This window comes from Tachypleus tridentatus, chromosome 7 (genome assembly GCF_004210375.1).
Source record: "Tachypleus tridentatus isolate NWPU-2018 chromosome 7, ASM421037v1, whole genome shotgun sequence".
Taxonomy (NCBI): Eukaryota; Metazoa; Arthropoda; class Merostomata; order Xiphosura; family Limulidae; genus Tachypleus; species Tachypleus tridentatus.
This window is the reverse complement of record NC_134831.1, coordinates 51,545,278-51,682,767: the sequence shown is the minus strand read 5'-3', so window position 1 is coordinate 51,682,767 and position 137,490 is coordinate 51,545,278. Positions and strand designations below refer to the sequence as shown.

Genomic DNA, 137,490 nt, shown 5'->3' with positions numbered 1-137,490 from the left:
TGCCTATGATAATGGAAATACATTTATTACAGGTCTTAAGTGGCAAGATATAAAATTACCAAGGTGTTCTAAATGGAAAACATTTATAAAGTTAAGTCCAAACACACGACGTACAACATTTATCTAACTATATTAAGACCGATAGATTGTACACTGTCTGCCTTATGTTTTCCTAACGTAGGACATCACCAAACTAGTCAGTCTTTCTGAACTTTCAGTTAAAACGCAGTATACACGATATCCGCGGTAATAAACTCTACTGGCCTATTTTTACGTCAAAACTTTTACAGTTTCAGTGAAACGTCTGGAATTAAATCAACCAAAATTCAAAATCTCAAGATTGTTTAGAAATATCTACCGTATTTTCCGGTTAATAAGCCGAATCGCCGAATAAGCCGAGGCCAATTTTCAGCTCTGAAAATGAGGGTTTTTGCTTATTACCGCCCAATAAGCCGAAGTCATTTTTAAGAAGTGACAAGTTTCTTCAAAATGATTTCTTAGTCTCGTTTCAGCGTCAGCATGCATGTTGTGTGTGATCATTGGCGTTCTGTAGTAAAGCAGAACGTATCGTATTGAGACAGAGATGGAATCAATATGTCATTCGTTATTGGCTCCACTCACTGTAATTAGGTAACCAATGAAATTCCAGAAACAACGTTTCACTGTAGTCTTAACGTGCTTTGCTGATGGGACAAAATTACCGCCTATGGTAATTTTCAAAAGAAAAACATTTCCTAAGAAAAAGAAATTTCCGAAAGGAGTGATCAGCCAATAAGACGACCCACAAAAATCAGGTCCAAAACTTAGGGCCAGAAATTCGGCTTATTAGGCGGAAAATACGGTAGTAAATTATGTGCAATTACATATTTTAAGTTAAGGATGATTTATTTTGTTAGTTTCAACATGTAACTGCACAACAAACAGCATTCTGTCAATCCTAGATTTAGTATTGTAAATACGTAAATTGACCACTTAGGGACAACGAAGAGTGGTAAAACATAACATACACGTGAAATATTCATTTATCTTGTAAACTAAGCTTAACTTTATTTAAAAGAGTGGTTTTTAAACCTAAGTATATAGTAGTGGTAATTATTTTACAAGAGCTTCTAGTTAGGCACTATTAATTAACAGATATTTAAGAGATGAGTTTTCATCAAGCTGAATAAACACAGATTCTTTATAGAACCAAAATAACAGTAATAAATTAAAGAAAATGTTATATTATGATTTGTCTGTAAAACTATGCCGAGTAAATTTACTTGAACTAAAAATATTCTCATATTTGGAAATAAACATATAGCTCTAAAATTGTGTGTTGCAGGTAAGTTAATAAATTTTTACCTACTTTATATGATTCAAAATTATTGCATTTCATTAATCGACAAAGACCAATAGATTTTGAAAATAAGAAATGATCAATGTAAAGATATATTAATTTTTCATAACTCGACATTTTCAGGTTCTACATATATACGTATGCAAATAACTACATAGTAAAATTATTTTACTGGTGATTTCTGTACAATATAGCGCTAAAGTGTTTGGACATAAAAAATGCAAATGTTCATGCTTATGAAACCTTTCGGTTTTCGTGTAACTTCATAAAATATTTCAACACATAACTTTACTGGATTATTGTGTGAGTGATTTCATTGGTATAAGAATAGGTATATTCAAGATAAGTGTATTAATAATATTGAGACTAGATCACAATTTTTTAAGTTTGAATAGGAAAGGTCATACACTAATAAAATCGTGAAGAATGGCAATGCCTGATCCCGCTAAGTAAGATCATTCAATGAAATGGAAGGCTCGATAGTGTATGATCTCGAAATTTGAAGGTCAATTGAAGAAATAGTTAAAATACGATGAACGTTTACTCAGTAAATTATCGTTGCAACTAGTTCATATTTGTTTTATTATGTGCACGGTAGTCACCTGTGAACAAACGCCACGTGGAAAGCATGTGCAGTGTGCTCTTCATAAGGGCTGTCATAGGAAATTGTACACCACGCTCAAAAATACTGGTCACTTTTTTGTTTTTTATGAAAGAGTAACCACATATTTGACGGAGCTGATTTACCCAGTTTGTAAATGATGGATAAACATGGCTCTAAAGTGAGGGAGGAAAACAATTCAGTCGTTAGTTTTGTGTGACATTTGCGAAGGACTTTAGAGTTCTATGGTGTAAGCTGGACAACTAAAAATGTCCACAAATATAAAATGATCTTGTATAAAATGACTCAAAGACACTGAAAATAAACATTTTTGGTCAACACTTCAATGTGTTATTTCAGCAATATAATATTCCCTGCTCATAGTATATATAATCCATGCTCGTTTTTGGAGGAATAACGTCAAAGTATTAAAATTATCCCATTCAGATTTAAATATTTAGGAAAATCTAAGTATTTGTTAAAGATATACGTCTTAATAAATAAAGTAATTGCTTATTGTTTCTACGGCGTTTATTTACTCAAACAATACTGTAAAGTAATTACAATAAACGACAAGATACTTAATAACATATGTAATATATTGGTATCCGAAACTTTTGAACATTGATATTTCTGATTTTGTTTTTTTCCAAAATGAACAGTTCAGTGTAATTAAAAAGCTTAACGTTTAAAAAAATCATCTGAAAATATTTTACATAAAACAGATCGTTTGAACAGTATTTTATCCAAATTATGTGTTATCGATGTTAGTATTCAAAGGTTTTTATATTATAAATAATAAAAATAAAACAAATTGAAATACAAATGAATAAAACAATCAAACAAAAAGAAACAAATACATAAAAATATTTATCACCATTTAATGTCTAACATGCCCGGTTATAAATCCGAGGATTCTAGTCTAGAAGTAAGTTCCGTACTATGTGACGGTCAATCCCATCATTCGTTGGTAACAGAGTAGCCTAAGAGTAAGAGTAGTCTTACACTGCTAAATTAGGGACGGCTAGCGCTGATAGCCCTCTTGTAGCTTTGTGCGAAATTCAAACCAAACTGACTTTCGCACTTGAGCATGGATGTTATATTAAAATTACGGTCAAATATCGCTATTCAATCAGAAAAAAATAGCCAAGAACTGGTGATGGATGATGATGACTAATTATTTTTCCTCTAGTCTAACAGTTTAAAACTAGGGACGTCTATACTCAGAAAATCCTGTAACAAACAAACAGACATTCGTCTTTATTATAGTGTGTACGATGATATTTTTACAAAATTCTATCTTTATGAACATTTCAATTATTTTTAAAGTTAATTTCCTTTAAATTGATAACAGATGATGAATATCAACGTATACTCTTTAGAAACTTTATAATAATAAACGTACGACGTTTTTACAAGGAAATATATGTTTTTATTTAGGATATAGTGAAGAATAAAAATCTGATTCATAAAGAGAATTTTTATAAAACTCTTCGCAGCAGATGAATGACCATAAAAGAAATCCTACATTAGAATACCCAATTAATACTTTAAAATTTATATGGAAGGACAAACTTTACGAGAAACCTTCAACGATATAACCTGTCTTACAAGTAATTCAGTCTTCATTTCAAAGGAGACATAAGAAAATCATCGTTATTCTGTATTAGATTGGCTATCGTTAAATGATACTAAATGTTAGTCAAATACATTGACAAAGATATAAAATCCAATAAGGAAATCACATGGCGTGTTTTAAATTGTATTTAATGGAAGATATTTATTGAGTAACTAGTCAAAATATTTTTGAAAGAAGCGACTGGTTATGAGTGACTGAAATTATATTGAATTTATTCCTTTCACGCCAGTATGTGGTCTCATTTAGCTTATTAAGTCTTTTTTTATATTGCTCATAACATCTACGATGGACACAGCTGGTTAAAAGGAGCTCCATTTAAATTTTTTTTAAAAATGGAAGAAAATCTCTTCTTTCAGATTAGGTTATCTAGGGTGACATCATAAATTTACATTTATCACGATCAACCTTACGAAAGCCCAGGATCAAATGAATGTCCCATATCACTTGTAGTTCCTACCATTACAATAAATTAAAACTTATAGGAAAAGTTTACTCTTTGCGTTTTTTCTTATAGCAAAGCCACACCAAGCTATCTGCGGAGCCCACCGAGGGGAATCGAAACGCTGATTTTAGTGTTGTAAGTCTGTACACTTACAGCTCTACTAGAGGGGAGAATTTTACTGTTGTTTCCTATGAATAGCTCTTCAAAAATAAATTAGTAAATACAGTTTGATTGGTTACTCTCTACCATTCATATTTGTTATATATTTATTTCAGCTGTAACGTTATAGTTGATTTCACATGGTAACATACAAACGGACAGAGTTACTCTTGGTCTAAGGTCATCAAACAATGATAAGTTTGTTTCTTGGCGCCACACAATCTTCCTTCCAGTTAAAGTTTTAAAAATATGTTTCACTTGTAGTTAGAGATAACTTTCTAATGGCGTTCATCTCATTCTGTAATTTTACAAACCTGATAAATTAGTTTTCAATATTTATACGTAATCATGTCATTTGATTTTTTATTACACCTGAATAGTCTTGTATCTTAGTTTGTGTGTGAGGAAAAAGAAAAATGTTCATTAGCGTTTGAAATTAAAATTAGTAATGCCTAAAAAAATCTTATATGAGTTCTTATAAATAATCTTCTTAAATTATGATGAGAAGTAGATAAACTTTTGGTGAAGGCTTGACTGGGTATTCTACAGGTACGGGGTTTCTGTCATAGATACCTATTAATAATCCACACATTGCTTTGGCCTACTTCTCGTTTTTAAAGCCATTCACACTACGCTGAAAGCATGAGTATATCTATTAAATGTTTTTCATATATATATATGTACAATCTGTCTAGTTCACAAAACTTGAACTGGGTATCGAAACCAATGATTTTTGGAGAGCTGTGATCATTGACAGCAGTTTATTAATTTTAAGCCTTCTAACATTATGTATTTTCTTAGTATTAAAAGCATAAGATCGACGTCTGGTTTGGATGAGTCAATTAAATTTCCAATTTCTGTTTTTAATAATTTTAGAAATTGTAATATAAGGGAGATAATTCGCAATAACCTTTAATTATTGTACAAAAACTTTTCTTTTATCTTTTAGAATTTGATGCATTGAATTTTTTTAGTTGGTAAACCTATATGTGTTTCAATAATCTGTAGTTTTAATTCTTGTTAGTTGATATTGCATTATAAGTTTGAAAGATTGGAACGTCTTCGCTTTATTTATTTTAACAAGTAAGCGTTTTCATTCAGTTCTACATATATTTTATTGTATCTGAAAACAATAAAACTTTTTTCATCTAACACTTTTTTTTGCATGATACAAACAACGTAATGAAAGTAGATATGATAAAATACAGCTAAGCTCCTTGTTAAATTTTCAATCAATCCCAAATTGCAATTAGATAGAGGAATAATATTCTCTTTCAAGCTCCAGTGGTTTAACTAGAAACACAAATGAAAGAAATGTCGTTAGAATTACTTGTACTTTAAAATATCGATCGATAGTTATGGATCTGTTGACTTCCAATGCATGTAACTATAATAGCTGCTCAAGCGTGAATAATTTCATTAATAAGAATTATAAGAAACTTTACAAGTTTATTCTATTAAACTAATTGAAATTAAATTTCTGTTACTATGTTATTATAATTTGTTTATTAGTACTAATATAACTATTGTAAATAATGAGGTGCGTGAATGGTATTTTCCGTGTTGTGTTTTTCTATGCGCACGATAACACAAAAAGAAAACAAAATCAATGGCATCAAGCTTAGACCAAGGATTGTTCACTACATATCCTGATTAATGAGTAGCTAGAAGACAACCTAAGAAAAGTTAAAAGCTCTGTTAATAATGAGGAAAGCAGACATGCATTGTTTATTGCACTAGCTTGTTTTGGAATTTCGCACAAAGCTACTCGAGGGCTATCTGCTCTAGCCGTCCCTAATTTAGCAGTGTAAGACTAGAGGGAAGGCAGCTAGTCATCACCACCCACCGCCAACTCTTGGGCTACTCTTTTACCAACGAATAGTGGGATTGACCGTCACATTATACGCCCCCCACGGCTGGGAGGGCGAGCATGTTTAGCGCGACGCTCGGATTACGAGTCGCACGCCTTACGCGCTTGGCCATGCCAGGTCCTATTGCACTAGCTACGTACGAGCCATTTTGAAAGTTATGTACAGTGCCAAATCGTATATGGTTGTAAATGTTGAACTTTACACAAGGAAAAAAGACGTGATATTTTCAAAAGTTAAGTAAATAGTAAATATAAAATTAGCAGTTCATAGCTGTTTTTGTTTTTTATCAGCTTACTGAGAGATTGTTTTTTTAATCCACAAAAAACCAAACAAAAATAAATCTCCAAAATGAACACTTAATATAAAATAGATCTTGATAGAAAAAATTATTACTTGATGTAAGAGTTCATTCACTAAGAATCGCACCCGTGTGAACAAATCTTACGATCTGAAAACAAAGCCTTACTAACAACATCTAAAGTGTTATATCTTTATCTCAAATAGAAATCCAAACGATACATGGAAATTTCCAGCTATAAAATTAGACTAGTAGTCATTAGTTACCCTAGTATCATAAGGTTGGGATCAAGGACTGGATATAATTATCCTTTTTTCAAAGTCACTAATGATGGAAACATTATAATATTTAAACAGAAATTCCTACATTTTTTCATAGCTTATTTCCTTAATCATTAATTGATTGTACAGTTTACGTTTAGACTGTTTTTGCTTAGAGATTATGTCATTAGATCTTCAAGTTTCTTATAGTTCCTACAAACATCTATTGTTGCAAGCTTCAAAGCGTTTTAACTTCTCGTACACGCATTACATTTCAAATAAATACAATAGGACGAATAACTTTTGAATATCTAATAGAAAATGTTCAAAGAAAAATAGGTCAGTAAGTTAACATACTTGTTCTTTAAAGCAACCTTTGTAGTGAAAATCAGTAATATGAACAGAGATTTAGCTTCATTAATCCACAAGTGTGTTGTGAAAATCAGTAATATGAATAGAGCTTTTTGTTTTTTTTAATTTCACGCAAAGCTACACGAGGGCTATCTGCGGTAGCCGTCCCTAATTTAGCAGTGTAAGACTAGAGAAGAGGCAGCTAGTCATCACCACCCACCGGCAACTCTTGGGCTACTCTTTTACCAACAAATAGTGGGATTGACCGTCACATAATAACGCCCTCACGGCTGAAAAAGCGAGCATGTTTGATGTGATGGGGATTCAAACCTGCGACCCTCAGATTACGGGTCGAACGCCTTAACCCACCTGGCCATGCCGGGCCTTGAATAGAGCTTGACGTTCATTAATCTACACATGTCCTGTTTTCAATTTCTGACAATCAATTCCTTGTTTATTAGTTTAGAATAATTAGAATTTGAAACTTGCAACTGTTTTGCAAACTAGCAACTGTAAGATTATAACTTCTTTACATTTTTTTAAAATTTTCATAAGCCAAGATAATTTGTATAAAAAAGAAAGATATGCTTTGTCACAAAACTTAAATGTCAACACAAATCATTTAACAGATAATGTGGAAGAATTCCAAATGGTACTTTGACAAACCATACAACTAACTGAGTTTGAGCGGCGTATCCTACCGATTGTTATTTTGGACTAGTTATATAAACGTCACGGGTTCGTGGTTTCCCAGTACCATGTTGTTGTGGCCTTGAACAATACTCTTTACCTTAGTTGCTTGTCTATCCAGCTATAAAATAAATAGAAAACGATAACTGGGGATGTTGCAAGAAATGTATCACCACCCGTCTGTGTCACATAAAACCAAAGTTTGTTTATTTGAAGTTAAGCATAACTGCATCACGGGTTATGTATAGTATGCTCAGCGCGAGTATCGAAACTCGGTTTTTAGCGTTATAAGCCTTTAGACTTACCGTTTTGTCAGTGAAAGGCCGATATCGAAGTATAGTCTTTTTGTCTCTTTCAAGAATGAAAATGACTAACTTACATTGGTCATATTAATTACTTTAGTAAAATCATTTTTTTTCAGAGGGTGAATGTAATACGGTGATATTATTTCAATGTAATAAGTTGTCAAAAAATAGAAACAGTTGTACTAAGAATATGCATGATAGCGAAAAGGTATCTATAACGTTGTTTCTTAAATTTAGATCATAGTTTAATTTCTAACAATTTTTAAAACAAATAACAATTAAATTGGCTTCAGTTGTCTTTATTATATTATTTTTAGCCAATAGTATAATGTGAACTTTTTCAATTGTACCAACTATTCAGTAATGTTTACCTCATTCTGTATTTTTGCCATTTTAATGATTAAAATATTGTTTTTAAGCAAATAAGCATATATGGCTAATCACAAAAAGAAATATACTAGCTAAGCTATAATGTTTCTTTCTTGTCTGGAAAGACTCAGTAACAAACTTTGCTAATACAAATATGTAAATTCTCGTATATCTGTTCTGATCAAATAACAAGTTTCGTGAACAATCAATAGTTTATTAATTTTCGTCTTATTAATAAAGGTGGGACCGTACAAAATAGAGTTTTATAACACAACAACAAAAACTTCTATTATAATAATTGATAGCCCCATGTATAAAGAACAACTTTCACCTTCATTAGGATGAACCGTATAACACACTGCAGCTGTCCACAAATATAAGTAATATCTGTCCAGAAGTGGGAACTAATAATTTAGTTCGTAATGTTGTTGATGAAGCATACCTAGAAAAAGGTTTCATGATCCCTAGGAACGTTTGTTAATTAACAATCACTACACATGGGTTGATGTGGCAGCTGTGTATACAGTTACGACAGATCCAGCTAAAACTATAAACTCTTATTGGTGTCTGAAACTTTGTTATTTCATTTTTATATTATTACTGATAAGTACGCTGATATACTTATCTCAACATTCAATGTACTTAAATGAAGCATATTTTCTGAATGGATTTTTCTTGTATATCTACATTTAAACATCGTATCTTTAACCACGTTTGACTTCTCAAGCTTTGAACTTTTATGTATATTACAGTCTGTTTTTATTTAACGTATATTACGTTACATTTATGTTGACTTAACATGGAAAAAAGCGCATTTTAATAATGTATTTCTTACTTTGTCTGACGTTTCTCCAAATTTTAGAAATGAAGGCCAAAATAAAATGCTTCGCACGTAAAGGAAAGTTAAATTGAACTAATTATATAAAACAGGAAGATAACATATGTTCTAATAAGAGGGATATTTGTGGTGGAAGGGCACTGTTTATCAAATTTACCTTCTCTTTGCAAATGTTGCATGTATAATAATTAAAAAATTAAATAAAATAAAAGCAAATGAGGGTTTTCAAACTTACAATGTTTTACACTAAAAATAAAATTAATACTTGATGCTAGGTATGAAATGATTATTGCTAAAAATGAAACAGACAAAAATGGAGTAAAAAATTAACGAAATACGTAAAAATAAAATAATCATAAACTGACCACTAAACGTAGATGTAAATCCTAGAATGTCAGTACTTTCAATTGCAACACAACCTGTACAAGCAGCTCAGAGAAACCTGCATCAACTCACTAATATTATTAGTTGATCATAAAAAGTGACTCATTCTTAAAATCTTGAAATTATAGTAACTCATCCTTTCTCCTTGACGAACAAGCTGTTAAAGTAGACGTTTAGTTTTACCAATGATGATTCTAAATAAACACGCATAAAAAAACCACCAAGTGTCGTAAAATCTGGAGTCGGTCGACAAATATTAGTGATTGTTTTAGTCTCGCAATGTTCAGCAAGTAATGAAAAACACTAAAATTGCTTTTCAAAAACAATTTAACATTACTGCTTTTGAACAATACAACCTTTGTACTGATCGCTTCATCTCATAGATTATCCCCACTTTTATACGGTCTTACGGTAGGACAGCGGTCGGTCAATGGATTTGTAACGATAAAATCATCGGTTCGATTCTCTTCGGTAGACACAGCAAAAAACCCCGTGTGGCTTAACTACAAGGAAACATGCATACACATTTTTCTATGATTTTTAACGGATTTCTTTGAAAAAAATGTTCTAGAAGGATATAATTATAATTCCCACAGTATATCAACGTTATTTCCATGATACGTAGGTTCATGTTTTTAGTAGTGATAATGTAACTAAAATATTATTTAGTCAAGTGAGTAGTGTTAATCACGCAACTTAATATTCATGTCAGATGTAAAGAAGAATAAAATATTCCTTTTTACTTTTCAGATGTCTTATTAACAGGCACAAAGTTAAATTAGTTGTTGTTGATTTATTGAAACCTACACGATGAGTTAAATGCGCTCTTTCTGCTTCGAAGAATTGAAACTTTGGATTTTAACGTGAAAAACGTTAAATAAAACAAAAATGGGATATTTATAGGAAACAGCATAGTGTCAAGGTCATCATTACTCATAATAAACAGATAATTTTAAAACTAATAAGATTATTTTAAAATATTTGTTCTGAATAAGGTGAAATGGATATATAATTCAATTACACAAATAAATCACTAGAGATAGATGATTTAAACTACATTTAATAACTAGTTTTAAAAAATTTCGTGATAAAAATATAGGAACAAAAAGAGAGTCCAACATATACTGGAGAAAAGGTGAAAATTGTCATTTTACCGTATTACCCAAAATTAAATGGTAAACTATATAAACTTTTAAAAGAAAATTATATCAAAGGTATTTACAAATCTGTTTTTTTTTTAAATAAAAATAAAAGACAAGGTTTATAAATTGCAATGTTTATATGTTGTTAAGCGTCAACCTACACAATAACCTATCTATGCTCTGTCATAAAACCTCGAAGTGCGTATTCATGTTAGACAAACAAAACGTTCTTTACCCGTGATCGTTAAATAAAGCAGACCCGGCATGACCAGATGGGTTAAGGCGTTCGACTCGTAATCCGAGGGTCGCGGGTTCGAATCCCCGTCACACCAAACATGCTCGCCCTTTCAGCCGTGACGGCGTTATAATGTGACGATCAATCCCACTATTCGTTGGTAAAAGAGTAGCCCAAGAGTTGGCAGTGGAAAGTTATGACAAGCTGCCTTCCTTTTAGTCTTACACCGCTAAATTACGGACGGCAAGCGCAGATAGCCATTGTGTAGCTTTAGGTGAAATTCAAAAAACAAACAATAAAAATAAGCGTCTCAAATATTGTAAACAACAAGAAAAAAAAAAGGGAAAAAATCAGAGTTCGCTTTACATATTTGTAATACAATGAATTCAATGAACTGGAAACAGTACAAAATTATCTTCGCAACCGATCTTTTTATAATTATATTGAACCCCTCAAAATTATCAGTAATAATAACGGATGGAGTTTACGTGGTGTTCTTTTCCTGTCCCCGAGTGGTTGAAGACAACCAATGTGCCTGTTGTGAATGTAATACGTGTTTTTGTTTGTAGATTCTTTTATAAATATTGTAGCACTGTACAACTTGATAATGATTGACTGGTGTCGGTCGAGACTTGTAGATTGTCTATTTATTTTTTAATAGTGTACATTTCTGCATTACATTTCAAATATTTATTTCTCATACGGTACGTAAATGAGATTTTTAGTAAAAAACTTTTAAGTTACATTGGCACAAACAATAGTGGTATATACTTTAAACAATTGTAATATTAGATAGATTCAGTTATTATACAAATACATCTTATTCATGAAGAAATATGTCCTAGTTTTGTTTCTCAAAGATGCCTAAGTTAGAAAAATGATTTGTTTGTTTGCTTTCTTAAAGGAAAACCACATCGGGCTATCTGCTGTAGAAGAATGAAAAATGAACTTCATTCTCCAAATAAATTAATAGATCCTTCTTCTTTGCATTTGTCATACTTTAGTTTTCTAACTCTCCTTTAACTACAATTACTTTTAAAGTATTCTCCCAAAACACATGAACGTATTTAACGATTTTGAGAAATACTAAATTGTTACATAGAATCTTAAATGCATATTTTCAACGAAAATGTCCACGAAAATGTGGTTTAATTTATAATAAGTTGTTAAATATAACACTGCTTTTAGAAACCATTTTCAGTCAACAAAATCAAAACTGTAATTTTCTTAATAATTTTTTTCTTTTCCAGCGGGACGACGGTAAGTCTATGGAGTTACAATGCTAAAATCGGCGGTTTGATTCCCCTCGGTAAACATAACAGATAGCTGACTTACTCAATAAAAAATATACACAAACAGTTTATTTTCTACAAAATGACTTAATATTTCCAATAATTTATTTTAAAATGTTTCACTAAGCACCCTATTATTTGTACTCGTAAAAACACGAGAGATAATAAATTTTATTTTATTAAGATCTTCCTAATTTTAAAGTTAAATATTTAGTTGTTTTTTTCAAAATTATGCACGAAACTATGTAATGATATACTTATAAAATCGATATATTATGGCCAACAGTATGCACAAGTTCTTGGGCTTTTTTCTGATCAAAGGATGTGATTTGACTGTTTTTCTTATAGCTCTACTCACTGTTCCCAAATCAGTGATGACGAGAAAGCCCACTTGTAGAGAAAAATATATATATAAAAACAGCTCGTTTCATGTGGTCAGCTTCCGGTCAGTTACCTCTTCCTTGTTTTGTGAACCTGACGATGACCAAAGAAGGTTGAAACGTTGTTCGCTTCTCTACGTAAAAAAATTTCTCAATCCAAACGAGCCATTTTTACATATATATTGTTCCCAAATGTGTATCACTAATTCATATTTTAGCCACGCTATTTACTAGACCACATCTAGCCTATCAACTTAATACATAAATTTTGTTTAAAAAGTGAGAAATTAAGTAAAGAGTTAAAAACAAAATTTTAAACCTTCTTTTAGGAATCGATATGCGTGGAAAAATCTGATTTATTTTGATAAACAGAATAGCAAAGGTGCTGAATTAGCTTATATTAATCATGTCCTACTGCGAAAGATAGTAATGCAATGAAATACATTTACAGATATAAACTGCTTGTTGCGATATATCCTTGAATGAGCGATATAATATTGCAGCTTAATTTGTTAATTCTATATAAACAGAGATGACAAATAACTACTATTTTAATATAGGTATTGAGAGCACACAAACCTTATACTGCAAATTTGTAGAAACATGACATAAATAAATTCACAAACAGAAGCATAACAAGCCGGATAATTACAGGTGCAGATTTTTGTCAAGTCTTAGCTGTCTAAAAGAAAAACTAACTAACATAATCAATGCTGCAGGTTCAGAATTTTTGTAATTTTATATCCAGAACATACAGAGAAAGTTTATTAGTGTCTGCTCTTTATCAACGACTACTGGATTTAACAATCACATAATAACGCCCCCGTAACTGAAAGATCGAGCATTTTTAAGTGAATTCGATCTTGCAACTCAAAGATTGCGAGCCAGGCGCCCTAAGAATAAGTTGTGTAGTGTTGTCTGGGTGACAGCTGCGACTTTTCTATTGACCTCTCTCTCTCTCTTCGCAGCTTTTCTCATTTTATAAGTCGACACATGTTGTGTACCATGGCTGGGTTAAAACTTGTCAGAGGTCTTTTTCTTTGATTCTTCTGGAACACAAAGTTGAATACTATCACTTTGTTTTTCAGTGTTGAAAAAAACTATATACCCGTTTGAACGCGTCTTTATGTTTATTTTCTTTGTTTTTTTGAATTTCGCCCAAAGCTACACGAGGAGTATATGCTCTATTCGCCCCTAATTTAGCAGTGTGAGATTAGAGGGAAGACAGCCAGTCATCATCATCCACCGCCAACTCTTGGGCTACTCTTTTATCGTCACATTGTAACGCCTCCACGGCTGAAAGGGCAAGCATGTTTGGTGTGACAGGGATTCGAACCCGTGACCTTCAGATTACGAGTCGATCGCATTAACCACCTGACCATGCCGGGCCACGTCTTTATGAACCGAGTGTATGATTATTTTGCGTTGGAAAGGTAGATGTATGCCCTTTCCATAAATAATCTATTTTCAGTAGCATCAGCTCCCCGCTAGTCTGCTAATTTACAACGCTAAAATCAGGGATTCGATTCCGCTCAGTGGGCTCAGCAGACAGCCAGATGTGGCTTTGCAATAAAAACACACAAAGTCAGTAGCATCAGACTCCTACGTAGTAATACATAATGGAAAAACGTTTATCTGATGCACTGAGACTTGATGATTTGCATATTCAAAATTGTGCTTATGAAAAACATACGAAACGTAATGGTTTCGTATTTTGAATAACGTTTGATCAGTGCAAAATTAGACAGCAGATATCAGGAAAAAATGTTTTACGAAGTTTAAGGTATTGAAATAAATAATAAATGTAAAAGGTGTTATGCTTACGAGTCAACAGAAATAGAATTGACAATTATTATTCCCTTTTCATTGAATAAAAATAATTAAACAAAAATTACCAAGGGATTCATATCGTTTTTAGTAAGAGAGAAAACAAAGAAATTAATTACAAAGTTTACAGAGTGAGCAGAAATATAGAATCAGAAGCTATGAAAGGATATCAGAAAGTAAAATAAAATTTGAAACCTATGGGGAAGAAAATTAAACCATATTATAAAATAGGTAGAGAAATATTTCAATTTTGCGAAACATAATTTGTTTTTTCAAATACAGTAACTTATTAAAAATTCATTCCGCTTCGTTGTATACAAATTAAATTATTTAATGTTTTTATAATGAATAATGAAACAGGACTGAAAGTTCCGTATAAGTAAAGATTTAAAAACAAATTCTAAACAGTAATTGTCTATAAAAGTTTGTTTTATCTTAAAGAAACCTATTGGCGTTTTCCCACCATGCGGAGCTGAAATCCCAAATATTAGGGTTCAGGGAATGTCTATAAAAGACTTGAGAAAAAAACAGAGATACACTTTAAAATGCAAGATCCACAGTTTTAAAAAATCACTGTCTAGGTATCATATATGTTTATGCGCCTTTTATGTGCTTTTTACGCTAAAAGACATTGACCACAGCTTAGATAATCCACTTCATCATACGTAGTATGTTAAACGACAAACAAATAAAATTATTGAAAAAGAAAGCAAACTCCAAGACTAGCGGGCAGCGGCATGACCAGGTGGGTTAAGGCGTTCGACTCGTAATCTGAGGGCCGCGGGTTCGAATCCCCATCGCACCAAACACGCTCGCCCTTTCAGCCGTGGGGGCGTTATAATGTAACGGTCAATCCCACGGTAAAAAAGAAGCTGCCTTCGCTCTAGTCTTACACTGCTAAATTAGGGACGGCTAGCGCAGATAGCCCTTGTGCAGCTTTGCACAAAAAACCAAAACCAAACCAAGACTAGCGAGAAGAAAAAGTAATAAGGAGTTTCATAATAAAAACATTTAATTATTAATCAGAAAACAAAATCAGACTGACTGTCAACAAAAACGACAAGTAATTATTTGTCAATAGAAAGATTCAGTAAAACACACAACAGAAACTCTACTTTACACAATGGTTATCAATTCGTTGTTGAATTTTTAAGTGTAAAGTTTATTTAATATACTATCATAGATGGCGTAAGTAATGCTTTTTCAATCTTCATTTACATAGAATATTGAAGCATGAAAAATTTATATTCGTTTAAAATTATTTGTACTATGAAATATCTTAGGATTCACTTTTCTCTTAAGTACTTGGTTTTAAATTTAAAAAAAAGATTGTCGTGTCGGTTAAAGTTGTTTATTTTGAACGACAGGACTGGTACAATTTTATTATGATGTATATTTTGCATTTGCTTTACTGTTCGAATTTTCTACTTTCACTACTTTCATTTTTTGCACTTTAATTTGAATTTCGTACAAAACATTTTACTGATGCTCCCTAAGCGCCAGTGAAAGTGACGTATCTTGTAAAACAAAGAACTAATGTAATAGATGTTCTTTGAAAGAATATTTAGACAGAATATTCATGATGAAACTTTGTAGAATGACGGCAACTGCCTGTTGTGGAGACATAAGTGTGGAGGACGACGTTTCAAAAGCCTACCGCCTTTTGTTTATAGGTCAGTGTGTGTGTAAGGTGTCATCGTTAATTGATAACCCAACCAATCATAACACGCTCTCCAGGACGCTATAAAAGACCGACAACACCGTCGTCCTCTACACTTGTATCTCTACAGCAGGTAGTTGCTGTCCATTCTAAAAAGTTTCATCAAGGTAATAGGTATTTTTTTGTTGTTTTTGTTAAATATCTGTTAATTCTATTCGTCATATCTATATATATTTACAGACTAAGAACGCTAAAACTCTGGGTTTGATAGATGCTTTTTATTTCTTTTAAAATATCTCTTAGTGCTCTTTTACGCATATACATATATATATTTATATTAGTGAAAATATTTACATTTTAATGAAGTTAAATAGTAAAATAATAAGGAAGGCCTGCGTTAAAAACATCAAATCCAAACCTCTGACTAATTATACAATTTGTTATTTTAACTCAGAAACAAGCCGAAACAAAAACGTTGCATCAGCTGAAAAATCCCAGGATGCAAGCAAGAATATGGAATTATAAAATGTACCCTATGTTTTGGAGGTGACTGCGGAAAAAGGACCCATCTTCCTATACCATCTATCAGTCTTAACTTCTATTCACCAGTCTCAAATAAGAACTAAAGAATAGCAATAGAATTAGAAACAGAAATTAGGAGAGCGAGATGTGGGTGCTCAAGCTCACAACGTCTCACATCTATATCACTCTTCACTGACTGGAGACAGTTGTGGAAATGTGCCTTCTCTCCCAAATAAAGAATTAATTGAAATAAAAATTGAAAATAAAGAAATAAGATAATACCATTTAGGGGTATGTAAGATAAACACTTACCTTTTGATGTTAACATTCCAGCCTTCAATAAGGTAGAAAGACAGCAAAGACTTTCTACTGATGCAACTGACAGCACAGCAAACGAACTATACTAGCATAAAGTGTCCCATCCATCTGTCCAAACTAGTGTAGTTTTCAACCACCACACCACCCATTTATCAAGTCTATTGTGACTATCATGCTCTAAACAATCCATTTTGTAATCCCACATTTTAGCTTGTAACCTGGGATCTTTTCAGTTATTGCAGCGTTTCTCGTTTAATGTACCTTTGTTTCGGCTTGTTTCTAAGTTAAAATAACAAATTATATACGTGTGTGTGTATATATATACACACAGACTTAAAACGCTAAAACCCTGGGTTCGATTTTCCGCGGAGTGCAGATAGCTCTTATGAAGAAACTATAATTATTAAATAAGAGTGCTACTGCAATTGACCAACTGTTGTATAGAAGATTTAAATTCTTTGACAACCCACACAATTTACTTCAACCATGTTACTAAAAATAGTGGGTGAAATAAAGATTTCCTAAAAGAAAGGAAATGTAACAATGTGTTTCTTCCTCTTAGAGTGCTGACCTCTGTTGTCTGATTTTCAATAATATTATTATTGGAAATCCTGAGCAAAGTTTCAGACATCAATAACTCAGAATAACTTATTGAAAATGTTTATTAATTTTATTCCTTTGTTTATTACTAAGCTGTGACCAACAGGTGTATTGAAACTAGTTTTTAGCATTATAAACTTTCAAACTTTCCAATAGACCATTGGGAACGGAGGATATTTAATAATAAAACTGCTTATGTTTTCGTTTCTTTTTTGGTTTTGTTTGTTTCGAATTTCGCGCAAAGCTACACAAGAGTTATCTGCGCTAGCGGTCTCTACATTATAAGAGTAGAGAGAAGGCAGCTTGTCTTCACCACCCACCGCCAACTCTTGGGCTACTCTTTTACCAACGAATAGTGAGATTGACCGTCACATTATAACGTTCCCACGGTTGAAATGGTACATATGTTTGGTGCGACCCTCAAATTTCGAGAAGAGTGCTCTAACCTCTGGCCATGCCTTATATTTTCGAAGAACAATTTAATGTTAATTTCAAGTTTAAAACATTTTTAGCCAACCACATAAATTAATCAACACTGTTATAAACGCTCTCAACTGTAATTGCTTGCGATGTTCAAGTTTTGAGTGTTAATTGAAATTACAAATAAGCCTTTTGTTTTGTGTCTTTTGAGGCTGTCTGAAAGCCGTTTTACACAATTTCCGATATTTTGTAACTCAGTTATTACTTTTAATATTTCATTTTGCTATAATATACTACTATGTTTTAGAGATTTCAATAATTTTTTAGCTTTTTTCTTAAAACTTTAGTTTCTTGTTTATACTTTGTGGTTGACACAGAGAAGATCGTACTTCCATAACTATCGGCTCCAGAAAAAATTAAAAACAAAAAATCAACATATATTTTATGCATTGGTTAAGTAAAAAGCTATACAATATGTTAAATCTTTTGTGTTCCAACATGGGGATCACACACCGAATTTTAGCGCTAAAAGTTCTAAAACGTATATTTTGCACTAGCTTTATCTCAACTATATTATAGTTTATAAACACTTAATCACAATACGACGTGAAGGTCTCATAATATGAAAACTATTTGCTACAAGTGGCCAAAGAAGCTTTTTATTTCTAAAGTATTGTGCAAAGCTATTATCTTTGAGATCGCTTTGTCCATTATGTAATATTATTTTATGTCTTCGTAAAACTGGAATTACAATAATTTAATAAATTGGGCAAAATGCACTCGGTGTCCAATATATTTCAACTGAATCACTAACAGTAAGCAAGACTCTCGGAAACAGCTGGCAACTATTAAACAGACCAGGTGAACAATTTAGTCCTATTCTTAAATATCTTGACCTGTTAAATTTCAGTCTCTCTTTTCCTGATTTTACTGACATATATACAAATTTAAGCATTTTGTCTATTTTCTTCACACTTTCTCATTCTTGTTGAAAATGATTAGAACATTTGAACCTCATACATCTTATTTTCGGAGACAATTTTTGTGTACTTAAAATGATTTTTTTTTTCAGATTTTCTAAATTCAAACCAAACGACACTTTATGAATACGTGATTGAGCACGGAGCTCATTGACCAGATCTGTTTTTTGAAATATGTATAGGTAGTATTTTGGTTATATTGTTATTTGTATTAATCGTGCACAGATTTAATATGATTATAGTTATTTTAATTTTTACATGTCATTTCGCAGTTACTTCTTATCGAATTTATAAAAAAACTTTTAATCGAGATTATTAGAAATAATACTAAACAAAAGACCAGTTATTATTTGTTATTTATTTGTTATATTTTATTTTATTATCTTTGGCATGTTAAATATTTTTCGTTGTGTTTTTACAATTATGTTTTATAAAACTAGCATTAATAGTATACTTTCATTATCTGAAAACTTTCTCTACCAATTAAAAACAATGTTATATTTTAATGTAACACATCTTGAATCAGCTAATCGAAAGATTCGAATTGCGAGGTGCCGCCGAACATTCTTTGCGTTTTCAACTATAGGGACTCATAACTCTAACATCTAAGTCTGTATAAGCAACGAGTAGTTACCCTGCCTGCGATAAACAGTTTTAAATTAAATATGATATCATACAATCGTAGTGATCTCAGACCTGCCTGTTTATTCTATGTGTTGCACAAGATACATTTCAGTTGAAAATACTGGTAATTATTTGTCGCATGTTACATTTTTAATGAACGAACATACATTCTCTGTAGCTAATTTAAACACAAAAGGCTTTTGTAAAACTTTAAAATAGTACATGTACAATTCTTCTCGCGGAATGTTTCGTTTAATAGACAAAAATAAATTATATAACAGCAACTAAGACATGTTTACACTGTAAAAAAAGACAATCCAAAAAAGTATAGTAGTTTCACTAAACATGAAACTTTAAAAAACACTTTATTAATAAAATAAAACTCTTGCCTATCCTTATGTAGACTCTGAAGTGCCATGTTTACATGTGGATATTTTAATTATCTTAAAACTTTCCATTTTACGTTAATTAATAGACATCGTTTAAATTAAATTGAAACGACATTTAAATAACAGATAAATATATAAAAATAAGAATCGCCCTACGCACTTTGGGGTGGTTGGTGCATTATGAAGGTCCAACAACGTAGTTGTAGAAGTTCTCACTTTGCTCTATATGTCAATGACTGTTTAGAAATGTTTTTGCGTACAAATAATGTTCACGATATTGAATGTTTTTCATTCTCAATTAATGTAATTTATTGTATTTGATTCAGTGATAGTGCGATGTATTTTATTTTTATTATTTGTCTTATTTTAATATATATATACCACATAAAAAAAGAAAGCCATTATTCTTACGTAGCTTCTCGCAATTCATTATTTATTTACTTATTATACCTCCAGTGGCAAAATGGTGTGTCTACGGATTTCTACTACAAGAAACAATATTTCGATACTCGTTGAGAGCAGAGCACAGATAGCACTTTGTGCTTAATAACAATAAACAAAACGTATTTATTTTTGAAGCAAGAAATACGTACCTGACTCTGGAATGCTTAAATGAACTTCATCATATCTAACACACATCAGAACATATTAACATGTCGAAAACTAAAATTCAGTATCATTACTTTGCGATTTTATATGTTTGTTTATTTCAAATTGAGCAAACAAATTGTTTCTTTTGAATATCGAACAAAGAGGTTATATGGCTATCTGCACAAGTCGTCCCTAATTTAGAAGTGATAGACTAGAGGGAAGGCAGCTAGTCAACATCACCAACCGCCAACTCTTGGGTTACTCTTTTACTAACGAATAATGAGATTGAGGGTCAAATTATAAGAGCCTCACAGTTGAGGAAATGACCATGTTTAGTGAGAGGGATTCGAACCTACGATCTAGTGTTTAGAAGTTAAACGCTCTAAACAAAACATATAGTTAAAATGGAATATAAACTCTTAATAGTTTACTCTATACAACAAAGAAGAGATATTTTAATTTCAAGATGTGTATAACAGATGAAATCGATCAATCTGAACTGTTTTTGACATTCGAAGTCGCAACTTCTTTAGTATATCTTTTATGGGATAGGTAATAGCACAAAACTAATTGTTAGTTGCTTTAACAACATTGCGCTGTAGTTGTTAGCTTCGCATTCAAGCAGAAAATTATTCTATGCTCACCGCCAGTATCGAACCCAGGTTTTTGGCTTCTGGCGTTACGAGCTCATAAACGTACTGTTGAACATCGTTCAGCATGTATTTCATTCTATCACTCTTTCTTTTTTAATCATTGTATTTCTCATGATAATTATTTTTAGATATGTATTTTATAAGTATAACAATAAATAATTACACCTTATGAATATGATTGCTCGTTTTATGTTACATTAAGTTGGCTGTCTCTGTTGTTGGTGTTTCTAGTTGTAGAATCTTTCGTTGAATGGTGTGATTTGTTTTTATTTTCTGCTCTTTTGTTACCATGTTTGTATTGTATATAACCTTATTTAGATCTTAACTCTTTTGAAACTATTTGGTCACATCAAATATACTCACCCTTTCAATTGCGGGGACTTTTCATGTGACGGTCAATCCCACTACTCGTTGCTAACAAAGTAACCTAGGAGTTGGCAGTGGGTGATGATAACTACCTGCCTTCACTCTAATTTTGCACTGCTAAGTTAGAGGACGACTCGTACAGATAGGCCTCGCGTAACATTGTGCAAAATTCAGAAAACAAACAAAAGTGTGTGTGCGTTTTGTCTCTTGATGGTAAAATAACTTTATAAGGCTGAGAGTTTTCGATATGATCAAACTCCAGCCCAAAATTTTGCTTCGTATAAGCATTTTACATTATGATGAATAACTCAATAATTTTTTTATAATATTTTACATTTTGTGTCTTACATTGTTTTAGACCTTTATAGTAAGAATCAATTATTTGTTTGGTTATGAATTTCTCTGTTAAACTACTTCAAATAATATTATTAGAATATTTTGTTGTTATTATGTTTGTACACTTTCTACACAAGTCAAGTCAAGGCAAACTTTTTTCGTTTTTGTTAGTAAATATCAATCGATTACATTGATTGCAGGGCAGAAAAATTACCCAATCGACCACCATCATGATAATATATAAGAGAATCTATGTTCAACCGTAGACACCAGAAGAGTGACATAGCTCACACGTATTATATTCATTCATCTTCTGTTCGGAAACAAAAAATAGGTTGAAAACATGCGCGGAATTTGTAGACACAGAATACCCTTTATTACTTTGCTGTGGTTCAATAAGCCGTGGTCACTCTATCCAGTCATAAAACAAAACGTTAAGCCTAAATGTGTACCTGTTTGACTGATGAGTTTGTTTGATGTCAATGTAAGCTTTTAATTAAATTTGGTTTGTGTCCCAAACATTTTCCACACCCTAAGCAATAACATATCATACTGAAATTTCATAATACACTTACAAATCTAATTAATTACATGTTACGTATGTTACCAACAATTTATTAATTTCGAACAATGTTTTCCATCCATACTATTTGAAATCAATACCAGAGGAATTGCGCATATATCTTTCTTCTTTGTAATCGTTTTCTTTAACTTTTCTGACTCCAGCTCATAATGACGCTAGTTCTATATCGTACCAGGTGGCGCTCTAATACAGGTTGCCAGCTGCCCACACCGCATGCGTCACTACTCTTGGAGCATTAGAAGTCTCGTGCAGTCTTTCATTCAGGAATCTGGCAGCAGTACAAACGGGCCACTTATCAGCTGACAGTGCAACTTGCGAGACTGTGGGCCTCAAACCATATTACACAAAGTATGAACTACTGACGGCTCAGGACTCAGTATGACGGAAACGGTTCTTGTTGCCGATTCAAGTCGTGAAAACCATAGTTTATCACCTGAAGTGTCAAACGCAAGTGTGACGGGACTGACAGAACAGCCAGAATCATGGGAGAATGTTGTTTCTGTAGTAATTAAAACGTGTGTTATGTGTATAATCATGGTTGCTGCAGTGTCTGGGAACTCACTCGTGATTGTTAGCGTGTTCCGACATCACAAACTCCGGATCACCACAAACTATTTCATCATGTCCCTGGCTTTCGCCGATACTCTAGTTGCTCTCCTGGCCATGACCTTCAATGCTAGTATTAAAATTGCTGGACGTTGGGCGTTTGATCAGACGACCTGCGATATTTGGAACTCTTGCGATGTACTCTTCAGCACAGCGTCCATCATGCATCTCTGCTGTATCAGTGTAGACCGGTACTATGCCATAATCAGGCCATTAGAGTATCCAACTAAAATAACCAATAGAACTGTAGCCATCATGTTAGCTTGTGTGTGGGTGTCTTCAGCACTGATTTCCTTCATCCCTATCTTTCTGGGATGGTACACCACATCGGATCATATGGAGTATCGTAAGCTACATCCTGAGGCATGTGACTTCGTAGTCAACAAACCTTATGCTATAATCTCTTCCAGCGTTTCCTTCTGGATTCCTTGTTTCATTATGCTCTTCACTTACTGGAAGATCTATTTGGAAGCTAACAGACAAGAACGGATGATTTATCGTTCTCAGTTGGGACCAGAAATGTTGCCGCCCCCTGCTAGCACACGGGCAAGCACTGATCAAACTTCCCTCAATCTGCAAGCAAACCATACTCACCACCTTCATAGGAACTCACAATGTGATGATCCTGAAAGTGGTCACTCAACGCCAACCAGAAGGAACATTAGCAGGATGAAAAGAGAACACAAGGCGGCTAAAACTTTAGGAATAATCATGGGAGCCTTCATCTTGTGTTGGCTACCGTTCTTCTTATGGTATGTAACTACAACCATGTGTGGGGAGGCTTGTTCATGCCCGGATATTGTAGTTGATATTGTCTTCTGGATAGGATACTTTAATTCTTCACTCAATCCTGTTATCTATGCTTACTTCAACCGTGACTTTCGAGAAGCCTTCAAAGATACTCTATACTCTGTCTTCTGTGCATGTTTCCGGTCAGAATGGAAGGCCAAACAGAGGCAAAACAACGCCATTCAGTTTAACTGCACATATAGGTCATCGTAGGACAATATCTGACTAAAGAGAGGTACTTTCTTCTCCAGAGATCAATAAGTTACATAGGTATGTATTATCTTTTTGAAATATTCGGTATTTAACATGAGTGTGGTTTATTTAAGAATTATCTTGAACGTGGACAATGTTGTCGGTTGTCGAAACGTTGACTTCTAATTATATACATGTATTTATATTTTCATCAATTTATGCAATTTTTGTTTCATGCCTTTATCTTATAAATTCACACTTTAAAACGAAATTAACGAGAAATGCAAATTTAATACATAAAACATTTTAATTAAAAGAACTAATGAGGAAAACCAAAACTTTAAAATACGTCACACATCTTTTCCTATCGTTTCTTTACATAAGGTTGCATTAGGAAGAAAGTTTCAGTTATGACTTTTCTCCACACTTCAACTATCAAATGTCACGTAATAACAACATTTGCGACGGAAAGCTACACTTAGCTCCACTTGCAAAATAAATCGAAAGAGGGTGATACCCCCTTAATAAGCCCTTTACCCACTACAAGAACTTCGTGCCATTTCAAGAATTTATGTGAAATCTATCTTCCCTAACACACGTCAAAATTCAAAACACTTTGAACACTACGTTAATAGAACTTAACACGCCTGTAGACAGTTTATCATGAAAGGTATAGAAAGGATTCACACTGTCTATACAATTCTATAAACAAATACCCAGAAATCATTAAACGCATTAAAATTAGATTTGTCTCTCTTGATTTGTTGTTTTAATGAACTATGTGATATTGGAATTGTGTGGTTAATAGTTGTTTTTAAAAAAACTCCGTTGTTACTATTTATACACATTATCTGTATAAGCGGACACACACTTTAAAACTGTATTCCACTTCCTTCTTTTTCCAACACCAGTCTAAATAATATTAGCAGTGATTTTCGTTATTTGAAGTATATTATGTTTTGTTCACCGCTGATACTTTTTACTAATTTCAGCCATAACAACAGTCCAACAAAACAGTTTTATCTGCGTATTCAGTTCATATAGATGACGTCTATAAGTAAATCAATAGAAAGCATGTGGGTTTACAAATGCTATTCACTAGAAGAGCCTAGTCCCACGCAAAACTAGTCTAGAAAAATGGGCGGAGCAGAATATAAGCATAAAACTAATAATTTCACTATTAATTACATTTTTTTGTTTGGGAAGAATCTTATTTTAAGCTATTTTTTAAACAACTGTGCTTGTGAACCCTTTAATTCTAAGGTATTCGGAAGAGACTGCTCCAAAACAAAGTCTTAATAAAACCAAACGAAAGCAACGAATACTTCAAACAAAACTTCAACATCATGTAAAAAACATGCTTGGTTGAACAAACATATAAATAGTAATTCACCAAGTTTCTGTAATTTTAAACCATAGTACGACATCATTAACTTTGACGACAAGGCTAAATTTTCCATGACAGAAATTTTGCTATTAGTCCCTTAGAAATACACATTGTTAGAAGTCAAAATAGGCATTATCCGTTCACTTATTATTTATTGAGCCATTTCAAAGTAAGTAGACATTACAACTTTATTCTCATTTTAGCAATAAACTGGTATAATTGCTTATTAAATGACGAAGTTTGGGATCTTTCTATTCTTATTGGGCTAAATTTTGACATGAGTAGAATTTGAAAACTCATAGTGAATCTTATCCATATCTATGATATTCTGTATTTTATATTTGATAAATATTTGTTATATTTTTAAACATTAACTTTAATGCTTTTTGTGATAAATATCTTTATTTTATCCTTTTTATGCGATATAACTAAGTTTCAATTTGCCGTGTACATCTTTCTTATTTGTTCTTTTTCTGAAACCTTTATCATATGTGTAATGGTTTCAACTGCAAATTATTACATTACTAGCTACGTATCAGGTGAATTTGCTCTTTTATTAAATATCCAATGTAATTTTAACTAAACTCTTTAATTCTGTGGATCTTCTATCTTAACGGTTATGTTTATTTTATTCATTAAGTTTTTTTGTTTATCTGTGTTTATCTTCTCAAGAAAACTTGTACTTAGTATACAATCAATTTCTTTTTAAACTGGTCCGAAAACTTCTGTCACAGCTATAGAAGGTTAATTTTATCCTATATAGTAAGCTTTTACTTTATCTCTAGTATTTTCCTCTATACAACTAGACCTAAGCCTTAGAATATCTTTTATCACTTAAAATTAATAATATTTGCAATGCTTTTATATCAGATATCGAGAAAAGTGTAAAAGTAGCTGTTTTTGATATTACTTATGTTTTACAATTCTTTTATCACTTTCTGTGACTGTCTTAGTTCCGTTTTTGCACACAACACTGTAAGATATCCATTAATTAATTAATTCTGGGAAGTTTTACAGACGTAGTTTGATTACTTACACATAATCGTTTTTGAGTTAATTACATACATTTTTGAAAATTATATATTTAAATTATAATTCACAAGAAAGAATACATTTATTTTGAAATGTTTAACTTAAAAACGTAGCTGAAGTTCACTTTCAGTTTATTGTACGAAGCTTTTATAGATGTTAGATTCACATGTTGCAAAGAATTTCGACATTCATAATCAAAAAGTATAATCTAAACGTGCTGAAACATTCACAGCTTGGTAACAATAATTTTAATGAATACCATATTTCTTTAAACATCCAAAAACTTGAGGTTTTAAAACACTGAGGAATGAAGTTAATACACTACTAATACTTACTACCCTTGAATTAGGCCTGGCATGGCCAAGCGTGTTAAGGCGTGCGACTCGTAATCTGAGGGTCACGGGTTCGAATCCCCGTCGCGCCAAACATGCTCGCCCTTTCAGCCGTGGTGGCGTTATAATGTGACGGTCAATCCCACTATTCGTCGGTAAATGAGTAGCCCAAGAGTTGGCGGTGGGTGATGATGACTAGCTATCTTACCTCTAGTCTTACAGTGCTAAATTAGGGACGGCTAGCACAGATAGCCCTCGAGTAGCTTTGTGCAAAATTCAAAAACAAACAAATAAACCCGTGAATTACGACTCAAGTGCATTAACCACCTAGCCATGCCATGCCTAATACACTTTACACTTTAAGTTTGGTGTATGTAATTCTAAGAAATCAAGAGAAGAATTAGAGAACCGATTTTAACCTGTAAGTACAAATATATCATCACCTTCTTTTCAGAGAACAAGGATTTTTAAGGTTTATGATTTAATAACTTCGTTTCTCTTTCTCTTTGTCTGCTTTTCTTTACCAGTAAAATTTTAACTTGTCAGTTTTTGTTTGTTTTTTTCGTTTTATAAAGCTTACTAGATCCGGTTCTCCTATGCATTTAGTTTTAGTTGTTCTATTTCATTTTTTCGTCCTTGAAATAACTCAGCGTTTACACGTAACGCAATTGTTCAATGAATTTAAAGTCTTATGGTGAGCATTTCTGGTTATTTGGTGATATTAAGTTTCCTGAAGTAATGAACTTTCCTTCTCAACATCTTTTCGTTAAATAAAAAAAAATATTTAAAGAGTCAATTAATAATAGTTTAAAATTGTCGTTTACAAAACGCCTTGTCCGTTCAACAACTATATTTCAAAGTGGAAACAATGACTAAGAAGTTATTATACCCGTTTTCTTTGTCTATCATATTCGGTTATAAGGTGTGGGAATCACTTTAAGGTAAAGGGTGTGAGGACCACGATTACAATGTGATCTATGGTCTCTAGAGCAGGAAGTTTTCAAATATTCGTGACGAAGTAGGGAATTTCTAATGTAATACCTAAAGAGAAATGACGTAGGTATATAATTTTCTCAAGATTAAGTTAAAGGCGAGAGCTATACTTGCTCTAAGTAGAAAAATACCTTTAACTGTCCGTGGGTGAGCTGTTCACGCTCACTAAATTTTATTGAGGGCATGACGCAAACCTTTCAACAACATAAAAACTTGTAAGCTATTAAAATACCGCTTAGCCGTTTACAAAAATTATCAAGTTGAGAAAAGTGTAAGTTTGTGGATATGAATATGTATACATATTAATGCATGAAACTAGTTTAAAAACTAACATGAGCTAAAGATTTATTGCATGTTTAGTGATTAGAAGATCTGTTTTAAAAACAGTGATGAATAACGCTGTTGATAACAAACGAGCAATTAAGTTATAATAGTAAAGAGCAATAATATAAACCTAAAAATATAAACAGTAAATAAGAAAATTGATATTTTCTTAAAATATACATAACAAATTTTCCATGAAGTTTTAAGGAAAGTACTAGTTTTTTCGTTTTAAGAAAAAAAAGAGAGTTGAACATAATTCTCAACAAAGATGAAGAAGAGTGAACTTAGTTACAATACCAGAACATTCGTTTTCAAGATATTAGAACCTAACTATTATTTGGCATTCAAAAATTTTCAAATATCAAGGTGGCAGATTTAGAATTGAGCATTTGAATATCAATTATTACTTTTCATGATCTGAGATCTTAATATTCCAAAACTGTGGAGTAAACTAGTACGAATAACATAAAACTAAGGCAAAAAACATTGTATTCGAGTTTAAAGTCTTATAACTGAAGAAGAATAGTGAACTATTCCAAAAAGCTTGAATTTTGGATATGTTTGAAAAACTAAGAAATGTAATGTCTTATTATTAAAGTAATCTTCCAAATTTGGTAATTATAAAATATTTAACGATTATATCAAAAAGTCTAACCTAAATTCAATACTGGATTTAATAGCTTAGTGCCACCCGCTATATAAAATGAATATAGCTTGTTCACTTGTTTTTTATTGTATTAAGCATTCAGAACCAATACAGGATCTGCCATGTGTTATTGATGACTATTACGATACTAGATCCGAAAACTCGTTGTAATAAACGTAGCTTATCGTCCAGGTAACCTGTTTATTGTCTGAGCAATATTCGTAAACCTATTAATGGTCATAAAAAAACATTTATTTTTTTACCCGTTCTGAGAACACTGGTACTAATCTTCCAATATTTACTGTAATGATACGTTCGTTGTTCATAATTTATTTTATACTATTAACTTAATACGCTCTTTACATATTTTGTGTAACTAATGAAAGAATGAGAAGTACATGAAAGGTGCCGGTTGAAGCGGCTGAGAAACTAATAGAATAACAGACAGTTGTACCACTTGATCCTCACATTTGTCACTATCAGCAGTGGTTAAAAATAGGCAGTTGTGTCTCAAACAGATGTGTTTCAATGTCTACTGGCTTGGAAAGTAAAGGAACAATTGGTGTCCTACTTTTACGACTCCTCGAATCCTGCCCAATCAATGGAAAGCTGCTATGCTGACAACGCTGCTTATCCATCGATTTTATAATGCAGCCTATTCCAACTTTAGCATAGGCCCTCTATGTATAATATGTTCCCGCTGTTTTATAATAACTCGGGCACACGGAGACAGTTCCACTGATATTACTTTATATTACTGTGATTAGCATGAGATTTTAGAAAAAACACAAAATTGATAAAGTATCAGTAAACAACTCCAATAAGTCTTCAAATAGTTCATGAAATCGAACAAACTTACAATGTACAAGCGAAACACGTTTTCTCAAACAATTATAAACGTGTATGATACAGAATTTCGTCAAAGGTCGTTTCACAAAATAGCTTTTAATTGGTAGTGACATTCTAAGTCGTCTTGTCTTTATAATTTTATGATAAATAATAAGCGGAATTTGGCTTTATTCGAATATTTTGCCTCTTCTCGAACATTTTATAACCTGAAGTAGTATTCTTATACACTGTTTTTTTATCTATTTTGAATCAGGTATCCATAAAAATTAAGTTTTTTCCAGTAATTTGTCCCAGTGTATGTTTGTGCAGGACTGTTGGAACTCACATATCTTACAAAAGCATTTTGAACTTGTCAGTCCAAAAAGATCTTTAAAGAATATAAGCACCTCTTTCCAAAATTGGACAAATAAAACTTTGATTATAGGAATTTTTCATTACTTTTGTATCAGAAAAAATATGTATCTATATATATATATATATATATGTAAAAATATGATAAAACTGTAATACAAAATGATGTCTTCGTTATAATTCCTTGTTTTTATCCTTAAGATATAATAAATACTGCCTGTGGTCATAGCTCCCAAATGCGTTGGAGATATTCCATCTATGGGCCAAAATCCAAACGCCGATGTAAATCTCGTCAGCAAACAGGAAAAATCAGTTGAGAGTTAAAAATTGAGTGCTTGAATCCACAAATTTCTCAACTCTAGCTGCCTTTCGCTGCCTGTATCCAGTTGTAGAAAGGCAATTACCCTTAATATTGAGTGCTTGAATCCACAAATTTCTCAACTCTAGCTGCCTTTCGCTGTCTGTATTTAGTTGTAGAAAGGCAGTTACCTGTAATATTTTAATGTAGAATTAGATCAACACGAAAAATATTTTACAAAATACGTTCTGACTTTTTTAACAAATAAAAAAAAAACTTTTTTATAATTTAAAAGTTTTTTAACAACATTCAGAAGTAAAGTAGTTATTGTCCTACAAATTGATAGTGCTTTGACATCCTAAGCATATGAATATTTTCTAATATATATTTTCTCTAAATTTTGCAATGTTTTTAGACTTTGCGCAAAGCTACTCAAGGGTAATCTGCTGTAACCGCCCCTGATTTAGCAGTATAGAACTAGTAGGAAGATAGCTACTCATCACCCTCCCCAGCTAACTCTTAGGATACACTTTTTATCAACAAATAATAAGATCGACCGACACATTATAAAGGCGGAAAGGGCGAGTATGTTTGGCATGAAGAGGATTCGAACGTGTGACCCTCAGATGATGAGTCGAGTACCTTAACTACCTGGCTATGCTGGGCTGCAGTGCAGTATGTTTTACTTCTTCTTATATCATATATAAAAATTGTTGTAAGTTTCTAAAGTATAAGAAATTGTTTTACCATTTAAATAAATATCATACATATTAATAGTTACTTGTGAGCCTAAAACATGCCCAGAAATTAGACACATACTTCCTGTATATGGGCAAATGTATTTAAACAAATAAAGTAACGCTGATAAAACATGAAATCCTTTAGAGTATCAAGTGTAATGAGACACCACAAAAATGCGCGTTTTGGGCGTATGTAGTAAAAGAAGAGCTTGTAATAGCATTTATACTTCTTGTTTTTCTATGAGTTTTGTCAAGAAATGTTTTGTTTCCTAAAGCATGAATTGGACTTTACACAAATTAAATAAACTTGTGGTAAAGTAATGAAACGAATGTTTATGTATTAGGCGTTGCTATTTCTATTGACAAACAATATTTTATATGTTAATTATGTGTAACACCTGATTTCCGAACGTTAATCAGGATGCACTGTTCCTCAATGCTGATAACCACCCAACATTAATTTTCTTTATTAAACGTGCGACTCCCATGGAAATCTGAAAGCTTTAGATTTAAATGATAAGTGAATAAATTTTGCTCTTGGTGATTTATCGCTTATCAATATTAATGTGAATAACAAACTTCTCCAAATACAGAATTATTTTCCCCGAATGAAACACTGCATATCACGTGGTTTAAGTTTTCATTATTTGTGGTTTCATGTTATATTATTTACATTTTGCATTATTATTGCTCAATCGTACGTGTGATTGTTTGTTTATTTGTTTTTGGAATATGTACAATAGGTACATGACTCCTATCTGCGATAGCATCTCTGCTTTGAAATATAGATTCCAAAATTACTTACTTTCTCACTCTTGATGGTAAAGAAGCGACTTCGTGACCATCAAAACGAATTTGGAGTTCTTGTATCGGATAAAACAGTTTGTAACAGAATCAATAAGGTTATTCTTCATCAACACAGCGACACACGTAAGACCACAACACAATCTAAAATTTCTCACCAGTTTAAAAAACTGGAAATAATCTGGTAACGTTCTCACAACATCAAAACAGCTGAAAACAGAACAGTATACTGAGATGCATTTGTCATGGTCTGAGGAACCATAAGCTTCACAGCCCAACTTGTAATACTGGAGTCGCAGGTTTGAATCTCCATCTCACCAAATATGCTTACCCTTTCAGCCGTGGGGACGTTATAATATAACAGTCAATCCCACTATTCGTAGGTAAAAGAGTAGCCCAATAGTTGGCTAGGGGTGGTGATGACTAACTGCCTTCCCTCTAGTCTTACACTGCCAAATTAGGAACAGCTAGTGCAGATAGCTCTAGCGTAGCTTCATGCGAAATTCAAAACAAATCAACCATCAGCTTCAGTTACAAGATAAATATCGGTTTTTTCCTAAATATTGATTTTACAGTTGTAAGCTACTGGAATAAAATTCTGGTCGTTTACTTAAAGTCACACACCAGCACCATTGATGTTAGATTTGTCTTAATCACCTAATGAATGACGACCACGCCAACATCGTGAAAGGTCGTGTATGAGTTCCTTCGAACATAAACACAAATGAAACTACCTCAGTATTACTGTTTCAGATATTCTTATCCAGTCCATGAATTTCTTTGAATGAGAAAAGTTGTTATGGAGGAATGGATCACCTACCATAAGTGAATACTTAGTGAAGCGACACGTCAGAAGCATGCAGAAGATATGCTGTTAGTCTTAAAAGGTTTGAGTGGAAACACTCGCTGTTGATAAACTTTAAAACTAAAAACGTTTCATTTTGACAAGGTTTCTTCTTTACGTTCACTTACAGAAATTCAGTACACTTTGTTTTTATGTTTGAGAACATACGAAATAAATATAGTACGAGTTAGTTACCAATCATCTTTTATTTGTTGTATTCGATTTATAAAGTAATCACTAGTAAATGTTCAGCAGTTTTTCTCAGACTCGGCTTAAATTTATAATTTCATATTGATACAATTATTAAGGAAGAAGAAATAGAAAGTTTATAACTCCGTTTTAAAGTAAAAACCTTAAATTAATATATCTACAAAAGTTTCTGTCATGAACGTTTAAGTTTATTTATCGTCTCGATTCTCTATGTCCACTTCAATACAACCTCGGTATACAGCTACATTTACACATAATTATAAAATAATGTATTATTTTACAAAATCAATCAGAATGATGAGAATCGTCTTTGTGAGGAATATTAAAGTAATTTGAACAAGTAAACAAATTTTAATCTAGCCTTTAAGTTAGTTCAGATAGAAATATTACATCTTATACTAACGTTCTTATGAGCTAATACGATAAAACATTGTTCAGTGCTATTGTGAACTGTAATTACATAAAGAAAAAAACAGACTATACCAAAATTAGATATTTACTTTCTCCTTAAAATATACTATTGCAGTCTTACGATAAGATATCATCAAAAAATTAAATTTTTTTGGAAATTTCATATCGAATACAGTGTTCATGTCTGTAGCAAAGAGAAGGAAGAATCTTTTGTTTTATTTCCTACCAAGTTAATTTTAGTTAAATAGTTTGAAATATGAAAATAACCCTGTGTTAAAACACATCTTATTGCTTTAAATAATTAACAGTTTGTATGTCTAATGTTATATTAATAACACCAGCAGCCCACCTGCTCGAAATCCTTGCATTTAATAACATAAGGATAACAATACCATAAATAAAGAAACATCTCAATAGAATGCTTGTTTTTAACTAACACAATAGTTTTAACGCTATATTTAGAAGAAATTACACATACTGTTACACACCTAACTAGAATTTGTTATCACCATGCTATTAAATTGCGTACGCCTGGCATGGCCTAATAGTTATGTCACTCCACTCGCAGTCTACGAGTTCGAATCCCGTTATCGTGGGACATTGAAACGTGACTGTCAATTCAACATTTTGTTGGTAAGAGAGTAGCCCAAGAACTGTGTTGGGTGCTCTAGTCTATCAATTCTAAATTAAGAAAGACTAGCGCATATAGCACTCAAATAGCTTTATTTCATTTGATACCAGTTAATGTAATGAATTTATGACTAATGTTTTATATACTAATTTAAATTATTTTGAACAAGTTTTTCTTTAGCTAAGAATTCTTTTACGAAGCCAATAGCTTAGCTAATATGTTTTATTCACTCAAGCAATTAACTTGTCATCGTCTCACTCAACATATTTTAGTGCGATTGTGTGCATTGAGTGTTTTCATTCTTATGATATTTTCAGCGTGAAAGACATTTATATACATATTAGATAAACAATTGGAAGTTGCAAATTACATTTCGTTCTAAAAATTTAGTAGATTGTAAAGTTTCCCGTATGTAAAATTTCAGAAAATGGATACTAAATATTGTGTTTTTAAATGAACTTTAAATGTTACAAATTTCGTATGCGATATCTTGAAAGTCATGTTGCCCGTTTTAATATTAAAATTGAATAAATACAAAATCATCAAAGATTTTTCACCAGTTATTTTTAATTTGTGATCAAAAAATGTGGTATAAAAATTAAGGAATATTATCATAAGTATATCATCCGTTATCAAATTACTTCATATTGTATAAACTACAGTTTAACTACGTGTATAATAATCATTAATTTAATAATTTTCAAGCTAATATTTTCTCTTTTGAAGTAATTGGTTAGTCCTTGTATGTCAGCCTTGTACTTGTTTGACTTGTACGTTTCTCAGACATAAAATTAAAATTAAATCAATATACTTTTCTTTTCATTTCAAAAAGAGAGAGAAGCGGTAACCTATTTGTACCCTTTTTACTGGCGGACTTACAACGCTAGAATGCGGATCTCGTTACCCGTGGTGAGCAGATGACAGATAGTCCATAGTATTGCTTTGTGCTTAACTTAAAACAAAACAAAGAAATAAATCTTTTTACTGAAAATGCCCTGTGATCTGCTACTTATTTAAAGCATCCTGACATCTGATGTTATTGAAGACACCTGATTGTCTAATAACATTGAAATGCTCGATTATTTGATAAGCTTTATAGTGCTCACGCATTTTATTTAGATTATTTGACCAGATAAATATTTATAGAATATACCTTTTGAATTATAAACATATTGACTACGTAAATTTTCTGCCATATTATACTAACCTCTTGGTATCAGACAAAATCTATAAGACTAGATTGTTTAACACTTACCGAGTAATTATTCTTTACTTTGGGATGTCAACCCCGTTTTCACCTTATAGCTAGTAGGTTCATACATGTTCTACAAATAAGTAAACCTCCAAGCTTATAAGAACTTCAGCATTTTAAATGTTAAATTTTGACAGTATAGACAGTAGTATTGTTGCAGTTTAAATATTGTTGATTTGTACGTAAGACTGCATTTTTAACTCTGAAATAAAGTGTGTGTGTTTTTTTATTGTAAAGCCACATCGGGCTCTCTGCTGAGTCCACCAAGGAAATCGAACCCCTGATTTTAGCCGTTGTAAATCCGTAGAATTACCGCTGTACCAACCGTGAACACGAAAAAGAAGTAAACATTTTAAATCTGAGACGTGTTCGTGTGAAGATAAGAACAAGTTTACACAATGGGCTATGTATGAAAACCCGATTTCAAGCATTGTAACTTTGCAAACATAATTTTGTGTCACTGAGAGGACAAACATTGGACGGAAACAGTCTAATAATTTAGCCATTATTTATCAATATACATTATCTTCCAACTGGAGCACTAATGATATTTTAATATCAGCTCCATGCTTTAGCGCAGATGGTTCTCTGTACTTAGGACTGTTTGTAATAACTTTTGATCTTTCCATATTCAATATACAGGGTTTTAAAATATTCGTAAATTTGGTTTACTTGAATATTTGTCTACTTTTCCCATATCTAACATAAGCTTATAAAAACAGTAAATAAACATAGTGATTTTTATGTTTTGAGACTGTAAATAAACATATTACAAACATTTGTTGGGTAGGTTTCTATTTTTGTCTGCACTGGCTTAATTTCGATGGAAGTATAAACGTGTTGCTTTCCACGACCAATGAGGAGACTATTTTCGTCATCTCTGTCATATTTCACTCTGTGCTATTGACTCCATTTATTTTTATTTCAATAAAAGAGACTCTAGTTCATTTCATCAACACTTCCGATTCAAAATGCTTATAATTTGATTAGATGCCGTTTACCTGTGCAATTAGAAGCAGCTACTTACCTCAGCGTTTCATTTACTTTAGACTTTAGAAGACAATGACGACGCAATGTGATAACAAATCCGATAAAATCTTTGATAGCGATAAGCGACCGAGGAAGTTATGATTAAGGGATTCATTATTATAGAAAAGTATATAAATCATTTATCACACAAAGTTTTTCAACTGAAGATTTTAAAATAGCGTATTGATTTTACATATACTCTTTGTTTCGGATAAAAGTTTTAGCCATTATCAAACTACATTGTGGAGATATATTGTACGTGTTCAACACATAATAATATTTTCGTACCTCATATTAATGTAATAATTCAAATTTTTAATCGATTTTATTTTACTACTAGCGTAAACGGGATTTTAAACCTTTGATTCTGTTTTGTGTGTGTGTGTATTTATGTGTGCATGTTTTCACAGTTAAACTTGAACTTTTAATACAATCTTTGAATAAGCAATTTAAATGTATGTTTTTCTTGAACTTGCTTAAATTTATAAGAATATCTTCATTTTCACTAGTTTTTCATCACTCATTTCATGCATCATACACACAGCAGAATTTAAATATTTTGTTATACTCTCACTAAATCACTTTACTGTACCTATTAATCTGTACGCATACCTCGTGCAGATTTTGATAGTCTAGTATCTAGATACTGGTTGATAAAGAGGACCCATGCTTTCACACTAACGACATAAGGTCAGTAACACTTGCAGAGCTGGACCTGAAATTGGCTGGAAGAAAAGTTATTCCTGACTATATGTTATTAATACTGATAATTATGTTAAAACTTTCAACATGATAAACCTTATTCTTTCACGAAGCTTTATCTTAAACCATTAATCACGAAAATCTTCGCAATGTAAATTGTACTACAGAATTAATTCCTTCTCCACCGATCCAAACTGAATCATTACTTTTATAAATAATTTGTAAAAAGTACCCAATTTATTGGTTCAACTTGAACATTCGGGAGCAGTCCGACTTTAAAACATCTTTACACTATGAAGAATCGTGAAAAACATAGAATCATATAAATAGATTAAATAAAGATAACAGTCCACTCCATAATCGGAACATGTATATTGCCAGATGAAGAATTAAGTATGGTAGTGTTTTTTGGGTAGCGTCCTCTGATGTTTCCTTCCGAAAATATGGAGTCCCATTTTCGCTGCATAAATCTTAGAGACTACTGGTTTTAATAAGTTTCATTAAAAGTTTTTTGAACTTGTACTAACGATGTTTAACTAATCAAAAGTTCTGTCGCATCTTTCCTCAACAAGTACAGCATTGATATTTTATATGTTTAGAGATCACATAACATATACCTTCAGGAAAAATTGGTTACCATGAGATATAAATTGATACTAGGATTAAAGAATAAACTTTGTTTTTGGAAAAATGTGTATCGTTAACCATGTACATGAGCTCTCAGGTGTTCTATTATTATTATTCTTGCATGCACACACACACACACATACCTATGTAGAAGTACTAATATATGTGTGTGAGAATATGCGAATATGAAATTTCCACGAATACGCTTTTCTCGTGAGTGGACATCCAATATTTTCGGCTGTATTAATCTCTTTAAATAATGACGGACTATTTTGAGTTTATTCGTTTTGAATGTCACGCACACTTCGCGTTGTGAACTGAAATGTGCATGCATACATATATACATACACGTAGATAAACATAGAAACCCCTTTTTTTTTTTTGTTTCCCTTGGTGATTTTCTACAAACAAAAGAAACAGCTTCATAGATCTCGCAGAATCTATAGAATTACGAGATCCAGGGAAATGAGTTAAAATATGATTCAGTCATCGGCTTATGAATCAAAATTAATGTTTCGATAAAATACTTTGTTTTTACCGGTATTGCATGACTGTGAAAAGTCATTCTTGTAAAAATATAATGGCAATATGACCATCAATGCTTTTAATAGCAATAATGCATTTGTAGAAACAAAAGCCTAATGAATAAAGTATGTTCTAATGTAAAAGCTTATTAATCCACAAAAGCTCTGCGGCGAAGTTCACAATAAAAAATGTCAAATGTTCTTTATTTTCCCTTCCTCTTTATTCTTTCTACACAACTTATTTTTAAATGTTTTAAAACAGTTTTATTTTAATTTTTTTCTTACTGTCCGTGATATCTGTAACGCAGTAACCTTTTTTGCTTTTGTTCTTTTTTTCAGCAAAATGATAATTCCCCTTAATTAGAAAGAAAATATTTGAAATTACTCTGTAATATATAAAGAAAAACTAGGTTGATCAAAATACTGTTCAGCAAATTCATTTTCAAATCAACGGAGAAATACAACTATAAGTACATTGCAAAAGAAGAGGTCCAGCATGGCTCGGTGGTTAAGGCACATGGGTCGTTATCCGAGGGTCGCGGTTCGAATCCTCATTGCACCAAACATGCTCGCCATTTCAACCCTGTGAGTGTTATAAAGTGATGGTCAATTCTACTATTCATTGGTAAAAGAGTAGCACAAGAGCTGCCTTCTCTCTAGTCTGCCACGCGCTAGTACTGCGGTAAGTCTACGGATTTACAACGCTAAAATCAGGGATTCGGTCCCCCTCGGTGGGCTCAGCAGATAGCCGGATGTGATTTTGCTATAAGAAAAAAACACACACACCTTCTACTCTTATACTACTAAATGAGGGATGGCTAGCGCAGATTGTTTGTTTGTTTGTTTGTTTTGGAATTTCGCACAAAGCTACTCGAGGGCTATCTGTGCTAGCCGTCCCTAATTTAGCAGTGTAAGACTAGAGGGAAGGCAGCTAGTCATCACCACCCACCGCCAACTCTTGGGCTACTCTTTTACCAACGAATAGTGGGATTGATCGTCACATTATACACCCCCACGGCTGGGAGGGCGAGCATGTTTAGCGCGACGCGGGCACGAACCCGCGACCCTCAGATTACGAGTCGCACGCCTTACGCGCTTGGCCATGCCAGGCCACTAGCGCAGATAGCCCTTATGTAGCTTTGCACGAAATTCAAAACAAACGAAAAAGAAGAAAAAGGGAAATCGTAGGGTATCGCAGAATATTTGAACAAAAAAAAACGATTCAATCTTGAGATGTACAAAACAGACTTACTTTAAAAGGAGAGGTGAACATCTAACCACAAGGATTCATTTATATCAATAAAAGTGAACTAACTCGATAAAATGTCTTTAAACTATTAAAGCAAAAGTTCAAAATCAAGAATATATTTTCATCAGATATTAATCTATCAGAAAGTAAATTCTCTATCAAAAAAACACAAAACAGCAACTTCAATATTAAAAGCGGATGTCTTTTGTTCGTTTCATTGAAAAACTTTTATGTAAGAAATCCGAATATTGTAATATAGGTATGAGAAAGCGTTACTAATATATATATAAATTAAAAATTTGTAAACAAAGTTTATGTTAACTATTAGGTGCTTTACTAATTTGTGAGCGTACTACGTAACCATTTATAGTAATTACAAACATTTCTGATGATAAATAATAATAACAGACTATTTTGAGTGCATTTGAGTCCATTTGTGGATTGAGTGTAACAGTTTAGTAAATTTTAAAGTGTATAAAGTATTTACAAGATGAAATTTCAATGTTTTCAAAAATGTTTAAAAGAAAAACGATATATCTTATAAACGAAAAACTCCATTTAATACACCTGGCTTCACATATTACAATAGCTATGTATATATGCATATATATTGAATATTTAAAAAAAAATTCTAATTACCTTTTTGAACTAATGTGCCCAAAAATCAATTTCAACTATGTTTAGTAAATATATTTTATTAAGCTACTTCTAAACTATTTTCAGCACTGAAAGACAGTAGGAATGAAACAACTATAGTAAATTTAATATCAAATGTCCTGTTTAGGAATCGAACAAACCACACAACAGTTAAGAGTATTCAGCAATCTCGGAATGAAGCAGCAATTTGATCTGAAATGAGTGGATATGGCAAAATATATACCGATATAACGTGTAGTAAATAGGTCCACATATAATATCTAGTCGTCAGATTCTGTTGCATAAACAAGTATGACTCTCATCATTAAGACACAAGTGACAGCATGGATAATACAATTAATAAATTATTTTATTAAATAAAACTAATGCATTTAAAATCTACAAAAATGAGAATAATGGAACTTTAAGATAATATCTAAACTGTAACAAAAGGGAGAGAGAAGCGAATATGTCATCAAGCACATATATCCAAAGTAAAATAATGAGTTAAGCATGAATTATTATTGTTTAAACTTCACGTGTTTCAAAATGTATACTTGCTTTTCGTAAACATTTAACTAATTTAATGACGAAAAATGTTTACTTAAGTCTACAAGTAAAAATAATTTTTTCACTTATAGACTCTCTTTCGTAGAAAATGTATTGATAAATATTTTGACTTGATATTTTATTGAAATAATGGTACTTTAACTTGTTATTAGTTGAGGTAAATAACTGTATTTCCTGCTTGCTGTATTAAAGCTTTTAGCAGTTATCGTTTTTAGAGTTTTAGAGCAAGAAATTGTGTATAAAAATATAATAATCAAAATAAATATCAAAAATATAAATCATCCGCATTACAATTGCAATAACATTGGATAACAGAACTCTTTAATATTTTACATTTTCCTTTGAATTTTTGCTTTAAATCTGCAAGGTGCATGTTTTATAAAGACTTTGGCTACTAAGCTAAAGAAACGTGTATGACTATCTACAAGTATGTTTCCGTTCAAAAAGGAGCATATTTATTAATTCTGAATGAAGATTCTTTATTTGGAACATTTGTTTGATTCGGGTCTTTATCAAACGGAATTTTTGATGCAAGACATCTACTTTCAGTTAGTGAGATGGATTATATAATAACTCATTAAAAGTAAAAACATGTCGTTTGTTCTACTGATATGAACACTCCATGAGAATGTATTTTATACCGTGTAGAAAATGAGTCAGATCTATAACACAGTAATTATTTTGTCTGATCATAGAATGATTTTTAGCAGGTAAAATTCATCTTAATTCAGAATATTTCAGCTGCTCATAATAATGATGGTCAATCCTACCTTATAAGAACGACTATCCAGATCTCCAGTTGCTCTAGGAAATATTTCCTTAATCGTCAAGCATGTTCAGTACACTTTTATATTGTCATGCATTATTCACCGACACAATAAGTTCTATGAAAACAGAAGGATTGTGAACTGATTCCATACTTCTTGACAAGCTCCCTAGTGACACAGTGGTACGTCTACGAATTTACACTGTTAGAAACCGTGTTTCGATACCGGTAGTGAGCATAGCACAGATAGCCCACAGTATAACTTTACGTTTAACTTCAAACAAACAAAGAAACTTTGTGTAATGAGGTTCTTAATGATATAATGACAAAGTATACAAAACAATGAAGAAGGAAACCTTCTTTAAGAGAGAAAAAAACTTGGAAACCATACCTATTCTTGTCCGATGATAGATTAGGGGGATTTGAACATCACACGAGTGTTTTCTAAACGCAGTGCTCGTTTTATCGGTACCCGGCATGACCAGGTGGGTTAATCACTGTACACCAAACATGCTCGCACTTTCAGCCGTGGGTGCGTTATATAGTAACGGTCAATCCACTATTTGCTGATAAAAGAGTAGTCAAAGAGTTCGCGGTGGGTTGTAATGACTATATGTCTTCTCTTTGGCTTAAACTGCTAAATTAGGGACGGCTAGCGCAGATAGCGCATGTGTATCTTTGCGCGAAATTCAAAATGTGACACGAATTTTGAACTTTCTGATTCATATCACAGACACGATAATAAGTTGACCATAACTTACCCAATTAAACATTGTTCACTCTCCTAGAGGTCTTTGTTGTTTCAGCGTCCGGATTGAATGAGCAGTCGTGTGTAAGGTGTAATTTCTTTTCTAGTGAAATTACAAGTATTGAAATACATAATTTGCTAGAAATACTAACAATGCTCACGTGAACTTCGAGTATACACCACGAAGTTATTGTAGACATGAATAATGCTGCTTATTAATTTATTGAATATTTTAAGTCATTGAGTTTAATAAGTTAAAGTAAACCCATGTTGTTAAATAAGAGACACACGAGCAAATACGTAGATAAACTTCTTTTTCATGTTTACCATTTCTGAAACTCTGGAGCGACACTGCACATACACGTTCAGCAAACTCATAAACAAATGAATTGCAAATACAATTACACAAAACCGGAACCTTATGCAAAGCGTGAATTGTCTTAAATTAAAGAAGATAATGAACAAAACATAACCAATGACTAAGCAAAGAATTGACATTGTTACGGTTGATATGTAGTCTAAACCGCTACGTAATAAAATACGTATGTATTTATATGCATATTCCGTTGCACTACAAGAATATGATCATCATAGATGTCGATAGAATAAGTTTGATCTAACAACGTTCATCAAAAATGATAATTAAAGTAGCTTATAAAACTCAAGAAGACAATAATGTGCTGCAGACAGGTAAAGAGAGAGAGAGGCATGAGTTAAGTACACAGTAGAACTAATGTTTAAAATTCAGTAGTCTAAATCCAGTACTAAAGTCCAACAATTAATAAACATTAATAATATTTCAAGTGTATTTCAATCTTTGTAGGTCGTTAATGGAGTTAGTTTTCTCTCAGTACTTAAGACAAAAATCGAAATTATCATTTCTGCAATGGTAAATTACCACACTTTTCGGCGATGACGTGTTGGGTATTTACCAGTTGTTGCGTTGCAAAAATTCAAAAACAGATATACATATGATTTTATAATTCTTAAAAAAACAATTAGATTGATTATTTATTATGATATATTTATCTACTTAATTTTGCTAGGCACAATGAATTTGAGAGACTAACATCATTGTGTGTGCATGTACATGTGTCGATCATGCGCAGTAATATTTCGAGAACTTGTTTATTAGTAGAACGATAACTACACGTTGTTGATGATCGTCTCGTTTGGCACATCGTGTGTGTGTGCGTGTGCGCAGTGCTACACGGATAAGTTGAACAACGATTCATCGTTTCTTGATTCCAGGACCTCAGCTCCCAACCTCTCCAGGGCCTTGTATTGATCGTAATGCCAGCGAATCTAGAGGCACTGCCAACCACGATACCGACAAAATATCATAACGATTTGCACATCGAAGACTTGGCTTGAAGAAAAGACGAATCATTAAATATTTTCCAACTTAAACATTATCAATGGTGTCTAACGTTTCAAGTCTTTAGAAAATAAACTAACACAATGTTACCTTTTATGAAATTGTTTGCTTTAAAATATAAAAAAGTTTAGTTTTCATATATGTCTACACGATGCACACTATCTCAGGTCATTAGGCCAAGTTAGTATTTTAGTTCCACCTTTATTCATTTTATTATCAAGATATGAATCAAATATGAGTATATAACCATATCTGTATACAACTTTTAGTTTTCATATCTTGTAGAACTTTACAAAAAATTAGTTGATTATAATTGTTATTATAGTTTATAATTAACCAATGGGTTAAAGAGTTTCAAAACTCCTAATTTTAAATTTGCTATACATTAAGAATATGACATTAACTTTCAAAACTTTTTATTCCTGTTTTCTAAACTAGAAAATATTTATTTTTTGCCGCAGCATAGCAGCTCATAGAATGCCTCGAGTTTTTTGTTGTTTTGTTTTGATCTTTCAAATACAAAGTTTTAAATCATAGCTCCTTTATCAATTGACCAATCTGATATCTAATTAGAGTTTTGGACTCACGTCAAATCCTTTCGTATATGTATTTGACAACACTTAAGGTCTCATAGGTTAATTTACTCTAATCCTTTCTAAAATTTTAATTTGAGGTTAGACTGGTAGAGATACTAATAAATAATAAAACTAAATCGTGTATACGCGTGCCACACGCTTTGGATTGTTGGCGCACAAAATATAGCTTATAAAGAGGAAAAAAGGTACCATAGATAATTTTATTATAATCCTGTCTAAAAGGATTTCAAATGCTGTGAATATTGAGGATTCTCCACCTTTTTTTCTTTGAATAAGGTTCATAGATTTTTTTATGTTTAATATCTTCTTCAGAATGTTAGACCAGGTATAGTCTAGTGGATAGCATTCATGACCTGTGAAACTGAGGAATGCAAAATCTTACTCTATACTATGACAACATGCATGCGTTATAAGAGTGATGGTCAAATCCCTGAATTCGATCAGACAAGTCTAATAGTTAGCAATGGATGTTGATTAGCTGCCATCTTTCTAGAATATCAGTTCAACATTACAGCCGGCTATATGCAGATAGCTATTATGCAGCTTTTCGCAAAAGTTTGAAACAAGGCAATAAAAATTCACTTTCATTAAGCAACATTAGCTTACATTTCTGTAATACGCTTAAATCCCATCTTATGTTATGCTTTAATTTTGTGTATAATATAAAGAATCTGGAAAACACTAATTTCATAAGCATTTTTGGTTGTATTTATTAAAGTTTGTGTGGTACATACTAGCAAAGGTCCCCTTGCCAAGTTTGGTATTTATTTTATTGGTTTCACCAGGATAACGATATGGCGTGCATATTCATCAATCATTATTGAGCGCTACTGAATCCTAAGGTAAATTTTTTGTTTATTTTAGAAATTAAATCTATCGGCTAGCTTCTTGATATGATTGTAACTATTCTCTCTATAGTATCTAACTTGTACTTTTGAGATCCCTGGAGATCTTCATCATACACTAGAGTCCTGATAAATCCCTAGCGGTCACAGTTCGAAAAGTTGCAGAAATAAAAGTGATACCTCATCAGATATATTTCAAATTTATTAAACAGTTCTTTAGTCTTAACCGTAATACTAAAACTCAAAGTTTGCGAATAGAAATAGAATATAATTACCAGCCATTTTCTTACAGGCATTTGAAATACTTAAAATATCAAAATAGTTATGTGTGTATATATATAAGGCTAATGATAATATGTTAGCTTTTTCTGAGATTCTAATTGACAGTGCATTATAAAACTTAATATATGTATCTCTATGCACTTCATTTGGTGTTTGTGCATACCATTTTGTGTGATATGTGACAAAAAATTATTGCCAGACGTCGGGTAATGCCCTGGATAATTCACTGATTGTGGATAGATCTTGCTAACATCTAAGTCAAGGTTGTCATGTATAAGTCAATGTTTCATGGGAACAACAAAACACAAACTTTCTATTCGCTACATCTCATTTGCTATGTAACGAAACATTAACGTAAACTAAATTAAGAATGTTTTTAAATGTAAAAAGAAACCGGATATGTGTAACCAAAGGGGCAGAACCTGCTGCATATGCTGATTTTACACAGCTTCGAACCTGTTTTTACTTACCGGTCTCCACTGACAACTGTATGAGTAGGTTATTATTTTTCAATTATTTTACACACCTTAAAGCGCTCTCCTAGGAACACTGAAATTATGTTTATGAAGGCTCTGAATATTTTAAAAAACTACCAGCATTTTATATTAAAAAATGATATTCAATAAATAGTTCAATGAGCTTTTAAGCAATAAAATGTTGTTACAAACATAGAAAGTTTTACCCAAGAGTCATGAAATATGTATTACAATACCTGTTAAAGCGAAAAGGTTAAAATGTTTACCGTCGAACGCGAAAGCCATTTCTGGTATTCTAAAGCACAATTTTCAGTTCAATGCCGTTTATAAGAAGTTCGTCTTCATTACTGTATCTGTCTTCTTTTAAACACGGTTTAGCTTTTAGATAACAATTTGTACTCTCAAACCTGAAGTATCAAGTAATATTTCCTTACCAGGACTGATATCTTCTCTGTGCAATATCCTTCTTATTTTTCTGTTTTATTTATTAATTTCAGTTTGTTTGTTTGATGTCTATGTGATCATGTTCTTCCCCGCAATATTGACAATACCAAAAACATTAAAAATCGAACATTATTATCTCCTTTAAGTTTATACTACACAACCAGGAGCAAACCCGTATACCTTCTGCGTTCTTCATTCCTCTTTATTTTTCCACTATTTTCTATTACTTCATATAATATATATACTGTAAGTATATATAAATAAAGAATAATCCAATAACTTTTATAATATCACTTTTTGTATTCTCATATTATTAATATTATTAATAATATGAAATTATACAATCACTTATTTTGTTTTACTGATGTTAAGTATAATTCTTTACAAAAAAATTATATAGAATGGTTATTTAAAAACGTTCAGTAGATTGTTTCAGATATAAGTGATATCAATATTTCCTGGTACTTGATCAATAAATAACTGTTAAGTAATAGCTTACATGATTTAATTTTACAAATAGACTAATTCAGAGTTGTTTATCCTTTTCGACACCAAATACATTTTCTTCGCTTCTTAAAACCGCCGTAGGCTACTATAATTCAAATTTAATGAAAAATTATTACTATTTGCAGATTCCGTCAGATTTGTTTTATTTTTTTGTGATATTCTATAAACTAGAGGTTGAGAAACACTGATCTAACAGAACAAACAGTTGTAACTGAGTAGTATGACCACCAGCATTTTTTTTGCATAATAAATTAGAATTTCGTTTGTTTAACAGCTCTTCATAACTGAAAGTCCTCTACCAGCTACTTCCAGCTCTAATAACTTTTAAAGCAGTTAAGTATATTCCTAGTCTTTTCGAAATATCTAGCTTAAAGTTACGTAGAAGCTTTTGTTTTTTGAAACGTTTAACTCTGAATTACATTTTATTATCTCACATTTGTTGCTTGAAAACTACAAATTATATCATAAACGGAACAACTGGAGTGGACACGGGTTTGAACATTTTAATAACTGAATCTCAACACTGGAGAATCACGTTTGACTCCGTGCGAGACCACAACGTACTCCCAACACTTTAAAATGTGGGTGCGTCATAAGACTAAAAATCAATCACTTAGCGTTAATAGTGAGCAATAGAATATGCTGACTGACTGTCTACCCTCTTCCCAGTATTTAAAAATAGAAACGGTGGAAGATATCCATAGTAGCTGCGCCAAATATAAATATAAACAAAAATCTAAAGTAGGTACATAATTAATCTCTCCCACACAAATCCAGTTATGGCTAAACAACAACATTTTATATTATGAAAATACCTAAAAATTTAGGATATTACATAACTTTACAGCAATATTCAGATATTATATAATTTTACAGCAATCTTTAGATATCACACTTTTTACTACCATTACCATTAGGATCTAAGTTGATCTAAGGTCGAACTTGTTTATCAGGCGTAATAAGTGAGACTTGCCTCTCTTACATGACAGGTTTATTTAATGACTCTTAATAGACAGTAAAGTAACCATTACTGATATACTTTCTTTATCGCCTAATAAATAATGTGTTGATATATTGTCTGATTAAAACACTGTCAATATCGCAATACATATCTAGGCTCCATAACGTAATTTGTTGTTAACTATATCTTTTACACTATAATTCATTAAAAAATTCTGAAAAGTGTATATAGCCACCAATTCACAAACACTACTTGCTAAATTAATTTTTATCTTCAAGTCCTAGTAGTACCTTATTAAAAATCTGAAATAGTGTTTTATAAACTAAATTAAATATCTATGTTTAAATGTATAATGTATACTCTTGTATTCCATAAAAAAGTGTAATAAACACATGCAAAATGATTTACTTTCAAATTGTTAAAAGTATCATAAAATCATTAAATATTTACCATCTAGAACATTTGTATAACATGCTTTAATAAAAATTAGTCTAAAAGAAAATTATTTAGAAATGTTCTAAAACAAAACACGTGTCTCTGAAATGAAGAGTGGAAGTTAATTGCTTTTAATGACGTTTTGATTACACCTAACACAAACAATATATTTGACACTCTATCGTAAGTACTGTATATTATTTCATTTTACTACAAACACATAAATATTTTGTTTTCTTGGTATTTATGATACTTCCTGAATGTTTATACCCTACGGAGTCATTGGTCAATTTGTTCAGTTCGATTACCCGCGATGCCCATAAGCCCATTGTTTAAATTTACACTAAGAAAACAGCAACAGTCCTGGGTGTTTTCAACTCTTGTGCAGCAACTAACGACAGAGTACTGGCGATAAATTATTTTACACATTTTTTCCATTTCTTTATTTTCATAGCTTTACAGATATATGTAGGGAAAAAAGAAAGAAGGGTTAATAATTCACTTATGATACATTATGCTTTTAATACAGTCAGAAACCACGTTCCTTCAAATCTTTAGACTTTGATTATCTTTACCTAGACATAATAGATATAATGTTGTTGTTTTTGAATTAAGCACAAAGCTACACAATGGGCCATCTGTACTCTACTCACCACGGGTATCGAAACGCGGTTTTTAACATTGTAAGTCCACAGACATACCACTATGCCACTGGGGAGCGAATTGATATGGGAACATAATTGCTCCAATGATCCATCTCAGTTGAATCACAGAAGAAATCACAGAATGATTTTTATGCAGTTAAGAAATTGTTTAAAATATCGTTTTACTCATTCACTTATTTCTTTACAAAGATAATTGTCTGTTGTACCATAAAAACGATTGAAAATACTCAGCTTTAATAAAATATAATTGCAGCATTCTATTATCTAATATTCAAGAAAATGTGTGTATTTTCTTACAGCAAAGCCACATTGAGCTATCTGTTGAGTCCACCGATGGAAATCGAACGTCTGATTTTAGTGGTATTTTAAAAAATGTAATGTAATATTTATGTATGTAAAAACGGTTCGTTTGGGTTGAGAAAATATTTTACGTAGAGAAGCGACTTTCTTTGTGAACTTGACGATGACCGAAAAAGGTCGAAACGTTGTTCGCTCCTCTACGTAAAATAAATTTCTCAACCCAAACGAGCCGTTTTTACATATATATTTATCTACAAGGGGGTTTCCTCGACATCACTGATTATTGTAATGTAATATTATCTACAATTAAAAATTATCGACCATCGATCAGTTTTTTTTTGCAAAAATCTTTCGAAAATACGTTATTATGCAATAATAAGTATTCAATAAATGAAACTATTGTCAGTGATGTACAATTAAGGATCGTTTGACACATCTGTCATTTTGAATTAGTTAGAAAAATATTAAGAACCATTTTACTTGCGCTTTGCTGCTTATAACTTTTGGCATCTTTTCTATTAATTAATATTAAGAAAAGTGAAAGTTGTATTGTTTGAATCGTTGAAAATTCTTATGTTTTCCTTATTACACGTGTCTTATAACTACGAAAAAGTTTCTTTATTTTTATGCTGATCTTGGTTTATTTCTTATATTCGCACAAGAGCGGGTTCGGATCCCCGTCACACCAAACATGCTCACCCTTTTAGGCTCGGCATGGCCAAGCGTGTTAAGGCGTTCGACTCGTAATCCGAGGGTTGCGGGTTCGAATCCCGGTCGCACCAAACATGTGTTATAATGTGACGGTCAATCCCACTATTCGTTGGTAAAAGAGTAGCCCAAGGGTTGGCGGTGGGTGGTGATGACTAGCTGCTTTCCCTCTAGTCTTACACTGCTAAATTAGGGACCGCTATGAGCAGACAGCCCTTGAGTAGCTTTGCGCGAAATTCAAAAGAAACAAACAATCGCACAAGAAGGGCTATCTGTGAAAGCTGTTCTTAATTTTGAGCTGATAGAGCAAAGGAAAGGCAGCTAGCCAGTTACACAGCCCATCAGCTCTTTGACTGCTCTTGTCTTACCAAATAATGAGATTTGACCGTCGCAATTAAAACGCCTCTTAAGTGTGGAACGCGATCCTCATTCTTGCAACGGCACACTAACAACTAGGTCATATTTGACGTATATACAGGTAAATTTAAGTATGTCTTCTGACAAAATATTTATGATTCTAAGACATTTCTTAACCGAATAACAGGATCGACAAGTAATTTTATAATGCACCTGAAATTTAAAGTTTGTAAGATATTTAATGGCATAATTCAGACTCGAACCTTAAACATTTTGACATATAGTCCACAAAGCTAAGCACGACGTTTCCAAAGAAAGAGAATAATTTAATTATTTTATATTTATAATATTAGTTAAATAATAATTGAATTGACCATTTGTCCCTTGAAATACCAAATACCAAAACACGTATACTTCGAGAAAAAGCCCAACCACAGGCAGAAACATGTACTTATATAAGATGGGCTGATTAAAAATTTAATTTATTATGTTCGTCTACATAATTCAAATCGATAAACATTTCTGCTGTCAGGATTTCACTCAAGTAAATTTATCAGGAACCTTGAATTTATTTTCCTACCAATTAGAATGTTTTTTTTATCTCTTTTGCTTCTACTATCATCTATCTGTAGGTACAGAAATTGTTTTATTTACAAGCAAGCATATTATTCTTATCACATTTATGTTCTACAACACGTATGATAATTATATTTTTAAAATATTTTCAGGATTTACTTTCCCATAATTATTGATATACACATTGATTAAGATCTTTAACATTTTCAGAAATGCCAATCTATTAGGATTCACTGGTATGCATGCGCATGTAAATCTTACAATATGCTATTCTAATTGCACTATTTTTCTATTGTTTTTTTTCAACTAATAAATTTTGTGGATTTTATTTCGTCTCTAAGTTTTACTTTTTTTAATAGGAGTAAGTGTAATTTAGTAGATCTCTTACAAGCAGTCGAATGTTATCAAATTGTCCTAGCAAAACATTTTATTTTGGAACAGACTTCCAGGCACTTTTACTTTAACTAAAATTTAGAACAATATGCAAGCCAATAGAAAGCGTTTTATAAATATCAGCAGTTATTATTTGAAGTCTATAAATAAATTTCTATTCCCCTCGGTGTACTTAGAAGGTAGCCTTATGTGGCTTTGCTATAAGTAAAAACACATATTATAACTAAATAATTAAAATGTTATAGTTTAGTAGAATAATTTTACGAAAACTACATTTTTGTAAAAGCATTTCTTCACAAAAATTGAGAAATGTATGGCATTAAGGTAACTGATGTGGAAAAGCTTGCTACGAAAACGTTTGTTTATTTGTAGCTATGAAAATTTCCTTAAACTGCATTAAAAATAAAGCCATCATGCATCGCCAGATTTTTACATTGAACATATTATTTTATGATCGTTTTATTTAATGTTACAGGAGGTATATATATTAATAATAAGGCTTGTAGTTCATTCATCTTTTGCTCCTTATTTCATGATTATTCTTAGTTTGTCAAATTGTCGATTGGGAGCGCGTATGTGCATGTGTATTTTCATATAGTAAAGCCATATTGGGCGAATTGCTGAGTCCACGGAGGGGAATCGATCCCCCTGATTATCGCGTTGTGAATCCATAGACTGACCGCTGTTCCAGCGGGGGACGATTGGGAGCGTATCTCTAAATTAATATCATCACAAAAGGGAAACAATCACCCAGACCTTATCATGTTTGGCTGTATAAAGTTGCTTACATTTTCTTCTGTGATTAATAGTCTGCGGCTCAGTTTAATATTTCGTTTTATCTTTTAAATATAGGCACGAAATGTTACACAAAAAGTCTGGACTGTATATATGTATATATTTTATTAGACAAGTGAGACAGCTGAATAGTGATCTTTAGCTTTTTAATTACTGAACATACGTTATAGACAAGAAAGTTAGATATCAAAACAGCATACATATTTATCTTCTTATACTGAAATTACAAACATATAATACGAATTATTCATTTTAAAAATAGTTTTTTTTTCATTCTAGTTGTATCTAACACTCAGATTTGTAATTCAAAAAATGAAACTGTTTTATATTTTGATATTTTATATTACGTTCGTCAGTTTTGTATTATAAACATCCTGCCAACGTATACCTATATAAATATACGTGTATATGGGTGTATAATAGATTATAAGAAAAAGATCCCAATTTTTATCAAACTATGTCTCTTTCGTTGACTGCGATAATATTCTAAAACAGAAACAAACCACAAATTAGTCTAAAATTAAACTTTCAGTTTTGTTTCTTGTTCCTCGCAAATAACGTTCTTATAAAGTGTTGCTATTTACGATTCTTTGATTAGCAGGGCTTAATGTTTTCCAAAGTTCAAAATGTATATTTTTCATGCTACATAAGTACTGTAAGGATAAATTTGTAATGGATTTTTACATTGTTTTAAGTATTAGTTAGTAATTCAGCATTTTTTGTGCCTGTGGTCTGTCAGCTGTCAAATTTTTAATTAAACTATATTCTATAAAATTAAGCTGATTATATAACTTTCTTAAACACTTAAAAGGAGTACAATGTTAAAATAATTAAATAATAAATAATTTATTAAAAACAGGGACCGGCCCTACCAAGAACTCGCACGTTTTGCTGTTTTTACGCCACCATCTGATGTTAGTGGCGTAAGAACTCCAAAAGTGTATACATATTTACTGCGCAAGTGCCATTTAAAGTTATTTATATCTTCCATTGTACGACCAAGAGAATTCTTTTCTAGATTCTGTGAATTAAAATATATTTAAAAAAACGCGTATGGCTTCACATGACGAATATTTTGTGTAACGTAAAGAATGAAACATTTTAAAAATAAATTTATCTCTTTTATTATTATCTTTCAAACGTTAAAAGGCCTGTTAATTTGTAAAATTATCTCAGGTAAAAATAGTAATTTAAAGTGAAATATAATGTGAATAGCTTAAATGAATAAACTATTTAACGTAAGCCATAAAATTTCTTTTAACTTACACAAATGTAGAATATTTCGCCCATGAAACTACACTCTTAATATTAGCTAATAGTTAGACAAACGTAAAAGAGAGTTGTTATTTCTTATGTTTTTACTGTAACAAACCAATATATTAGAAACAGGAAAATTAGTGGTCATATCTGTTAAGTTTCTATGTATTCAATAAATGCCTAATATTTCAGACACTTTTTGTAATTCTTACACCACGTATTTGATATTTCTACAATAAAATGTGAAATAATATAACTTGTTTTGACCATCTTGTAAGCCTCCCAGTTGCTCAGCGGACTTACAACGCTAAAACCGGGTTTTGATACCCGTGGTTGGCAGAGCACAGATAGCCCTTTGTGTAGCTTTGGGCTTAAATGAAAAACAACAACAACAACCATCTTGTAAATATTACTTGGTAAATTTCTTTCAAAATTGTGTGGTAGGCATACACAAAACACTATTTACACATAATCGTCCCTAATTTCGAACTGATATACTAGAAGTGAAGCTGTTAGTCAGAAATACCCATCATTAACCTTTGAACTACTCTTGTCTGGTCGAAGAGTGTGATGTGGCCGTCACTCTTATAACACTCCCACGCTCTCAAAGCGAGAAATGTCCTTTTACGGAAACGGCCAGCAAACCATAAACCTTCAAGTTCATGCTTAAACACGCTAACTAGTGAGATACGCTCGGTCTTTACTTGGTAAGAGACTCAAATAAAATAACTACAAGAAAATTATATATTTTTAGTCACCCCTTTACTTTTATTTTTCATTAGACTATATAGTTTACGATATGTTAAACTTATTTTTGAAATATAACTTAGTACGTATATACTTGCTTGTGCTGATCTTAATGCTTTCGAGAAAATTACTCACCATTAATATCATTGTAGTTTAAAATACATCGTAAAACAAAGAAGGTGTATCGTGTTCAGAATTATGTTAACAAAACTGTTTACTATATTTCAAAGACAGGCAGTTCGAACCTCTGTTTAAATTGCTAATATAATTCCATTACACCAAAGAATGTAGAATGAAGCATGTACGAGATGTTATGACAAAAGCATTACGGAAAGAATCAGATATGAAACAAAATAACTGTGTTAACATAATTTTCGAACATCCTGTATTATACTCATCCTTAGACAAGCATTCTTATATCATAGAAGATTAATATACAAAAATAGAAGTTAAGAACATTTACAACTAATTTTCTCGTGCGACACAACTTTAACTAGGATAATGGTAATACTCATGTAATATCTAATATATGAGACATACAACTGTAATTCTGTTATAAACACTGTACTATGGTTCGGCATGGCCAGGTGGGTTAAGGCGTTCGACTCCTCATCTGAGGGTTGCGGATTTTGAATCCCCGTCGCACCAAACATACTCGCCCTTTCAGCCGTGGGGGCGTCATAGTGTGACTGTCAACCCACTGTTGGTTGGCAAAAAGAGTAGCCCAAGAGTGGGCGGTGGGTGGTGATGACTAGCTGCCTTCCCTCTAGTCTTACACTGCTAAATTAGGGACGGCTAGCTCAGATGGCCCTCGTTATATTATACTAAAAAGGATAAAATAACTAAAGTTTGGCTTCGAAACGCTTCCAACATCTATATACATATTTTCTTGCATAAAACAGGAGATAGCTACAGGATGTGTGAGATACATCTAGGCACTACACCAATGCAAAGACGCACGAGTAAATTGCAATAAACTGATATGCTTATGTATATAGATATAGTATTTATGATCCATGTATTTATTTAACGGATAAACAATGCAGTTACATGCGCACTTATATTTCATTGGCCAAAGCTTCAACATTCTATTTTGTATAACACGTGTTTTTTAGTTTCTTGTTTGTAACAGTCACGATAATCTTAAAAGTAAAGTTATATTTGAAATGCTAGATTAATATAAATTAGATATATACGCTTACTGTATTTTTTTAGAGGTAGAAGTGTGAAAATTGGCATTTTATGAAAAATAATTCTCGCGTTTATTTTTCTATCCTATTCACTGACACGCTTTTTACTAACAACACATCATAACATTATTGAAAGATGGGTACAAATAATTTAAAACAACTGGTTAACACAACGATCTTTAATAATTTATAAGTTTTGCAACAAACGTTATGTCTGTTTCTATGTGTATGCTTCCAGTTATATGACAGTTTCACTTTTCATAAGGAAACAAGTCAGAAAAAACTTGTGAAATTGTTTGGAAGTGTCAACAAATATCAGATTATATAAGGTACACAGCATCATGCACGTCAGGTCAAACTTTGAGCAAGATGATTTCTGCATACCACCTTATTTTTCTGCCTAAAATTTTCTTAAAATTTCCTTTAATAAGTATGTTGTTCATCAAGAATAAATTATTAATCATGATCATGTTACACACGCTTTGAAAAAGCGGTCACACCATAACAAATGGCTGAATTAATTAGGGTTCTAACCACTACTGTGTTTGTTGTATGCCAGTCGGCCGAATATGCTGTTGATTGAATGAAACGCGTCATTGGCACTGGACGTGGCGAACATCCCTAAAGGACTAGATAAAGAAAAAAACGATAAAATATAATAGTCCTAATATAATGTCGTATGATAAGTATAATTATTAATAAATAATTTATTTTACTTGGTTAAGATTTTATTATCATTTTAATCTACTTCTGCTAAGAATATTTCACAGATAAAAATACAATATATTTGCAAACACGAAAATTTAAGATAAGAAAAAGTTATTATTAAATGTATCGAATCATTATCTAATTAAAAATTACAATTTCTATTTGAACAACATCTTTCAAGCGTCCACTATCTACTGTTTCTTTTAAACATCAAGCAGTATTCCAAATCCCTAAACACACGTTAACAAGTATCTAAACCTTTCAAAACTACAATAAGTACACTGAAAGCTGAAATATTCATTCATTTAACATTATTTTTCGTTCCTTACAGTTAATACTTGAATGCTAATTAGTTTTGTCAATTTTTATGCAAATAAAATATAAAATGCCCAGTTTAAGATCTATAATTTCATTTGTACGTATTTGAGAAATTACCATATAGTGCTTATATACTCATTACTGGATTGTATCTCAGAACGGCTAGTATGGGTATTAACACTTTTATTGATAGGAAAAGAACAACGTTTTGACCTTCCTCTGTCATCTTCAGGTTCAGAAAGAAAGGTTTGAATGTGACCGTTAACGTATAGATGTCTTGGGAACAAGAGTATAAAACGGATACAGGATTGTATTGAGCGTTGCAAGTAGATGTTAGGCTGTATAAGTAGGGCTTCTTTGATTTTGCGTTTGTTTATATTTGTTTCCTTACTTAATATCTGGGTGTTTCCTATGGTTATGTTGTGTTTATTTGATTTGCAGTGTTCAAAAAACGTGTGGAGGTGTTTTTTTGTGTTCTTTTAATCTAGTTTCCATTTTTCTGCTTAATTCTCCAATATAGACGTCGTGGCAGTTGTTACATTATATTTTATAAATTATGTTGGTGTTGTGTTTGTCAGTTTAGTTTCTACATAGTATGGACTTTCGTTTTGTACCTGGTTTTTGAATAAATTTGGTGTTTACTGGAATTTTGTGTTTTGTTGTAAGTTTTTTTTCCAAATGTTGGTTATTTTTTGTTGATGTTGGGAACATACGATACGCAGCAGTATAAGGTTATGTAGTTTGTTGTATCTTGGGATTTATTGTTGTTTGTTTGTTGTTGGTCTAGGTGTATGTGTACAATTTTTCCACTGTTTTTTGAGGAAATTTGTTGATGAAGTATTGTTTTATTTTGTTGATTTCACCGTTAATTTTATCGGCTGATCACAGTTTTATGGCTGTGTTCATTTGGTTTCTTAATATGTTAAGTTTTTGTTTTGTTTTATGTGATGAGTCGCAGGGAACGTATAATCCAGTATGGGTGATTTTTCTGTGAATTTCTGTTTTGAATGTGTATCAGTTCTAGTGATCTTGAGTTTAAGAAATGCTATTTGGTTAGTTTTTACCTGTTCACAGGTCAATTGTATCATCAACATATCATTTCATTACTGGATTATTCTGAATACCTTTCCGATATTTTATTTCTTATTAAATATATCTATAGAAACGTATACAATTGCAGTACAATGAAAGTATAATATTTGTTGTATAGTACTGATAAAGCCAATTTTCAAGTAGATGTATTCATATACTTGGGCTTTTTTGTGTAGCTTCGCAGTCCAAGCAGTTAGCCATCTAACTTTTATTCAGTATATACTATAAGACATAGCTACGTAAAATCGAAACCGTTTGGAACGGCAAATTATACTGGCTAAACTGAAAATTGATTTGAAACTATGGGTACGATACTAACAAAGATATTAGGACACTTCATGTTAAGAAGTGGTTGTTATATATCATTGGTTGGGCCCGTTTTAATAGAGTGGCCATATTTCTGACATTAAGCGCAACCTCAACTTTGTTACTAACTGCTGACATGCAGTTAGACATGCAGCAATAAACCGACAATCTTTTTATTCAAAGTAGTTCGAAGGGTACTACTTGTAGTTGGAAGGATGTTCCTCCTCTATTTTGCACAGCGTCTCAAAACGTTAAGCGTGAAACAACTGAATTTAGAACAGAGTTATAAGTCAGACAATAGTCAGACAATATTATATATTTAAAAACGGCTGGTATGGGTAGAGAAAGCACTGGTAGAGGAGCGAACATTTCGACCTTCTTCGATCATCTTCAGGTTCACCAGGTAGAAACGTTGTTCGCTCCGCTACTAGTGCTTTCTCTATCCATACCAGCCGTTTGAAAATATATAATTTTCCCAACAAGGGGGTTTTCTCGTCATTACGGATTATTAAGTCAGACAAAAATTTTGAGCATTATTTATTTCATAGCGCTATTGAATATGATGTGAGATATGGCACTGTGTATTCAATATATTTCGATAGAGGTATGTTCTTGTCCCATACCATTCTGTCAGTACCTCGTACCAGTCTACATAATAGTGTTGTTCAGAATGTCACAACTCAACACTTGTAATTTCCACACCACATCCATTGCCAAACCAAGTTAAATTCAAATGTGCAGGGATGGCCATGTAGATATGACGCTCGACTCGTAATATGAGGGTCGAGGGTTAGAATCTCCGTCGCACCATTAATGCTCACCCTTTTAGCCGTTGGGACGTTATAAAATAACGATCAATCCCACTGTTCGTTACTAAAAGAGTAGCCCAAGAGTTTGCTGTGAGTGGTGATGACGCTGCCTTCCTTCTTGTCTTACACTGCTAAATTATGGACGGCTAGCGCAGATAGCTTTCACGTAGCTTTGCGTGAAAAACAAACAAATAAACAATTCCAATATAAAACAAGGTTACACGGTAAACCATATCCACTATTATTACATTTTGAACAGCTCAGTATTGAAAACGATCTCTAGGTTGACGACAACCCTAATGTGTAATGTGATTTGTCCCTTTACATAAGGGATTTCATTGATCTCGTCTCATAATGTTAGCTTCGAGACATCATCAAAATTGATGCCATGATTGTGGTGAGCGGCGAGATATAGTTTTTCCAGGAACAGCAGTAGATCTCCTTGCTCACAGAGTACGTATTGGTTTGTAGTTGGGAACTCTTGTTAACGTCCTGAGAGATGGATATAATATCCCATGTGCGATATTATCTAAGTATTTGTTTTCAGTCTTTCAAGAATGAATTAAAAGACGATTAATTCTCAATGGTTAGTGGTATATTCTGCGGTTATTACATCTAGGTATTTTTTGTTTGTTTAAAATTTTTGAATACATTTCATTCTAACAATGTTATACTTCAATAATCTTTCCTCATGAATGACAATGACCTCCAACTTATCACCTGTGGTAAATGATGACCCTCACCAAACCTTATTTGGAGCGAGTACACCATAAAGAACACCTGAAAATAGAGTGAACATGTGATAACTTACTACAGTATCTAGAAACTACTATTAACAGTACTTTTGATTATATACTACCATGATGGCTCACAGAAACTTCTCTTCTGCGATTATTTAGTGGACTATTATTGAGATTATGCAACCTAAATAGTTATTAATTTTGAATTTCATAAAATTTAATAAACTATATGTATTTCTATGATTACTATAGGTATCTTATATCTAGTTTTTAATGAATTTCTTCTACATTGCTTTTGCTTCTAAACGACATTTGTAGTTTTACTCTGAGTGCTTTATATGGTCAGCATGGAACCCAGTATGTTTTCTTCAAATAAAAGAGAACAGTAGGAGAAGAATATGTACAATTCGTCCAATTTTACAAAATTTTCCATTCCTCTCTATAATTTCTAAAAGCTTTAAAAAAGATTAATTTTCCTCTTTCTTATTTTTATAAATTATTTATCTCTGGCATTTATGGTTTACTTGTTAATTAAATAAAAGTTATGATCACTCATGCGTCTTTAAATAATTAAAAAAAAATTGACAACGCATTCTACTTGTTCTGCAAAAGTTTCCCCCCAAACTAAAAAACTTCTTCAGCGTTTACTAAGCGAAATTATAGTTTTTATCTCTGTTTTGTATTATAATTTTAACAGCAGCATTTCAATTTAGAAATCAAAAGTATAGGAAATCAATCTGCTTTCGGAAAACCAACCATATATAAATATATATCATTTAATTTCTTCCAACAAATAAATGGGACAAAGATTGTTATTTTTAAAATAACCAAACTGTCTGGAAAGTAAATAGTTTTATACATTACGGTTTGTCCACATCAGCTAAATAAATTTTATAATTGAAAAAAAAAACAGAATACATAAAAAATAAACTTTTTAAATACATAAAATAATTAGTTTGTTAGCATTGTCGTACGTTTAGCGACGACATTTCAAATATTCGGTTGCGTTTTGTAATTTAGTATAAATCTTTATAAATGTCATTGTTCTAACATTATTGAACAAATACCTTGTATGTCATTACTCTATAATGTTACTCTTTCAAAACATATTAAAATAGATATGTATGTGTTTATGCATCAGTGTCATATAGAAAGTAGAAATATGCTGTTATACCTGCGCTATCTAGGTAATTTTTTTATTTAATGTTATCTTAATTTCGTCAATGGAAATATATTATTATAGGATATTTCAACTGGTCACCATATTGTTAGATAGAGACCATAAATATTAACGCAAATTTTGGTGGTATTAAGAATGATGAAACGTTAGATTCTTTAAAAGGTGCAACACGCATTTACATTGTTTCAACTACATGATCTAAAAGTAGTCACTTAATACGAGACCTGTTGAGTTCTGCTAGAATACAGCTCAAAATGTGTTATTGGAAACACTATTTACATCAGGTACAAAGTTATATTTCACGAAATAAGAGAATTATTCATATGAATGTTATTTATTAATAAAAAAAATATCGTTTGTCGTTTTTGTTCGTATTTTGTATTTGTTTCTTGAGCCGGTGTTTTTCTTCACTTGTCTTCATATGAAGACAACTCACGACACCTTCTCATTTTCAATATTCTTTCATTAAGTTGATGAATACGTTTACGAATTGCTAACATATGTCAGATATAATATGGATGACGTATTACACTATATTTTTCTTTAATATTACTCTAAAGTCTAGGAATTACTAATTCAGTTTTCTCCCGCCCACGCTGTGATAACTGTAAGATCAAGACAACAAGATAGCTAGTTCGCCACTTCTTCTGAATGTAATAAAGTTATTTCAGGAACAAATAAATAATAACCAATGTAAAACTGATAAAAATATTTTATTATTAATTTTTTACCCGAAAAATCTGGTTTGTAAATGACTTAAATAAACATAGTAGTAATTACATTTCACTTCCTTAATCAAGTTAACTCCATAAGTACTGGTCGTGAATGTTGATATTATAAACAGCGCTAGAGCGTTAGTAAGTTTCATATTACAGACGAGATAATGAGCCTTATTTTGAAAGCACAGCTGATATATATGACAACTATAATATACAGTTTAAAATTTATATAGGTAGTAGAAACTACAAAATTTTGAAAGATAAGAGTAAAAATAATATTGTTTTCGAACATCTCGAGTCATTAAAAACAAATTGACACTATTACATTTGCAATGTTTGTAATACTAGTTGTCGATGCGACTGAAGCACTATGTAAAAAAGTTGTAAACTATATATTGATTTAAAGAATGTTAATACGGTATTGAGAAAAATTCTTAATAAATAGCTTTATTATAAGTAAACTTTTTAAAAACAAATATGAAAAACGGAGTGTTTTTAGATACTGATTCACAATAACCAAAAAAACCAGGTGCAACCTTTTTTTTCGTCTAAATAATACAATAGTAAAAATTATATTAGTGATTTGGAAGCCTATCACGTACATTATTAAGTCGCTACTGATAACGAAACCTTAAAATCCTTTTAATTAATTGAAGTCTGGAATTGATGAGCTAATAATGAATGAATTTCGTTGTTTTATTTGTGTTACTGTTAGTGTTGTTGCTTTAGCGTGAAGCGACACAATAGGCTATATGTGCTCTGTTTACTACGGAGGGATCGACCACCAATTTTTAGCGAAGTCAGAGACTGAGAGATTATTAGATTGAAATTAAATTAAGAATGTGAAATTACAAAAAAATAATTAGTAACATATTTGAATAAATTTCTACAATTATTTTGCGACAGAGGCTTAGCGATAAATCTCTAAACTTAAGGTACTAGGTGGGCACAATATAAATAGCCCATTTTTGGAGCTTTGGGCTTAACAACAAACAATGGTATAATTTTATAAAACAAAATTTAAAAATGCAAATAAGTGTTGTCTTTAGTAACCCTAATCTGATAAGTAACTTATTTAATATTCCTTTTAATAACGTTTTTTGTACATTTTAAGTACAAATTAAGTACGGCTTATAAGAAAAGTATATAGAATCCTGTAAAAGTTAGTGTCATATATAGTTATTATGATAATATGCCAAACACATTATAAAACTTACTTGTTTGTGTGACTTGCATGCACTGTAGACGCACAAGTTGCTACGTACACAAAACACAACACACTTGCTTGGAAGATTGATAAACCTCTCAGTTGTCATGTAAAAACAGCTGCACAACTCCACCCTTTAGTGGCATATTAGTATAAGTGTGCTGATTTCAAGGACGTGACTACTCACTGCAATAGCTTTTTTTTTTTTCTAATTTCGATATAATATTGATTTTCTAATATATACCCGACTTCTAGAAAGTTATGTTTGAAATTGTATGTTATATATATATATTATACAATTACACATAAATAAACTTTTCATAAATATTTTAACTGCTTTTTGAAGAAGGTATCCCAGCTATCGTTTTAATTTTAGGTTAAAACTAGTTATAATGATGTGATATATCTTCTTTATATTTTAAAATCTTATCAAAACGTTTGAAAAAGATATTAGAAACATTCTAAAGAAAAGACAAGGCATGTGCATTGTTACTGCTTAGAGCAAGCTTCTGACCAGTGTGTAATTTTCCAGCTGAAACGTTTTCTAGTCGTTCATAGTTTGGTGATCTGTGTTGAAATTTGCTGTAAGTGCACTCGTGAGAAGATTTCTGAAGTTTGTTTTAAGTTACTTGGCCAGACACGATTATGAGAATTGTCGAGGAATTGTCCCTGAAGTTCGTCGATGAAACAACTACATGATTTTTTTTTATTCTTTGAAGTTATAGTCTTCTAGTGAAGATGTAATCAGGTGGTGGTGTTGCTCAGAATAAAGAAATAGGTAGATAATGGTTCTCTCTTTCTTATCATTGACGGGTTGTTTAACCTTGGTCAAATGGCCTTTGAAGGGTTTAACTGTTCTAAAGTAAATTTCACTTTAACACTTCGTCTTCAACTTTATATTTATTTTTAGTTATTTTTTGAAATGTAGTGGAAAAATATCTTGGCTCTTGGTTCGTTCAGGCAATTTTAGGCTAAAGATGGTCGGACGTGTTTAATTAATTTCAATGGATAACGGTTGGTGTGAATAATTTCACACATATCTATACTGTCTGTCCTTTAGACTGGAGTGATCTCTGCTATCAAATTATCAAAAAGTACTTGAATACACTTACAATTACAGAGGTAAAACATGACCTCCAGAAACACGTATGTAAATAACCATAACCAGTAACAAATCTGGAAACCAGCAGTTATATATCATTGAATTACAGTTATTAGATTCTTAACTTTAATAATGGTGTTGGTCTGGTGGTTTGGGTGCTTGATGCGCAATCTGCAGGTCGTTGGCTCGAATTGCCATCATATTACATACTTTCCTTTTCAACGTTGGAAGCGTTATATTGTGACAGTCAATCTCATTTTTCGTTGATAAAAGATTAGTCCGAGAGTTGGCAATAGTGGTTTTGATTAACTGCCTTTCTTCTTAGACTAGGTTGACATCTAGCACAGATAGCCCTTGTATAACTTTGCGCGAAGTTTAAAACAAATGATAATTGCGTTATATATAACGATTATCCGCTTGCTAGTTTTATTTTCTATGTATGGACAGTACCGTCGATTTTGTAACTATGAACGTGTTTGTTATCTAAGGAAATGTACAAGCTCTATAGAATAATTATACATTTCTCTTACTTGGCTTGTTAAGTTGGCCAACGAAAGCTTATTACTGTCATTTATGAAGTAAAAAATCAGAAAGTAAAACTTAGACTGCGACGATGAATCTGTGACAAGTCATTGGCCAGATTTATGAACTTAGGCAGAGTGTAAATCTAATATGGACGTCTTTGCCTGCCTGATAACTTATTCATCGTTCTGTGGAGCACCTTTTGTGTATTGAAACTTATATTCTATTCTGTTCCATTAGAAGGTTTTATTGAGTGGTTTATGTTCTCTGTTTTAAATTAAATTTTGGATTTTAAAGTTATATCAATGTTTGTTTGTTTTGTTTGTATTCGCACAATACTACACGAGAGTAATCTGCGCTAGCCGTCCCTAATTTAGCAGTGTAAGACAAGAGGGAAGGCAGCTAGTCATTACCACCCACCGCCAACTCTTCGGCTATTTTTTACCAACTAATAGTGAGATCGACCGTTACATTATAACGCTTTCATGGCTGAAAGGGCGAGCATGTTTGGTGCAACGGGGATTCAAACTCTCGACTCTCGGATTACGAGTCGAAAGCCGTAACCCATCTGGCCATGCCGAGCCTGTAGCAACGTTAATCTACATTAAATCATTTCTTTTTTCTATATTGGAGTAAGGAGTATAAATTTTTGGATTAAAAATAGTGTTTCTTTATTTTCTGTGACTGAGAGAATAGTATATTCTAGCTGAAATTTGAGTTTGTTCAAACGTAAAACTACGCAATAGGCTAGTGCAGTCTGTCGACCACACAGACTACAGACACTGATTTTAGCATCGCAAGTCTGTAAATTCACTTCTGACCCTCCATGGGACATCTGGCTAAATATACTTCCAGAATTCATTTTATGTCTTCATATCTGCGTTATACCACTTATGACTTCCTAAGGCACCACATTTTAACCACTAACTTAACACTTGATAAAAGACACTCGATCAGAGTGTCAAGTGTTCTACTATACGTCTCAAAGAAATTTATTACTTTGTTGGATCTTCCCTTTTGCCATGGTTTCTTTAGTTAAACATTCTTTAAAGAAAACAAAAGAGGATAACATGATTTTTTATTCTTCCATAAACCAAACGACTTATGTCTGAAGTTTCTGAAAACTGAAAGGAATTTTATTTCTTTAGATATTAAGCTATTTTTAGCCACATCTATTAAAACAAGGAAAAGAATGCTAAAATGATTTTTTTTTCAGAAAGAAATTATGCTGGTAACTCACCTCAAGCAAAACTGTATTTGTTTAACAGTATATTTTTTTTCTTTTAAAAACAGAGTAGATTGGGAAATTTGTCTTTGTCTGTCTTGAATAATTTCTATGCAGATTTCATAAGACATTTTCTCCATGAAAATAAGCAAAAACTAATTCTTAAAAAAACTCATTTATATTTGTTATTCTGAAAAGTATCCTAATGGAATACTAATATTGAAAATTAATGTTTATTTATAAAATTAGTAAACTAAGATATTTGTATGAATGAAGAGACGGCCTCGTGGATTTGTTAACTAACTATTCTATGAACTGTATAATGTACTTATTTATTTATTTTTGTTTCCAATATAACGACACCAGCTTGATCAGCGGACACCTGAGCTTAATGTAAATTGAGGATTGAATCTTTGTTGTGGGCATAGCGCAGAGAACTCATATTTCAACATCATGCCTAAATTAAACAACAACAACAACAATTCTCATAAAGTTCGACATCTGTTATTTTACATACTATCACTGTACCACCAAAAGTGACAGATGGCTCTTGTAAACATTTTTCAGCGCACCCTAGGGAATGTTCTTATAAGTATGTAGAGACTGTTTCATACTTCTGTAACTAGTTCTAAGTAAGGAGGTTGCACACACAGGTACGAAGAAACGTTAAACAATGTACTATTGTAAACATAACCATGTCCTCATGCTTTTTTAAATGCTTTAAAATATTTTATGACATTGTGTTACAAAGCGTATTTAATGCAAATGTATATCGATACCCACAGGTACTTTCTGTACAGTGCTTTATAATAATACCATGGCTTCAGATATAGTAACTTCATTAACTATCTTACTGATTCATCATTTCTTCTGAATGATGAGTAAAGTTAATCGAAGTGAGTAAAATACATATATAAGCAATATCAATAATAAACAGTGTATGTTTTAAAAATAAATCAATAATTTGACGTTAAAAATCCTAAAACTAGTTTACATGTGCATTGAGTTACATAATATTAATAAAAATTAAAGATCACGTCTCTATTTTTCAGAACGAAACAGTCATTGTTACAGCGATTAATGATATAAATATCAACACTATCACCTAGTTCTACAGAATAACCATAATGCTGTAACATGTCTTGATGAAATTACTATAGACATGTCTATCATGCCCCGAAGATTTACTTTCTGCTTCTGACAGCACTTTCTACAGTTCTTTACACTCAATACTAACTAAAGTTTTGAAACTTTAAATAGTCCTACCTTTCTTGTAACCTTCACATATAAGCTCTTAACATCTAATCAGTCTCACAAGTTCATTCAGCATAACCTTTAAACATATATTTGTTAAGCGTTCACCAATTTGTATTCTCAAGAGGATTGGTATGGGTATTAGCACTTTAATTAAAATAAAGTACAGAACAACGTTTCGACCTTTTCAGGTCATCTTAAGGTTAACTTAAGATAACCTACGAAGGTCAAGATGTTGTTCTATATTGTATTTTAATTAAAGTGCTAATACCCATACCAGCCGACTTAAGAATACATTTTTACTTATAGTGGGTTTCTCGTCATCACGAATCGTGTTCACCAGTTTCACAATACACAGACTGGATTCCATCCTACTTTCAACATGGGATCAACTTCTTCTCCTCTCAGGCACTGTTACCGAATATTTTAATACAAACCGAGTGAACACAGACTCGCACTCAATTCTATAGAAGACATACTCTGAAAGACCCTTTGCTCACTATGCAAGTGTTCAACAAATTGTAGTTTTCTTTTCTCACTTCTTCTTTATATCTGTTTTAAATAGGCCACAGCCTTCATGGCGTTCACAGATATTTTTAGTAAGCTATTGATACTACCACAGCGGTTATCTGCTCTATCACAGTTACCACAGTGGTTATCTGCTCTATCACAGTTACTTTAAAAATACTTTTGTTATACAGATAGAAATCAATCATTTCCTTGTGTGGTGTGAACATTGGTGGCTAACACTAAATACCCATAAATCCAAAATTACTGTGTTTGTTCCAAGCAAAACAAAATATTGACTTTACTAAAATTTTAATTTCTTTAATGTTTAAATTACCATATTCTCTTACAACTACCTAAGACAGTAAGTATTAATGTGTTTTCTTAATTAGGCATCTGCAATAATCAACATCAAGATCACACAACGACTTAACATTCTGCGGTGCCTGACTTGAACCACTTACATTTGAATCTACATCTTCTCTTCTCTTTTTGTAAGACATATTTTTTATTCGTCCATGCATTACCTATAACCATACGTTATGGATATCTGCCTCTTCTTTTTACTTACAGTATCAAGTTGACATTTTCTCCATCTGGCTTTATAAATAAAATAACCCAATGCAATCCAGATGTTTTATTATCGCAGTGCATTTCCCACGAACCTTCATTTTCTTCAGAAGTTCTGTATAAAAAAAACCACAAGTGCTACCTGGCTAGCAATATCGTTCGTGCTAGTTTGCTAAATTCTCTCGTTCATCCTCCACGAGAACTGCTTCCCCCAGCTGATCATCCCTTCAACGTATTATCATATGTCTCTCAGAGACTGATACAGGACATATTGCTTTCTCTATGAGTAACCTATATTCATATATCTTTTCTGATCTTTTGTTTTTCCTTTCCTTACGTCTCACAAACCTGTAAACTTGTTAAAGTAGAATTGTAAACACTTGAATAGTATTATATCATACCATTCAGTTTGTCCCCCGCTGGTACAGAGGTGAGTTTACGGATTTACAACGCTAAAATCAAGGGTTCGATTCCCTCGGTGGACTCAGCAGATATCAAATGTGACTTTGCTCTAAGAAAACACACACCATTCAGTTTCAGTTTTGAAACTCTTTACAGTACAATAATATTTACAATTGCTCTTCCATTATTCACAGACGCTATACTCTAAAGATTTACCTCATAGTTAAAAAGAAGGCGTAACTTTATGTTGATGCTGCTTTAGCTGAAGCGAAATGACAAATGTATTGTATTCCAGTCAACCTGTGAGCCTCATCCATACTTAATATAGCAAACATATTATTACATTATTCTTTACATTCACTCAGGAGTGATATACAATCATATTAGGACAATACAAGGGCTAATCACTTGATTAGGAAACTAACCTTCCAAACGAATAATTTCTTGAACTAGGCGTTTTACATTCAGTGGCCAATTTATTAGGTTCACCTATCTAGTACCGGATAGGACCCCTCTTTTCCTTTAGAATAGCCTGAAAACTTTGCGGCATGAATTCAACAAGACGCTGGAAACATTTTTTAAGGATTTTGGTTCGTACTGACTCCATAGCATTACGCAGTTCATGCAGTTTTGTTGGTCATACATTCATGCTGCGAACCTCCCGTTCCACCTCATCCCAAAGATACTCTATTGGATTGAAATGTGGGGACTGTACAGGTTATTGAAATACACTGAAGTCACTGTCATTTCGTGGAACCACCTTGAGGAGATGCGCTTTGTAATATGGCGCATTATCTTGCTTGAAGTAACCATTGGAAAATGGGTAGAATGTTGCCATAAAAGGGTTCACATGATCAGCAACAATGTGGCATTCAATGATGCTCAGTTGGTATTAAAAGGCCTAATGTGTGCCAAGAAAATATTTCCCAGATCATTACACCACCACAACCAGCCTGTACCGTTGATACAAGGCTGGACGTATCTATGGATTCATGCTATTTACGTCAAATTCTGACCCTACCATCTGCATATCGCAGCATAAATCGAGATTCGTCAGACCAGGCGACGTTTTTCCAATATTCTAATTTTTGTGATCCCATGCCCTCTGTAGCCTCATCTTTCTGTTCTTAGCTGACATGAGTGGAAACTTGTGTAATCATTTGCTGTTGTAGCCCATCTGTTTCATGTTTCGACGCTTTGTGCATTAGTGTTGCCCTTTTGCATGCCACTGTTATAAAGAGTAGTTATTTGAGTACTTATGAACTTCTGTCAGCTTGAACGAGTCTGGCCATTCCTCTCTGATCTTTCTTTTAACAAGGTGTGTGATTTAGCCCACCGAACTGTTGTTTACTAGATATTATTCTCACCACTTTCTGAAAACTGTAGAGACTATAGTGCGTGAAAATCTCAGGAAGTGCGCAGTTTCTGAGATGCTAGAACCCCCACGTCTGGCACGAACAACCATTCCACGGTCAAAGTCGGTTAGGTCACATATCTTCCCCTTTCTAATGTTGTGTTGAACGACAACTGAACCTTTTGACCATGTCTAAATATATTGGGTTGCAACCACATGATTTGCTGTTTGGCTATTTACGTTAAGGAGTAGGTTACCTAATAAGGCGGCCACTGAGTGTATGTAGTATAATACTTTAATTGCAGGTTAAGATTTTAAACGCCGGACACAGACAAAGCTAGAAAACCAATAAGTTTAAATCTGGTGATAAAATCATATGACTTTCAAATGTTTTTTTTTTCTTTTGCAACTGCAACCATGTGACACTATTCTGTTATTTGACGATGCAGAGAGACACAAACGTATTTAAACATTTTATCTAAACTTAAAATACGCTCCACTGTATTTAAAATCGAAAACAGTAAGAAACATACCTAAGACACAATAAGTTTGTTTTTTTTTAATTTCGCGCAAAGCTACTCAAGGGTTATCTGCGCTAGCAGTCTCTAATTTATCAGTGTAAGACTAGAGGGAAAGCAGCTAGTCATCACCACCCACCGCCAGCTCTTAGGCTACTATTTTACCAATGAATAGTGAGATTGACCGTAACATTATAACGCCCCACGGCTGAAAGGGCAAGCATGTTTGGTGCGACCTGGATTCGAACCAGCGACCCTTAAATAACGAGTCAAACGCCTCAACACACTTGGCCATGCCGGGCCAGACACAATAAGAGAAATTTTCATCTTTGGAGTAGTATTTATATTTAGTGTGTATATGTGAGATATATGTATATATATATATACATACACACTAAGAGGGTTGAATAAGTTATATTAAAATTACTTTGAACATATATAACATTAGGTCAAAGCCCATATGGAATCATGTTGGAAAAACACATATCACGACTATATTTTGACGTTGTTTGAAGTTACGTAGGTAATGTCATGTCTCTGTACATTAATCACTTTTGGGAAAGGTATGTAACACCACAAAATATTTAGACATTCAAAAACAATGAGATGTTTTTGGATCGTTATATGTAAAATTTGTAGACGACCATACCTGTTGTAATTAATAACATTGGAAAAACAAATTAATATGATTCAACTTTGGGTAACAGGGATATTCAGAAGGAGACCTAAGACAGTCGTACACCAGAAAAGTGCAGTAACGTGTAATGCGGCACAAGTCATGTGAATACAAGCTGGTAAAACAACATAATCATGTGTATACAAGCTGGTAAAGCGACATAGCCATGTGTATACAAGCTGGTTAAGTGGCATAGTCATATGTACAGAAGCTGATTACATGACATTTCTCATACCTCTAGCAACTGGAAAATGAAATGATATTTCCGCTATTTCTAACGATACCAGTCAAGTCGCCGGACACATTCCCTATAGACTTCTGTGTGACTGGATTGTTCAAACAAGTGCCAAGAAACCGTCGTTCTTAAACACTGGATGGAATTTCGTAAAATATGCAGAGAGGAGGATTTTACTTTGAACATGTAGGGTCCTACAACCTAGTCTTTTATAATGGAAAATACATTTTAGGACAAATCTTATGGTATAGGTCATCAGACAGAATACGATCGGACTTTAATGATTAGTGAGACTCCAAATTCATTTAAGTATAATGTAAGTAACTCTTATAATATGCAATATTTAATTTAAGGTATATTTTCCCTATTTCTGGTTCTGTTGATCACGATTATGGTGCGTTTAAATTGGTAAGCACGGCCAGATGGTTAAGACTAGTAATCTGAGGGTTGCGGGTTCGAATTCCCGTCACTTCAAATATGTTCGCCCCTTCAGCCGTGAGGGCTAATGCCCTTTTATAACCCTCGTGTAGCTTTGCATGAAATTCCACAAACAAACAAGCTTTTAGACTTTAGTTTCAGTTTATCAAGTACAAAGTCTAGCTGAAGTTTAATTTTTGAATAACCCTTAGAAATTATTCATGTACTTGTCATATAATATGTATTAAAACTAGCATAAAGGCGTTTGCTTCGAATGCTGTTAATAATGTAACACGTCATTTAGATTTAACTTCCATAAAAAAGTTGTTGTACTTATTCTTATTCTGTTTATTAATCCATTTCTATAAACACAGTTTTTCACTACATCACTACATGTATCTTTTGTTTTGAATTTCCTGCAAAGCTACACGAGGGCTATCTGCGGTAGCCATCCATAATTTAGTAGCGTAAGACTAGAGGGAAGGCAGCTAGTCATCACCACCCATCGCCAACTCTTGGGCTACTCTTTTACCAATGAATAATAGGATTGACCATCACATTATAACGCCCACACTTCTGAAAGGACGAGAATATTTGGTCCAACGGGGATTCCAATCCGCAATTTCAGATTACTAGTCGAGTGCCTTACCCACCTGATCATACAGGGCCCTCTCTACGTATCTAACTTCTACAATGAAATGAGAGGATTACAAAATAAACCGTTGAGTAACTGTTCTATCTTTTCAAACCATCATTAATATCTCATTGTTCTACGAAAAATAATGTAGTAAAACCTATGATTTCGATTACTATTTGATTTATTCGTCATTAAGGATTATTTTGTCTTTTCATATAGTATATTTTATATCTCTTTTTTTTTTCTGTCTTGTTTACATTTTAACGCCTCTGATGTTTGGAAAATTGTCTTAAACCTTTCTCAAACGTATACTTAATTACTGTTAGCGAAGTAACATTTTTCTTAATTAGTATCTTAAAAGTAGTATTTCTAAAATTACGAAAATTTTTTAGAGACCGAAGAAAGAATTTAAATTTATAGGTTTCAAGTTGGGTTGAACAGAAATATATGTGTGGTTCGTTGTACAGTTCATATGTAATTCGAAATGATTATATGTTCACATTGTATTTATTGCCCTGTAAAGCCTAGTTTTCATATATATTCAGTTAAACAGAGTTTGTTTGTTTTGGAATTTCGCACAAAGCTACTCGAGGGCTATCTGTGCTAGCCGTCCCTAATTTAGCAGCGTAAGACTAGAGTTAAGGCAGCTAGTCATCACCACCCACCGCCAACTCTTGGGCTACTCTTTTACCAACGAATAGTGGGATTGACCGTCACATTGAACGCCCCCACGCCTGGGAGGGCGAGCATGTGTGGCGCGAACCCGTGACCCTCGGATGACGAGTCGCACGCCTTACGCGCTAGGCCATGCCCCAGTTAAACAGAGAGTAAATATCTTTTGTATAGAATGAAGATTTCTTGTCACAATTTTTGGTGCTTGAACTACAAACAATTTACCTTTAAGCTTGGTTTATGGATTATGTCGATTGTAGTCTTTGCAGTAATCAAACAAATGACAAATATCATGCAATAAAAGTTTTTTCTTTTACTTATGTCAGAAATTACAAAATTCCTTCGTGGCTGAAAGGATAATTAATTAAAATGAATGAAGAACGGTTAAATTGGTTTTTGATTTGGACGTTGCGAGTATGTATTTTAACTTAATATAGATTTAAATTAACTATTATAAGGATTTTTAAACCTTATTCAAGTTTAAAAGTTGAAAAAAATGGTCGAATAGCATTATGTAAGTACTTATTTGTCTTATATGGTTGACTATCAAGTATATGCAACCGTTTGTATGTTTGCCTACTCCTCTTTGCTGTTGCTTTTCTCACTTATTTGACCGCTAGTTCTATTTGCTTATTTCTCTTTATTTATGCTCATCTCTTGTTTTTTTGCCTATGGTTTTATATGAGTGATTATGATCTGTAACTATATCTATTATTCTGTTGATGTCAATATCTGCTATCAAATGACCTAAGATCAATAGCACTATGAAATGTTAGGTTATATTATGATTGCCAGTTATACATCTTAATTATTATTATAAATATACAATGTGTTGTTCGGCTTAGAATTCTTCAAGAGTGGGTGTCTATGACTTGTTGGTGATGGATTCAACGATAAATGAGCAGCACACACTCCACTTGTTTTGAAACTAATATTCGAACTAGTTAATCGTACGTACATTTTTTTTACACTATAAAGATCATAGAAACATCATAAACACTATGTGGTTCTCTCCTTCTTGTCAAAAGTCCACTTAAGCCTAATCACTTACTTGAGAATTTATGTTGACAATCCGAACTACCTTTCCATATTTCTCTTGCTCTAATATACTGGGTCTCATTGACTTACACTTATAGCGCGAGTTACTGCGGTCATATACTGCTCTTTCAGTGATCGTTTGAGCTTCTTTCTTTACATTGTTGACAATATCATTTGTTTGTTCCGTCAAAATGTATTCAGGTTAATTCGGTTACTTTAGAACCACTCTTTGACGGAATAAATTATTCTCATCTTCTTTTATAGTGTTAGTTTCCTCTAGCATATTAATCGTTAGGCCTGTATTAACCGATAAGCCTTTTCCTCCTACGGCAGTTAACTTTAATTTGGCCAAGATCCTTCTCGTAATTTCACTTTCTTATCTGCTCCGTCTTTTACCGCTCAACTCATACTATTTGTATGAGTATTACTTAATACTTTGTTTGCTATATTATCAACATCAATGAGTTACATACACAACTTCCAGTAATCGTCTGCTTTCAACTCTCCTATATTAAAAACTAAACAATCATAAAATATTCATTCAGAAAATGAACTAATGAATAATATTTATACTAAACAAACTTTGATATCACGATAAGCATATCTAATATGAATTCAATTTCTAATGTAATATAGTAATAATTATATTAATCATTAGTGATTTGGCGATTTACTGTTCCAAAGCAAGATGAAAGAACAGGAAATCCAGATGAAACCAATATTACAATAAAGAATATCCAAAAAATAAGTTTTAACAAGTTATCTTATCTTACAATAGAAATTTTGTTTAAAATTAACTGTGCTTGCGCATTCTAGCTAAGATTTTAATATAAAATAGTTTAATAAAATAATCGATTTTACCAAGAAAATATTTAATTAAGTTAAATTATCACATGGAACTGAACAAATGCTTATGTTTTTGCTACTGAGAAAGCTGTTACATAATTTCAGTTTCCTCATGCTAAGAACATAAAATGTACACATGAATTGCTATTGAGACATAATTATAAAAGTATACGAAGCTTATTAGTGTTTTATTTCTGCGAAACACAATGGGAATTTTCTTTGCTCTTATTATTTGATTTTTTTATTAGAAGGTAAAATCAAACCTTTTATCAAGATTTATTTTAAAAGTTCTGTCATGGCTTAGTGGTTAGGGTGCTTGACTCCCAATTTTCGGGTCGCGGATTCAAATCCTCATCACCAAACATGATCGTCCTTTTGGCTGTGTGTGTGGGAAAGGGATTGTTTTAATTGACGGTCAATCCCACTATACTATTCGCTGATAAAATACTAGTTCAAGAGTTGGTGGTGAGTAGTGTTGAGTGTAGTTTATCACTGGTAAATTAGGGACTGCTAGTGCAGGCAGCCTTAGAGTTGCTTGGCGCAAAATTCAAAACCAAACCAATTTATTTTAAATATATCATGTACAACGGTTGCTGAACTAAAAACATCTATAATTCCAAGAGCCATTTCTTAGAGCGCTATATAACAGTGTTACTAAAAGTATACCACATATAAATGAAGCAAAACGTAAAAGACTCGAAAGGAAACTATCGTAATAAAGGTTGTGATAAACTGCCTGACATAGTTTGGATAGTACATGATCCCATAACATAATTTATCTTTACGTGGTTCACCTTAAACTACAAAAATACATTTATTAATGAACGAGCCAAAATTAATAACATTTTTCACATAAATTATCAACACAAACATATTTTGTTGTTATTAAGAACAAGATCGAATACGTAATAATAAAAGTATATTATCCAATCATTCAAACCGCATTAAGTATTAAAGTAATAAAAACTTGCCATGTCTAATATGTTAACTGTATGAAAAGGGTATTGCTTGTTTATAAAGATAATATTTACCTAATATTTTTTTATTTTCCGGTTGTTGCTTTTTTGTTAATTGGAAATGTATTTTTAATTCAATTTTGCTTGTTTTGCAACTAACTGAGAAGATAAAAAATGAGTGCATTTTCAACTAGTGACTACTCATCCAAAATTTATGTTTACACTGGTAGAAACAGATGATTTTGATGTAATTGGAATAACTGAAATATGGTCATACAATTGACAAATTTGGTTATGGGAATTGTTTTGAAATATGTAGAGTTAAATGTGGTTTAAAGTACTAAAAAAGAGAGTAAAAGTGACTTCATATGCAAAATATAAGTTCTGTCATATTAAAGTTGGATATGTCAAAGCTAATATCAATTAGATTGAACCTATTAGTTTCTTTTAGTGGTTAAAAGGTGAAAACGTTTTCAGTTGGAATTTTTTAAAATTCACTTGATGAAACTGATAAAAATAACAAAGATCCTACACTAATATAAAGAATTCAGCTGTTAATTATGTTATTTGGGATATTTTAATTTCAGGCATATAGTTTGGGAAACTTTAAAGTCATCTCAGGAAAGAGATAGGTTTTTAGAAACAATTCAGGATGGTTATTTTCACCAATTGGTTAGAGAACCTACTAGGAACAATGATATTTTAGATTTATTAACTTCTCTTAAGGAAATGTTTAATAAAGCGGTGATTGGAGAACTCCTGAATGTAAGTGACCATTTCTTAGCTAGATTTTATGTCTTGTTTCATGTGAAGAAAATGACTAATTAACTTTTGTTTTTAAATTTCCATAACGAAATGTGTTAAAAGTTTAAAACTAAATTGTTAAATATTCAATATATGCACATGTCTTATTTGACTGCAATGATGGAAGTTTTGGAGGATCATAAAGGATCAAGAGAGTTAGTCAAATGACAAAATTATACGATAGAAAAAATTTATGGAAGAAAAGGTAGCTGAAAATTAAAAATTACAAGTAATGATTTCATTAACTAAGGATAACTAGAATGTTAGGATTTTAGTAGGGCCTTTGAGAGATAACAAATGATTGTAATAAATGATTATTATGGGTGGCTGAATTATTACACTTTTTTACTACATTTTACTAATGAGAATTTAAGCAATATTCCTCGTCATGTTGCTGGATGAAAAAAAGATTGAAAAAATGATTACATTAACTTTGAGTTTGCTATAGAAGATTTATGAATTTTAATGAATTATAAAATACCTGTGCCAGATAATATTTATCCAATGACTTTGAAAATGATTACGGGTTGTACATATTAGTTAGTTTTTGTTTCTGAGTATTTGAATAACGCTCAGATGGCTAATAGTGGAAGCTGGCTAATGCTACTCATATTTTCAATAGAGAAGATAAAAAATGACTCAGTAATCAAAGATCTATTACTCTCACGTCAGGATAGGAAAGTTTTTGAAGGTTTAGAATTATGTCGGATTATCAATATGATTTCAATAAGTTGTCTTACCTATTTTTTAAAGTTATGTGAAGAATTGTGCGGTTGGTGTATTTGGATTTTCAGAAAATATTTCACAAGGTGTCACGTAAAAGATTTGTTTAACAACTTATGTATGTAGCTGTGCAGGATAGGTTGGCTGTTTCAATCTAAAACTGGCCAGACGGAAGAAAGCAGATGGAAGTTACAAATGAAGCTCAGACAAGATTGATTCTTGTCACAAACGGAGTATCCCAGGGCTCAATGTCAGGGCTTTTGATTTCTTTTATTTATATCAATGATATAGATGAAAGAATATTCAATAAATTATTTATATTTGCTGACGATATTAAGGTTTTCAGTGTTGCTAACTCTAGTAAGAACCCTGTTGTTTTATAAAAGTATTTGAATTATTTGGTGAGTTAGCAGATGGCGTTTAATTATAATGTATGCCAGATAATGTAAGTGCGATATCATAATTTAAGTTAATAATATCATTCTGTTGGGAATAACTTTCACAGTGGTACGAAAGATAGCTGCTTTGGTGTTTTGGTTCATTAGTCTCTTAAACCATCCAAGCAATATACTGTTACTAATAGTAGGGCAGATAGGATTTCTGGTTATAACTACAGAAATATTGACATCGAGTGTAAAGAGGTTGTAATATCACTGTATAGATCATTGGTTAGACCACTTTAGGAGTACTATTTTTTAGCTTTGGGCTCTTTACCTCAGAAAGAACATTGAATTATTGGAAAGGGTTCAGAACAGAATGATACCTAGGATAGTTAGATTGGGTTAAGATCTTTGAAGCTGTTTTTCCTGAAAAAAAAGAGAAGAGGTTGTGGGGACCTGATTCAAGTGATTAATATTATAAAGAGAATTGATAATGTTAATATATCTTTGTTTTCTTCGTATTTATTGGTGAGAATGGCAAGATGCAAGGACATATATATAATTTTTGGCAGGGTAAAAGTCATTTTTAATCAAGATAGCTTTGTTTTCTAATAAAACTGTTGAAATTTAAGGGGAGCTTTGATATGTATTTGAATCACAATGACAAACTTTGACGATTTTATTTTAATTTTAGGATTAAGCATAACAGATAGAACGGGCCTCTATGGACCAATAAGTCACTTGTTGTCATTAATTCGTATATTTGTATGTGTGTTTCTGTGTGTGTGCGTGTTTTCTTATAGCAAAGCTACATCGGGCTATCTGCTGAGTCCAATATTTGTATGTATGCGTATAAATGCCAAATTCGCAATACTGAAATCAGACGTTTGAGAATTTGATTTAGTTGCTGTTAAGCAAAAGTTATGTAATGAGTTATTTGTACTGTGCCCACCACCGGTATCGAAATCCTATTTTTTGAGTCATAATTTCAAATATTTACAGCTGATCCACTGGCTGGCGCATTTGGGAAATACAGAAAATAATCAATTTAAGACCCATAAAGCTAATGTAAAGTAATTGCATATACTAGATATGAAAAAACAAACAACTAATGTAAATAAGCTTATGGCAAATAATTTATTTTAATGCTAACCTACCAAAATAGATCATATTAAGTCAGAATTAATAGTAGAATTTAACTGTAATGAGTGTCATAAGTTGCAGAACTACTCAATCTGCCATATAAGTATTTCTACGCAAAGTTTAACACAACACGCAAACTCAACTACTTTCTCGTCAGAACCTCTTCTTAAGTTTAGTTCTCTACTTTATCATATGTATGTAAAAACATCGAGTGAACATTCTCTAGGTACAGTCATAGCAGGACTTATTGAGCTATTGAAAATAAATATTCTCGTACCACGTGCACATGTTGGTCTGATCTATGTAATGTGATGACATCATCTAACAAGCAGGTAAAATTACACTGAATATACTCACCTGGCGGATGACGCTATTTACACAAAGCTTTGTGTACAGTTTTTCTATATTTATATCTTCTGTAAATGCTACCTTATTACTGCTAACGTAACGTTTACACACTAGTCGGACTATGATCAAACAAGTACAAAACATTGCTTGCAAGCAGAAGCGTATTTGCAAAGATAAAATCTTGGCTTTGTTTACTTGTGGTGGACAGACTAAAGTGTAACTTTGCACAAAAATAAATAATTATAAAATGGAATTTAAAGCTATAGAATGAAAAATGGTGGTACATCTTGAAAGGAACTCTAAAAATTAAGATTTTTTGTTGTTTTGCTAAAAAATTATATTCACAGTGAAAATTGTGTAATTCTGCGGTTATACCGGTAAACATTTAATATTATAACGAAATATATAAAAATACTCTCTTTATTTCTTAACTAAGATTAAATTCTAGATCACACTAATTATTATTGGTCTGTAGAAAATAACAGTTCATAATTATCAAATAGAGATTTTCTTCTCTTTTACTTCTTTTGCTGAAGGAAAACATTTCAGTATGGAAAGAATTAAAAGATCTTTGAATTATAAATTAATGCAAATAAAACATTCAGTTCTTAAACGTATCTCTTTTATGATCGTCTTTTATTGTGTTGTTATTTTCATATTTCACTTCGTTACGACCTGAACAAGTGCTAGACAGTAGAGGATTCGATCCATGCTTGTTGTTTTCAGATGTCTTATTTAACTCACAGTGATGGATGAGGTATCCACAGAAGCGTGAGCTTGCTAGGGTTAGAAACTTTCCAGGTGTTTTAAACAGTTTAATAAATAGAAAACGCAAAAAATAAAACTAAACAAAATATCTAACTGTATTTAATATCTTACCAAACGAGGCCGCCATCTTTTGACATTCAACAAAGACTAAAATCTTGATACCTGTGAAGATTAGATTCTGAGAATGAGAGATGAATACACTCCTCCCTAACCCACTCGTTAGTAGAAAGCCCCTTATTTTAGCGAGCGCACCCTGGCTTCATCTCCCTCAAAGTATTTTCAGAATTAGGAATGAGGTTATGCGTTTTATTCCTAACACGCGTTCCTCTTCTGGAACAGTTTCACTTATCAGCCCTGTAATGTTCGAATCTTGTTCCACTTACTTTCTCTCAAGTTTTGCTTTGTTTGCGCACCGTAGATGAGAACTTCATTTTATTTAGTTCACGTCAGGTGACATTGAACGTATTTAAGTTGAAGGAACTATATCCAATATAAAACGTATCTTAACAACATATTTGAAAATGCAATATTTTACGCAATTTTTTATTTTATTTTTGAAATTCACAAAACATATTAAATATCCATATTTTAAATAAATAATTTTGCACTAATAGTTTGGGTGTTTCTTATACCAAAGCCACATCAGGCTATCTATAACCTGTGTCGACCGAGGGGAATCGTACCTCTGATATTTAGCGTTGTAAATCCTTAGACTTACCGTTGTCCCAGTGGAGTACTGGTACTAACTAAATAAATATTTGCTATACTTCCTGCAATATCAGTTCCGTTTACTTAGGCCAATCAATAAAAGCAAAACGCTTTTAATATAAAAAGACGATGAACGTTGTTGAGGGTTGACTTATATATCTAAAATGTTCTTCCCAAGATATCAGTAATTTAAAAATGAATAACATTATTATCAACATAAAATATTGGTAACAATTGATAGTTTCCTTTTGAAATATTAGTAGCATCGTAAGTTATCAAATTTCAAGTAGTAAATCAAAATTTGTTTTGAAACTCAGTTTGTTTAAAATTATGAAATAAAGTTAGTTTTACGTTAAAACAATTATAATTACAAACATTTGAAACATTAGCTTTTCTCTTAATTTACCAAAATTATTTATTTTACATTAAATAAATTCAAATGATGTAAAGTCTACCTATTTTCTAGGTATTTTACGTAGCATGAATATTTGAGATAGAAAGAAAAAGTCTTTATTTCCCACGAGCACAATTTGTATCAACATACATCTGAAATTCACATATGACCAACTAAAATCCAGTTAATAAATATATGTATATATTTGTTCTTTACTTAAACCCTTAAATTTTAAAGGTTCTTATTTATATAGTGTCCATGTTTTATTTACAGTGTTTTAATATTGACTGCTCACATACAGGTTTTATTTCTATATTTCCATTATTAAATTAAGCAGTTATTAATTTATTATATTTTTATGCTTATTTTACACTTTGCAATTGTAATTTGTATGGACGCTGTATTAGCCATAACACTAGAGAAATAAGTTGTATTTTTGAGGAAATTTATTTTCCTTTTACTAAACTATATCAGAAAAAATTGTACGTTTTTTCTTTAGTTTTATTGGCAGTAAGGATTTCTGTATTTACATTTAAACTGTTTAGTTACTAATGAAATAATATTCTATCGATGTAAGAGAATATCTAATTAGAAGATAGTTTCTACAAGTATTTGTATAAAAATGCCAGTTATTTAATTTTTTGAATTTTTCTGCCATACATTTTGTCCCACAGTGGCGCAGCAGTATATCTACAAATTTGCCACGCTAAAAACCGGGTTTCGATACCCATTGTTTGGAGTAGAAATAGCCAATTGTGTAGCTTTGTGCTTAATTCTAAAAAAAAAGAAACCACAAATTTTATTTTACGTTTTGGTAATTAATTATAAATATATATTATTTAAATAAAAGTCTCTTTTTCAGCAAACAGAAAACATTCTCAAGATAATTAATTTAGTTCCGCTTCTTTACGTAAGTATATTTATTCAAAATAACTCAGTTCCTAAGTGCTACTTAAAAAGAACGTTCCAAATAACTTCTCACTAAATAAATATAACACGGTTGTAAATATCTTTGCCATTGATTTTTTAAAGATAGAATGTATATTTTGAATTTGTTTTAAATGTTTCCTTAAAGAAAATTTTAATAGGTCCTTTAGCAAATTGCATCTTTTAATATTAATATAACAAAAATGCGTAAAAAAGAAATACAAATATTCTTTATATTATAGTAGCTTCGAAAAATTTCAATAGTAATTACAATACTTTATCGAGATTCTTTATGAACCGATTGTCATTGCAGTTTGTTGATTAACACAACCATTTGATGTGGAATTATTTCATTTTAAAGATTTTGGAATTGATGCAGTGGTAGCAATACACTTTGAAAGATGAATATAAAATTGTAATTCTTTTGTTCACAAAATATAAGGATGTTATTATATCCATTTTTTTCAAATTCTATATCTTAAGTTCAGATAGCTTCATTAATTTAATACTACCTTATACGCTATTTCCAGAAATAACAACAATAACTTCTTCATTTTTTTCAAATGTTATTCAAGAAATATCCACAATATTTTTTTCAGGATCTTATTTGAAACCGAGAACAGTCTGCTTGAAAATAGTCCCAGGTATTTAGGAATGTGTACAGTGAGTGGAATGATTTTCAAATGCATCAACTGACGAATCCTCAACGATGGACCAATTTGCTCGAAAGCAGCCCCTGATATTCAATAGAGAATAATAATAATAAAACGTCCTTCTAAGGAATTAACCTATGAACCCAAGACGATAACTTCCAATTGATTTCTTTAAGACAAATTTGATAATATCCTCATCAGAAGTATCTTGAAGACAAAGGACTAACAATAACTTCTCACCAATCACGCATGTTACATTGTGTATTTAAGTGTCAACAATATAACTATGCTGGTTGCACAGGTGGATATTTATTTCTCTTCATTAACCTAATTGGTGAGACTTGAATATTGTATTCAACTACAAACATTTTAATTGTGCTTATTTAAATGGTGAATGTTAATAGTAACTTTCTTTTACGTCTAGTTGGCGTCATATCAGTTGAGAAATAATAGTGATTTTATTAGTGGAGATTTATAATCGTTTTTCAACAAAATTACTGGTTTTACTTAAAGAAAAAATCATATTGAAAAATTGAATCAAACTGACTTTGCCGGCCGAGAGATAGTTATTTTTTCTCTCACAAACATCGTTGATGTTAGTTGAACAACGTATTCCCTTTGATTTAAGTTGTGAAAATACAACTGCATTTTTACCCTATAGCTCACTAGCATTAATTGAGTAATGTATTCAAGTCAAACAATATAACTATACCGGTTTTACAAATTTTACTTGGTTTGTGAATATTTAGTAGCACGCGTCTACCAGTTAAGCTGCTACATGCTGATTTATTGTTGTTTTTTCCAAATCAAACTTTGAAGGTTCGACAACTGTATGATCCCATCAATTTAAGTGATTAAAACTTCACATCAACATCACTGAATAATTTAGTCCAGAATACTAATCAAGGACGAACTATTGGAACCGAACGTTATGCTCACGCTATAACATTCAATATTATTAAACCTTTATTCGACCTACCGTGAAAATAACACAAACTAATATATTGTCTCCATACGTGATGTTAAATATGACAATCAAACATAATCAACAGCTAATCGATTAAGAAAAGCAACAACATTAAAAGTTCTGAAACAGCAAAGGTTCTAACTGTGTCGAGCTGCAAAATTCAGCTTTTCTACGTGTGACAACTATAAGAGCTAGTAAAGTTTATGATATCAGAATGACACCTTACCTAGTCGTATAGCGTTTCTGAGTAAAAAAAAAGTACTTTGATCTCAGTGTTGTTTCGATAGAATGTATTGTGAAAACATTAACAACCAGAATAACAGATGCTTCAATATAGGAATTTATTATTTCTTCTAATCAAAGAACAAACACAAATTGGAAATCAACCACTGTTCCAGTTATTGAAGATTATTTGATGTAATATTCATCTGAAGAGATAAATCCTTGGAATGCTTATTCACCAAAATATAAATTCATAAAAAGTATATTTTATCCTTCTTAATATTTTTTGTTCTCCAGAAAGTTAACTAATAATTTTCACATCAACTCAGGATTATAAGTATGATGTGTTAATTATAATGAATTATTTTCTAAATAACGCAACGGTATTTCAGAATTGTATTCATTCTTTGAGAGACCTAATGTATTTTATTGTAATATAATAGGTATAATAGTAAAAAGAGTTAATGTTTCAAGTATTACTAGTCAACAAACGTGTACACTCAATAGAGGGTATTAAAGTAGCACTTGTTAGACAAAGTAAGCTCCTTATAGGAGTTCAGTACAAACTTTGGTTTGGCTATGGAAATATCATGTAGGAATAAATAAATAAATAAATTGTTCCTAAGTGAAATGAACTCTTAATAGTTATTTTTAGCAGCATAACTCTTGAAACTTGCATGCCGACAAAAGTAAAATAATCTTACATAAAAATAACGCAGCTCGTTGGTTTTATAAATAAGGTTATCACATATTAAAATTAACAAGAATAGCAAAGATCTCTTGTATAATCCATTGGTTGCAAGAAAATACGATCAATAAGACTAGGACAATAGAAAAAAGTAGAGGAGATTCGGATTGCTTTAAATTTGAACACTATTTATTGAGCTACACTTTTCTGTTGTTTTAAAGCTAATTGTTAAATAAAGGAGTACCACATTTTATGGCTTTAAGGCTTTTGGTTTTTAATTGCTGGACTTTTTTAAATATCTTAATAGAAGAATTTTATAGGAAAGCTACAATTTTTAATTTAGACAACAACGTTAGTAAACATGTTGAAACTAGAAAGTAGAGTAGTAAAACATATATTAAAATGTAATTAGAATTAACTGAAAATATAATGTCAGTTTTGAAAACTGGTTCACATTCGAACTTGGCCTTAGATGTTTTACGTGCAGAGCGTCATCAACTCTTAACATTTGACCCATTATTAATACTGTTGATCATTCTGAAACGTCTATGAGATTAACCACACAGAGCAACAGCAATAGTTAAAAATCAGCTTACCCTAGGAATGCAAATGCTTTCTTTATTTCTTCTTTCGTGGTAGAAATAATAGGTGTAACAAATATTATTTCAAGATTCCGGGTAATTTTAGATAATTTAAGCACTTTAACTTTGATGATATGAGCATAAATTTACGAGTATATAAATATTCTGAGAAAGGGAAAAATCAATTTTACAGAGTTTGAGCCCCAGCAATTCAGGGTGTGTTATCCACAAAACTAAGTACGAGCAGGTGAGAAGAAGTTATGCATACAATAAAAGAGTAAAAGAGAGTGAATAAAACATATATCAGAAAAATCGACAAATGCAGTATAAGAAGAAAGGAAAACTTCCAATTTCAAGTAAATTTAATAAGACTTACGTTTTGAAAATTATAGTGAATTGCGAGTCTATAGGTTACTAACTGTAGTTTCAATAAGAACTTAGCTAATCTTCTTTGCATTGTTACCAAAACCTCTACAAGAAAGAATGTTTTCATAATAATTATAAAAAAGCGGAATTCATATCACGAGTGCCCAGATTGTGACGAGTATGAATGATGCCAAGTATTTTTTTCCAGAAAGAGATTTTAATAAAGGTAAGTCCATTACCCTTTTACAAGCACACCAGCGAATTCATAAACAAACATATCATAGTGCTCTAACGTTACAGCCACGCTGACTGGATTCAAAAAGCAGATAGTGACATTCCAAAGCAGATCAAATATGTTAACACTTGAAGACTAATGACAGAATCAGATAGGATAAGTTTAGAAGATAGTAAATAATCATTTGAAGTAGTTTTCAGCAGGTAATTAGATAGAAAAAATAAATATGATCAACCAGGTTAAACTTATAAAATACCAATAGAGTAACCTAGATATCTGACATCATACTATAATGGAACTCTTGCTTATATGATATTGGAAAGATATTTTATTACGTGATGTGTAAATCTCAACTTCGCGAAATTTTTATCTTATGTATATGTAAACTTGCAACAGAGGTCACGATTTTCCTTTTATAGAGAACTTTATTTTTCTCCATTCTCAAGATGCATATATGATGTCATGAATACCTTACACCCGGATCAAATCAATGGCGCCATGGGTAATTAAAATAATGTTTCTACTTAAGAAATAGCCTTTAAATATTATAGGTAAATCTAGAAACATCATTACGATTACTTGAAACTCCCGTGACAAGAATGTGAAAGTTTTGAACCCAAAGCAAACGTGTTACTTTTATTACGTAGGTAGAGACATGTGAACTTCCTTTTTTATATCAATAATCCAGAATTAGGATTATAAACATTATCCATATAAATGTAGAAATACACTTCAAAAACTGGGAAAAAATTAGTATTGCGAGATAGTTTAGTCAAAGTCTGACCAAAAACATAAAAAAGTAAGAAAAAATGGCAGGCTTGATTATTCGTATAGGATCGATTGACACAGAAGTTAATTGCACAAGGAAAGTCCCTGGCTCCAAACAACAATACTTAAAGCGAGCTTGCTATGGTTAAAGAAAATAAAGAGAGTCCCATAATAAACGAGTAAAAAAGTATAAAAACATGATAAAAATCTAAGTGAAGCTTGAGAGGGGTGTTAAGTAGTTGCAATTTACAAAGACAGGGGTGCACTTATGCCACTCAGACAGACAAGCAATGCTGGAATTGGAATAAGGTAAGCTAGCATACAAGAATAGGGGAGGCAGTGCACTATAGCACACACTCATAGTATAACTTGAAATGGATACAGGTGAAAGTTTGTTAAAGAGATTCTATTATATCTCTTAAAAGAAAAACAGTGATGCCATATTCGCAATTTAATTGTTGACTTTTGCAGAAAATGCAAAACTTGTTAAGAACTCATCTTGTATAATCCTCAAATAGTGATACTCAAACACACTGGAAAGAACAAAATGGCAAACCTGAGACTAATTCTGAACAGAATTACCACATGCTGTCGAAGAGTAACATTATCTGCATAAATATTATAAGAACTATTCTAAGCTCAGGATCTGAGGAGATTTCATTAGATAATGCTCAAGAGAATGTAGCAAATGCTTAATCCTTGCAATATCACATTAATTTGCTGATAGGTGGGCAAATAGTTATTGTATATTTTAAAAGTGCCACCTTAGAAGAAAACTGTATCAGTTGTAAAATGGAACCTCTCTCCTCCTGTGACCAAGAAATGGAACTTTTGAAACAACCCATCTCTCTCATAGCATAATAAGCAAACTAAATATCTAAAAATATAGCCACGGTACATTTCTTATTTGCAAAGGCGATGAAACAGATTCATAACAACTATAAGGCAGTAACTGGTTCTTTCTTCAAAGGTGAAGCCACTTTGATTAAGAGAGACGTATAAAATGTATTCAAAGGTCCAGTGAAGATAGTCTCTGATTTATGTTCCAGAATCTTAGCAACAAAGAATAACAAGAAATTTGGATAGTGAGATGATATATGAGAGAGTTCATTAGAGTATGTGTACAAGAGCTGACAATTACTCAGATCTTTCTAGCTGAGCATCACGTCAAATGAAAATAGCCACAGCGGGAACGCAATATTTTGTTTGTTTGTTTATTTGCAATGAAGTAAACTTGAGGAAATAAGAATAAGCCAGTAACTGGGCAACATGAATAGAAACACACCAAAAGAAGCCGCCCTGCCAATAATAGAGAATTAATTTCCGAAAACTGAAAAGTAGAAACAATAAAATTTAGATGAAAGAAACAGTTGGGATATAAGGAACAATTTTGTTACAAAAAAGGTCTTTATTCACATATGCTACTCATGTGATTAGGAAATATGGGTTGATCTGGTCTAATGAAAAAAATATAGTTTGAAGGAAAAAATTTGTGGACAAGCCTTAATTAAGGATAATTAATCTACTCTTCTCATGAAAGAGCCTGGCTTAGTGGTTATGGTGCTCAACTCGCAACTTGAAATATTGAGCATGCTCGCCCTTTTAGCTATGGGGCATTATAATTCGTTTGTAAACAGTAGTCTATAAATTAACAGTTAGTGATGTCGACTAGCAATCTTTTCTCTAATATATTACTTTAAAATTATGTACATCCAGCGCAAATAGTTTTCAACTCGATTTGCTCAAACTTCAACAAATTAATAGATCTTCGAAAATAGGTCTCATCTATAACAGCAATGTGACATTGGCCTCAAATTTGATGGTAGTTACTTAAATATTTATACATCAGAAAGTAATGTCTAATATTAAAAGTGTAAGAAATAAGATTGTTCAATTTAATAGTTTAAAAATATGATATGAAGTCACATAAAACATGCCGATAGTTACCAACAAATAATGTTTGCAGCGAAATTAAAACAAAGGGAGAGAGATGCTCCAGATGAGGCAGCACAAATCACTGTGCTTTCTGGACGGTCAGTGAATCGAGTAAACTGCATAACAATAAATGTGAAAGAAAAACCAGGTTTCACAAATTAAAATAATGAATGGGAGTTCTGTGTAGAGAAGATATATTTCGAATAATGAACTAATGCCAGAACATTTAATTACAAACTGTTAACTGATACTATCATCAGTAGTTTGTAGTGCATAGTAGACATACGAGCACCCTGATATAAATATCTTTAATGCATGAAGAGTTTTTGAAGCCTGAACACAACTTTTTAACACCATAAAAATAAGCTACAATTCACAATGCCATGTCTATCGTATGCATGAAAAGATTGGAAACTGCAGGGAATCAGTTGTACAATTCACATGAGGGTGCTGCTCTTCACCAGTATAGCATCTCCGTGAGCCCTACGTTGAAAAGCAATAAGCACAAAAGTTTGACACTTCTAACGCTGAAGGAAAGAAAATTGTATCTTTATATATAATATTAACACTCCAACTGTCCATTAACACGATCTTAATTATACGCAAATCTTTACTCTGAGATATTAGTGCCAGAGATAAATGTACGACTTCGGTGTGTGACTGAAAGAAGACCTTTCTTTCCAGTCTCCCAGTTGAGTATTGTTTAAAGGCATCTTTACATAATTGTTCCTTTAAAACTATAGCAATTCCACTACAAGTGAAACTGCTGACATCTACAATTGCACTAATGGAATGAAAGTTTTCAAAGTTTTAATAGCATGTGATGGATTTCATTTACAGAAATATTTTCTTCAAAGTGCAAAAGAACAAATTCATGGCTATTCACATGAGTCTCTACAATTAACCAGTCCGTTTATATAAGAAAAAAAGGACTAGAAGCATTCACACAAACATACATTTGAGTTGGGTAATAAGAGTTAAATGATGCCTGCGAAATACTGGTAAAACTAGAAAGACTAACATCTACCAAAAATTGTAACAATAGTATCATTTGATATTAGAAATAATCTAGAAACATCATCTGTTAAAATTTATATGCAAAAACGGCTCGTTTGGGCTGAGAAAACACTTTTACATAGAAGAGCCGTTTTTGCATATAAATTTCTCAACAAGTGGGTTTCTCGTCATCACTGATTATCATCTGTTAAAACCTATTAAAACCGAAAACAGGGAAAAGCTAGTTTTCAACACACACAATAAACAATTAACAAACCGTGAGGGTTCTTAGAGCAGAGTCCTAATAAAAACAGGGTGCCAATGTCGTTTATTGATGTTTATAAAAATTAAATCCTACTAAATTCAAAAAAGATTAATAAAATTAATGAAATTTCAAAAAGTAATTTAGCAGAAAAGGTAAGGCCAACAAGAAACAATTCGATTGCAGTTGTCTTAATCTATGTTTTAGTCTCCTAAAAATACTGAAAATGCTCTCCCTTGTAGCCATGGAAATATTACAATGTGACGATTGATCCCACCATTTGCTGGTAAAAGAATAGTTAAAGAGTTGGCAATTGGTGATGTTGACTAATTGTCTTCCTCTAGTTTATCGTTGTAAATTAGGGAAAACTAGCGCAAATAATCCTTGAGTAACTGTGCAAAGATTGTATTCTTAAGTTTAGATTCATAACAGATATTTAAAAAAGATATTTATCCTTTATTAATAATCTTGGTATCCAATAAACAAAGTTATGAACAATATTTTTTCCTTTTTCAATAAATTTTATACCAGGATGACACTTATGTAACGAAAATTATTTAATAAAATTCTGTAATTTAAATGCTATAAAAGTATTATCAGTTCCCATTTATAAATTAATTATTTAATTTCAATAGAACAATATTCCAATCAGAGCATTTAATTTTCACAATTAAAAACTTTCAAAACTAGGACTCTGTAAGAACTGCTCTAGAGCTTTAAATTTCATGTCTGTTTGATCTTACGCAAAACATGAAGTGAGATTATTATATGGGAAAATTAACTACATATTTAACAATCTCTCACAATATTCTCACATCTCTAAATAGCATGTTAAATGTAAGCTGCAAAACTATTCCAAAGAAATATTATGTAAAGAGATTATGTTAAAATTTACACAGTAGACAATTCGTCAAATCTTAAATGAATAAAATTTTAAGCTATTCTTTACTTTGTTAGATTACACAGTCCTGAGATGGTTTTATTGCCTAGAAGTTTTTGCTCGTTCTACAGTGATTCCTGTACACTGAATCCGAGAACGATATCCAATTTTCTCCATCACGTACAGATTTGTTTACAAAATGTTATATATCGTATACACTTTTACACAAGTGAGTCATTTTCATTGAAATTGGATCGCTTTTTGTTATGGTTAAAATGCTGACAACAATCTCGACGTGAGGGTCTTATCGATGATTTCAGAACACAGTTAAAACACGCCGCTATATATATATATATATGGTTAACAGACCACATAACGTCCCATTTTTGGACAGTATTTCGTTATACGTGCACTTTCACATTATTTTTTCTTTTCAAAATTATTTATTTACCGATATGACAAAAAGAAGTTGTATAAAATATCCAAATATATTTTGTTATATTTGTGGTGAATCTGTTATAAATTTGTTCCAAGTACGATTTTTTTCCCCAATTTTTAAAAATCTACGTGATTATGGAAAAAATCTGTTATGAGGTTTAAAGGCCTGTGTAATAAGCGACAAAATGAAACTATTACACTTCCAAAATAATAAAACTAAGCGCTTTAAACTTGGAAGCTTTCCATTCCATGTTTCAGGTTTACTCTTCAAAACTCGGACGGTATTTACTGAAAATCATGTAACTCTAAAAACAAATAAATTTTTAAAGGATTCCAGCCTGGCTCGATGAGAACATAAGATTTATTCAAATCTATCAGGTACCACCTACGAATTAACAAAACACATAATTTCAATAACGTTTCCAAATTATTTTTATTTATATTCAAATAAAAAATAATGAACCATAATCATAGACACTTAAATCTGTCGTTATCTTTACCTTACATAATAAGTTCTCCAAGCTACATAACATGTCGCCATAGGATATCTTGTAAACTCATTAGCTAATAGTGTGGTAACTGACCAATTGAATTAGAGCGTTTTGTTCATCAAATGTTGTTGAATCTATTAGGTCAAGCTATTAAAGTGACTAGACGTGTAAATAGTTATCATTTTCATCACCTTCGAAAAAAAGTGTGATTTATTTTGCTTACTGACGATTACCTAATCTTCAATTCGTAGATACGTGATGTTCCTACTTATTTTACAACACTTCCCGCATATATACTGTATTTCAATTAGTCTTTGAATTTCTCGCAAAGCTACACGATGGATATCTGCGCTAACCGTCCCTAATTTAGCAGTGTAAAACTAGAGTGAAGGCAGCTAATCATCACCACACACCGCCAACTCTTGGGCTACTCTTTCAATCAAATGACATTGATTGCCATTTTATAACGCCTCTACGGCTGAAAGAACGAGCATGTTTGGTGCGGCGGGGATTCGAACCCGCGACGCTCAGATTACGAGTTGAGTGCCTTAACCACCTGGGCATGCCGTGCTTTTTTATTTATTCAAAATTGTGTTTTGTAGCTAGCTACTCCTCCCCACAAACGTATATGTGTGTATATTTAATATGGTTACATATATATAAGTAGATCTATATTAAAATATATGTATAAATACATATATTAGTGAAATTAAATAAATACATTTAAATCAAGTTAAATAAATAAATAAAATCATGAGGAAGGACTGCGATAGAAATAGCAAATCCCAACCTCTGACTAATCATACCGCTCCCTAGTGGCTCAGCAGTATGTCTGTGGACTTACAACACTATAAACCGGATTTCGATACCCGTAGCGGGTAGAGCACAGATAACCCATTGGCTAGCTTTGTATTAATTCAAAACAGCAACTGACTAATTATATTATAACCACAATTTTAAGCCAAAACAAAGCAAATTAAAATTAAACACAATACGCTTCATTTTTTATATTATAACCATAATAACAGCGTATTTTATATAAAATATGCAGCGTTTCTTGTTTATTTTTAATATGTTTTGTTTGAGCTTAAAATTATGGTTATGAAAAAATAAGTATATTAAAGCTAGTTTAACAGCGAGATTTCAGTTTCTTATACTTTTTTATATCACTGACTTTGCACATGAAAAGAAACATAAGCCAAAAGCAATTAATCTTTGATTCTGTTTATAACGTTACACAGTAGAATTAGATTGGTCCATTTTAAATAACATTAACTTTTTTCACTACATTTGTTTTGTAGTTAATTTTGTAAACTGTTATTTGGTAAATCTTTGTTATTTAGTGAACAATTTATTGAATTATAAACTCTGTTATAAATTATTATTTAAATTGTTGATCGAACGTGTGAATTTAAGCCTAATTTAAGTACCATCACTTGGTTGTATTTTGTGAAATACGAAGTTTTGAAACAGTTATTTAAAGGATAATATATTTATTTCTATACAGTTGTTTGGCTCTAATGCTCATAGCTCTGCACAACAAAGTTTTTGCTTCTTCAACACTGTTGGGTGTTCCTTATAGATTTTTGGCTGCTGATCACGAAAATAACATCTAAATTAGTCCACCACGTATTGTTTCATCGAAATCTTCAATTTTGTCATGTTTTTTTTTCTTATATTTGTGTCCAAATTTTTCGTTTCTGTAAGAGACCTATGAACAATGTTTTGTGCAGTCTGAGCATTTTCATGCATGAAATCAGACCAGGATGGAAGTATGCAGCCCGGGTATGCCTGGGCAGGCCGGAGCCAGCTTGACACTGTCTCAGCAGGCTATAAAAGTGGCTTGCATACACAGATGCTGCTCATTGGATTAATATAGACCTTATAGTGTGTACGTATTATTTCAGAATATAGCATTGTCTAAGTAACACTGTAACAAGTAAGTTAAATGTTATAGACGTTTTACAGGACGATTGGTCTCGGTCAATATGTCTCGTCAATGTCGTAACAGCCGCGAAACATTCTTCCATATTCGTGACAAGTAAACGCTTCTTCATCAGAAACGCTCAATGACTGCTTTTGTGAAGAAAGCATATCATATGTATTTCAGCGGTAAAATTGCTGATCAAGACCAAGAATGGGTGCCTCACATTCGTTTTGCGACATGTACTGTCTGTCTGAGAATTTGGCTCAGAGGCATTAGAAAGACAATGCCGTTTGCTGTCCCAGTGATATGGCAAAAACAGAAAGACCATGCAACGAACTGTTACTTCTGTTTGACTAATGTATTTGGTTTCTCTGCCAAAAACAAGAAGTCAATTGAATACCCTAATCTGCCTTCAGCAATGAGACCCGTGCCACATGACAACAGTCTTCCAATTCCGAAATCATTAAAGGAATGAACCAGATGAAGGAACTGCAATGCAGGAAACTGGCAGTGACATTGATCCGGATTTTGAACCGTGCTCCTCAGGAGATCCATATCTCACAACACAGTCAGAATTAAACAATCTGGTCAGTGATTTGGGTCTGTCATAGGCAAAAGCCGAATTGCTGGGTTCGAGGCTGCAGGAATGGTGTTTGCTTTCACCAAGTACGAAATTTTCTGTTTTTCGAAAACGCCAAGATGATATAACCAAATTATTTACACAAGTTGGCATTCTCTATTTCTGTGTTGACATCGAAGAATTGTTCTCTGCTTTGGGTTGTGACCATGACCCGCAAAAGTGGCGTCTCTTTATTGATTTATCAATGTTAAGCTTCAAATATGTTCTGTTACACAGTGACAACGTTCACCCTTCAATACCTGTTGGCTTTGCTGCACCTACGAGAACATTGAAATGTTGCTGAAGCACATCCAGTATAGCAAATACAACTGGAATATCTGTGGAGATCTGAAAGTCGTTGCTCTGTCACTGGGACTGCAGCTCGGCTATACAAAGTACTGTTGCTTCATCTGTGAATGGGACAGTCGTGCCAAAGAGTCACATTATTCTAGACACAGCTGGCCACTCCGGAAAAAGTTAGTTCCAGGACAGAAAAATTTAGCGCATGAACCGCTTGTCAACTCGGCAAATATTTTGTTGCTTCCTCTTTACATAAAATTGGGACTTATGAAGAATTTCGTGAAAACAATGAACAAAGAAGGCGAAGGTTTTTGTTTAAGACAGATGTTCCCAGGAATAACTGAGGCCAATATCAAAGAGGGCATTTTTGTTGGCTCTCAAATTAGACATATTATGAATGACAAGTGGTTCGAAGATCTGTTAGTTGGGCCGAAAAAGATTGCCTGAAAAGCCTTCAAATAAATTGTTGAAAATTTTCTTGGCAATTACAGAGCCACACATTACATTCAGCTGGTAGACAAACGTCTCAAAGCATACAAAACAATGAAGAGCAACATGTAACTCAAGATTCATTTCCTCCACTCACACTTGGACTTCTTCCCCGCAAATCTCTGTGCTGTCAGTGACGAACACGGTGAAAGGTTTCACCAGGACATTGCTACAATGGAAAAACGATATCAGGGCAACTGGAATCCATCAGTGTTTGCTGATTACTATTGGACACTGCAACGTGATGCACCGGACATTGAATAGCAACGAAAATCAGGAGCAAAATGCTTTTAATTATGTTGAACTTGATAGCGTATTAAAAACATAAACGCAATTAAGTACGTTATTGCCGGTAAACAGTTAACTGCCTATTTTTCAGAGTTCCTACGTGATGAAGCAAAACCAAAACTATATTTGTGCATACCCACCAGGGTACTTGTCACAATCAGCAAAAAACTTTTCAGGAATCAAAACTTTTCAAAAAAATTTTTGTGCAGTGATAATCACATACAGCTTTTAAGGTAGAATTGCATTCAAAATCTTATTTTTTAAGTCAATAACGTGAAGAACATAAAAAACAATTAAACAATAAATTGATACACAAACAGTGATGCCAAGATATATCATGATCCTCAACGTTTCTGGTTTCCAGAAATAAAAATGTTAAACTGTTTAAACGAAATAAGCTATTAATGTGTCCTTTCATTTCAACTTTCACTGATATCAAAAACGTCAAAGTATATATATTGATAATTGTGTATTTTGACTCTTACGTATGTCTAGTGTTCACTACAAACAGCTTTTTAGTGTTTTAAAATAATAAACTCAATCCTCGGATATCATTGTAAAAGAACAAAAAACGGATTTTAGTTTCGTCACATCACTAAAAAAATAATCAAATTTTAAATCGTGTGATAAGTATAAATAATGACGTTTTCAATATAGTATTTAATTCTTTGCTTGTTTTTGATTTCGCGCAAAGCTACACGAGGGCTATCTGCGTTAGCAGTCCCTAATTTAGCGGTGTAAGACTAGAAGTTATAACCACACACCGACAACTCTAGGGCTACTCTTTTACCAACGAATAGTGGGATTGACCATGACGTTATAACGCCCCCCAGCTGAAAGGGCGAGCATGTTTGGTGCGACGGGGATTGGAATCCGCGACCCGCAGATTATGAGTCGAACTTTAACCATCTGTCCATGCCGGACCTGTATGATACTCGAATACGGATATCACACATTAAACCACTGCTACAGACAAATCCTATATTAATTTCATTCCTACAACAACTTTCTCGTTTCCTACAATTCATTATTTGACAAATTAATACAACATTCAAATAATAATAAAACATAAATTAATATTCCAACAAGAGTTTCAAATCACAGGAACTTAATGTCATAATGACTGAATTTGGAATAGCATCTCAATTATAGCAAATGAATGTTCGATCCTCATATTGAAAATAAAATAAACGACAACTATGTTCCTGGTATGGCTGGCATGATCTTTTGGTCAGAGCGCTCGGCTTTCGACTTGAAAGTCGCAAGTATGAAATCTCGTTCTATGTAGTTACCGGCTGGATTAGCCTTCCTTGTGTAAGAAATTTTGATTTACAAAACTACAGACTGACTCCAAACTAGTTTAGATTAAGGTCATAACGAGAAAGAATGGTACAGTTTATATTTTTCAAAACTTGAACGGACAATATTAAGATTCAAGAACTGAAATGAGCATCTAACGGATGCAAATTATATTTTAGTCTTATCATATGAAGAACAAAAATTGTCGGAGACATTTTAAAGATCGTCAGTTGTTCCAGATTACGTCCAGGCATTTTTTTTTTACTAAGCCTAGTTAATGTAAGCAATAACACTGAGTTGGCATAATGTCCATGTGTTTCAAAAAGCATTATATTTCAGTATATTTTCAAAAAAATATTCCTATGTTTTTGTGACACAATTATGACCAAGGGATATTTCAGTAACACAAACTGTAGTTATGTGATATCCAGGTACTTCCCTCACATAACTATGTGCATTTGATACTCCAGTATTCTAGTGTCACAACTGTCGTGATGCGATACCCTCATGTTTTCCAGACATAACTGCTGTTAGGGTATTCATGTCTTTCTGCGGCAAAGGTATGGTCATATGATATCATTGTGTTGCATTGACCCAGTTGTAGTCTTGTGATACTAACTTATTTTAGAGACATAAGTCATACGACATACTTATGTTTTTGCGATCTAGTTGTAGTCATGTAATATTCACCTGTTTTAGTAACACTGTTATAATTATGTAATAACACATTTTTTTTGGGTTTCAGAGCTCCACATGTGATGTACTATTTTTAATGGTTGCGTTACACAGTTGTAATAGTATAATATCTTTATATTCCTATGGTTAGATGCCACAATTATGGTCATAATCATCCCCATTTTTCAACCATTTACTAATGGTTGAGTTGAACAGTTTTAATTCATCATCCTGTAATACTGAAAGTAAAAGAAACAACACTGAAATAATACAAATAATTAAAATAAACATAAAAGATAATGCAAACTATAATTCAAATTTCACGAAATGTGAGAGACTTACTCACTCGATCCCGACTATAAGGCCTTTTTTGTAATGAATTAATCTTCAGAGAGCCAAACAAACAACCTGCATTTTTCTGCTTAAGTCGTATATGTGCTTATACAAAGGTGAAGTCATGAAAAAGCTCTTTGCTGAACACTTTATTAGCTCATAAACTTCACTGTTTTTTTTGTTTGTTCGTGCAGCTTTGCGCGAAGGCTACCTGCGCTAGCCGTCCCTAATTTAGCAGTGTAAGACTAGAGGGAAGGCAGTTAATCATAACCACCCACCACCAACTCTAAGGCTACTCTTTTACCAACGAATAATGGGATTGACCGTCACATTATAACACTCCTACGACTGAAAAGGCGAGCATGTTTGGTATGACGCAGATTCGAACCAGCGATCCTCTGGTTACGAGTCGAGTGCCTTAACCACCTAGGCATGCCGGGGCAAACTTTAGGGAAGTCTTATATATGTGTAAGCACTATGTTGTAACACTCTACTAAATAACACATTTTAGTTACATTTATTCCTGATGTTAAGGAAACATGAGTTCAAAATATCGATTAAAGACAAAATTAAGAACCATTTTAATACGAGTCTTAAGAAAGGTAGACATTTTCTATATCAGGAAACACTAATGAAGAAAAATCTTTTTTTCGAAAGCACTCCGGTTATAGGATTTGGTATTGTTGTTTTAGCAAAGTTTCATATAAAAGTAATTCATGCTGTGAGAGTGTTTTTAAGCTGCCCACCTAATTACAAAATTAGAGTACTGAACCTTTATACAACAAATGTACCGCAGTAAAGTTATATTCGTATTAGAAAATAATCATGAGTCCTCTACAAAGGTAATCAAATGGAATGATTCGCAGGCGAGAGAACATTGCTATAACAATCTGTAAATTAAAGGTACTGAGGCGGAACTCTCGGCAGGTTATAAAATACTGACGAAGCCATTTATAACTTTAGATACTGGGGTAAAACTTCACTTAAAAGCAGTAGTGAAGTCATATATAAATTAAAATATTTTAACCAACCTTCCTGTGTGTTATAGGAAAAGAACCAGGCATACTATCTGAGACTTAAGAACAGAAGTGTAGCCGTCTGCATATGAAAGTGCTACAGTGACCTCTCCTGTTTCTAATAGAATAAGGGTGATGTCATCTACATATGAAGGTGCTATACTGAGCTCTCTTTTTTGTAACAGAACATAAATGAAGCCATCTTCATATGAAGGTGTTATAGTTATAATAGAACAGAAATAAAGCTCCTTTCTGAGAAATAATCCTTTAGTGAAAATGTCTAAAGATTAGAGAATAGTAGTGATGCCAACTGTAGTCTAATTTTCTGTGATGATGTCATCTATAAACTAAAGAAATATATGAATCAATTGGAAATTTAAAATAAAATAGTTATTCATGGATTATTAAATTATGTTGAGGTCACTTATATTTTCGAGTGGTTCTGGGATGGATTTATCTGCAACTTAGAAAACAATTGTGAAGCCATTCGTAACCTGGGATATTAAGGTGAAGCTATATGTAAGTTAGAGTACAATAGTGAAGCCTTCTATTGATGATAGTCTAGAAAACAACGACAAATCTATAGGTAGACGAAAGTATTGTCGTGAGTCTCTCTGTATGATAGAAAACAATGGTAGATCTATAAGTTTAAAATGAGAGTGAAGTTATTCTATAACGTATTGTATTGAGGTAATTTTATCTCTAACTTGTATTGTGAAGAAGCTATCTGCAACTAGTTGTACTGTGGTGAAGCTATCTGTAACTTGTTGTATCGGAGTGAAGTTATTTTTAACTTCTTGTAATGGAATGAAGTTATTCCATATCTTGTTGTATTGAGGTGATTTTATCTATAACTTGAGTTGTTATGAAACTATCTATAACTTGTTGTGTTGAAGTAAAGTTATCTGTATCTTGTACTGAGGTAAATGTAATTACAATCTCAATTTCTGGAATAAAAATGTTTTTAATTTAATTATAAATGACCATATTAAATCAAAAAATATTATATTTTAATATAAGTATCTATATTACTTGAACATGTTAAGACTACCTCCGACGAATTGTTACATTTGTGTAAAATCTACCATATACCAAGGTAAAAACTGTGACTTCAGAACATTCAAGTGACTTGCCAATATGAAACTAATTTTATGTTGATTAGTCTTGCCACATATTAATGTACAAAGTTAACTCCAATAATTACTGACTATACTTGAACTAAATGAAAACTAGGTGAATGAAATTAGCACGTACCTACGTAGTAAACTGTCATCAACCATCGGTGCCCACATTAAAACAGGAGAAGTAGTACACTAATGAAGTTGGACACAAACTGTTTTATATTGCATCAGTTCACTTCTATTAGAATATGCTACATAATTTGGTCTGTTGAAAATGTCAAGTAATACAAGTCATTATTATGTATCACAATTTCAAATGGCTTAAAACTAATTTAAACTGTAACTTAGATTTAAAGTTAAATAAATGTCGATGTGTATCTAATTTGTGATACTTGCAGACAAAATTGATGCTTACAGGATCTGGGCTTTAGGGTAACATCATCTCTGAATGAGTTAAACATCTCATTTTTAGCGTTTTAAACTTGAATTAAATTTCCACACTACGTTTTACTAAAATATTCGCAGATTTAATGACGCTATCGCAAGTTTTTGACTCCCATAGTACACAGCAGTAAACTTAGAAGATGTACGTGTATTGTTGTGTTGTTGACTTACCCTTTCAACCTCTTGGGTAAGACCGAGTACAGTTGGCTATTTGTTAGCGTTCTTGTCCTTTTTTTTTTTTTGAGAGTAGGTACGAATGCCTTGATCTTGTGGCATTGGGATAATTCTCATCGCCTTGATGAAAGGTACTCTACCTCTTTCAGTGTAGCTCACGTATAGTAACATTGGACAGATCTTACTTATGTTCTAGCTGAAACCCAGAATTCGATCAACGAAACTGCTATCCAGTTGTTTATAAAGCTTGTTCTCCAATCTTCAATTTCTTTTTTATGTCTTTGAATGTCATTGACTAACACAGCAGTGCAAGTACAACTTTTATCTGAATACATTTCTGTGTCAGAGTTTGTTGCACATCGCTGGCAGATGAGGATAATTTTGTATCATCATATTTCTAACAAATATTGTTGTCAATCACATTTATACGGCCATCTGGATCTCCTATGAGTAAAATGATACATAGAATCCTTAAAAAAGTCATCCAGAACGCAATCAATCGATGGTTCTTATCAGGAGAACTGAAACTCGATGCCTTACGTCGAGCTACTTCATTAGGAAAGTTTGATGTCACTGTGGATTCGATACCAAAGAAGTACCGAATTGAGCAGACATCGTTCTTGTACCTTGTTGGAGAAGTACAACAACGCCTTGCTTTCATACTTGAGTTCTTGAATGATCTGTGTCGTTTCTTCTCTATCACAAAATCGAGCAGATCATCAGAAGTATCACTAGACAATTCATCTTCATCATTCTTCAATGGAATACCGTAATCAATCCTTCCATTCTAATTTCTTCGTACCTTTTAGCTGCTCTGCAGCTATTTCCCTTGTGTTTTTCATCACATTTTGATCGTTCCATCCACATTGACATGGAGGACATTTCTAATGCAAAATGCATATTTTTTCTTTATGTTCATTGGGCTTAAGATTTTGGCCAGCAGTGTATGTCGATATCTGTTTCGTAGCCAACTGTGGATCCAGTTTTTACAAGGGGTGCGGCAATCGCTTAAATTCTGTCCAACACAGGTTTTTGGTAAAATTGTTATCCAACAAATAAGTACTCCAAAATTAGGTTCTGCAAAGTCCTGGGTGTCTGGCGCGTGGAAACACTGTTAATACAAATATACTTTAATATAAACCCAATAACACAATATACAATAATACTGATTACAAATGGCTTATATACAAAGAATATTGATCCCCTAACTGGTCTGATACATTATGTAACTTTAGTGGTTAAAACATCTACGAGTTATTATCTAAAATATTAAGTTGATTGCATTATATCAACCCAAGGGTTTACAATGAGCGAATTAATCTTGGGTTGATATAATGCAATCAACTTAATATTTTTGATAATAACTCGTAGATGTTTTAACCACTAAAGTTACATAATGCCTAGTGTGAATCCGTTGAAGTTAAATGGTTTCCAATGCTTGAAGTTTATAAACATTCCTGGTTAAATATCTAAAATTCTCGATTAATGAGAGTTAACCACAACAATAGGTTAACAGTATATCAACTCTAGCAAATCAATAATATATACTGTCTTTTGGCGCGTCAGTTTGGTTATTTATAAGGGTGAGGAGAGTTTTAAGAAATTTCAGCCGGAAAAACAATATAGACGATACACTGATATGTACATACACACATACACTGCTGGCCAAAATTTTAAGACCAATAAACATAAAGAAAAAATATGAATTTTGTGTTGTTAGACTAAACCACTTATTTGAGTATAGCTTCGAAAGATTAAAACAAGAAAAGGAGAATAAAAATAAAAAAACTTTTTTAGCATTTAATAGGGAAAATGTGAACACTATGAAATTAGCCTAAATACTAGCTGGTCAAAAGTTTAAAACTATACCAAAAAGAAGTCCTAAACAGGGTAGGAAATGCCCAACAAAAAGTCTCAGTAGTGAATTGCACGGCCGTCATTGCGAACAACTTCAATATTCGCTTTGGCATGGTCGATATAAGCGTTTGCAGAAGGCTGGCTGAAATGTTATTCCAAGTGGGAAAGATGGCTTCACAAGGTCATGCACTGTTTGGAATTGACGTCCATTTTTATAGACTTCAATTACCATCCACCCCCAAACATTTCCAATGGGGTACAGTTCGAGCGAACACGCTGGATGGTCCAAAAGAATCGCGTTATTCGCCATGAAAAAGTCCTTTGTCTTGCGGGCATTGTGGATTGCAGCGTTGTCCTTCTGAAAGATCCAGTCATTTCCACACAAGCAAGAGCCTTCAGTCAATAAGGATGATCTCTCCAGCATGCCTATGCAGCCAGCTGTTGTTTGATGCCCCTGTATAACCTGAAACTCCATTGTTCCATGGAAGGAAAAAGCACCCCAGATTATGATATAACAACCTCCACTGTGTCGTGTAGAAAATATCTCCGGTTGGATATCCTTATCGTGCCAGTAACGTTGGAAGCCATCTCGACCATCCAGGTTAAATTTTTACTCATCAGAGAACAAAACTTTCGTCCAATTTTCTACGTTCCATGTTTAGTGCTTCTCAGCAAAGTTTAATTGAGCTGTTTCGTGTTGTAAAAGGAGGCGTGGTCTCTGAAGACGTTTACTGTTTTTAAAGCCTTTCTCTCGTAGATGCCGTTTTAATTTGTTTTTTAGCTGCATTCTGCGTCCGTAAGGGCCTTAATCTGGTTTAATGATCGGTTGGTGTTTTGCCGGACAACCCATCGAATTCTCCTGCTCAACGCCGGCGAAAGTTTTCTGAAATTCTCGTTTGTTTCGTATCCCTCAGGGTCTTTTAAGAAATTTGCAACAACAACACTTTTACTACGCCCAATCTCACCAGCGATGGCACGTTGAGAGATACCTTGCTTTTACAGCTCGACAATTTTGCCACGTTCAAACTTTGACAACTTTTTAGTCTTTGCCATGTTTTCACCCAATGTAACACAGAAGATGTCAGTGAGAGATGTTGACAACGGTAATGCTTGAACACAAATGACTAAATTTCGTTACGTGTTTACCGATTAACGCTTCGTTTCAGTATGGTTTTAAACTTTTGGCCAGCTAGTATTTAGGTTAATTTCATAGTATTCACATTTTCCTCAATAAATGCTAAAAAAGTTTTTGTTTTATTTTCCCTTTTCTTATTTTCATCTTTCGAAGGTCTACTCAAATAAGTGGTTGAGTCTAACAACGCAAAATGCGTATTTTTTCTTTATGTTCATTGGCCTTAAGATTTTGGCGAGCAGTGTATATTGTTAATTCTTACACTCGAGAATCTTCTAGAACTTTAATTAATAAGCGAAAATTTCCCGATACAGATTTATTAGTATAAATCATGTACGTTTCCAAATATTAGCTTAACTTAAATAAATATCGATAATAAAAATATATATAACAGTAAATCCGTCATATGTTCCTCCTTAAAGAATTAAACATTGGAATTAGATATTTTCAATTACGATATCATGTACATACGTTTGCACAACACATTAAATATAGTACACTATCAAAGAATTATACAACTTTAGTAATAATAGCAGTATATAACACAACCAATACAAATAACCTCACATTATGAAATTATATAGAACATGAAAGTACATCAGCACAAATGTTATCGACCTATTTGACATGGATTATCTTCAAATCAAACTGTTGTGCTAATAAACTTCAATTTGATAGCCTTGTATTTTTGCCCTTTATTTGGCTTAGAAATTTCAATTATCTATGATCAGTATAAATGGAAATAGGTTGTTGTGATGCAAGTACATGCGCATTGAAATGTTCTAAAGCTATTACTAAAGCCAATGTTTTTTTTTCGATAGTAGAATAATTCTTTTTATGACAATTAAACTTTTTAGAAAAATAACAAACAGGGTATCCAGCACCTTTGTCGATTGACTGTAATAGAATAGCACCAACAGATAATGCAGAAAACTTATCAAAGTGAGATGCAATCAATACAGGGTAAGTGCACAATAAAGAGTTGACCTTTTCAAATGAGGATTGACATGTTTCAGATCAACTGAAGCTTTGTTCTTCTATATGTTTGGTAATGGTAAAGGGATGTCAGAATAATTTTTACAAAACGTCCAGTGATAACTAGCTAATCCCAAAATCTCATTAAACTTTTCTTGTTAGAGGGAATTAGATAATTCACAACACAATCAACTTTGGCTTCAATATCAAACTTGTACATTTTACTGTGACATTCATCTTCGATATTTTGAAATTTATGGATGTCTGAGCCAAAGCAGATGTCAACAGTATAATAGGATCTCTCAATAGTTAAAATATTTTCGTATGTGATAAGGTTTCAACATATTGACATGACACAGTTGGGTAGACTTTCAGTTATCAGGTGTTTTTACAACAAAGTCCGTATCAATATAATCATCCGAACAATTTTATAGACACCATGATACCTTGTTTTGAATAGATGTCTTATAGTGGATAACAATACTAAGGCCATGTCACTGGGACGGAACTTGCTTGTGATAACCACGAATCTTCTGGCGATAACCCTCCAGTACCAATTCGTTTGCTTTGAGAATAGCTGCTTTAACCTTGTCATAATTCATAAATCTTCTCTCAGTGAGAAAACGGAATAAGCTTTTTACACTTTACCAGTCAAAACACTCTGTAATAACAACGACCATTTTCGATGATCCATTCCATGATTTTGGCAATCTTCTTAATATGTTAGAAATATTTATCAACTTCATTTTCATTAAATAGTGGTACTTTAATATATATGTTAATTTCAAATCTGTCATTTTGTCTTGGTCGATTAGAGTTGAGTCTAATTTCCATCTGTTCCGGATCAATTTTTTAGGTTTTAGTGCTAGCTATTACAAGCTCGATTTGTGTGAGTTCTAGCTGGATCTTTACCTTCTCTTTATAATTCAACCCCGTCTGGTTAGTGGAGACACTAGAATATTCCTTTAATGCTTCCTCAGACAACAAATCATCATGGACTAATATTTCAGTAATACACTTTTTTTCATTGATTTCTTAATCTCTAATTCTAAAACTCAGGCTATTTCAATCAATTCACTTTAATTATATAAGGGAGAGTAATTCGAGAAAACCTTGATAATCATCTACGATCAAATCTTGTTAGCACTGATAAATATAAATTGAATTATGATTTAAATTTGAATTTAAGTCGAATTTTGTCACTATTCAGATCTCGAACAGGAGTCCCCATTTTGTTATTATTTCAACTTCAAATAACTTAAAATCGAGTTAAATTGTAAGTTAGGTTTATTAGTGATACTGTCCAACAAGATTAATACACAGTTTTCTTTTTAATAAAAATACAGTTTACCATACGAAATAACACAATTTACAATTACTGTTATTACAAATAATGATTTATGTACAAAAATTTAAAAGCTTACAAATAATACTGAATTCTCCATTTGGTCTAAAATGTTCTTGATATGTTATTCAAGGTTCACGATGGGCGAATTAATTTTGATTGATGTAAATGGTATTCACTTAATAAGGAACTGTGTGTTTTCTTATAGCAAAGCCACATCGGGCTATCTGCTCAGCCCACCGAGGGGAATCGAAATCCTGATTGTAAATCCGAAGACATACCGCTGTACTAGCGGGGGTCTAATAGGGAACTAGCTATCTCTGTATTGTTCGTTGATCACACGCACAAAGCTACACGAGGGCTACCTGCTCTAGCCGTCCCTAATTTACCAGTGTAAAATTAGAAGGAAGGCAGCTATTCATCACCACCCACTCTTTGTTCACTCGTTTACCAAATAATAGTTCGATAGACCATCACATAATAACGCCCCCACAGCTGAAAAGACGCGCATGTTTGGTGTGACGAAGATTCGAACGTGCAACACTCATATTACGATTCGAGTACCCTAACCACCTAGCCATGCCGGGTCCGCCAAGTTTTTCACCTCTGAAGTTTATAATGTCTTCATAAGAATATTAATGCCCAGTGTGAATCCGCTGAAGTTAAGTTGTCTTTAATGTTCTAATTTTTATAAACATTCGCTGCCAAGTATTTGAAGTACTTGATTAATAAGCATTAAAGAAAGTTATAGGTACATAACTATATAAACTATAGCAAACCAATAAAATATTTATACTGTCTTTTAGCGCAGGATGCCCCAGGCGGCACAACGGTATATGTGAGGACTCACACCGCTACAAACCTGATTTCGATACCCGTGAGGGAAAAAAATGTACAATGGCACGATTTGTTGGTTACAGTTATTGGTGTTAGTAGAATTTTTAGAAGTTTCAGCCTTCATAACAGTATATACTCTACACTAGTGTTTATGTACACATATATTGTTGATTCTTACACTCGAAAAATCGTCTACAACTTTCGTGAATAATCGGCAATTTAACGAAACAGATTTAAAGATAATAAGTTATGTTCATTTTTAAACATAAAATTAACTTTAAGAACATTGATATGAAACTGGATATATAATAGTAAATCTGTCAGAATCACAGTGAAATATATTACAGTAAGTTACAATGTTTCAAGATAAACCACGACTAACAGGTACTTTCCCAGAGAGATAGTAGGGGTAAGCTCGGCATATTAAATTGATGCTAAGTAAACTTATGTGAAACCTAGTAAAATCATGGTTGCTAGTTAAGAAAATGCTTTTATGTCATAGGAATGTTTTTTCTAACAAATAGCGTATATAAGTACTGTTTCAACCCAAATGTGTTTGTTACGTCTCAGTCAATCTAATTAGTTCTGGATTGAGCGAAACACTTCGTGGACAATGGATATGGCGAACATAAGAGGGGTGGATTGCTATTGTTACATACTTTTCCAATGCTTAAAAATTATTAAAGCACAAAATAAAAAGTACAGTGTGATAGTCCTAATATTGATATTTTATGGCAAGTAACATTAATGTTTGATATTTTTAATATGATCTGAATGTTTTAGACAAGGATTTAAATGAACAATGAGAATGTTATAAATTTGTTTCAATCGAGAAATGAACCTATAGGATACTGAAAATTCCTGATGAAGTTGTAACAACGAAATTTTGAGCTAATAAAGATACAATCTGGAGATACGGGTCTTTATTTTACGACTATAGTTACAGATATTAATGTGCACTATAATGGATAAGCCAAGACTTAAGAGTACTGTTTAATTTTTTTTAGTTTGCTTGTGGTTTACAATGTACATAAACTGGTTTTAATACCAAGAAAATATCTACAAAGATATTACCGAATTACACAATATAGCTTAAATTTAACAAAGTAAATCACTTCAATTTACCGACCAAGATTTTTTGTTTCAATATACAGTCATGTGAAAAAATAGGACACCCTATGAAAGCTTGTGTATATATGTAACAATTTTGGATGAATGGATATTTAATCTCAGTTGTAAGAATAGTGAGAGATTAAAGTACTATAACTAAACAATTAAACTCAAGAAAAGACTTTTCAAGATCTTCTGTAAAATGTAATTCGACAAAAATGCATATTCGAACTGAGGAAAAGGTTAGGACACCCAATTCCCTAAGAGCTAGTGTTACTCTCTTTGGCTGAAATAACTGCAGTGAGACGCTTCTTGTAGTCATCTACCAATCTCTGACATCGGTCTGAAGAAAGTTTGCTCCACTCCTCAGTGCATAATTATGTCAGCTGTGAGATGTTTGAGGGGTTTCTTGCATGTACAGCATGTTTGAAGTCACCCCACAGTATCTCTTGGTGGATTTACTGGTATGTTTTGGGTCATTGTCGTGTTGCAGGGTCCAGTTCCGCTTCAGCTTTAATTTTCATACAGATGGTCTCACATGATCCTCAAGCACAGTAGAATTCATGGTGGGTTCTATGATTGTGAACTGTCCAGGTCTTGCTGCAGCAAAGCAGCCCCAAACCATAACACTTACACCTCCATGCTTCACAGTTGGTATGGGGTTCTTTTCCTGGAATGCTGCATTTGGTTTACGCCAAACATGTCCTCTGTTCTGTTGTCCAAATAATTCAATTTTGGACTCATCTGTCCAAAGAACATTATTTCAGAATTTCTGGTCATTGTCGACATTCTCACTGGCAAACTTCAGTCTGACCTTGATATTTCTCCTAGAGAGCAAAGGTTTCCTCCTTGCATACCTCCCATGTAAATTAACCTTGTGCAGTCTCTTTCTGATGTGGCCCGGCATGGCCAAGCGTGTCAAGGCGTGCGACTCGTAATCTGAGGGTCGCGGGTTCGCATCCTCGTCGCGCCAAACATACTCGCTCTTTTAGCCGTGGGGGCCTTATAATGTGACGGTCAATCCCACTATTCATTGGTAAAAGAGTAGCCCAAGTCGGACGCCTTAACCCAATTGGCCATGCCGGGCCCATGTGTAAACTACCACACAAGAAAAAATACTTATATGATGATAATAATGTATTAGTATAACACATCTGTTGGTTTCATTGTTATGCGTTTCGCATTAAAAGATGTTTTTTTTTTCAATGGGACTCTAACCAAGTTGTCAGGAAAAAGAATAACCAAAGAATATGTTTTAAAAATGTTTATATAAATTTAAAACCAGCTGAAACACTTGCTTTTAATAAAACAGTATTGGAGTGAGTCACTCGTTTGAGTGTTCTGTTAAATATATTTTTTTATTTTCAAACTATATATCAAGGTCTGTTGGGATGATTCTTTATCCCTCTAGCTTCTGTCCCTGGGCAAATCGAAGGTAAATTTACGGATTTATGAAACTAAAATCCGGTGTTTGATTCCCGCGGGATACATCCCACAGGGAATCTGTTGTAAGTTTTGCACCAAATAACAATAACAAACCCTTTAATTTCCAAAGTAATTACGCACTTGCACAGAGAACTCAAACAATCTCGAATGCTTGCTTCTTTCTTCCTGAGACAATCATCTATTGGAATTATATTTTTCTTCATATATTACATTTTATATATTAAATTAGTTATTCTGAATTTTCATACCTTTTGAACTAGTTTAAAGTATATTTATATTCTATTTTAAATCAGTGAGAGATTACGCATTGAAATCTAATATGTCTTTATTATAAGCTATTTAATCCCCAAACAAAACTTTGTCTAGTAGATAATGCAGTATTTTGCATTAGAAGTTTAAGTTGAATGTATAGAGTTTTCTGTGTTAATGCACATAAAATGTTTTGATTAATCTGTTACCCACATGTTATTGTTCTACGTTATTCAAATGTAAAGAATACGTTTATTAACATATTAGAATCTTAACTCATAGTTTAATGGATGATGTAAATTCCATTTTTTGTAAAATTGCACTAAATATCTTACAACTATAAAATGTGACAGTCATTAATGTGTGCTTCGAAATTTAACGTAATAAAGTATTTCATTCGTTTGCATGTAGCAAAGAGACTGCTCACATAATTTTTAGGTGATTGTTGGAGCTGAGATGTAGTAATATCGTGGTTAGTCTTCAAGTAAGAGTAAGAATGCGACCGACTTCCAAAGATATATGTTAGTGGGTTCCTGACTATCCCTTTTAGCACTATATGTTTATTAAAAATGCTTTCATTAAACATTTGGTCAAAGACATCCATCAATAAAATGTACACTACTAGTGACAAACTAAAAGAAAGCAAATAAATTATGCAAATGGAAGCCATTGATGAGTCCTTTGCTAGGACAGCAATAAGTCTTCAGATTTAGAACACTAAAATCAGGGGTTCGATTAACCTCAGTGGACACAGCAGATAGCCCAATGTGGCTTTGCTACAAAAAAAATACACGCCACTGACGAAACACTCGGGAGAGGGGAGAGAAAGGCTATTGGACAAGTTTTTAAAGTACAACAAATGTTATATATGTTCAAAAACGGTCGATTCTTTTGAGAACACTCATGAGTCGATTATATACAACTATGCTACGGTTTGATAAGTGGTTTTGGCCTTGTCTGTCATAACAATAAAGTAAAAATTCAGAGAAAACCTCATAAGGCGCGTGACCTGACTTGTATTGTTCCGACAGCTAGAAGAGAGAACAACATCGAAATTGTGTGTGAAAGTTGTTGTCCTTCATGTTCATTCCATAATGCTACATTTCCTGATATAGCTTCTCTAAAATAATAATGTAACATTCCGCTGAACGCGTCTTGCCTCAAACTGACTCCAAGAGAACGAAGGACTCTTCAGCTTTCCTTGTCAGTCAACACATCATCATATTTCAGTCGAATTGAGAATCTTTGACATGAACTTCTTTATCGCATTTTTAATTCTCTGTCGACGTCCATGGACCAGTTGTAGACCGTAATTCTTGATAAATGGACTACGAATGAATAAGATACTTTAAAGAGTTAGTAGGTCTAGGCCATGGTAAGTTGCGGCTACTACTATAGTGAAACGTGGCCCAACCTGATATTAAATTTAAGGCGCTAATAAAGTGATCAGTTGTTATATGTAATATGATTGAGTTATATTGTAAGTGAGAACTAGACGAATTAAAATCCAATGTACCTTTCCTGAGTACGTGGTCTGTTAAAAAAATACGCGGACTGACGTCATAAAACAAAATGTACTTTATTTAGAAGTTACAGGTCTGGGACCCCTTTAAAGTACTCTCCTTCCCAACGCACACACTTATCCCAACGGTGTTTCCACTTGTTGAAACAGTCCTGGTACGCTTCTTTTGTGATGTCCTCCAGCTCCTTCGTCGCATTTGCCTTAATCTCGGGAATCGTCTCAAATCTTCTTCCTTTCAAGGGTCTTTTGAGTTTGGGGAACAAGAAAAATCGCAAGGAACAAGGTCAGGTGAGTAGGGGGGGGAAGAACAGTGATCAAGTGTTTGGCCAAAAACTCATAAGTTCTGAGGGCTGAATTTCGCAGCAACGCGGTCATCTTCAATTTTTCGGTCAAAATCTCGTAACAAGATCCAACTGATATCCCACACTCTTCAGCAAGCTTCCTGACAGTCAGACGTCGATTTGCCCGCACCAGGGTGTTGATTTTGTCGACGTGTGGGTCGTCAGTTGACGTGGAAGGACGTCCAGGACGCTCATCATCTTCAATGGACTGTCGACCATCCTTAAAACGTTCATGCCACTTGAAACATGCCGTACGCTTCATAGCAACATCACCGTAAGCCGTGTTAAGCATAGCAAAAGTTTCAGTCGCAGATTTTCCAAGTTTAACACAAAATTTCACAGCAAGTCGTTGCTCTTTCAGGTCATTCATTCTGAAATCCGCCAAACGAAAAAATCGCACTTCACTTAAAACCGCGTAGCTAATACACAAATGAAGATATCTGCAATCGAGAAATGGCGTCGTAATCAGCTGATCTGTGCGAACCTAGCGACACCAAGCGGATTCCCCTGGAACCAACTGGAGCCGCGCAATTCAAACAGTCCGCGTATTTTTTGAACAGCCCTCGTATAGAGTGTAAAAATATATAGCATATTAACTATAAAATGAATTTATTATTATAAGTTTAACTTATATATTATACTATAAGAGTTAGATACACAAGAATTTTTTATCTATGGAACTTCTATATTTTGTTTAAAGTTAACTTAAAACGTTATAAAATCTGTCGACTTGGGACTACACATTGGTAAAAGCTTTTGAAAGTTTACAATTTTCACTTCAAACTCTTACCCAATAAACAGATTATTAAAAAATATATTATAATCACGACAATTACTTCATTATTTAATATTTTAAATTAAGCATGAACCATATATTTGTTAAAACATATATATCAATAATCTTTTGTTTTCTTCTTCTTCCACAGCTATAACACCTACTGAACTGTAAGGGTTTAGAATACAGACAGAAGTAATTACATTTATTATTAAAATTATTGACAGAATATTACTCTATGAATTTTTTCTAGTAAGATAAATAATCTTTACATCTTTGTTAAACACTGGATTATTTTTATAGTTTATATAAACAATCTGGGAGTACCTATTAAGCAAGCAGAATTGTAAAAATGACGTTAGATGATGCTCCACTTCCTTTTTTCTTTTGCTATTATGTTTCTAATGAACTCATCACATGCTAATCTTATACCCTAATTTGTGGAAGATATAACTTACTCATTTAACTCGTCAAAAATCTACAAAAAAATGAAATTTTGCCCTAGCACTCTATGTGTTTAACCCCACCTTAAGAAAAGTCTTAAAACAAGTAGCCAATGTACACCGAAACATGGTATCCAGCTACCATACAAACAATTACGGTAATCGAATCACGTAACTCTGAATGATAGATGCTAACACACAAGTGTAATGGATCATTTTTAGAGAAAGATAAGATCTGAAAGGTTATCAAGTTTATCACTCACTATAAAATCTAAAGAAAAATGAAGAATTTTAAGTTTTAATCCATTTAGAAAACTTGTGTTTTTGAAAAATATTTCCATACAAAAAAAATCATTTTTTTTTTCAATTCTTAGGCAAGTCTTCGATTCCAAGACGTTGTTTTGGAATTATAATGTATAATGTTTGTAAGATTTACGTAATACCATTGCAAACTACAATGTAAAGAAAATACAAATTAACACATGACCATGCGTCAAAGTAAACAAATTGACATTAATTGTACATCTACACTAAGAATATTTAAACGAAATATATGTGATAGATTCATCCATTTCAGTGGTTTAATTTATCAAATACAAATTTGTTAGAATTTTCCCTACTTTTCTCAAATAGTATCAAATATACCACTTTAAACTGGCACTATCTACATAAACGTTTCTATACATTTTTGATCCAAAAGTTTGTTTGAGAGTGTACAGATTTCTTGCTGAATCTGGAACTCATATTTTCTTAACCTGAAAAACACAATATGCTTCTCCAAATGTATTTCTACACTGAAAGAAATACGTAGATAAGAGCCATTACATATCATTAATTTCAGTAGGGAGACCAGAGTTTATTTTGGGTCTATTATAAAACAAAATGTGTATATACTCTAAGTGCATCTGTTAAATTGTGTTCTTAAAATTGTGTGAAATAGTGTCAAATAGAAAACAAAAGTGTAGTTTAATAACGTTCCAATCAGCAGTTGATGTAGTTTTCACAAAAATGCCCAAGTTGCCTATTTAATGGAAATTGAAGAAAACTTTAATAAACTCTAATTTTTCTATCTTTCAATGAATCACTGGCCTTGAATAAACGTTTTTTTTTTATTTTACGTGTATAAACTAAGCCAAATCCTAACTAAAAAGTACTTTGTTTTTGAAATTCGCACAAACCTCCTCGAGGGCTATCTGCGTTAGCCATCCCTAATTAGCAGTGTATGACTAGAGGGAAGGCAACTAGTCATCACCACCCACCACTCTTTTACCAACGAATAGTGGGATTGACCGTAACATTATAACGCCTCACGGCTGAAAGAGCGAGCATGTTTGGCTCGACGGAGATGCAAACCCGCGACCCTCAGATTACGAGTCGCACACCTTAACACGCTTGGCCATGCCGGGCCAAAGATACACAATGGGCTATCTGTGCTCTGCCCACCACGGGAATCGAAACCTGGTTTTTAGCGTTGTAAGTCCGCAGACATACAGCTAAGCCACTGGGGGCAATAAAAATAAGTACTCAACTTGTGTTTCCACTCATTGTTTGCACAACTATAGACACTTGTACATGTACAGTATAGTAGAAGTTCTTTCAAAAGTATTCTCTATATAAATAATCAAATTCTTAACTGATCATTCTCTTCTTCTAAACAATTTCAAAATAATGTTACATTTCGTTACATCTGCCACAAACGTATATTAACATAGAAATGAATGGTAATTTTTAAAAAAAAAGTATCAGAACAAACAGTATGTGACAATGTATTTCTCAGTTACGTTTTGGTAAGAATCTATGACAATAACCTAGTAACAGTGATAATATCCATCAAATATAATTTGATTTTAATGGTAAACATTTTATAAGAAAAAGTTATATTTTTCATTATATTATAATGTCGGACTAGTTGTGGGAAAAAAAATCATAATTTTCAATATCCTCTTTTTTCATCATTATTACATATGAAATATTACCATGATGAACACACCATCACAACTGAAACTAAGTTGATATTTTGGTAAGATATGAGCAACGGAACTGTTATTGATTATTATACTTATAGTGAAGGCGATAGATTAGGAAAATCGAAATCCTGGAACTCAAGAAATTACATTACGTAACGAGTAATGAGGTTGGAAGAGTGCAATATGAAAACACGCAGACATCTGTTGTGAGAAAACTGAACCAGTAACAGGTGTATAGCACAACACTGTATGGGTGTGAAAACATTCAAACAAAGAATTTACTCCTTTCATTTCATCATTCTGGTTTATTTCAAACCTGAGTAAAAGTTTTGAATAGAATTAGCGCTAATCATATAGCTGAATATGTGTGAACTGCTCTCACGGTTGCACAAAATAAATGTATATATATATTTTTATTTTCGAATGAAGTGAAGAAGAGATATTTGCTAGATTTGGAAAATCCGGAGAAATCGGGGAAAAAAAGCTATATAAAAAAATATCGTGTAAATTTTTTTCTAATCTTCTGTACGGTGCAATACCACATAATTTTTTTCTAATTTTCTTCATAAAAGTACAGTCAATAAAAGTTCCATGAACACTATTAACTTTTTTCCTGTAAATGTTCTTTGAAAGTGGTTTCACTGATTACGTTGCATCAAACATAGAAATTAACTAAAATTATACACTATAATATAAAAGACTGAATTATATTTATAATTGAAGATCTTTGCAACCCAGTTAATTTTCCTAACGACGATGACAGTCAAAAAAAGCTCACAGAAAGTTGCACTGCATGCCTCGCAGCTGAACATGATGTAAGAAGGTATCTACTGCAGTGGACGTTGTGACGTGTACATCGCTCAAAGTAATTCCATCAAATCCTGTAAACCAGGACATCAGGCCTATAATTAATATCACTGAATCCTATTTCATTTCGATTGACTATGTTTTTCCTCACTTATTGTCACTGTTTCTCTTAAACACTAAATTGTTGTGAGAATGAATTAATCAACATCTCATACAGGTTCCAACTCTCATATCATACCTCTGGGACCTGCTTCACTGACGAATGTTAAGTCAACTTCACCGAACAGACACATTGTTTTAACTGAAAAACACATTGATAAATACGGAAGAGAAGTTTTTTCCCAGTGTTCCATCCTCAACTAATACAGCATATGTAAAGACCTAAATGTTGTCGGTCTGTTTTTGGTTCTCGGTTTTCAAATTATCGCTGTTCATATGAAGTTGAAAATTTGAATATTGTAACATTTAATATTATTAAGACATACTATTGATGCAGAAGAGTTATTTTTATACAAAAGCTGGGTCTTTGCATAGAAGCTCCATGTTTTTAGCTTAGTGTGTCATGAAATTTCCTTCAGGAAATTATAACTTTCGCTTTCACTAATAATATTCAAATTCAACATATTATTTTGTTAAATAATAAGTCAACAGGATGTAAAGGTCAAAATGTTTTTGCCTAGTATACATGCATAACAAATATCAAATCAAGGTGTTTATGCAAACTGTGTAGATCATCCAATTCTAATCATGTTTCATTTGTAATATAACATTATGTGGAAATCACGATCAAATTAACATGCTATGTTAACCTTTTTGTTCTCACTTATTTTTTTGCGAAAGCAACTTTATTTTATTTTTTTAACTCTAATATCAGCAATTATCTTATCAATTTCATTAGACTTATCATTTTTAAATAACATATTTTGTATTACTTTTGCATCCTAATGGTGAAAGCAAGCTAACTTTACCAATATGTTGTGACACATTAGACAGTGTGTAAATAAATCATTTTCCATCTAAATATTTTAAAATAGATTCTATGTATTTTTGGCTGAAATATGAGAAAATAAAAGAGGAATTATCGTTTCCAAAAGAAGAATACTAGTGATTGTAGGAGGTTAATTACCTTTATTATTAAAGAAAAATACAAAAATATTTTATTCATTGAAAAGTAATTTTCGGACACTTGGTCCTTCCTATAATTCTCTTGAATAAAGTTAAAATCATAAAAGAATTGAAACCAAATCGAAAGTGACTTCGTGAAACGGAGGGGATGGTCAATGTTCTTTAAATATCGCTCACGTGATAATGGGAGTGGTCTGAATTCTATTAAACGCACATTTTTGTTTGTTTTTGAATTTCGCGCAAAGGCATACGATTACTATCTGCGCTTGTTTGTTTTTTGGTTTGTTTTGAATTTTGCGCAAAACTACTCAAGGGCTGTCTGCGCTACCCGTCCCTAATATAGCAGCATAAGACTAGAGGGAAGGCAACTGGTCATCACCACCCTTCGTCAACTCTTGGGTTATTTTTTTACCAACGAATAGTGGGATTGAGTATCACATTATAATGCCCCCACGACTGAAAGGCTGAGTATGTTTGGTGCGACGGGGATTCAAAGCCACATTACGAGTCGAGAGCCTTTACCACCTGGCCATGCCGGGCTGCGAATTTTTGTATTTAGCTAAAATAGATACACATATGTATATGTATATATATATATATAAAAACACACATAGTATATCATATTCAATATATAATTTATAGTTTATATATCAGTTTTATTTCAAGTTATATTTTTACAAAAGTAATTATATAAAATATAAAACTAAAATAAAATTACATATATATGTATAATCATACATTACATAATTTAAAATTTAAACATAGCAGTGCACTGTAATTATTCCAATACAGTTCTCTTATTATTAGAGAAAAATAGCTAGTTTGAATAATTTATGTTCAAAGACTTAAATTAGTTTTCTAAACATAGAGATATTTGCTTTGAATTTATGGAAACTTTTGCCACGACCATGTGACAGTCTTTGGTGTTAATGGGCGGTTAAACCTTGTCAGCTTCCGTTTAAACCGCACAATGGTCCAATAACTTAGTTTCGTCTGAAAAACGGTTTTTCTGAAATGATCGTGGCCGAGTGTTTCTCTTGTTCCTTCTTTCAAGCTTTCCATTAGTCGCTCACTTTTGTGGTCAACAGTAGGCAACAGCGTTGTAAAAGAAATCCTCTAACCCAACATCTGGTGATTTAACCTATGATCCCGCCAAAAAAGTATGCTACGAAATCCATCTTCCACATTACTAGTCTTATAATTTATTTTGCCAATAAAAAGGTTCACTTTATAAAATGCTTACGTTGTTAAAAATATAAATTTACAAATAGGTAAATAACTTAAGTTTAAATATTCAATATATTAAAGCTTTATTTTCAGTTTAGCAACTTTATTTGTAATTTATATATCAAAGTTATTTAAATCATTTAATTTTAATATTAAAATGCTATTTCTTGCTTCTACAGCTTAGCCAAGTACCACTTAAAAAAATCTTACACCAATAAAAATAACAATGGAAACTATTTTACTTCTTAGCTAATTTGTGGCTCTAAGTGAAAAAAGAAACAAATATATAGACCAAATTTATTCTGGAAAAACTCTATACAGTAGAGAGTACTTTACAGAAGATCTTTGGTAATATAACACACTTGCAGAAATTAATATGCTATTTGTCTATTTTCAATCCAGCTTTGGTTCAGATAAAAATGTATTAATGGTATTCCGAGAATGGCATGTATTAAATAATTAAAGAGTGAATTATCAGTTTCATAGCAATGTCTATATTGTTTGTTGATACCTTGGCTGTGAATTGTTAAGACTACAAATACCGTATCCGATACTTTATTACATTGTGTAAATAATATGGGTTACGGAAACCAATGTTAATATAAATTTAATGCATGCATGTATTATTTAGAAGGTTATACATATATATTTTATTTTAAGATACGTTTTCAAATTGTTTTGACAATTCTTTGACAATGTGATGAATTAATAGCTTCATTGCAACTTTGTAATGACTTTTATTTTCATCAATATAAGGCCCGGCATGGCCAAGCGTTTTAAGGCGTGCGACTCGTAATCTGAGGATCGCGGGTTCGTATCCCCGTCGCGCCAAACATGCTCGCCCTTTCAGCCATGGAGGCGTTACAATGTTACGGTCAATCCCACTATTCATTGGTAAAAGAGTAGCCCAAGAGTTAGCGGTGGGTGGTGATGACTAGCTGCCTTCCCTCTAGTCTTACACTGCTAAATTAGGGACGGCTAGCACAGATAGCCCTCGAGGAGCTTTGTACGAAATTCAAAAAACAAACAAACAATCATCAATATAATAAATTAGGTTCATTTATTAAAGAAGTAAATATGAGGAATTCAAAGACTAAATTGTGTTCCTGCCGTATAACAAATGATAATAATTAAATTTGTAAAGATCAATCGACAGTATTTTTATTTGTTATTTTTATGTTTGTTTAGAGATACATCAACACATACGCTTTAACTGCTATACAGAATACGCTGATTGTTTTTGGACAGTATTATAAGTTTTATATTCACTTCAAATTGTAATTACTGATGAAGGTAATATGACGAGATTCGCTTTTAACTTTGTCAAAATTAATTATGGGCTGATTAAAAGGAACAGCGATCAAATTTAATATGAATAACTGCAGTAACTTTGACGGTAAATACATGCTGGCTAGAGAATCACATAGAGTGATATGACATTCAAATTCTAAGAACTCCCACAATGTATTCATACCGGTCGTAAGTTTCATATGTCAGGAGGCGGAAATTGTCGCGAGTCTCTCAAAGATTAAGTAAACAGAGGCTGTAATGTTGTTTACTCTGAAAGAAATACCTGCATAAGTGGGAACAATAATCATTTCAATAGTGACGGTTCCTTTATTATTCTTCATAAAATAATTTAGTGATAGTTGAGTCAGATTATACGGTAAAATGTTAGAGATTTTATTGACTTGTAATTTACACCTTCGCATGCCTTTCTGAAGTACCTTTCTCAGGAGGAATCAAGTTTATTTTAACTCAAGAGATATTTTAGTAATAATATTATTACGAAGATCTCAAACTATTTCCTCTTCATATCTTAAAAAGTAGTTCATTGAAATAAACTTCAATTTGTTTGTTAGGTTAGTTATAATTAATCTGGAACTGAAAAAGTTTTAAATCTTGCTGAATTACAGTTGTATGTTTTACTTCTTTGAACGATCTACATCGAGAAAACTAAGACTTAGATATTAACCACGGTGAAAAAAATGCATTTTATAAGAGCTTTAACTGTCATGGATTTTAAGAAAGAATTCGTATTCCTTTCCTAACCATTTTTCAATCTCAACTGTAAATTATTAGTAACGCTAAGACATATATATATATATGTATTTTTACTATATACATGTATATAGTCCGCATAACAATTATCTTGAACTCATAAGTATAAATTCAGCATAACTAACATTTAAAAATATAATGTTACAGTATAATTATTCTTTAAAAAAACCTCTCAGAAAACATATTTGTTTCGTTATCTGGTGTTTTTTTTCACGTGTCTATATCCTTATAATTCAAATACTGTCTTAATTCACAGTAGGTGATAATTCCTATCATTATTTGTCACTTTTGTTGTAGTCGTACAGTCCAGGAATACATCAAGATAAAACCAGTGATCCATTAGAGAGCTAACTATATTTGTTTCTCCTTGGACCGTAAGACTGGCAAGATCTATCGTGTTTTGTTTTTTTTTAATTGCAAAAGGAAGCTTCAACAACTACATTGAATGCAAAGAAGATCGACACACATTCGACGAAACATTTTGAATATTAATTAAACATCCTTTAAAGAAAACTAATACAACATTAAAACTTTAGTTAAAAGCATATTTAAATTTTATTCACACTGAGAGGTTTGGGTAGAAAATAAGATTTTATTTAAATTTACTGTATTTATCTTGGGATAAAAACACAGTCTTCATTCATGGAATCCGAATACTTTAAAATATAAAGTTGATAAAATATTGACAGAATTAAACTTATACCAGAAGAAATAACCATATTTTGACTCATAGATTACAGTTTCAGTCTGAACGTTCCAAAAAAAACATACAAACTATAAGTTTTTAAGAAAATGTTATACATTACGACTTTAAAACTCAAATATACAAATATATAAATTTTTGTTGTTCAAAAGTGCAAAAAATTACATTGTTCCAAAATGGTTCATTGGCTTACGTTACAAAAGTATATTACTATTTATCACAGATATTATATCTCTTGAACACGTAGTTTAAAATATATCTGAGTAACGTTGCCGAAGTCTTAATCGAAGGAAAAATTAAAAGCAAATGTATCAGGTATAAGTATTTTAAGTGTCAATTTATAGTCCCATATTACAATTTGGTCTTTAATAATTTGTGTGTTACAGATTTATTACAGTAAAACTGTAGATTAACCTATCAAAATTACAAAGGATTGCTAATAAAGGCAGCAAATCAAATCAAGGACAGAAATGTGAAAATTTAATTCTGTTAAACAGAGTGTAACTATAAAAATACCAAGAAGTTAGACAAATGGATGTGAGGACAAAATTTGGTATTCCCTGTAAAATTAGGACATAACCAATGGCAAAGCACTCGATTCGTAATCTAAGAGTCGCGGGTTCGAAGTCCCGTCACACCATATATGCTTGCCCTTTCAGCTGTGGGGGCATCATAACGTGACGGTCAATTCCACTATTCATTGGTAAAAGAGTAGCCCAAGAGTTGGCGGTGTGTGGTGATGACTAGCTTCCTTCCCTCTTGTCTTACACTGCTAAGTTATGGACGGCTAGCACAGATGGCTCTCGTGTGGCTTTGCGCAAAATTCAAAACAAACCAGACCTATGATTTGCATAAAAGCATTTGTAATGATGACTGAAATAGTTAATTAGATTTTGAATCTACAACATCGTCTTCATAAGCAGGTAAAGAGTTTAGTCCTCGATTACTGTGAGAGTAATTTATTTGTCATAACAGAAACTGCTGGTATATGAGAATTAAACAGTTATGTATGAACTTGTAAAAACATAGTTCTTATAAGAACACCTACACTAATCACGATTTTGTAATATGAACAATGCCTCAATGTAAACATTTAAAATTAAATAAGAATAGTTTTTCTTGAAGACTGATTGAGTTCTAAATATCTAGTCTTATGAAACTAATATTTTGATCTTTAAACGATGACCAATAATTTTCACATATTTAGTTTGTTTCTATTTCAGAAAAGGAATTACCATTCTTTATTCAGAATAAATAAGACATTATTCCTTATTTTGAACATTTTTCACTGATAGATTGATCTTATTGTATGTATTTTCAAGTTTTTGACAACTGGTTTCGTGAAGAAAAGAGCATTATTCTGGTATAAGATCAAAAACTATGTGTGAAGGTCGATCTATTTCGCATTACGGGTATTCATGCGTATATACGTGTGTGTATTTGTGTCTGCATGGTAAGAGAAAACTTTTGCCATTTTATCACTTTTAATAACTAGAAACCACACCTATTTTCTCTCTTTGAGGTATACTAACACACACATTCCATCGCATGCACTGAACACATATACACATGTAATGGAATTACGGAGAGAAATGTCATCATGCTCTTTCACGACCTAATGCTTGGAACTCACATCACTCACGCAGCAGAGCTAAGGAGAATAAAGAATAGACTTTTAATGTTCACCTGAAGATAGCTGACGTATGACGTTCACTTTCTGTCACATATATCAAGAGAAATACCCTTTCGTGCTAGAGACTGTAGCCTAATAACGTCTTCATTAATGATCACATCACTCAAATAGTTTAATAATGTAAAGCCTAGCTTACAAATTTTCTGGTATTATTGCTTTATTATACAGGATTATTTCATTTTATTGTTCAAGCTTAATGTGCTCCTTTTGCTCTCTAATAAAATTTTTCAAACATGTAAAACAAAATTCTAAGTTTTCCTGCCAATGAAAAAAACTCTTCATAAGAGGTTCAATTTAGTATATTTTTCTCGTTTTTTAGTAATTTTGATTCAAGTTGCTACCTGTTCTCAAAAGAGGACTCAAAAACATTTTTATTGGTTAAATAAATTTACTAAACGAAGATATTCGTGGTTCATTTGCCGTTTGTGTTAAGACCTATTTTTTGTATGTCGTCTATGTTTTGATAAACAGTAATATGTGCAGTATTCTCCAAAATATTTGCATTCTCTTCTATATTGGTGTTATCGTCTGCATGAAGTAGTTATTAAGTAAATGCCTAAGTTATAACAGAAGAGGTACCTTATACTCGAATAAACATGTTCGAGCTCTTATTCTGGTCTCTTTTGTTTTAGAAAACTCTACTGGTGGAAGCCGAAAATCTACTGCCCGAGATGACCGTGTTTTTATTAAGTTAACACATCAACGTCAAAAATGTCTTGCAACACTTTAGGATAGGAATGGCATAAACACATTTATTCCATGGTAGTAAAAAGAACAATGAATATGACACTGACCAGATAAGGCTATTTTACAAGAAGGGAAGAGATATGTGCAAACCTATATTAACCAGAATTCGCTGTTGTCATCGAGTTACTTGAGTAATACAGCATACCAACTTAGTCAGTACACAGAAGAGTCCTTTTTCCAGCTTGTTAAAGTTAGTGGTGAAATTCAAGTTCGTTGCTTGCCTGGAGAACAAATTAGGGAAGTCTGTTTTTCCCACAGGGAACCCACAATAAGTGGTGCAATACATGTTTGGTGCTCTTCATTAGGGAGGAAAAAAACTGCTCTTACTATGCTCCAGAGAAGCATCAATAGCGCATCCTAGAGGCATAAGTTACAGACGATACTTCTGTCATATGCTAGGGCAAAGTTTGATAATAGCTTTGCGTTCCAGGATGACAATGCTACTGCTTACAATGTGCGTATTATACAAAATTATCTCGACCAGAAGTACGTTATAAGATTGCAACAGCCAGGAAAGTCTCCAGATTGTAAGCCCATTGGAAGTTATTGAGCAAAATTGAGCACGAAGATTGCTGAAAACTGCAGCACCTTTTTGCAACATATTGGGATGAAATCACAGTATCATAACAATAACCTCATCTACAGCATGCCAAGTGGCTTTGCGAAGGTTATTATAAAACGAGGAGATCAAAGCAAGTACTGAATGTTAAATATGAACTGATATAAGGTTACAGACGTTGTTTATAATAAATTGATGTTATATTTTGTAATTATATATATATGTGTGTGTGTGTGTGTTATCGTAAGATTTGGTCGTGATAGTGAAATGGTGAGTTACACATCATTCTACAAGTGTCTGATAAAATTGTTTGCTGTTCCAACATATCGTTAACGATGTTTATAAAACCTGTCTTATCAAACGAATTACATATGTAGATGTTTAAAATAACATGCATTTTTCACACTGACAGTACTAAGTATATTTTTATTCCATCATCATAATAATAATCTTATTTGTTACAAAATAAGCAAAAATTTCGGACAAGATTGCATATAAGTAAAAATAGTTGATTATGTTAAATTAGCAATAATTTTAATAATAATTTACTTCATATTCAATCAAAGTGTAAGTTTGTGTTCTGATATCATTGTTAACTGAATAATTTTAAAATTCCATCCAAACAATTTAGCTTTTTCGATTATATTATGCATTTCCTATTCCATAAACATACACTGCTTGCCAAAATCTTAAAGCCAATGAACATAATGAAAAGATATGCATTTTGCGTTGCTAGACTCAACCAATTATTTGAGTAGAGCTTCAAAAGATGAAAATAAGAAAAGGAAAAATAAAAATAACAAACTTTTTTAGCATTTAATAGGGAAAATGTGAACACTATGAAATTAATCTAAATACTTGCTGGCCAAAAGTTTAAGACCATACCAAAAAGAAGTCCTAAACAGGGTAGGAAATGCCCAACAAAAGGTCTCAGTAGTGAGTTGCACTGCCGTCATTGCGAACAACTTCAATATTCGCTTTGGCATGGTCGATATAAGCGTTGGCAGAAGGCTGACTGGACTGTTATTCCAAGTGGTGAAGATGGCTTCACGAATATCATGCACTGTTTGGAATTGACGTCCATTTCTATAGACTTCCCTTGCCATCCATCCCCAAACATTTTCAATGGGGTTCGGTTCGGGCGAACACTCTGTATGGTTCAAAATAATCACGTTATTCGCCATGAAAACGTTCTTTGTCCTGCGGGCATTAGGGATTGCAGCGTTGTCCTGCTGAAAGATCCAGTCATTTCCACACAAGCGAGGGCTTTCGATCAATAAGTATGCTCTCTCCAACATGCCAATGTAACCAGCTGCTGACTGACGCCCCTGTATAACCTGAAGCTCGAGTGTTCCCGAGAAGGAGAAAACACCCCAGATCGTGATGGAACCTCCTTTACTGTGTCGTGTAGAAAATATCTCCGGTGGGATATGCCAGTAACGTTGGAAGCCATCTGGACCATTCAGATTAATTTTTTTTCTTATCAGAGAACAAAACTTTCGTCCACTTTTCAACGTCCCATGTTTGGTGCTTTTCAGCAATGTTTAACCGAGCTGTTTCGTGGTGTGGAAGGAGGCGTGGCCTTTCAAGACGTTTACTGTTTTTAAAGCCTTTCTCTCGTAGATGCCGTCTTATTGTTCTTGAGCTGCAACCCGTCGAATCCTCCTACTCAACGCCGGCGAAGTTTTCTTTGGGGCCGACCAATTGAAATTCTCGTTCCGTATCCCTCAGGGTCTTTTAAAAAATTTGCAACAGTAGTTTTACTACACCCAATCTCACCAGCGATGGCACGTTGAGAGATACCTTGCTTTTGCAGCTCGACAATTCTGCCACGTTCAAACTTTGTCAACTTTTTAGCCTTTGTCATGATTTTACCCAGAGAAGATGTCAGTGGGAGATGTTGACAACGCTAATGCTTAAACACAAATGACTAGATTTCGTTACGTGTTTACCGATTAACGCTTCGTTTCAGTATGGTTTTAAGCTTTTGACCAGCTAGTATTTAAGCTAATTTCATAGTGTTCAAATTTTCCCTATTAAATGCTAAAAAAGTTTTTATTTTTATTTTCCCTTTTCTTATTTTCATCTTTCGAAGCTCTACTCAAATAAGTGGTTGAGTCTAGCAACGCAAAATGCATATTTTTTTCTTTATGTTCATTGGCCTCAAGATTTTGGCGAGCATTGTATATAAACATACACATTGATCACAGCGTTACGCCTGACCTCTAGTGAGAACTAACTTAATGAACCATGATAACAACAATTCTGCCGTATAATAATACCTCACCAGATTTCCTGTCTCCCACGGTGATCACTTTTCATCTCCATAGACCTCCAATTCAAAGTTTTCACGAGTACCTATATGAAACAATCTACTACTGTTAATAATATAATATAAATGCATTCATGTTTAAGATTATTCTGTGACTTAGGGCTAAAACAATTCTGCGTACACGTGTCTCACAGATGAGTATGTGATCAACCACCGAAAACCTAGATACGTTTGTATGACTTTAGTCAGTGTTGTTAGACAGAACATGGGCCATAACATCAAACATTATTTAGTGCTTTAGACTTGAGGAGTTGTTTATAAAGTAGCTATATGAAATTAGTTCATACTTTAATTTTAAATAACAATAACTCAATCTATATATTTATGGCTCTAAAGTAAACTAACATTGATTTTATAACTCTTTCATTGTTGTTTGTTTGTTTAGAATTAAGCATAAAACTTTACAATGAGCTACCTGTGTTCTGCCCATTACGAGTATCGAAACGCGATTTTTAGCTATGTGAGTCCGCAGACATACTGCTGTGCCACTGAAAGAATATTCATCATTGTAAACACTTATACAGTTGAAGCAGTATTTAAACTGAGAGTTGCGGGTTCGAATCTCTGTCGCACCAAACATGCTCGCCCTTTCAGCCATGGGGGCGATATAATGTGACGGTCAGTCGCACTATTCGTTGGTAAAAGAGTAGCACAAGACTTGGTTGTAGGTAGTGATGACTAGCTGCCTTCCCACTTGTCTTACACAACTAAATTACGGACGGCTAGCGCAGATAGCCCTCGTGTAGCTTTGTGCGAAATTAAAAAAAAAACAGTATTGTTTAGTTTAGTGGTTATTGCAAAATTTAAAAAAAAAATGTCATGTGTTTTAAAACGTACTAAAAATTCCTATCTTCGTCGATGTCCAAATTATAACGACTCACATTACCTTTCTATAATGTCAACGCTACTTACGTAAATAAAGTATATGAAATGTTTTATTGGTCATTAAATAAGATATTCAGATTTGTTTATAAGGTACTTTTATATTTGTCAAAAAAAGGCATTGTGACTAAATAACATAATTCTAACAAACGCCAAGTTGGTTTTCTAGATTTCAAGATTATTTGCTATAGTGAAAGCTGTGAAGTGAAAAACTACAATTCTATTGCTTTAAAATTTATGTATTTTTGTAGTGAATTATTTTTGTTATTCAGTTTATCCAAACAGATCACTTAATAATAGTTTATTTCTAAGCGTTTCGATAAGACGTAACAGTTAAAATAAAGTACACATAAGTGTATTTTAAAGCTTTACTCTTTGTCTTATGTATCGAAATTTTATACCGTTTCCTATGACTTTTTTACACTACGAGTACGGCATCTTTCAATAGTTTACTCTCTGGTTCTATCCATTCCTGGAAATGTTGGAGATATTGTTTATAACTAAAAGATGATATTTTATTTTCATAACCTGATTCTCAAACTTAAATATATCAACGATTTTTATTTATGTTTGGGGATAGGCAGACAGAAATTCCAAAGTTCTTCAAAGATGCGGAGCTCTTCAATAACACACGTACACACAAAAAAAACATTTGTCTACAAGTCTGTAGAGGTTACAACAAGAGGTTCATTTTACTGTATTGATTCCTCTGTCCATGCCTATTATGAGAAATCCCGGTTGGCAAGCTAGGAAAGCTCAACTTCAATAACTAAATCCTTCAGCGTGAGCAGAATTTCCTATATTTTCATGGCGAGTAATACTGCGAGCTCGTCATACGTGTGTATCTCACGAGATTGATGAGCTATATCCAGTTACCTAACATATAATGACTGCAAATGATTGGACCGATCGAACACTGGTATGCCACAGCTCGTCTTTTGCCAAGAGCCGTAACAATAATAATACCAAGAAGTAGTCAATAAATAAATCCAGATTTACCACGTCTCATCATCAACTGGTAAAAAATATTCATCGTTTAAAAATAATATACAATTATCACAATTCTTCTGTTTTATTGGACCAACACAATGAGAGAATGTGGTGAGTTTGTTGAAAGGAAAAGAGGGAAGGCCTTTGTGATAAAGTATTTAAGACCAATGTTTCGCTTGCCAAACATTTTCTCGATAATCATCAAACAAGAGACATTATGTTTCCCCACACACAAATACTGCGTTGGACACCAGTAATCATGCACCGGATAAAATCTACCAATGTTCACTATCTTCAAGTAAAGTAAGTGGCTTCTATTATTGTACATTACTACCAATGTTAGCATTTTAAAGCCGAAGTAGGTAATTTGTAGACAATATGGAAATCAGCCTTTTTTTGTGATTTGAAACAGCTTCTAAAACTTAATCGTTGAAAATTACTTGTTCGGAAATGAAAGAAAAAATATTGGTGTATGAAAAAATAATAGTAATTCATACCCACTAAATATGTAACTTATCCTACTAGAATAAATGTCACAGAAAATGTAACTCGAACGTTCGCAGAAGCCTTATTGTAATTGGATGTATCATTTTTTACATCTTGATTTGTAGTCTTATTATTTGAAAGTACATTTGGAGAAATTAAATATTTTTTTAATATTATTATGCTGTGGAGTAATACAATGATGGAAAGTGGTTAATGTAGTTTGAAACTAACAGCTGAAATGAAAATCAATGTACTTCTTCATAATGAGAGCAATTTTTCCAAAAACTAAAACCTTACAGAATTACTGAGAGTAGTTTCAAACTGTTGTTGTTTTGAAGTACGCACAACGCTACTCAATGGGCTATCTGTGCTTTGCCCACCATGGCTATCGAAACCCGGTTTTTAGCATTGCAAGTCCGCAGACATACCGCTGAGCCATTGGGGCGCTACTTTGAAACTAAAGCATTTATAGCAAAGTTACTAATGTCATCTGCCACCATTCCTTATTTTGAACTAATGACCAGAGAGAAGATAACCTAACTCTGAGAAATTGATTTATAACGCATACACCACTTAATTAAAGTACAGAGAATATTTTATAGTATTGTACGGCCTCAAATCAGACTCACCAGCTCCAAAATCCAGAGTTCTCCTACATGGCTAATCCGAATCAATATTACATATATTCTTGCGCCCCCCACTAGTACAGCGGTATGTCTCCGGATTTACAACGCTAAAATCAGGGGTTCGATTCCCCTTGGTGGGCTGAGCAGATAGCCCGCTGTGGCTTCGCTATACGAAAAAACACATATATTCTTGAATATTAAGATTGTGAAATATAGAAGCATATATTAGGTATGCTATCACTGAGACATCTTAATATTACTTACAAATCGTGTAACTTATTGAGTCGTCTAAAATAAAACTGACATCGCATGAATGATTACGTCACACTTACAATTTTCCTTTAAGTTTCTTAAAATCATGAAATAACTACAAATACTCAAGATATTTTCATTTTTAAGCATGAGTAGAAATTATTCATATTTTTCTCTTCAGTCAACATAATTAGTTTTAAACCGGGTTTCGATACCCGTGATTAACGGAGGACATATATCCTATCGTGTAGCTTTGTGCTAAACTACAAACAAACAACAAATAACATCGAATTTAACAAATCATAAAGTTTTGTGAGCTTTAAATTTTTAGTTAAAGTAATAATGAGCTTCTAATTTTAGTTTTAGCCATGCTTTGTAAAAGTAAGCAGTACCTACAGATTAAACTCGAGGGACATTAGAAAATAATAAAGAGGCTCAACACAGCTCAACTAAAAAAATAGTATAAATAATTTATTTTTATTTAAATATTTTCTGGAAAAAATTAGAAAGATTAAATGTTAACACATTTTTATTTCCTAATGGTATGTTTTTAGTTATTATATTGGTAATCCATAACTGTTTATAAAGCACACTGCACTATACTTCCAAAAGTTTTTCATATATATTGCAGTTACTATTTGAGAAGCTGTTGAATCAAAGGACAAGCTATTTTACTAGATGGAATGGCTATGATTCGAATTGAAAGATCTACAATTAGAAATATAAATCGTTTACATGATATTGCAGTTATTGTATAATGTATCTTGAGATGAAAATGAATTCTGATTAAAATATTCATATTAAAACTATGTATTGTACAAGTTGCAACGCCTATTAGAATTCTAAGCGAAACTTTTTTTCTCAAAAATCTATTTATACTGAAGTTATAATCCATAAGAAAAAATTACTATATTCTCTAAAATTTTAATTTAGTTAACAATAGTAACCAGAATGTTTTAATTTATTTTCAATTTTATTATTTAACTTTATCAAACATATTATTTTGCATTTTTAACATAGCATGTGAGCTTAAGACTAGCTTATAATTTCTGAATTTGACAAACCTCGTGAGATATTATAGGGATAACAACCGAACATATCGCTAACAGTAAGAGTATTCAAGTGATGAAACAGTGCATTCTTATCATCATAGGTAACAAGGTAAAAACAGTATATTACATAAGCTATACTTTCATTACCCGCTTGATTTTTAGTTCTGATCTATGTTGAGAGCTTGATTTCATCAGAAGCTAATATTGGTTAAAAATTAGAAACTTGTGTGATTACTTCATTACAGATTGAATCTGAAGAGTTGTATGTAAGATATTTGTTATGAATGTAACATCTAATTTAATATATTATATTAGATGTTCATTTCAGTATCTTTTCTAATGAACAAATAATTGGAAAATAATTTTGTTCATTATAGCACAAGGTTAGAAATTCAATATTATTTTAATGAAATATCCTTTCATTGAAAATAAGGTTGATTTAACTTGTTCCAAACAGTAACAACTACAATATATATTTTGTTTTTGCTTTCAAAGTAATAGACATCAGTGGCACATTATATTTCCTCTCTTGCTCACTATTTCAGAATGCTTATAACTGGTTAGGTTACAATCATGTATGTGAGCAGTGCTTTGTCACGTGCTTTATATGTGGTCTAATTCTCTATTGATCATTAATTTTCAGTCGTAGTTTTATTCTTTGCATTGGTATATATTTAGTATGCATCATAAGACTTTCGTACACAAAGAAAAATAAAATAGTTTTTAAACTATATACGAATCTGTAGCCTTATTAGAACTTCAAAATACTCAACAAAAATTACATGGACATCTCTAATCATATATATGAGTTAAGAAAGTAAACAGTATAAAATATTAAAACCAAGTTTCATCAATAAAATAACTAAAGCCGCAGGTTTGAATAAAACCCAACAATTCAAATTATCAAAGGAAAATTGAAAACATTTTAACTTGAACTCATTTTTAATCTTATTTTACCGTGTTGCATGTAGTAAACATTCTTACTAATCTAGTAAGTGATGAAAAGGTTTTGTTTTAGATTTTCATAAAAGTCAACAAAATCGATTTTCAAAGGGTTCTTTCTCTTTATTGTATTCAAATAAGCTAAAGAGAATGAGCAACAATGGGCAATATTTCTTAATCGGTTAAGTATTGTTTGACATCTAGTGTTCTTTAAGCAGCTTACCATCAGCTTATCCATGTGTTTTTTCTTATAGCAAAGCCACATTGGACTATCTACTGTCAATGTATTCGTTCACGCCTCTATTTCCTGTAAAACTGAAAACACGAGCTTGTGCGCTTTTGTTGCGACTGGGAATTATTATGTCAAAAAATAATAAGTCATTTAGAAGCTATGAAAAGTTATGTATTAACGTTATAGGTTTTGTGAGTTTCAGTTTTAAATGAATAAATAAAACACATGAGAAATCGTTTGATCTTCTCAATAATCATCCATTAGACCACAATTTATAAAGAAAATTTTGAATATGTTAATGCAGTGAAGTATCGCCACATGCAGATACGAACCAAAACACCACGAACAAAACGTATGGCACTTATCAATTCTCTTCAAGGAGAATCCCGACCATATGATAGTGAAAGACTGCCAAGGTAGATCTAAAACTTATGAGTTAAACTTTCCATGGAAATATATTCGTACAATGATATTGTTAAGCAATATAGAGCCAAAGAACAAAACGTTTCGAAAAAGCGAGGTTTCATTGTTCTGCATGGAAGCGGAAAAACTTTCACGGTAGAGCGTTTAAAATAACTGGCTCCAAAACCACACCCAATCTGGAGCAACGCCCTTATCTGCGAAGTGTAGACCAAGGATACGAAAGAGAATTCTTTGAACGTAATCTCATAGCGATAAAGTTAGTATATCTTTTAGCACCAGCCACATCTCAAAATCGATAGCTGTTTCCGTGAGAAAGCTGACTAAAGAAACTGAAATCACAACAGCCGCATTGAACCACTTACCCAACAAGTCCATAATGCAGCTCCAAAGAACTTTTCTGCTATTAATATTCTTAAACATGATCTTGAAAGCTAACGTTTACATACAGTAGAGAACCTGTCGAAAGACTGTCAAAATATGTTATCTAAGGTTAACTATGCTGTCCTTTTTTAGCTTTCTGTATTGGAAATTATGGTGTTCAACAACATTGTACAACCATGGTCATTACATTTAATACGACCAAAGATTTGATACTACTAAAAGAAGTAGGAAACTAAAACTTTCTTTATAAAGTACAATTAACCGTTGGGCAGTAGAAATTACTCGTACATAAGTTTCAGATTTCTAGTTATTAAAAAACATACTGTACATCTCCTTGAATAGAAACAATAATTTGTAGGAATGTGTTCCGTTTACTTTTTCCCTGAACATATCAACTTAACTACGTTAAGATAATTACTGCTTGTTTTTAAATTAAATCTAGTAAATACGGCTTTTATATACTTGTTCTAATTCAGCAAACTTTCCGGCATGGCCAAGTGTGCTAAGGCGTTCGACTCGTAATCAGAGGGTCGCAGGGTCGAGTCCCGGTCGCACCAAACATACTCGCCCTTTCAGCCGTTGGGGTATTATAATGTTACGGTCAATCTCACTATTCGTTGGTAAAAGAGTAGCCCAAGAGTTGGCGGTGGGAGGTGATAACTATCTGCCTTCCATCTAGTCTTACACTGCTAAATTAGGGACGGCTAGTACAGATAGCCCTCGAGTAGCTTTGTGCGAAATTTAAAAAAAAAATCAAATAGTTTCAAAAGTCGTATGGAAATAAAGTATATTGTAATACAAATTATATATCAATTATGTCTCAATTACAGTATTTCCCAAGTGCAATGGATGCTATATTTGGTAAAATTCTTCTACAAGAACACAGAATGAAAAGGAATCTCCCGAATGATAACCGGTTAGTTAATGGACTTACAACGCTAAAAATGTTTTTACAGGTAAAAATGGAAGAATTTTTACTCACTTCTATCAAAATGGAACAACTTAATGTTTTTACCCTATTGTTACTTTCCACCCATTACTAAATACAACACCTATTAATGTCTTCTTTTTCACCCTTAGTAAGTTTTTTTGTTCCAGCTTGTTTAAAACATTCAGCATTTATCAATGCCTTATTATTGTTGAAAATGAAACATACTGTAATGCATAAAGGAGAGAAAAGGAAAAACAAATTTGCTATCATTTTATTGTAGGGAAAAGTATCCCAAAACTTACATGTATCATTAAATGATAATGGTATTCTAAATAGCATAAGATGCTAGAAACTGGGATGAATAAAGCCTAACTTTCAATTTAATAGCCATACTTCTCCATAATTTTCCTAAATGCTTTTAAATGACAATTAATATCAATTAAATACTCTAATACATGTAGTTAATATGATTGTATTAAATACAGCGAGAATTGTAATTAATTTAGAAATTATCTATTCTTTATTATACACTTTTAATTCAACAAATATTTTCAAAACTTATAAGAGAATAAAACATATTGTAACACAAAAAAACATACATTTATGTTATATCTCAATTAGAGTATTCAACATTACATTTGAAACTATTTTTTGTAAAATACTTCTAGAAGAATACAGATTAAAACAGGAATCTACCGATTAGGGACTTACAACACTGAAATACATGGTTTTATCCGTCATGTTTAGTGAAGAGAGTGAAAAAAAACCATTGTCGAGCTATGCATTAAACATAATAAAATGAATCTAAAATAAAGAAGAGTTACCATCGTATATTCGTTGTCAAAGCCGTTGAGATTTAAACACTTTAGACTTTTAGTAAATGTTTGGAGATTAAATATCTTTCATCAGATAGTTTAAGAGCATTACTTTTCATAGATAATACAATTCTGAAAAATAGAAATATGAAACCGACCATCCTAAAACGTTTATCACTGACTCACATATTTTAAGACACAGGAAAGATAATTTCCGATTACTCAGGTTTCTAATGCAGACTGCTTCAGTCACTATTTACGTTGAAATTATCTCCTTTTCGATCGCTTTCTATGTAACTATTGAGCTAACAGAGTCAGAGATCAGATTCCAAACTTTTTATCTTAACCTCTTTCACAAAGAAGACAATCTTCAAATATTTGCACTATGTTACTGTTACCCATTACCTGCGGAGGCTAAAATTTTGATCTAATAATATTTATGGAAAATTAGGAAGCAGTCAGCGAACAGGGTATTGAAAACAACAAAATTAATCGTTAAAGCAAAACTATGGTTCATTATAAGTCCAAAGAACCACTATCATTCTCCATAAACGTGGATCAGTGAACGTATTGTTCGCAAGTTATATCATAGCGAAATACTTTTATAGAAAAAGAGGAAATCATTAAATAAGCGTACATTTTATAAGCGAATAATTAAATGGGAGAACGAATGGATGGATAGATAGGAAGGAATATTTTCAGTCATAATATACAAATGCATAACATTTTGGATAAATATAAAGAAGGGTGTATATTACGTCCTTTAGTTGTGTTTAACTTAAAATAATAAAAACAGAAAATTGAAATTTTCTATCGAAACCTATTTAATTCAGTTAATAAGAAATGAATATATATTCCTTTCTTCCTTGATGTGGGGAGAATTTAATCAGTTTAAATGTTTTTTACTTAACGATAAATCTACACAGTGAGCTGACTGCGCTGTACACACCAAAGGAATTGAAAGATATGAGCACTTAACATTACTGATGTATACCACCCAGCTCGTCAGTTTAAATATTAAAGTCAGGTAAGTAAATATTAAAAACATATTTCAATTTATTTGACATTTTACCGTATCAGTTATTTTAGAAATAGTTACAAAATTCATTAGTGCTTTTTATGTTATCAGAGAAATGAGCTTTTGAACTTTGAACTTAGAAAAATGCTTAATTTCTATTGCATTAGCTAGTGTTAATATTTTAATGACAGTTCATATATGTGATTGCCTGTAATTGTACATTATTTATAGTTCTAAGCTAACTGAAAACTTAATTCGGTAAACAGTGTAGTAAAATATTATTTTCTGAGAAGGGTATTATGATTTTCTTTACCAGTTTTAAATCAAATGTATACAACTTACAGTTTAGAAATAAAATATATGTTATGTATACACTAGATAACTACTATAAACGTTTGATTTAAGCGCTAAATCATTTTAATTTGATGTTGTTTATCAGATGCGTTGTAAAATTTAAGTACGGAATTTACATTTAACTCATGTCTGACGTTTTTATAGAAAGAATATGCGTTCTGTATTGTTTGATTTTTAGAAAACTCGTAGTTAGTGCTGAGTTACTCTTATTTATAATTTCATCTTTCGAAGTTTGTGCTCTGATTTATTCTGTGACATTTTTATACATTTTCAAAATAATTTATGTACATATATATATATATAAGCTTCATTATTTTTTCTCTATTATATACTATATAATAGTGAACTATCTGTATTCAAAATGAAGAGACAAGGATAAACGACTTGCTAACACATAAAATATGGTGCATAGTGTAATTTAACTTTAAAAGAGTGATAATAAATGGGAGTGAGAATCTTATATATTATATAACCTTAGATGTTTCAACTGCTAATCTGTAATATTCATTAACTCACTACCAATCATTAATTTGAACATTTGACATGAAATTTGCAACAAAGACATGCCCAGACGCTTCTACAAAGAATTAGTATCAGTGAAATACTCAAAAATAATGAAATCCATGTTATTGCACGAAAACATAAAGAAGACTTCTTAGAATTATTTTATTAATTATCCATTATTTTATTGTATTCTTAATTAAACCAATGTTTGTGAAAGCCACGAGAGAATAAAGACCACATATTACATCTCATAGAAATACTCACCAGGTACAGCTGAAATTATTCAGAAAATTATTTGATCTTCATGTCATTAATTCCAATAATATTAATTAAAATCTAACAGTAATCTAAAACCTAGAATTTCAAAACAACAAATTATCCTAATCTCAAACAAGGGGTCATTATAAGCTCATATAATTACTAATATTCTCCATAAACAGACGGGAAAAATGGATCAGTGGACTTATTCTTCACAAGTTATATCATAATGCAATAACGCCATGGAGAAATATACAAATAACGGGTGAAAATGCAGCAAATTGTGTTTTATGTAAAGGATACTTGTAAATTATCTAGCTTCTAACGAACTGAAACAAATTATTATTCACTTACTTCAAATGTTTCGACATATATTAAACAATAGTATAAAACTCCACATGAATATAGGGAAATATCCTATATATATTAGTATGTAATCTCCAAAATGTTCATATAAATATACATAGAAAAAACTAAATTGAGCTTAAAAGAGGAAAATAAATCTGATTCATTACCGAAGGTAAAACTAACTTAAAAACACAAATGCAATGGCTACATTGTTTAATAAAGAACATACTTAACACACATATTTATTTTAACATTTGTATATGCTTGTCTTACGTGCGTGTCCTGAATCTTATGTAGAAATTTAAAATTCTTTAAATTATTTGATCTGGATGCAAACTGTTACTCAGAAAATTATTTGATTATGTTACTATAAACAATGCAATTAAAGCAACTGAAAGTATACAAACTGACATTATTAGTTATTCACTCTGCAAGCTCAAGCAACTTGTACTTCTGTTTTGTCAACTAGTAACACTACTTCCTCACACAACTCTAGCAGCTGTAGCAATTATTAAATGAACATATGATACAACTAATAAATTTACTAAATCATAAAACTGAGACAGCTAATAAATAAATTCTGAGTCAACTTATAATTTTACCTCAGACAAGTCTTAGTTAAGTGAGTGAGAACATCTAGTAAGCTAACTGATGTAACTAGCAAAATACCGTTTTAAATTAACACTAACCTGCAATGTCACAAACTCTCCCCTTTTAAAAAGCAAAATAAAAAACCTGTAAAATTGAATCCGTCACAGAAGGTTTACGGATCTTTATTTGTATTTGAATTCGCTATAGTGTTAAAATCTATTCTAATACGGTGCCTAACCAATCTTGTATTTATAGAACTCTAAATGTATCTTTGTATGAAATACTCGATGATCTTCATTGTTGTCGTATAACTGAAAACTCTTTAAGTGGAGTTACTTACGGCTGAGGAGCCAATTTGAGACCATTAAACGGATATCTGACTTCTAGCTCAGCTTCATAAATCAGTATTTGTGTTGTTCTCTGAGTGTAATTCCCTCTAGCCAAAACACATTTCGATCTGAATCTTTGTGTAAGAAGCTCTCCAAGTTAGTTTCTGTTGTAGCCATGTCTATTGACTTCAACTATCTTGGAAAAGTTGACTTACCCGATTTACTTTTGGTCGACTAAACAGCCTGCTGAAATTCGAAATGCACTCTAAAACAAGTATATATATTTTAATGTACAAAGATTTTACAGCATAAATATAATTTACGACTTTAACATATTTGAATTCTAGTTATTAATAATCCTTATGCTTTAGGTAAATTCTTCTTCATTCGTCTTTCACGTAACACACGTTTTAATACGCATTACTTTCAAGACGACGACATCACATTTTTTACTACACATCTTTTAACTAAATTTGCACTTTTAGTTATTTATAACCGTACTCACCAGCAACAAAATAGCATTGACTAATCTTTATGTTTCTTTTTAAATCCCTCACCATCAAGTCTCTATTAACGTTAACGTTGCGATGTAATGCATTGTTACAAATCTCACATAATGTTTTGTCACGTAGTTCCACATATCAAATGTATATTTCTGTAACACTATAAACAAAACTTTTGTGAGTTTAGAAACATATAATTTTAAAGTTTATAATTCTTAAATGTTAAATTATAATATATAAGTTTACGTTAGTAAACGGCCCAGTATGGCCAAGCGTGTTAAGGCATTCGACTCGCAATGCGAGGGTTGCGAGTTCGAATTCCAGTCGCACTAAACATGCTCACTCTTTCAGGCGAGGGGGCGTTATAATGTGACGGTCACTCTCACTATTCGTTGGTAAAAGAGTAGCCCAAGAGTTGGCGGTGGGTGGTGATGACTAGCTGCCTTCCCTCTAGTCTTACACTGCTAAATTAGGGACGGCTAGCGCAGCTAGCCCTAGGGTTACTTTGCGCAAAATTCAAATCAAACAAACTTTAACAAATCAGACAATTTTACACCAAATAATTTGACATAAAACAAATATAGTCATTAGACTTTCTTTACGTGAACAAACTAGATTACACCATGCATATTTTAGTACTCAGTCTTCAAACTATTTCATGCCTATATATATAGATATAGATATAAAATAGACCCGAGTTTTAAAATAGAAAATTAACGTTATAAAACAACAGTCAAAGATAAGTTGACTTTTACATTCGTTTAATTCTGAGATTCACGTATTTCGTAATGCAAAGTCATTTTAGTATATTAAGCTGGTACAAGTTAATAACTTAATAAATTAAATTTAGTACCAGTTTAATTTAAAATTCTCTAGTCTCCAGTGAGTTGAATCACACATGCGCACTAAAAACCTCCACCTTATAATTAACCATGGAAAGAGTTAAGAGAAGTCTCAGATGAGTGTTAACAAAACTATTTAGCCCATAATGAAATCAGATACTTTGATTCCAAAGCACATTCAGAGACCA

General features: G+C 32.4%; 1 protein-coding gene across 1 annotated transcript; it reads left to right on the top strand.

Annotated features, from left to right (window-relative positions):
• Positions 1–22,664: 22,664 nt before the first annotated feature.
• On the top strand, positions 22,665–83,556 carry LOC143255643 (octopamine receptor beta-2R-like). The gene is made up of 2 exons (XM_076511627.1): positions 22,665–24,129; positions 81,723–83,556. Exon 1 carries the CDS (start codon positions 22,843–22,845, stop codon positions 24,070–24,072), a length of 1,230 nt encoding a protein of 409 aa, XP_076367742.1. The 5' UTR covers positions 22,665–22,842; the 3' UTR covers positions 24,073–24,129; positions 81,723–83,556.
• Positions 83,557–137,490: the final 53,934 nt, after the last annotated feature.

Excerpts from the sequence above, each read along its gene's own strand:
- LOC143255643 (XM_076511627.1), top strand. The coding sequence starts at position 22,843 with ATGACGGAAACGGTTCTTGTTGCCGATTCAAGTCGTGAAAACCATAGT.